This window comes from Chroicocephalus ridibundus, unplaced genomic scaffold (assembly GCF_963924245.1).
Source record: "Chroicocephalus ridibundus unplaced genomic scaffold, bChrRid1.1 SCAFFOLD_40, whole genome shotgun sequence".
Taxonomy (NCBI): Eukaryota; Metazoa; Chordata; class Aves; order Charadriiformes; family Laridae; genus Chroicocephalus; species Chroicocephalus ridibundus.
In genome coordinates, this window is record NW_026961238.1 from 1,462,667 (window position 1) to 1,603,648 (window position 140,982).

Sequence of the window (140,982 nt, forward strand, 5' to 3'; positions counted from 1 at the left end):
TCCCACGCCCAAAGAGCCAGCAGGGAAAACTATGCCTTGTTCTAAAGCTCTTTGGGAACCTCTTGCGTAGCCCCACACACCTGGGGGCTGCAGGCTTTCCTGCTCTCTTCAGCCTCAAAAGAACCCTTTCCCACTTCGCGCCGCGCCAGGCCCAAAAATGGCCATATATCTGGAGACTGATCCCACGCCCAAAGAGCCAGCAGGGAAAACTATGCCTTGTTCTAAAGCTCTTTGGGAACCTCTTGCGTAGCCCCACAGACCTGCGGGCTGCAGGCTTTCCTGCTGCCTTCAGCCTCAAAACCACCCTTTCCCACTTGGCCCCGCGCCAGGCCCAAAAAGGGCCATATGTCTGGAGACTGGTCCCACGCCCAAAGAGCCAGCAGGGAAAACTACGCCTTGTTCTAAAGCTCTTTGGGAACCGCTTGCGTAGCCCCACACACCTGGGGGCTGCAGGCTTTCCTGCTGCCTTCAGACTCAAAACCACCCTTTCCCACTTGGCATCGCGCCAGGCTCAAAATGGCCATATATCTGGAGGTTGGTCCCACGCCCAAAGAGCCAGCAGGGAAAACTATGCCTTGTTCTAAAGCTCTTTGGGAACCGCTTGCGTAGCCCCACACACCTGGGGGCTGCAGGCTTTCCTGCTGCCTTCAGCCTCAAAACAAACCTTTTCCACATGGCGTCACGCCAGGCACAAAAATGGCCATATGTCTGGAGGTTGGTCCCACGCCCAAAGAGCCAGCAGGGAAAACTATGCCTTGTTCTAAAGCTCTTTGGGAACCTCTTGCGTAGCCCCACACACCTGGGGGCTGCAGGCTTTCCTGCTCTCTTCAGCCTCAAAAGAACCCTTTCCCACTTCGCGCCGCGCCAGGCCCAAAAATGGCCATATGTCTGGAGACTGGTCCCACGCCCAAAGAGCCAGCAGGGAAAACTATGCCTTGTTCTAAAGCTCTTTGGGAACCGCTTGCGTAGCCCCACACACCTGGGGGCTGCAGGCTTTCCTGCTGCCTTCAGCCTCAAAACCACCCTTTCCCACTTGGCCCCGCGCCAGGCACAAAAAGGGCCATATGTCTGGAGGTTGGTCCCACGCCCAAAGAGCCAGCAGGGAAAACTATGCCTTGTTCTAAAGCTCTTTGGGAACCGCTTGCGTAGCCCCACAGACCTGGGGGCTGCAGGCTTTCCAGTTCTCTTCAGCCTCAAAAGAAACCTTTCGCAATTGGCGCCGCGCCAGGCCCAAAAATGGCCATATGTCTGGAGACTGGTCCCACGCCCAAAGAGCCAGCAGGGAAAACTATGCCTTGTTTTAAAGCTCTTTGGGAACCGCTTGCGTAGCCCCACACACCTGGGTGCTGCAGGCTTTCCTGCTGCCTTCAGCCTCAAAACCACCCTTTCCCACTTGGCCCCGCGCCAGGCACAAAAATGGCCATATCTCTGGAGACTGGTCCCACGCCCAAAGAGCCAGCAGGGAAAACTATGCCTTGTTCTAAAGCTCTTTGGGAACCGCTTGCGTAGCCCCACACACCTGGGGGCTGCAGGCTTTCCTGCTGCCTTCAGCCTCAAAACCACCCTTTCCCACTTGGCCCCGCGCCAGGCACAAAAATGGCCATATCTCTGGAGACTGGTCCCTTTCCCAAAGAGCCAGCAGGGAAAATTATGCCTTGTTCTAAAGCTCTTTGGGAACCGCTTGCGTAGCCCCACACAGCTGGGGGCTGCAGGCTTTCCTGCTGCCTTCAGACTCAAAACCACCCTTTCCCACTTGGCCCCGCGCCAGGCCCAAAAATGGCCATATATCTGGAGACTGGTCCCACGCCCAAAGAGCCAGCAGGGAAAACTATGCCTTGTTCTAAAGCTCTTTGGGAACCGCTTGCGTAGCCCCACACACCTGGGGGCTGCAGGCTTTCCTGCTGCCTTCAGACTCAAAACCACCCTTTCCCACTTGGCCCCGCGCCAGGCCCAAAAATGGCCATATATCTGGAGACTGGTCCCACGCCCAAAGAGCCAGCAGGGAAAACTATGCCTTGTTCTAAAGCTCTTTGGGAACCGCTTGCGTAGCCCCACACACCTGGGGGCTGCAGGCTTTCCTGCTCTCTTCAGCATCAAAAGAAACCTTTCGCAATTGGCGCCGCGCCAGGCCCAAAAATGGCCATATGTCTGAAGATTGGTCCCACGCCCAAAGAGCCAGCAGGGAAAACTATGCCTTGTTCTAAAGCTCTTTGGGAACCGCTTGCGTAGCCCCACACACCTGGGGGCTGCAGGCTTTCCTGCTGCCTTCAGCCTCAAAACCACCCTTTCCCACTTGGCCCCGCGCCAGGCACAAAAATGGCCATATGTCTGGAGACTGGTCCCACGCCCAAAGAGCCAGCAGGGAAAACTATGCCTTGTTCTAAAGCTCTTTGGGAACCGCTTGCGTAGCCCCACACACCTGGGGGCTGCAGGCTTTCCTGCTGCCTTCAGCCTCAAAACCACCCTTTCCCACTTGGCGCCGCGCCAGGCCCAAAAATGGCCATATGTCTGGAGGTTGGTCCCACGCCGAAAGAGCCAGCAGGGAAAACTATGCCTTGTTCTAAAGCTCTTTGGGAACCGCTTGCGCAGCCCCACACAAACTGGGGGCTGCAGGCTTTTCTCGCGCTTTCAGCCTCAAAACCACCCTTTCCCACTTGGCGCCGCGCCATGCCCAAAAATGGCCATATGTCTGGAGACTGGTCCCACGCCCAAAGAGCCAGAAGGGAAAACTATGCCTTGTTCTAAAGCTCTTTGGGAACGGCTTGCGTAGCCCCACAGACCTGTGGGCTGCAGGCTTTCCTGCTGCCTTCAGCCTCAAAACCACCCTTTCCCACTTGGCGCCGCGCCAGGCCCAAAAATGGCCATATGTCTGGAGACTGGTCCCACGCCCAAAGAGCCAGCAGGGAAAACTATGCCTTGTTCTAAAGCTCTTTGGGAACCGCTTGCGTAGCCCCACACACCTGGGGGTTGCAGGCTTTCCTGCTGCCTTCAGCCTCAAAACCACCCTTTCCCACTTGGCCCCGCGCCAGGCCCAAAAATGGCCATATATCTGGAGACTGGTCCCACGCCGAAAGAGCCAGCAGGGAAAACTATGCCTTGTTCTAAAGCTCTTTGGGAACCGCTTGCGTAGCCCCACACACCTGGGGGCTGCAGGCTTTCCTGCTGCCTTCAACCTCAGAAGCACCCTTTCCCACATGGCGTCACGCCAGACACAAAAATGGCCATATGTCTGAAGATTGGTCCCTTTCCCAAAGAGCCAGCACGGAAAACTATGCCTTGTTCTAAAGCTCTTTGGGAACCGCTTGCGTAGCCCCACACAAACTGGGGGCTGCAGGCTTTTCTCGCGCTTTCAGCCTCAAAACCACCCTTTCCCACTTGACCCCGCGCCAGGCACAAAAATGGCCATATCTCTGGAGACTGGTCCCACGCCCAAAGAGCCAGCAGGGAAAACTATGCCTTGTTCTAAAGCTCTTTGGGAACCGCTTGCGTAGCCCCACACACATGGGGGCTGCAGGCTTTCCTGCTGCCTTCAACCTCAGAAGCACCCTTTTCCACATGGCGTCACGCCAGACAAAAAATGGCCATATGTCTGGAGGTTGGTCCCACGCCCAAAGAGCCAGCAGGGAAAACTATGCCTTGTTCTAAAGCTCTTTGGGAACCGCTTGCGTAGCCCCACACACATGGGGGCTGCAGGCTTTCCTGCTGCCTTCAGCCTCAAAACCACCCTTTCCCACTTGGCCCCGCGCCAGGCCCAAAAATGGCCATATATCTGGAGACTGGTCCCACGCCCAAAGAGCCAGCAGGGAAAACTATGCCTTGTTCTAAAGCTCTTTGGGAACCGCTTGCGTAGCCCCACACACCTGGGGGCTGCAGGCTTTCCTGCTCTCTTCAGCATCAAAAGAAACCTTTCGCAATTGGCGCCGCGCCAGGCCCAAAAATGGCCATATGTCTGAAGATTGGTCCCACGCCCAAAGAGCCAGCAGGGAAAACTATGCCTTGTTCTAAAGCTCTTTGGGAACCGCTTGCGTAGCCCCACACACCTGGGGGCTGCAGGCTTTCCTGCTGCCTTCAGCCTCAAAACCACCCTTTCCCACTTGGCCCCGCGCCAGGCACAAAAATGGCCATATGTCTGGAGACTGGTCCCACGCCCAAAGAGCCAGCAGGGAAAACTATGCCTTGTTCTAAAGCTCTTTGGGAACCGCTTGCGTAGCCCCACACACCTGGGGGCTGCAGGCTTTCCTGCTGCCTTCAGCCTCAAAACCACCCTTTCCCACTTGGCCCCGCGCCAGGCACAAAAATGGCCATATCTCTGGAGACTGATCCCACGCCCAAAGAGCCAGCAGGGAAAACTATGCCTTGTTCTAAAGCTCTTTGGGAACCGCTTGCGTAGCCCCACACACCTGGGGGCTGCAGGCTTTCCTGCTGCCTTCAGCCTCTAAAACCACCCTTTCCCACTTGGCCCCGCGCGAGGCACAAAAATGGCCATATCTCTGGAGACTGGTCCCACGCCCAAAGAGCCAGCAGGGAAAATTATGCCTTGTTCTAAAGCTCTTTGGGAACCGCTTGCGTAGCCCCACACACCTGGGGGCTGCGGGCTTTCCTGCTGCCTTCAGACTCAAAACCACCCTTTCCCACTTGGCCCCGCGCCAGGCCCAAAAATGGCCATATATCTGGAGACTGGTCCCACGCCCAAAGAGCCAGCAGGGAAAACTATGCCTTGTTCTAAAGCTCTTTGGGAACCGCTTGCGTAGCCCCACAGACCTGGGGGCTGCAGGCTTTCATGCTGCCTTCAGACTCAAACCCACCCTTTCCCACTTGGCCCCGCGCCAGGCCCAAAAATGGCCATATATCTGGAGACTGGTCCCACGCCCAAAGAGCCAGCAGGGAAAACTATGCCTTGTTCTAAAGCTCTTTGGGAACCGCTTGCGTAGCCCCACACACCTGGGGGCTGCAGGCTTTCCTGCTGCCTTCAACCTCAGAAGCACCCTTTTCCACATGGCGTCACGCCAGTCCCAAAATGGCCATATATCTGGAGGTTGGTCCCACGCCCAAAGAGACAGCAGGGAAAACTATGCCTTGTTCTAAAGCTCTTTGGGAACCGCTTGCGTAGCCCCACACACCTGGGGGCTGCAGGCTTTCCTGCTGCCTTCAGCCTCAAAACAAACCTTTTCCACATGGCGTCACGCCAGGCACAAAAATGGCCATATGTCTGGAGGTTGGTCCCACGCCCAAAGAGCCAGCAGGGAAAACTATGCCTTGTTCTAAAGCTCTTCGGGAACCGCTTGCGTAGCCCCACACACCTGGGGGCTGCAGGCTTTCCTGCTGCCTTCAGCCTCAAAACCACCCTTTCCCACTTGACCCCGCGCCAGGCACAAAAATGGCCATATCTCTGGAGACTGGTCCCACGCCCAAAGAGCCAGCAGGGAAAACTATGCCTTGTTCTAAAGCTCTTTGGGAACGGCTTGCGTAGCCCCACACACCTGGGGGCTGCAGGCTTTCCTGCTGCCTTCAACCTCAGAAGCACCCTTTTCCACATGGCGTCACGCCAGACAAAAAATGCCCATATGTCTGGAGGTTGGTCCCACGCCCAAAGAGCCAGCAGGGAAAACTATGCCTTGTTCTAAAGCTCTTTGGGAACCGCTTGCGTAGCCCCACACACATGGGGGCTGCAGGCTTTCCTGCTGCCTTCAGACTCAAAACCACCCTTTCCCACTTGGCCCCGCGCCAGGCCCAAAAATGGCCATATATCTGGAGACTGGTCCCACGCCCAAAGAGCCAGCAGGGAAAACTATGCCTTGTTCTAAAGCTCTTTGGGAACCGCTTGCGTAGCCCCACACACCTGGGGGCTGCAGGCTTTCCTGCTCTCTTCAGCCTCAAAAGAAACCTTTCGCAATTGGCGCCGCGCCAGGCCCAAAAATGGCCATATGTCTGAAGATTGGTCCCACGCCCAAAGAGCCAGCAGGGAAAACTATGCCTTGTTCTAAAGCTCTTTGGGAACCGCTTGCGTAGCCCCACACACCTGGGGGCTGCAGGCTTTCCTGCTGCCTTCAGCCTCAAAACCACCCTTTCCCACTTGGCCCCGCGCCAGACACAAAAATGGCCATATCTCTGGAGACTGGTCCCACGCCCAAAGAGCCAGCAGGGAAAATTATGCCTTGTTCTAAAGCTCTTTGGGAACCGCTTGCGTAGCCCCACACACCTGGGGGCTGCAGGCTTTCCTGCTGCCTTCAGCCTCAAAACCACCCTTTCCCACTTGGCGCAGCGCCAGGCCCAAAAATGGCCATATATCTGGAGACTGGTCCCACGCCCAAAGAGCCAGCAGGGAAAACTATGCCGTGTTCTAAAGCTCTTTGGGAACCTCTTGCGTAGCCCCACACACCTGGGGGCTGCAGGCTTTCCTGCTCTCTTCAGCCTCAAAACCACCCTTTCCCACTTGGCGCTCCGCCAGGCACAAAAATGGCCATATGTCTGGAAGTTGGTCCCACGCCCAAAGAGCCAGCAGGGAAAACTATGCCTTGTTCTAAAGCTCTTTGGGAACCGCTTGCGTAGCCCCACACACCTGGGGGCTGCAGGCTTTCCAGTTCTCTTCAGCCTCAAAAGAAACCTTTCGCAATTGGCGCCGCGCCAGGCCCAAAAATGGCCATATGTCTGAAGATTGGTCCCACGCCCAAAGAGCCAGCAGGGAAAACTATGCCTTGTTTTAAAGCTCTTTGGGAACCGCTTGCGTAGCCCCACACACCTGGGGGCTGCAGGCTTTCCTGCTGCCTTCAGCCTCAAAACCACCCTTTCCCACTTGGCCCCGCGCCAGGCACAAAAATGGCCATATCTCTGGAGACTGGTCCCACGCCCAAAGAGCCAGCAGGGAAAACTATGCCTTGTTCTAAAGCTCTTTGGGAACCGCTTGCGTAGCCCCACACACCTGGGGGCTGCAGGCTTTCCTGCTGCCTTCAGCCTCAAAACCACCCTTTCCCACTTGGCCCCGCGCCAGGCACAAAAATGGCCATATCTCTGGAGACTGGTCCCACGCCCAAAGAGCCAGCAGGGAAAATTATGCCTTGTTCTAAAGCTCTTTGGGAACCGCTTGCGTAGCCCCACACACCTGGGGGCTGCAGGCTTTCCTGCTGCCTTCAGACTCAAAACCACCCTTTCCCACTTGGCCCCGCGCCAGGCCCAAAAATGGCCATATATCTGGAGACTGGTCCCACGCCCAAAGAGCCAGCAGGGAAAACTATGCCTTGTTCTAAAGCTCTTTGGGAACCGCTTGTGTAGCCCCACACAAACTGGGGGCTGCAGGCTTTTCTCGCGCTTTCAGCCTCAAAAGAAACCTTTCCCACTTGGCGCCCCGCCAGGCCCAAAAATGGCCATATGTCTGAAGATTGGTCCCACGCCCAAAGAGCCAGCAGGGAAAACTATGCCTTGTTCTAAAGCTCTTTGGGAACCGCTTGCGTAGCCCCACACACCTGGGGGCTGCAGGCTTTCCTGCTGCCTTCAACCTCAGAAGCACCCTTTTCCACATGGCGTCACGCCAGACAAAAAATGGCCATATGTCTGGAGGTTGGTGCCACGCCCAAAGATCCAGCAGGGAAAACTATGCCTTGTTCTAAAGCTCTTTGGGAACCGCTTGCGTTGCCCCACAGACCTGGGGGCTGCAGGCTTTCCTGCTCTCTTCAGCCTCAAAAGAAACCTTTCGCAATTGGCGCCGCGCCAGGCCCAAAAATGGCCATATGTCTGAAGATTGGTCCCACGCCCAAAGAGCCAGCAGGGAAAACTATGCCTTGTTCTAAAGCTCTTTGGGAACCGCTTGCGTAGCCCCACACACCTGGGGGCTGCAGGCTTTCCTGCTGACTTCAGCCTCAAAACCACCCTTTCCCACTTGGCCCCGCGCCAGGCCCAAAAATGGCCATATATCTGGAGACTGATCCCACGCCCAAAGAGCCAGCAGGGAAAACTATGCCTTGTTCTAAAGCTCTTTGGGAACCGCTTGCGTAGCCCCACAGACCTGGGGGCTGCAGGCTTTCCTGCTGCCTTCAGACTCAAAACCACCCTTTCCCACTTGGCCCCGCGCCAGACCGAAAAATGGCCATATATCTGGAGACTGATCCCACGCCCAAAGAGCCAGCAGGGAAAACTATGCCTTGTTCTAAAGCTCTTTGGGAACCGCTTGCGTAGCCCCACACACCTGGGGGCTGCAGGCTTTCCTGCTCTCTTCAGCATCAAAAGAAACCTTTCGCAATTGGCGCCGCGCCAGGCCCAAAAATGGCCATATGTCTGGAGACTGGTCCCACGCCCAAAGAGCCAGCAGGGAAAACTATGCCTTGTTCTAAAGCTCTTTGGGAACTGCTTGCGTAGCCCCACACACCTGGGGGCTGCAGGCTTTCCTGCTGCCTTCAGCCTCAAAACCACCCTTTCCCACTTGGCGCCGCGCCAGGCCCAAAAATGGCCATATGTCTGGAGACTGGTCCCACGCCCAAAGAGCCAGCAGGGAAAACTATGCCTTGTTCTAAAGCTCTTTGGGAACCACTTGCGTAGCCCCACACACCTGGGGGCTGCAGGCTTTCCTGCTGCCTTCAGCCTCAAAACCACCCTTTCCCACTTGGCGCCGCGCCAGGCACAAAAATGGCCATATGTCTGGAGACTGATCCCACGCCCAAAGAGCCAGCAGGGAAAACTATGCCTTGTTCTAAAGCTCTTTGGGAACCGCTTGCGTAGCCCCAAACACCTGGGGGTTGCAGGCTTTCCTGCTGCCTTCAGACTCAAAACCACCCTTTCCCACTTGTCGCTGCGCCAGGCCCAAAAATGGCCATATATCTGGATACTGGTCCCACGCCGAAAGAGCCAGCAGGGAAAACTATGCCTTGTTCTAAAGCTCTTTGGGAACCGCTTGCGTGGCCCCACAGACCTGCGGGCTGTAGGCTTTCCTGCTGCCTTCAACCTCAGAAGCACCCTTTCCCACATGGCGTCACGCCAGACACAAAAATGGCCATATGTCTGGAGACTGGTCCCACGCCCAAAGAGCCAGCACGGAAAACTATGCCTTGTTCTAAAGCTCTTTGGGAACCGCTTGCGTAGCCCCACACAAACTGGGGTCTGCAGGCTTTTCTCGCGCTTTCAGCCTCAAAAGAAACCTTTCCCACTTGGCGCCGCGCCAGGCCCAAAAATGGCCATATGTCTGAAGATTGGACCCACGCCCAAAGAGCCAGCAGGGAAAACTATGCCTTGTTCTAAAGCTCTTTGGGAACCGCTTGCGTAGCCCCACACACCTGGGGGCTGCAGGCTTTCCTGCTGCCTTCAGCCTCAAAACCACCCTTTCCCACTTGGCCCCGCGCCAGGCACAAAAATGGCCATATCTCTGGAGACTGGTCCCACGCCCAAAGAGCCAGCAGGGAAAACTATGCCTTGTTCTAAAGCTCTTTGGGAACCGCTTGCGTAGCCCCACACACCTGCGGGCTGCAGGCTTTCCTGCTGCCTTCAGCCTCAAAACCACCCTTTCCCACTTGGCGCTGTGCCAGACCGAAAAATGGCCATATATCTGGAGACTGATCCCACGCCCAAAGAGCCAGCAGGGAAAACTATGCCTTGTTCTAAAGCTCTTTGGGAACCGCTTGCGTAGCCCCACACACCTGGGGGCTGCAGGCTTTCCTGCTGCCTTCAGACTCAAAACCACCCTTTCCCACTTGGCCCCGCGCCAGGCCCAAAAATGGCCATATGTCTGGAGACTGGTCCCACGCCCAAAGAGCCAGCAGGGAAAACTATGCCTTGTTCTAAAGCTCTTTGGGAACCGCTTGCGTAGCCCCACACACCTGGGGGCTGCAGTCTTTCCTGCTGCCTTCAACCTCAGAAGCACCCTTTTCCACATGGCGTCACGCCAGACAAAAAATGGCCATATGTCTGGAGGTTGGTCCCACGCCCAAAGAGCCAGCAGGGAAAACTATGCCTTGTTCTAAAGCTCTTTGGGAACCGCTTGCGTTGCCCCACAGACCTGGGGGCTGCAGGCTTTCCTGCTCTCTTCAGCCTCAAAAGAAACCTTTCGCAATTGGCGCCGCGCCAGGCCCAAAAATGGCCATATGTCTGAAGATTGGTCCCACGCCCAAAGAGCCAGCAGGGAAAACTATGCCTTGTTCTAAAGCTCTTTGGGAACCGCTTGCGTAGCCGCACACAAACTGGGGGCTGCAGGCTTTCTCGCGCTTTCAGCCTCAAAAGAAACCTTTCCCACTTGGCGCCGCGCCAGGCCCAAAAATGGCCATATGTCTGAAGATTGGTCCCACGCCCAAAGAGCCAGCAGGGAAAACTATGCCTTGTTCTAAAGCTCTTTGGGAACCGCTTGCGTAGCCCCACACACCTGGGGGCTGCAGGCTTTCCTGCTGCCTTCAGCCTCAAAACCACCCTTTCCCACTTGGCCCCGCGCCAGGCACAAAAATGGCCATATCTCTGGAGACTGGTCCCACGCCCAAAGAGCCAGCAGGGAAAACTATGCCTTGTTCTAAAGCTCTTTGGGAACCGCTTGCGTAGCCCCACACACCTGCGGGCTGCAGGCTTTCCTGCTGCCTTCAGCCTCAAAACCACCCTTTCCCACTTGGCGCTGTGCCAGACCGAAAAATGGCCATATATCTGGAGACTGATCCCACGCCCAAAGAGCCAGCAGGGAAAACTATGCCTTGTTCTAAAGCTCTTTGGGAACCGCTTGCGTAGCCCCACACACCTGGGGGCTGCAGGCTTTTCTGCTGCCTTCAGACTCAAAACCACCCTTTCCCACTTGGCCCCGCGCCAGGCACAAAAATGGCCATATGTCTGGAGACTGGTCCCACGCCCAAAGAGCCAGCAGGGAAAACTATGCCTTGTTCTAAAGCTCTTTGGGAACCGCTTGCGTAGCCCCACACACCTGGGGGCTGCAGGCTTTCCTGCTGCCTTCAACCTCAGAAGCACCCTTTTCCACATGGCGTCACGCCAGACAAAAAATGGCCATATGTCTGGAGGTTGGTCCCACGCCCAAAGAGCCAGCAGGGAAAACTATGCCTTGTTCTAAAGCTCTTTGGGAACCGCTTGCGTTGCCCCACAGACCTGGGGGCTGCAGGCTTTCCTGCTCTCTTCAGCCTCAAAAGAAACCTTTCGCAATTGGCGCCGCGCCAGGCCCAAAAATGGCCATATGTCTGAAGATTGGTCCCACGCCCAAAGAGCCAGCAGGGAAAACTATGCCTTGTTCTAAAGCTCTTTGGGAACCGCTTGCGTAGCCCCACACACCTGGGGGCTGCAGGCTTTCCTGCTGACTTCAGCCTCAAAACCACCCTTTCCCACTTGGCCCCGCGCCAGGCCCAAAAATGGCCATATATCTGGAGACTGATCCCACGCCCAAAGAGCCAGCAGGGAAAACTATGCCTTGTTCTAAAGCTCTTTGGGAACCGCTTGCGTAGCCCCACAGACCTGGGGGCTGCAGGCTTTCCTGCTGCCTTCAGACTCAAAACCACCCTTTCCCACTTGGCCCCGCGCCAGACCGAAAAATGGCCATATATCTGGAGACTGATCCCACGCCCAAAGAGCCAGCAGGGAAAACTATGCCTTGTTCTAAAGCTCTTTGGGAACCGCTTGCGTAGCCCCACACACCTGGGGGCTGCAGGCTTTCCTGCTCTCTTCAGCATCAAAAGAAACCTTTCGCAATTGGCGCCGCGCCAGGCCCAAAAATGGCCATATGTCTGGAGACTGGTCCCACGCCCAAAGAGCCAGCAGGGAAAACTATGCCTTGTTCTAAAGCTCTTTGGGAACTGCTTGCGTAGCCCCACACACCTGGGGGCTGCAGGCTTTCCTGCTGCCTTCAGCCTCAAAACCACCCTTTCCCACTTGGCGCCGCGCCAGGCCCAAAAATGGCCATATGTCTGGAGACTGGTCCCACGCCCAAAGAGCCAGCAGGGAAAACTATGCCTTGTTCTAAAGCTCTTTGGGAACCACTTGCGTAGCCCCACACACCTGGGGGCTGCAGGCTTTCCTGCTGCCTTCAGCCTCAAAACCACCCTTTCCCACTTGGCGCCGCGCCAGGCACAAAAATGGCCATATGTCTGGAGACTGATCCCACGCCCAAAGAGCCAGCAGGGAAAACTATGCCTTGTTCTAAAGCTCTTTGGGAACCGCTTGCGTAGCCCCAAACACCTGGGGGTTGCAGGCTTTCCTGCTGCCTTCAGACTCAAAACCACCCTTTCCCACTTGTCGCTGCGCCAGGCCCAAAAATGGCCATATATCTGGATACTGGTCCCACGCCGAAAGAGCCAGCAGGGAAAACTATGCCTTGTTCTAAAGCTCTTTGGGAACCGCTTGCGTGGCCCCACAGACCTGCGGGCTGTAGGCTTTCCTGCTGCCTTCAACCTCAGAAGCACCCTTTCCCACATGGCGTCACGCCAGACACAAAAATGGCCATATGTCTGGAGACTGGTCCCACGCCCAAAGAGCCAGCACGGAAAACTATGCCTTGTTCTAAAGCTCTTTGGGAACCGCTTGCGTAGCCCCACACAAACTGGGGTCTGCAGGCTTTTCTCGCGCTTTCAGCCTCAAAAGAAACCTTTCCCACTTGGCGCCGCGCCAGGCCCAAAAATGGCCATATGTCTGAAGATTGGACCCACGCCCAAAGAGCCAGCAGGGAAAACTATGCCTTGTTCTAAAGCTCTTTGGGAACCGCTTGCGTAGCCCCACACACCTGGGGGCTGCAGGCTTTCCTGCTGCCTTCAGCCTCAAAACCACCCTTTCCCACTTGGCCCCGCGCCAGGCACAAAAATGGCCATATCTCTGGAGACTGGTCCCACGCCCAAAGAGCCAGCAGGGAAAACTATGCCTTGTTCTAAAGCTCTTTGGGAACCGCTTGCGTAGCCCCACACACCTGCGGGCTGCAGGCTTTCCTGCTGCCTTCAGCCTCAAAACCACCCTTTCCCACTTGGCGCTGTGCCAGACCGAAAAATGGCCATATATCTGGAGACTGATCCCACGCCCAAAGAGCCAGCAGGGAAAACTATGCCTTGTTCTAAAGCTCTTTGGGAACCGCTTGCGTAGCCCCACACACCTGGGGGCTGCAGGCTTTCCTGCTGCCTTCAGACTCAAAACCACCCTTTCCCACTTGGCCCCGCGCCAGGCCCAAAAATGGCCATATGTCTGGAGACTGGTCCCACGCCCAAAGAGCCAGCAGGGAAAACTATGCCTTGTTCTAAAGCTCTTTGGGAACCGCTTGCGTAGCCCCACACACCTGGGGGCTGCAGTCTTTCCTGCTGCCTTCAACCTCAGAAGCACCCTTTTCCACATGGCGTCACGCCAGACAAAAAATGGCCATATGTCTGGAGGTTGGTCCCACGCCCAAAGAGCCAGCAGGGAAAACTATGCCTTGTTCTAAAGCTCTTTGGGAACCGCTTGCGTTGCCCCACAGACCTGGGGGCTGCAGGCTTTCCTGCTCTCTTCAGCCTCAAAAGAAACCCTTCGCAATTGGCGCCGCGCCAGGCCCAAAAATGGCCATATGTCTGAAGATTGGTCCCACGCCCAAAGAGCCAGCAGGGAAAACTATGCCTTGTTCTAAAGCTCTTTGGGAACCGCTTGCGTAGCCCCACACACCTGGGGGCTGCAGGCTTTCCTGCTCTCTTCAGCATCAAAAGAAACCTTTCGCAATTGGCGCCGCGCCAGGCCCAAAAATGGCCATATGTCTGAAGATTGGTCCCACGCCCAAAGAGCCAGCAGGGAAAACTATGCCTTGTTCTAAAGCTCTTTGGGAACCGCTTGCGTAGCCGCACACAAACTGGGGGCTGCAGGCTTTCTCGCGCTTTCAGCCTCAAAAGAAACCTTTCCCACTTGGCGCCGCGCCAGGCCCAAAAATGGCCATATGTCTGAAGATTGGTCCCACGCCCAAAGAGCCAGCAGGGAAAACTATGCCTTGTTCTAAAGCTCTTTGGGAACCGCTTGCGTAGCCCCACACACCTGGGGGCTGCAGGCTTTCCTGCTGCCTTCAGCCTCAAAACCACCCTTTCCCACTTGGCCCCGCGCCAGGCACAAAAATGGCCATATCTCTGGAGACTGGTCCCACGCCCAAAGAGCCAGCAGGGAAAACTATGCCTTGTTCTAAAGCTCTTTGGGAACCGCTTGCGTAGCCCCACACACCTGCGGGCTGCAGGCTTTCCTGCTGCCTTCAGCCTCAAAACCACCCTTTCCCACTTGGCGCTGTGCCAGACCGAAAAATGGCCATATATCTGGAGACTGATCCCACGCCCAAAGAGCCAGCAGGGAAAACTATGCCTTGTTCTAAAGCTCTTTGGGAACCGCTTGCGTAGCCCCACACACCTGGGGGCTGCAGGCTTTTCTGCTGCCTTCAGACTCAAAACCACCCTTTCCCACTTGGCCCCGCGCCAGGCACAAAAATGGCCATATGTCTGGAGACTGGTCCCACGCCCAAAGAGCCAGCAGGGAAAACTATGCCTTGTTCTAAAGCTCTTTGGGAACCGCTTGCGTAGCCCCACACACCTGGGGGCTGCAGGCTTTCCTGCTGCCTTCAACCTCAGAAGCACCCTTTTCCACATGGCGTCACGCCAGACAAAAAATGGCCATATGTCTGGAGGTTGGTCCCACGCCCAAAGAGCCAGCAGGGAAAACTATGCCTTGTTCTAAAGCTCTTTGGGAACCGCTTGCGTTGCCCCACAGACCTGGGGGCTGCAGGCTTTCCTGCTCTCTTCAGCCTCAAAAGAAACCTTTCGCAATTGGCGCCGCGCCAGGCCCAAAAATGAACATATGTCTGAAGATTGGTCTCACGCCCAAAGAGCCAGCAGGGAAAACTATGCCTTGTTCTAAAGCTCTTTGGGAACCGCTTGCGTAGCCCCACACACCTGGGGGCTGCAGGCTTTCCTGCTCTCTTCAGCATCAAAAGAAACCTTTCGCAATTGGCGCCGCGCCAGGCCCAAAAATGGCCATATGTCTGAAGATTGGTCCCACGCCCAAAGAGCCAGCAGGGAAAACTATGCCTTGTTCTAAAGCTCTTTGGGAACCGCTTGCGTAGCCCCACACACCTGGGGGCTGCAGGCTTTCCTGCTGCCTTCAGCCTCAAAACCACCCTTTCCCACTTGGCGCCGCGCCAGGCACAAAAATGGCCATATGTCTGGAGACTGATCCCACGCCCAAAGAGCCAGCAGGGAAAACTATGCCTTGTTCTAAAGCTCTTTGGGAACCGCTTGCGTAGCCCCACACACCTGGGGGTTGCAGGCTTTCCTGCTGCCTTCAGACTCAAAACCACCCTTTCCCACTTGGCCCCGCGCCAGGCCCAAAAATGGCCATATATCTGGAGACTGGTCCCACGCCGAAAGAGCCAGCAGGGAAAACTATGCCTTGTTCTAAAGCTCTTTGGGAACCGCTTGCGTGGCCCCACAGACCTGGGGGCTGTAGGCTTTCCTGCTGCCTTCAACCTCAGAAGCACCCTTTCCCACATGGCGTCACGCCAGACACAAAAATGGCCATATGTCTGAAGACTGGTCCCTTTCCCAAAGAGCCAGCACGGAAAACTATGCCTTGTTGTAAAGCTCTTTGGGAACCGCTTGCGTAGCCCCACACAAACTGGGGGCTGCAGGCTTTTCTCGCGCTTTCAGCCTCAAAACCACCCTTTCCCACTTGGCGCTGCGCCAGGCACAAAAATGGCCATATGTCTGGAGGTTTGTCCCACACCCAAAGAGCCAGCAGGGAAAACTATGCCTTGTTCTAAAGCTCTTTGGGAACCGCTTGCGTAGCCCCACACACCTGGGGGCTGCAGGCTTTCCTGCTGCCTTCAGCCTCAAAACCACCCTTTCCCACTTGACCCCGCGCCAGGCACAAAAATGGCCATATCTCTGGAGACTGGTCCCACGCCCAAAGAGCCAGCAGGGAAAACTATGCCTTGTTCTAAAGCTCTTTGGGAACCGCTTGCGTAGCCCCACACACCTGGGGGCTGCAGGCTTTCCTGCTGCCTTCAGCCTCAAAACCACCCTTTTCCACATGGCGTCACGCCAGACAAAAAATGGCCATATGTCTGGAGGTTGGTCCCACGCCCAAAGAGCCAGCAGGGAAAACTATGCCTTGTTCTAAAGCTCTTTGGGAACCGCTTGCGTAGCCCCACACACCTGGGGGCTGCAGGCTTTCCTGCTGCCTTCAGCCTCAAAACCACCCTTTCCCACTTGGCGCCGCGCCAGGCACAAAAAGGGCCATATGTCTGGAGACTGGTCCCACGCCCAAAGAGCCAGCAGGGAAAACTATGCCTTGTTCTAAAGCTCTTTGGGAACCGCTTGCGTAGCCCCACACACCTGGGGGCTGCAGACTTTCCTGCTGACTTCAGCCTCAAAACCACCCTTTCCCACTTGGCGCTCCGCCAGGCACAAAAATGGCCATATGTCTGGAGACTGGTCCCACGCCCAAAGAGCCAGCAGGGAAAACTATGCCTTGTTCTAAAGCTCTTTGGGAACCGCTTGCGTAGCCCCACACACCTGGGGGCTGCAGGCTTTCCTGCTGCCTTCAGCCTCAAAACCACCCTTTCCCACTTGGCCCCGCGCCAGGCCCAAAAAGGGCCATATGTCTGGAGACTGGTCCCACGCCCAAAGAGCCAGCAGGGAAAACTATGCCTTGTTCTAAAGCTCTTTGGGAGCCGCTTGCGCAGCCCCACACAAACTGGGGGCTGCAGGCTTTTCTCGCGCTTTCAGCCTCAAAACCACCCTTTCCCACTTGGCGCCGCGCCAGTCCCAAAAATGGCCATATGTCTGGAGACTGGTCCCACGCCCAAAGAGCCAGCAGGGAAAACTATGCCTTGTTCTAAAGCTCTTTGGGAACGGATTGCGTAGCCCCACAGACCTGCGGGCTGCAGGCTTTCCTGCTGCCTTCAGACTCAAAACCACCCTTTCCCACTTGGCGCTGCGCCAGGCCCAAAAATGGCCATATATATGGAGACTGATCCCACGCCCAAAGAGCCAGCAGGGAAAACTATGCCTTGTTCTAAAGCTCTTTGGGAACGGATTGCGTAGCCCCACAGACCTGCGGGCTGCAGGCTTTCCTGCTGCCTTCAGACTCAAAACCACCCTTTCCCACTTGGCGCTGCGCCAGGCCCAAAAATGGCCATATATTTGGAGACTCATCCCACGCCCAAAGAGCCAGCAGGGAAAACTATGCCTTGTTCTAAAGCTCTTTGGGAACCGCTTGCGTAGCCCCACACACCTGGGGGCTGCAGGCTTTCCTGCTGCCTTCAGACTCAAAACCACCCTTTCCCACCTGGCCCCGCGCCAGGCACAAAAATGGCCATATGTCTGGAGACTGGTCCCACGCCCAAAGAGCCAGCAGGGAAAACTATGCCTTGTTCTAAAGCTCTTTGGGAACCTCTTGCGTAGCCCCACACACCTGGGGGCTGCAGGCTTTCCTGCTGCCTTCAGCCTCACAAGCACCCTTTCCCACTTAGCGCCACGCCAGGCCCAAAAATGGCCATATGTATGGAGGTTGGTCCCACGCCCAAAGAGCCAGCAGGGAAAACTATGCCTTGTTCTAAAGCTCTTTGGGAACCGCTTGCGTAGCCCCACAGACCTGGGGGCTGCAGGCTTTCCTGCTGCCTTCAGCCTCAAAACCCACCTTTCCCACATGACGTCACGCCAGGCACAAAAATGGCCATATGTCTGGAGTTTGGTCCCACGCCCAAAGAGCCAGCAGGGAAAACTATGCCTTGTTCTAAAGCTCTTTGGGAACCGTTTGCGTAGCCCCACACACCTGGGGGCTGCAGGCTTTCCTGCTGCCTTCAGCCTCAAAACCACCCTTTCCCACATGGCGCCGCGCCAGGCACAAAAATGGCCATATGTATGGAGGTCGGTCACACGCCCAAAGAGCCAGCAGGGAAAACTATGCCTTGTTCTAAAGCTCTTTGGGAACGGATTGCGTAGCCCCACACACCTGGGGGCTGCAGGCTTTCCTGCTGCCTTCAGCATCAAAAACCCCCTTTCCCACTTGGCGCCGCGTCAGGCCCAAAAATGACCATATGTCTGGAGACTGGTCCCACGCCCAAAGAGCCAGCAGGGAAAACTATGCCTTGTTCTAAAGCTCTTTGGGAACCGCTTGCGTAGCCCCACACACCTGGGGGCTGCAGGCTTTCCTGCTGCCTTCAGCCTCAAAACCACCCTTTCCCACTTGGCCCCGCGCCAGGCACAAAAAGGGCCATATGTCTGGAGACTGGTCCCACGCCCAAAGAGCCAGCAGGGAAAACTATGCCTTGTTCTAAAGCTCTTTGGGAACCGCTTGCGTAGCCCCACACACCTGGGGGCTGCAGACTTTCCTGCTGACTTCAGCCTCAAAACCACCCTTTCCCACTTGGCGCTCCGCCAGGCACAAAAATGGCCATATGTCTGGAGACTGGTCCCACGCCCAAAGAGCCAGCAGGGAAAACTATGCCTTGTTCTAAAGCTCTTTGGGAACCGCTTGCGTAGCCCCACACACCTGGGGGCTGCAGGCTTTCCTGCTGCCTTCAGCCTCAAAACCACCCTTTCCCACTTGGCCCCGCGCCAGGCCCAAAAAGGGCAATATGTCTGGAGGTTGGTCCCACGCCCAAAGAGCCAGCAGGGAAAACTATGCCTTGTTCTAAAGCTCTTTGGGAACCGCTTGCGTAGCCCCACACACCTGGGGGCTGCAGGCTTTCCTGCTGCCTTCAGCCTCAAAACCACCCTTTCCCACTTGGCGTCACGCCAGGCACAAAAATGGCCATATGTCTGGAGGTTGGTCCCACGCCCAAAGAGCCAGCAGGGAAAACTATGCGTTGTTCTAAAGCTCTTTGGGAACCGCTTGCGTAGCCCCACACACCTGGGGGCTGCAGGCTTTCCTGCTGCCTTCAGCCTCAAAACTACCCTTTCCCACTTGGCCCCACGCCAGGCCCAAAAATGGCCATATGTCTGGAGACTGGTCCCACGCCCAAAGAGCCAGCAGGGAAAACTATGCCTTGTTCTAAAGCTCTTTAGGAACCGCTTGCGTAGCCCCACACACCTGGGGGCTGCAGGCTTTCCTGCTGCCTTCAGACTCAAAACCACCCTTTCCCACTTGGCGCTCCGCCAGGCACAAAAATGGCCATATGTCTGGAGACTGGTCCCACGCCCAAAGAGCCAGCAGGGAAAACTATGCCTTGTTCTAAAGCTCTTTGGGAACCGCTTGCGTAGCCCCACACACCTGTGGGCTGCAGGCTTTCCTGCTGCATTCAGCCTCAAAACCACCCTTTTCCACATGGCGTCACGCCAGGCACAAAAATGGCCATATGTCTGGAGACTGGTCCCACGCCCAAAGAGCCAGCAGGGAAAACTATGCCTTGTTCTAAAGCTCTTTGGGAACCGCTTGCGTAGCCCCACACACCTGGGGGCTGCAGGCTTTGTTGCTGCCTTCAGCCTCAAAACAACCCTTTCCCACTTGGCGCTGCGCCAGGCCCAAAAATGGCCATATATCTGGAGACTGGTCCCACGCCCAAAGAGCCAGCAGGGAAAACTATGCCTTGTTCTAAAGCTCTTTGGGAACCGCTTGCATAGCCCCACACACCTGGGGGCTGCAGGCTTTCCTGCTGCCTTCAGCCTCAAAACCACCCTTTTCCACATGGCGTCAGCCAGGCACAAAAATGGCCATATGTCTGGAGACTGGTCCCACGCCCAAAGAGCCAGCACGGAAAAGTATGCCTTGTTCTAAAGCTCCTTGGGAACCGCTTGCGTAGCCCCACACAAACTTGGGGCTGCAGGCTTTTCTCGCGCTTTCAGCCTCAAAACCACCCTTTCCCACTTGGCATCGCGCCAGGCACAAAAATGGCCATATTTCTGGAGACTGGTCCCACGCCCAAAGAGCCAGCAGGGAAAACTATGCCTTGTTCTAAAGCTCTTTGGGAACCGCTTGCGTAGCCTCACACAAACTGGCGCTGCAGGCTTTTCTAGCGCTTTCAGCCTCAAAACCACCCTTTCCCACTTGGCGCCGCGCCAGGCCCAAAAATGGCCATATGTCTGGAGACTGGTCCCACGCCCAAAGAGCCAGCAGGGAAAACTATGCCTTGTTCTAAAGCTCTTTGGGAACCGCTTGCGTAGCCCCACAGACCTGGGGGCTGCAGGCTTTCCTGCTGCCTTCAGCCTCAAAACCACCCTTTCCCACTTGGCGCTGCGCCAGGCCCAAAAATGGCCATATATCTGGAGACTGATCCCACGCCCAAAGAGCCAGCAGGGAAAACTATGCCTTGTTCTAAAGCTCTTTGGGAACCGCTTGCGTAGCCCCACACACCTGGGGGCTGCAGGCTTTCCTGCTGCCTTCAGCCTCAAAACCACCCTTTCCCACTTGGCGCTGCGCCAGGCCCAAAAATGGCCATATGTCTGGAGGTTGGTCCCACGCCCAAAGAGCCAGCAGGGAAAACTATGCCTTGTTCTAAAGCTCTTTGGGAACGGATTGCGTAGCCCCACAGACCTGGGGGCTGCAGGCTTTCCTGCTGCCTTCAGCCTCAAAACCCCCCTTTCCCACTTGGCGCCGCGCCAGGCCCAAAAATGGCCATATGTCTGGAGACTGGTCCCACGCCCAAAGAGCCAGCAGGGAAAACTATGCCTTGTTCTAAAGCTCTTTGGGAACCGCTTGCGTAGCCCCACACACCTGTGGGCTACATGCTTTCCTGCTGCCTTCAGCCTCAAAACCACCCTTTCCCACATGGCGCCAAGCCAGGCCCAAAAATGGCCATATGTCTGGAGACTGGTCCCACGCCCAAAGAGCCAGCAGGGAAAACTATGCCTTGTTCTAAAGCTCTTTGGGAAACTCTTGCGTAGCCCCACACACCTGGGGGCTGCAGGCTTTCCTGCTGCCTTCAGACTCAAAACCACCCTTTCCCACTTGTCATCGTGCCAGGCACAAAAATGGCCATATTTCTGGAGACTGGTCCCTTTCCCAAAGAGCCAGCAGGGAAAACTATGCCTTGTTCTAAAGCTCTTTGGGAACCGCTTGCGTGGCCCCACAGACCTGGGGGCTGCAGGCTTTCCTGCTGCCTTCAGCCTCAAACACACCTTTCCCACATGGCGTCACGCCAGGCACAAAAATGGCCATATGTCTGGAGTTTGGTCCCACGCCCAAAGAGCCAGCAGGGAAAACTATGCCTTGTTCTAAAGCTCTTTGGGAACCGCTTGCGTAGCCCCACACACCTGGGGGCTGCAGGCTTTCCTGCTGCCTTCAGCCTCAAAACCACCCTTTCCCACCTGGCGCCGCGCCAGGCACAAAAATGGCCATATGTATGGAGGTTGGTCACACGCCCAAAGAGCCAGCAGGGAAAACTATGCCTTGTTCTAAAGCTCTTTGGGAACGGATTGCGTAGCCCCACAGACCTGGGGGCTGCAGGCTTTCCTGCTGCCTTCAGCCTCAAAACCACCCTTTCCCACTTGGCGCCGCGTCAGGCCCAAAAATGGCCATATGTCTGGAGACTGGTCCCACGCCCAAAGAGCCAGCAGGGAAAACTATGCCTTGTTCTAAAGCTCTTTGGGAACCTCTTGCGTAGCCCCACACACCTGGGGGCTGCAGGCTTTCCTGCTCTCTTCAGCCTCAAAACTACCCTTTCCCACTTGGCCCCGCGCCAGGTCCAAAAATGGCCATATGTCTGGAGACTGGTCCCACGCCCAAAGAGCCAGCAGGGAAAACTATGCCTTGTTCTAAAGCTCTTTGGGAACCGCTTGCGTAGCCGCACACACCTGGGGGCTGCAGGCTTTCCTGCTGCCTTCAGCCTCAAAACCACCCTTTCCCACTTGGCGCCGCTCCAGGCCCAAAAATGGCCATATGTCTGGAGACTGGTCCCACGCCCAAAGAGCCAGCAGGGAAAACTATGCCTTGTTCTAAAGCTCTTTGGGAACCGCTTGCGTAGCCCCACACACCTGGGGGCTGCAGGCTTTCCTGCTGCCTTCAGCCTGAAAACCACCCTTTCCCACTTGGCCCCGCGCCAGGCACAAAAATGGCCATATGTCTGGAGACTGGTCCCACGCCCAAAGAGCCAGCAGGGAAAACTATGCCTTGTTCTAAAGCTCTTTGGGAACCGCTTGCGTAGCCCCACACACCTGGGGGCTGCAGGCTTTCCTGCTGCCTTCAGCCTCAAAACCACCCTTTCCCACATGGCGCCAAGCCAGGCCCAAAAATGGCCATATGTCTGGAGACTGGTCCCACGCCCAAAGAGCCAGCAGGGAAAACTATGCCTTGTTCTAAAGCTCTTTGGGAACCGCTTGCGTAGCCCCACACACCTGCGGGCTGCAGGCTTTCCTGCTGCCTTCAGACTCAAAACCACCCTTTCCCACTTGTCATCGTGCCAGGCACAAAAATGGCCATATTTCTGGAGACTGGTCCCTTTCCCAAAGAGCCAGCAGGGAAAACTATGCCTTGTTCTAAAGCTCTTTGGGAACCCCTTGCGTGGCCCCACACACCTGGGGGCTGCAGGCTTTCCTGCTGCCTTCAGCCTCAAACCCACCTTTCCCACATGGCGTCACGCCAGGCACAAAAATGGCCATATGTCTGGAGTTTGGTCCCACGCCCAAAGAGCCAGCAGGGAAAACTATGCCTTGTTCTAAAGCTCTTTGGGAACCGCTTGCGTAGCCCCACACACCTGGGGGCTGCAGGCTTTCCTGCTGCCTTCAGCCTCAAAACCACCCTTTCCCACTTGGCGCCGCGCCAGGCACAAAAATGGCCATATGTCTGGAGACTGGTCCCACACCCAAAGAGCCAGCAGGGAAAACTATGCCTTGTTCTAAAGCTCTTTGGGAACGGCTTGCGTAGCCCCACAGACCAGGGGGCTGCAGGCTTTCCTGCTGCCTTCAGCCTCAAAACCCCCCTTTCCCACTTGGCGCCGCGTCAGGCCCAAAAATGGCCATATGTCTGGAGACTGGTCCCACGCCCAAAGAGCCAGCAGGGAAAACTATGCCTTGTTCTAAAGCTCTTTGGGAACCTCTTGCGTAGCCCCACACACCTGTGGGCTGCAGGCTTTCCTGCTGCCTTCAGCCTCAAAACCACCCTTTCCCACTTGGCCCCGCGCCAGGCACAAAAATGGCCATATGTCTGGAGACTGGTCCCACGCTCAAAGAGCCAGCAGGGAAAACTATGCCTTGTTCTAAAGCTCTTTGGGAACCGTTTGCGTAGCCCCACACACCTGGGGGCTGCAGGCTTTCCTGCTCTCTTCAGCCTCAAAAGCACGCTTTCCCACTTGGCGCCGCGCCAGGCCCAAAAATGGCCATATGTCTGGAGACTGGTCCCATGCCCAAAGAGCCAGCAGGGAAAACTATGCCTTGTTCTAAATCTCTTTGGGAACCGCTTGCGTAGCCCCACAGACCTGGGGGCTGCAGGCTTTCCTGCTGCCTTCAGCCTCAAAACCACCCTTTCCCACTTGGCGCTCCGCCAGGCACAAAAATGGCCATATGTCTGGAAGTTGGTCCCACGCCCAAAGAGGCAGCAGGGAAAACTGTGCCTTGTTCTAAAGCTCTTTGGAAACCTCTTGCGTAGCCCCACACACCTGGGGGCTGCAGGCTTTCCTGCTGCCTTCAGCCTCAAAACCACCCTTTCCCACTTGGCCCCGCGCCAGGCCCAAAAATGGCCATATGTCTGGAGACTGGTCCCACGCCCAAAGAGCCAGCAGGGAAAACTATGCCTTGTTCTAAAGCTCTTTGGGAACCGCTTGCGTAGCCCCACACACCTGGGGGCTGCAGGCTTTCCTGCTGCCTTCAGCCTCAAAACCACCCTTTCCCAAATGGCGTCACGCCAGGCCCAAAAATCGCCATATGTCTGGAGGTTGGTCCCACGCCCAAAGAGCCAGCAGGGAAAACTATGCCTTGTTCTAAAGCTCTTTGGGAACCGCTTGCGTAGCCCCACACACCTGGGGGCTGCAGGCTTTCCTGCTCTCTTCAGCCTCAAAAGCACGCTTTCCCACTTGGCGCCGCGCCAGGCCCAAAAATGGCCATATGTCTGGAGACTGGTCCCACGCCCAAAGAGCCAGCAGGGAAAACTATGCCTTGTTCTAAAGCTCTTTGGGAACCGCTTGCGTAGCCCCACACACCTGGGGGCTGCAGGCTTTCCTGCTGCCTTCAGCCTCAAAACCACCCTTTCCCACTTGGCCCCGCGCCAGGCCCAAAAATGGCCATATGTCTGGAGACTGGTCCCACGCCCAAAGAGCCAGCAGGGAAAACTATGCCTTGTTCTAAAGCTCTTTGGGAACCGCTTGCGTAGCCCCACACACCTGGGGGCTGCAGGCTTTCCTGCTGCCTTCAGCCTCAAAACCACCCTTTCCCACTTGGCCCCGCGCGAGGCACAAAAATGGCCATATGTCTGGAGACTGGTCCCCGCCCAAAGAGCCAGCAGGGAAAACTATGCCTTGTTCTAAAGCTCTTTGGGAACTGCTTGCGTAGCCCCACACACCTGGGTGCTGCAGGCTTTCCTGCTGCCTTCAGCCTCAAAACAACCCTTTCCCACTTGGCGCTGCGCCAGGCCCAAAAATGGCCATATGTCTGGAGGTTGGTCCCACGCCCAAAGAGCCAGCAGGGAAAACTATGCCTTGTTCTAAAGCTCTTTGGGAACCATTTGCGTAGCCCCACACACCTGGGGGCTGCAGGCTTTCCTGCTGCCTTCAGCCTCAAAACCACCCTTTCCCACTTGGCATCATGCCAGGCACAAAAATGGCCATATTTCTGGAGACTGGTCCCACGCCCAAAGAGCCAGCAGGGAAAACTATGCCTTGTTCTAAAGCTCTTTGGGAACCGTTTGCGTAGCCCCACACAAACTGGGGGCTGCAGACTTTCCTGGTGCCTTCAGCCTCAAAACCACCCTTTCCCATTTGGCGCCGCGCCAGGCACAAAAATGGCCATATGTATGGAGGTTGGTCACACGCCCAAAGAGCCAGCAGGGAAAACTATGCCTTGTTCTAAAGCTCTTTGGGAACCGCTTGCGTAGCCCCACACACCTGGGGGCTGCAGACTTTCCTGCTGCCTTCAGCCTCAAAACCACCCTTTCCCACTTGGCCCCGCGCCAGGCACAAAAATGGCCATATGTCTGGAGACTGGTCCCACGCTCAAAGAGCCAGCAGAGAAAACTATGCCTTGTTCTAAAGCTCTTTGGGAACCGCTTGCGTAGCCCCACACACCTGGGGGCTGCAGGCTTTCCTGCTGCCTTCAGCCTCAAAACAACCCTTTCCCACTTGGCGCTGCGCCAGGCCCAAAAATGGCCATATGTCTGGAGACTGGTCCCACGCCCAAAGAGCCAGCAGGGAAAACTATGCCTTGTTCTAAAGCTCTTTGGGAACCGCTTGCGTAGCCCCACACACCTGGGGGCTGCAGGCTTTCCTGCTGCCTTCAGCCTCAAAACCACCCTTTCCCACTTGGCGCTCCGCCAGGCACAAAAATGGCCATATGTCTGGAAGTTGGTCCCACGCCCAAAGAGCCAGCAGGGAAAACTATGCCTTGTTCTAAAGCTCTTTGGGAACCGCTTGCGTAGCCCCACACACCTGGGGGCTGCAGGCTTTCCTGCTGCCTTCAGCCTGAAAACAACCCTTTCCCACTTGGCGCTGCGCCAGGCCCAAAAATGGCCATATGTCTGGAGACTGGTCCCACGCCCAAAGAGCCAGCACGGAAAACTATGCCTTGTTCTAAAGCTCTTTGGGAACCGCTTGCGTAGCCCCACACACCTGGGGGCTGCAGGCTTTCCTGCTGCCTTCAGCCTCAAAACAACCCTTTCCCACTTGGCGCTGCGCCAGGCACAAAAATGGCCATCTGTCTGGAGGTTGGTCCCACGCCCAAAGAGCCAGCAGGGAAAACTATGCCTTGTTCTAAAGCTCTTTGGGAACCGCTTGCGTAGCCCCACACACCTGGGGGCTGCAGGCTTTCCTGCTGCCTTCAGACTCAAAACCACCCTTTCCCACTTGGCATCATGCCAGGCCCAAAAATGGCCATATGTCTGGAGACTGGTCCCACGCCCAAAGAGCCAGCAGGGAAAACTATGCCTTGTTCTAAAGCTCTTTGGGAACCGCTTGAGTAGCCCCACAAAAACTGGGGGCTGCAGGCTTTTCTCGCGCTTTCAGCCTCAAAACCACCCTTTCCCACTTGGCATCGCGTCAGGCACAAAAATGGCCATATTTCTTGAGACTCGTCCCACGCCCAAAGAGCCAGCAGGGAAAACTATGCCTTGTTCTAAAGCTCTTTGGGAACCGCTTGCGTGGCCCCACAGACCTGCGGGCTGCAGGCTTTCCTGCTGCCTTCAGCCTCAAAACCACCCTTTCCCACTTGGCCCCGTGCCAGGCACAAAAATGGCCTTATGTATGGAGTTTGGTAACACGCCCAAAGAGCCAGCAGGGAAAACTATGCCTTGTTTTAAACCTCTTTGGGAACGGATTGCGTAGCCCCACACACCTGGGGGCTGCAGGCTTTCCTGCTGCCTTTAGCCTCAAAACCACCCTTTCCCACTTGGCGCCGCGCCAGGCCCAAAAATGGCCATATGTCTGGAGACTGGTCCCACGCCCAAAGAGCCATCAGGGAAAACTATGCCTTGTTCTAAAGCTCTTTGGGAACCGCTTGCGTAGCCCCACACACCTGGGGGCTGCAGGCTTTCCTGCTGCCTTCAGCCTCAAAACCACCCTTTTCCACATGGCGTCACGCAGGCACAAAAATGGCCATATGTCTGGAGACTGGTCCCACGCCCAAAGAGCCAGCAGGGAAAACTATGCCTTGTTCTAAAGCTCTTTGGGAACGGCTTGCGTAGCCCCACACACCTGGGGGCTGCAGGCTTTCCTGCTGCCTTCAGCCTCAAAACCACCCTTTCCCACATGGCGCCAAGCCAGGCCCAAAAATGGCCATATGTCTGGAGACTGGTCCCACGCCCAAAGAGCCAGCAGGGAAAACTATGCCTTGTTCTAAAGCTCTTTGGGAACCGCTTGCGTAGCCACACACCTGGGGGCTGCAGGCTTTCCTGCTGCCTTCAGCCTCAAAACCACGCTTTCCCACTTGGTGCTGCGCCAGGCCCAAAAATGGCCATATGTCTGGAGACTGGTCCCACGCCCAAAGAGCCAGCAGGGAAAACTATGCCTTGTTCTAAAGCTCTTTGGGAACCGTTTGCGTAGCCCCACACACCTGGTGGCTGCAGGCTTTCCTGCTGCCTTCAGACTCAAAACCACCCTTTCCCACTTGGCATCATGCCAGGCACAAAAATGGCCATATTTCTGGAGACTGGTCCCACGCCCAAAGAGCCAGCAGGGAAAACTATGCCTTGTTCTAAAGCTCTTTGGGAACCACTTGCGTGGCCCCACACACCTGCGGGCTGCAGGCTTTCCTGCTGCCTTCAGACTCAAACCCACCCTTTCCCACTTGGCCCCGCGCCAGGCCCAAAAAGGGCCATATGTCTGAAGATTGGTCCCACGCCCAAAGAACCAGCAGGGAAAACTATGCCTTGTTATAAAGCTCTTTGGGAACCGCTTGCGTAGCCCCACACACCTGGGGGCTGCAGGCTTTCCTGCTGCCTTCAGCCTGAAAACCACCCTTTCCCACTTGGCGCCGCGCCAGGCCCAAAAATGGCCATATGTCTGGAGACTGGTCCCACGCCCAAAGAGCCAGCAGGGAAAACTATGCCTTGTTCTAAAGCTCTTTGGGAACCGCTTGCGTAGCCCCACACACCTGTGGGCTGCAGGCTTTCCTGCTGCCTTCAGCCTCAAAACCACCCTTTTCCACATGGCGTCACGCCAGGCACAAAAATGGCCATATGTCTGGAGACTGGTCCCACGCCCAAAGAGCCAGCAGGGAAAACTATGCCTTGTTCTAAAGCTCTTTGGGAACCGCTTGCGTAGCCCCACAGACCTGGGGGCTGCAGGCTTTCCTGCTGCCTTCAGCCTCAAAACCACCCTTTCCCACTTGGCGCTGCGCCAGGCCCAAAAATGGCCATATGTCTGGAGACTGGTCCCAAGCCCAAAGAGCCAGCAGGGAAAACTATGCCTTGTTCTAAAGCTCTTTGGGAACGGCTTGCGTAGCCCCACACACCTGGGGGCTGCAGGCTTTCCTGCTGCCTTCAGCCTCAAAACCACCCTTTTCCGCATGGCGTCACGCAGGCACAAAAATGGCCATATGTCTGGAGACTGGTCCCACGCCCAAAGAGCCAGCAGGGAAAACTATGCCTTGTTCTAAAGCTCTTTGGGAACCGCTTGCGTAGCCCCACAGACCTGCGGGCTGCAGGCTTTCCTGCTGCCTTCAGCCTCAAAACCACCCTTTCCCACTTGGCGTCATGCCAGGCACAAAAATGGCCATATGTCTGGAGGTTGGTCCCACGCCCAAAGAGCCAGCAGGGAAAACTATGCCTTGTTCTAAAGCTCTTTGGGAACCGCTTGAGTAGCCCCACACAAACTGGGGGCTGCAGGCTTTTCTCGCCCTTTCAGCCTCAAAACCACCCTTTCCCACTTGGCGCCGCGCCAGGCCCAAAAAGGGCCATATTTCTTGAGACTCGTCCCACGCCCAAAGAGCCAGCAGGGAAAATTATGCCTTGTTCTAAAGCTCTTTGGGAACCGCTTGCGTAGCCCCACACACCTGGGGGCTGCAGGCTTTCCTGCTGCCTTCAGCCTCAAAACCACCCTTTCCCACTTGGCCCCGCGCCAGGCACAAAAATGGCCATATGTCTGGAGACTGGTCCCACGCCCAAAGAGCCAGCAGGGAAAACTATGCCTTGTTCTAAAGCTCTTTGGGAACCGCTTGCGTAGCCCCACACACCTGTGGGCTGCAGGCTTTCCTGCTGCCTTCAGCCTCAAAACCACCCTTTTCCACATGGCGTCACGCCAGGCACAAAAATGGCCATATGTCTGGAGACTGGTCCCACGCCCAAAGAGCCAGCAGGGAAAACTATGCCTTGTTCTAAAGCTCTTTGGGAACCGCTTGCGTAGCCCCACACACCTGGGGGCTGCAGGCTTTCCTGCTGCCTTCAGCCTCAAAACCACCCTTTCCCACTTGGCGCTGCGCCAGGCCCAAAAATGGCCATATATCTGGAGACTGGTCCCAAGCCCAAAGAGCCAGCAGGGAAAACTATGCCTTGTTCTAAAGCTCTTTGGGAACCGCTTGCATAGCCCCACACACCTGGGGGCTGCAGGCTTTCCTGCTGCCTTCAGACTCAAAACCACCCTTTTCCACATGGCGTCAGCCAGGCACAAAAATGGCCATATGTCTGCAGACTGGTCCCACGCCCAAAGAGCCAGCAGGGAAAACTATGCCTTGTTCTAAAGCTCTTTGGGAACCGCTTGCGTAGCCCCACACAAACTGGGGGCTGCAGGCTTTTCTCGCGCTTTCAGCCTCAAAACCACCCTTTCCCACTTGGCATCGCGCCAGGCACAAAAAACGGCCATATTTCTTGAGACTGGTCCCAAGCCCAAAGAGCCAGCAGGGTAAACTATGCCTTGTTCTAAAGCTCTTTGGGAACCGCTTGCGTGGCCCCACACACGTGGGGGCTGCAGGCTTTCCTGCTGCCTTCAGCCTCAAAACCACCCTTTCCCACTTGGCGTCACGCCAGGCACAAAAATGGCCATATTTCTGGAGGTTGGTCCCACGCCCAAAGAGCCAGCAGGGAAAACTATGCCTTGTTCTAAAGCTCTTTGGGAACCGCTTGCGTAGCCCCACACACCTGTGGGCTGCAGGCTTTCCTGCTGCCTTCAGCCTCAAAACCACCCTTTTCCACATGGCGTCACGCCAGGCACAAAAATGGCCATATGTCTGGAGACTGGTCCCACGCCCAAAGAGCCAGCAGGGAAAACTATGCCTTGTTCTAAAGCTCTTTGGGAACCGCTTGCGTAGCCCCACACAAACTGGGGGCTGCAGGCTTTTCTCGCACTTTCAGCCTCAAAACCACCCTTTCCCACTTGGCGCTGCGCCAGGCCCAAAAATGGCCATATATCTGGAGACTGGTCCCAAGCCCAAAGAGCCAGCAGGGAAAACTATGCCTTGTTCTAAAGCTCTTTGGGAACCGCTTGCATAGCCCCACACACCTGGGGGCTGCAGGCTTTCCTGCTGCCTTCAGACTCAAAACCACCCTTTTCCACATGGCGTCAGCCAGGCACAAAAATGGCCATATGTCTGCAGACTGGTCCCACGCCCAAAGAGCCAGCAGGGAAAACTATGCCTTGTTCTAAAGCTCTTTGGGAACCGCTTGCGTAGCCCCACACAAACTGGGGGCTGCAGGCTTTTCTCGCGCTTTCAGCCTCAAAACCACCCTTTCCCACTTGGCATCGCGCCAGGCACAAAAAACGGCCATATTTCTTGAGACTGGTCCCAAGCCCAAAGAGCCAGCAGGGTAAACCATGCCTTGTTCTAAAGCTCTTTGGGAACCGCTTGCGTGGCCCCACACACGTGGGGGCTGCAGGCTTTCCTGCTGCCTTCAGCCTCAAAACCACCCTTTCCCACTTGGCGTCACGCCAGGCACAAATATGGCCATATTTCTGGAGGTTGGTCCCACGCCCAAAGAGCCAGCAGGGAAAACTATGCCTTGTTCTAAAGCTCTTTGGGAACCGCTTGCGTAGCCCCACACACCTGGGGGCTGCAGGCTTTCCTGCTGCCTTCAGCCTCAAAACCACCCTTTCCCACTTGGCGCCGCGCCAGGCCCAAAAATGGCCATATGTCTGGAGGTTGGTCCCACGCCCAAAGAGCCAGCAGGGAAAACTATGCCTTGTTCTAAAGCTCTTTGGGAACCGCTTGCGTAGCCCCACACACCTGGGGGCTGCAGGCTTTCCTGCTGCCTTCAGCCTCAAAACCACCCTTTCCCACTTGGCCCCGCGCCAGGCCCAAAAAGGGCCATATGTCTGAAGATTGGTCCCACGCCCAAAGAGCCAGCAGGGAAAACTATGCCTTGTTATAAAGCTCTTTGGGAACCGCTTGCGTAGCCCCACACACCTGGGGGCTGCAGGCTTTCCTGCTGCCTTCAGCCTCAAAACCACCCTTTCCCACTTGGCGCCGCGCCAGGCCCAAAAATGGCCATATGTCTGGAGACTGGTCCCACGCCCAAAGAGCCAGCAGGGAAAACTATGCCTTGTTCTAAAGCTCTTTGGGAACGGCTTGCGTAGCCCCACACACCTGGGGGCTGCAGGCTTTCCTGCTGCCTTCAGCCTCAAAACCACCCTTTACCACTTGGCCCCGCGCCAGGCCCAAAAATGGCCATATGTCTGGAGACTGGTCCAACGCCCAAAGAGCCAGCAGGGAAAACTATGCCTTGTTCTAAAGCTCTTTGGGAACCGCTTGCGTAGCCCCACACACCTGGGGGCTGCAGGCTTTCCTGCTGCCTTCAGCCTCAAAACCACCCTTTTCCACATGGCGTCACGCCAGGCCCAAAAATGGCCATATGTCTGGAGACTGGTCCCACGCCCAAAGAGCCAGCAGGGAAAACTATGCCTTGTTCTAAAGCTCTTTGGGAACCGCTTGCGTAGCCCCACACACCTGGGGGCTGCAGGCTTTCCTGCTGCCTTCAGACTCAAAACCACCCTTTTCCACATGGCGTCACGCCAGGCACAAAAATGGCCATATGTCTGGAGTTTCGTCCCACGCCCAAAGAGCCAGCAGGGAAAACTATGCCTTGTTCTAAAGCTCTTTGGGAACCGCTTGCGTAGCCCTACACACCTGTGGGCTGCAGGCTTTTCTCTCGCTTTCAGCCTCAAAACCACCCTTTCCCACTTGGCATCGCGCCAGGCACAAAAATGGCCATATTTCTGGAGACTGGTCCCAAGCCCAAAGAGCCAGCAGGGAAAACTATGCCTTGTTCTAAAGCTCTTTGGGAACCGCTTGTGTGGCCCCACAGACCTGCGGGCTGCAGGCTTTCCTGCTGCCTTCAGCCTCAAAACCACCCTTTCCCACTTGGCATCGCGCCAGGCACAAATATGGACATATTTCTGGAGGTTGGTCCCACGCCCAAAGAGCCAGCAGGGAAAACTATGCCTTGTTCTAAAGCTCTTTGGGAACCGTTTGCGTAGCCCCACACACCTGGGGGCTGCAGGCTTTCCTGCTCTCTTCAGCCTCAAAAGCACCCTTTCCCACTTGGCGCCGCGCCAGGCCCAAAAATGGCCATATGTCTGGAGACTGGTCCCACGCCCAAAGAGCCAGCAGGGAAAACTATGCCTTGTTCTAAAGCTCTTTGGGAACCGCTTGCGTAGCCCCACACACCTGGGGGCTGCAGGCTTTCCTGCTGCCTTCAGCCTCAAAACCACCCTTTCCCACTTGGCCCCGCGCCAGGCCGAAAAAGGGCCATATGTATGAAGATTGGTCCCACGCCCAAAGAACCAGCAGGGAAAACTATGCCTTGTTATAAAGCTCTTTGGGAACCGCTTGCGTAGCCCCACACACCTGGGGGCTGCAGGCTTTCCTGCTGCCTTCAGCCTCAAAACCACCCTTTCCCACTTGGCGCCGCGCCAGGCCCAAAAATGGCCATATGTCTGGAGACTGGTCCCACGCCCAAAGATCCAGCAGGGAAAACTATGCCTTGTTCTAAAGCTCTTTGGGAACCGCTTGCGTAGCCCCACACACCTGGGGGCTGCAGGCTTTCCTGCTGCCTTCAGCCTCAAAACCACCCTTTTCCACATGGCGTCACGCCAGGCACAAAAATGGCCATATGTCTGGAGACTGGTCCCACGCCCAAAGAGCCAGCAGGGAAAACTATGCCTTGTTCTAAAGCTCTTTGGGAACCGCTTGCGTAGCCCCACACAAACTGGGGGCTGCAGGCTTTCCTGCTGCCTTCAGCCTCAAAACCACCCTTTCCCACTTGGCCCCGCGCCAGGCCGAAAAAGGGCCATATGTATGAAGATTGGTCCCACGCCCAAAGAACCAGCAGGGAAAACTATGCCTTGTTATAAAGCTCTTTGGGAACCGCTTGCGTAGCCCCACACACCTGGGGGCTGCAGGCTTTCCTGCTGCCTTCAGCCTCAAAACCACCCTTTCCCACTTGGCGCCGCGCCAGGCCCAAAAATGGCCATATGTCTGGAGACTGGTCCCACGCCCAAAGAGCCAGCAGGGAAAACTATGCCTTGTTCTAAAGCTCTTTGGGAACCGCTTGCGTAGCCCCACACACCTGGGGGCTGCAGGCTTTCCTGCTGCCTTCAGCCTCAAAACCACCCTTTTCCACATGGCGTCACGCCAGGCACAAAAATGGCCATATGTCTGGAGACTGGTCCCACGCCCAAAGAGCCAGCAGGGAAAACTATGCCTTGTTCTAAAGCTCTTTGGGAACCGCTTGCGTAGCCCCACACAAACTGGGGGCTGCAGGCTTTCCTGCTGCCTTCAGCCTCAAAACCACCCTTTCCCACTTGGCGCCGCGCCAGGCCCAAAAATAGCCATATGTCTGGAGACTGGTCCCACGCCCAAAGAGCCAGCAGGGAAAACTATGCCTTGTTCTAAAGCTCTTTGGGAACCGCTTGCGTAGCCCCACACACCTGGGGGCTGCAGGCTTTCCTGCTGCCTTCAGCCTCAAAACCACCCTTTCCCACTTGGCCCCGCGCCAGGCCCAAAAATGGCCATATGTCTGGAGACTGGTCCCACGCCCAAAGAGCCAGCAGGGAAAACTATGCCTTGTTTAAAGCTCTTTGGGAACCGCTTGCGTAGCCCCACACACCTGTGGGCTGCAGGCTTTCCTGCTGCCTTCAGCCTCAAAACCACCCTTTTCCACATGGCGTCACGCCAGGCACAAAAATGGCCATATGTCTGGAGACTGGTCCCACGCCCAAAGAGCCAGCAGGGAAAACTATGCCTTGTTCTAAAGCTCTTTGGGAACCGCTTGCGTAGCCCCACACACCTGGGGGCTGCAGGCTTTCCTGCTGCCTTCAGCCTCAAAACCACCCTTTTCCACATGGCGTCACGCCAGGCACAAAAATGGCCATATGTCTGGAGTTTCGTCCCACGCCCAAAGAGCCAGCAGGGAAAACTATGCCTTGTTCTAAAGCTCTTTGGGAACCGCTTGCGTAGCCCCACACACCTGGGGGCTGCAGGCTTTTCTCGCGCTTTCAGCCTCAAAACCACCCTTTCCCACTTGGCATCGCGCCAGGCACAAAAATGGCCATATTTCTGGAGACTGGTCCCAAGCCCAAAGAGCCAGCAGGGAAAACTATGCCTTGTTCTAAAGCTCTTTGGGAACCGCTTGTGTGGCCCCACAGACCTGCGGGCTGCAGGCTTTCCTGCTGCCTTCAGCCTCAAAACCACCCTTTCCCACTTGGCGTCACGCCAGGCACAAATATGGCCATATTTCTGGAGGTTGGTCCCACGCCCAAAGAGCCAGCAGGGAAAACTATGCCTTGTTCTAAAGCTCTTTGGGAACCGTTTGCGTAGCCCCACACACCTGGGGGCTGCAGGCTTTCCTGCTCTCTTCAGCCTCAAAAGCACCCTTTCCCACTTGGCGCCGCGCCAGGCCCAAAAATGGCCATATGTCTGGAGACTGGTCCCACGCCCAAAGAGCCAGCAGGGAAAACTATGCCTTGTTCTAAAGCTCTTTGGGAACCGCTTGCGTAGCCCCACACACCTGGGGGCTGCAGGCTTTCCTGCTGCCTTCAGCCTCAAAACCACCCTTTCCCACTTGGCCCCGCGCCAGGCCCAAAAAGGGCCATATGTATGAAGATTGGTCCCACGCCCAAAGAACCAGCAGGGAAAACTATGCCTTGTTATAAAGCTCTTTGGGAACCGCTTGCGTAGCCCCACACACCTGGGGGCTGCAGGCTTTCCTGCTGCCTTCAGCCTCAAAACCACCCTTTCCCACTTGGCGCCGCGCCAGGCACAAAAATGGCCATATGTCTGGAGACTGGTCCCACGCCCAAAGAGCCAGCAGGGAAAACTATGCCTTGTTCTAAAGCTCTTTGGGAACCGCTTGCGTAGCCCCACACACCTGGGGGCTGCAGGCTTTCCTGCTGCCTTCAGCCTCAAAACCACCCTTTTCCACATGGCGTCACGCCAGGCACAAAAATGGCCATATGTCTGGAGACTGGTCCCACGCCCAAAGAGCCAGCAGGGAAAACTATGCCTTGTTCTAAAGCTCTTTGGGAACCGCTTGCGTAGCCCCACACACCTGGGGGCTGCAGGCTTTCCTGCTGCCTTCAGCCTCAAAACCACCCTTTTCCACATGGCGTCACGCCAGGCACAAAAATGGCCATATGTCTGGAGACTGGTCCCACGCCCAAAGAGCCAGCAGGGAAAACTATGCCTTGTTCTAAAGCTCTTTGGGAACTGCTTGCGTAGCCCCACACACCTGGGGGCTGCAGGCTTTCCTGCTGCCTTCAGCCTCAAAACCACCCTTTCCCACTTGGCGCTGCGCCAGGCCCAAAAATGGCCATATGTCTGGAGACTGGTCCCACGCCCAAAGAGCCAGCAGGGAAAACTATGCCTTGTTCTAAAGCTCTTTGGGAACCGCTTGCGTAGCCCCACAGACCTGGGGGCTGCAGGCTTTCCTGCTGCCTTCAGCCTCAAAACCACCCTTTCCCACATGGCGTCACGCCAGGCACAAAAATGGCCATATGTCTGGAGACTGGTCCCACGCCCAAAGAGCCAGCAGGGAAAACTATGCCTTGTTCTAAAGCTCTTTGGGAACCGCTTGCGTAGCCCCACACAAACTGGGGGCTGCAGGCTTTTCTCGCGCTTTCAGCCTCAAAACCACCCTTTCCCACTTGGCATCGCGCCAGGCACAAAAAATGGCCATATGTCTGGAGACTCGTCCCACGCCCAAAGAGCCAGAAGGGTAAACTATGCCTTGTTCTAAAGCTCTTTGGGAACCGCTTGCGTGGCCCCACAGACCTGGGGGCTGCAGGCTTTCCTGCTGCCTTCAGCCTCAAAACCACCCTTTCCCACTTGGCGTCACGCCAGGCACAAATATGGCCATATTTCTGGAGGTTGGTCACATGCCCAAAGAGCCAGCAGGGAAAACTATGCCTTGTTCTAAAGCTCTTTGGGAACCGCTTGCGTAGCCCCACACACCTGGGGGCTGCAGGCTTTCCTGCTCTCTTCAGCCTCAAAACCACCCTTTCCCACTTGGCGCCGCGCCAGGCCCAAAAATGGCCATATGTCTGGAGGTTGGTCCCACGCCCAAAGAGCCAGCAGGGAAAACTATGCCTTGTTCTAAAGCTCTTTGGGAACCGCTTGCGTAGCCCCACACACCTGGGGGCTGCAGGCTTTCCTGCTGCCTTCAGCCTCAAAACCACCCTTTCCCACTTGGCCCCGCGCCAGGCCCAAAAAGGGCCATATGTCTGAAGATTGGTCCCACGCCCAAAGAACCAGCAGGGAAAACTATGCCTTGTTATAAAGCTCTTTGGGAACCGCTTGCGTAGCCCCACACACCTGGGGGCTGCAGGCTTTCCTGCTGCCTTCAGCCTCAAAACCACCCTTTCCCACTTGGCGCCGCGCCAGGCCCAAAAATGGCCATATGTCTGGAGACTGGTCCCACGCCCAAAGAGCCAGCAGGGAAAACTATGCCTTGTTCTAAAGCTCTTTGGGAACCGCTTGCGTAGCCCCACACACCTGGGGGCTGCAGGCTTTCCTGCTGCCTTCAGCCTCAAAACCACCCTTTCCCACTTGGCCCCGCGCCAGGCCCAAAAATGGCCATATGTCTGGAGACTGGTCCAACGCCCAAAGAGCCAGCAGGGAAAACTATGCCTTCTTCTAAAGCTCTTTGGGAACCGCTTGCGTAGCCCCACACACCTGTGGGCTGCAGGCTTTCCTGCTGCCTTCAGCCTCAAAACCACCCTTTTCCACATGGCGTCACGCCAGGCACAAAAATGGCCATATGTCTGGAGACTGGTCCCACGCCCAAAGAGCCAGCAGGGAAAACTATGCCTTGTTCTAAAGCTCTTTGGGAACCGCTTGCGTAGCCCCACACACCTGGGGGCTGCAGGCTTTCCTGCTGCCTTCAGCCTCAAAACCACCCTTTTCCACATGGCGTCACGCCAGGCACAAAAATGGCCATATGTCTGGAGTTTCGTCCCACGCCCAAAGAGCCAGCAGGGAAAACTATGCCTTGTTCTAAAGCTCTTTGGGAACCGCTTGCATAGCCCCACACACCTGGGGGCTGCAGGCTTTTCTCGCGCTTTCAGCCTCAAAACCACCCTTTCCCACTTGGCATCGCGCCAGGCACAAAAATGGCCATATTTCTGGAGACTGGTCCCAAGCCCAAAGAGCCAGCAGGGAAAACTATGCCTTGTTCTAAAGCTCTTTGGGAACCACTTGTGTGGCCCCACAGACCTGCGGGCTGCAGGCTTTCCTGCTGCCTTCAGCCTCAAAACCACCCTTTCCCACTTGGCATCGCGCCAGGCACAAATATGGCCATATTTCTGGAGGTTGGTCCCACGCCCAAAGAGCCAGCAGGGAAAACTATGCCTTGTTCTAAAGCTCTTTGGGAACCGTTTGCGTAGCCCCACACACCTGGGGGCTGCAGGCTTTCCTGCTCTCTTCAGCCTCAAAAGCACCCTTTCCCACTTGGCGCCGCGCCAGGCCCAAAAATGGCCATATGTCTGGAGACTGGTCCCACGCCCAAAGAGCCAGCAGGGAAAACTATGCCTTGTTCTAAAGCTCTTTGGGAACCGCTTGCGTAGCCCCACACACCTGGGGGCTGCAGGCTTTCCTGCTGCCTTCAGCCTCAAAACCACCCTTTCCCACTTGGCCCCGCGCCAGGCCGAAAAAGGGCCATATGTATGAAGATTGGTCCCACGCCCAAAGAACCAACAGGGAAAACTATGCCTTGTTATAAAGCTCTTTGGGAACCGCTTGCGTAGCCCCACACACCTGGGGGCTGCAGGCTTTCCTGCTGCCTTCAGCCTCAAAACCACCCTTTCCCACTTGGCGCCGCGCCAGGCCCAAAAATGGCCATATGTCTGGAGACTGGTCCCACGCCCAAAGAGCCAGCAGGGAAAACTATGCCTTGTTCTAAAGCTCTTTGGGAACCGCTTGCGTGGCCCCACAGACCTGCGGGCTGCAGGCTTTCCTGCTGCCTTCAGCCTCAAAACCACCCTTTCCCACTTGGCGTCACGCCAGGCACAAAAATGGCCATATGTCTGGAGGTTGGTCCCACGCCCAAAGAGCCAGCATGGAAAACTATGCCTTGTTCTAAAGCTCTTTGGGAACCGTTTGCGTAGCCCCACACACCTGGGGGCTGCAGGCTTTCCTGCTGCCTTCAGCCTCAAAACCACCCTTTCCCACTTGGCGCCGCGCCAGGCCCAAAAATGGCCATATGTCTGGAGACTGGTCCCACGCCCAAAGAGCCAGCAGGGAAAACTATGCCTTGTTCTAAAGCTCTTTGGGAACCGCTTGCGTAGCCCCACACACCTGGGGGCTGCAGGCTTTCCTGCTGCCTTCAGCCTCAAAACCACCCTTTCCCACTTGGCGCTGCGCCAGGCCCAAAAATGGCCATATGTCTGGAGACTGGTCCCACGCCCAAAGAGCCAGCAGGGAAAACTATGCCTTGTTCTAAAGCTCTTTGGGCACCGCTTGCGTAGCCCCACAGACCTGCGGGCTGCAGGCTTTCCTGCTGCCTTCAGCCTCAAAACTACCCTTTCCCACTTGGCCCCGCGCCAGGCACAAATATGGCCATATTTCTGGAGGTTGGTCCCACGCCCAAAGATCCAGCAGGGAAAACTATGCCTTGTTCTAAAGCTCTTTGGGAACCGTTTGCGTAGCCCCACACATCTGGGGGCTGCAGGCTTTCCTGCTCTCTTCAGCCTCAAAAGCACCCTTTCCCACTTGGCGCCGCGCCAGGCACAAAAATGGCCATATGTCTGGAGACTGGTCCCACGCCCAAAGAGCCAGCAGGGAAAACTATGCCTTGTTCTAAAGCTCTTTGGGAACCGCTTGCGTAGCCCCACACACCTGGGGGCTGCATGCTTTCCTGCTGCCTTCAGACTCAAAACCACCCTTTCCCACTTGGCCCCGCGCCAGGCCCAAAAATGGCCATATGTCTGGAGACTGGTCCCACGCCCAAAGAGCCAGCAGGGAAAACTATGCCTTGTTCTAAAGCTCTTTGGGAACCGCTTGCGTGGCCCCACAGACCTGCGGGCTGCAGGCTTTCCTGCTGCCTTCAGCCTCAAAACCACCCTTTCCCACTTGGCGTCACGCCAGGCACAAATATGGCCATATTTCTGGAGGTTGGTCCCACGCCCAAAGAGCCAGCAGGGAAAACTATGCCTTGTTCTAAAGCTCTTTGGGAACCGTTTGCGTAGCCCCACACACCTGGGGGCTGCAGGCTTTCCTGCTGCCTTCAGCCTCAAAACCACCCTTTCCCACTTGGCGCCGCGCCAGGCCCAAAAATGGCCATATGTCTGGAGACTGGTCCCACGCCCAAAGAGCCAGCAGGGAAAACTATGCCTTGTTCTAAAGCTCTTTGGGAACCGCTTGCGTAGCCCCACACACCTGGGGGCTGCAGGCTTTCCTGCTGCCTTCAGCCTCAAAACCACCCTTTCCCACCTGGCGCTGCGCCAGGCCCAAAAATGCCCATATGTCTGGAGACTGGTCCCACGCCCAAAGAGGCAGCAGGGAAAACTATGCCTTGTTCTAAAGCTCTTTGGGCACCGCTTGCGTAGCCCCACAGACCTGCGGTCTGCAGGCTTTCCTGCTGCCTTCAGCCTCAAAACTACCCTTTCCCACTTGGCCCCGCGCCAGGCACAAATATGGCCATATTTCTGGAGGTTGGTCCCACGCCCAAAGATCCAGCAGGGAAAACTATGCCTTGTTCTAAAGCTCTTTGGGAACCGTTTGCGTAGCCCCACACATCTGGGGGCTGCAGGCTTTCCTGCTCTCTTCAGCCTCAAAAGCACCCTTTCCCACTTGGCGCCGCGCCAGGCACAAAAATGGCCATATGTCTGGAGACTGGTCCCACGCCCAAAGAGCCAGCAGGGAAAACTATGCCTTGTTCTAAAGCTCTTTGGGAACCGCTTGCGTAGCCCCACAGACCTGGGGGCTGCAGGCTTTCCTGCTGCCTTCAGACTCAAAACCACCCTTTCCCACTTGGCCCCGCGCCAGGCCCAAAAATGGCCATATGTGTGGAGACTGGTCCCACGCCCAAAGAGCCAGCAGGGAAAACTATGCCTTGTTCTAAAGCTCTTTGGGAACCGCTTGCGTAGCCCCACAGACCTGGGGCTGCATGCTTTCCTGCTGCCTTCAGCCTCAAAACCACCCTTTCCCACTTGGCGCTGCGCCAGGCCCAAAAATGGCCATATATCTGGAGACTGGTCCCACGCCCAAAGAGCCAGCAGGGAAAACTATGCCTTGTTCTAAAGCTCTTTGGGAACCGCTTGCGTAGCCCCACACACCTGGGGGCTGCAGACTTTCCTGCTGCCTTCAGCCTCAAAACCACCCTTTCCCACTTGGCCCCGCGCCAGGCCCAAAAATGGCCATATGTCTGGAGACTGGTCCCACGCCCAAAGAGCCAGCAGGGAAAACTATGCCTTGTTCTAAAGCTCTTTGGGAACCGCTTTCGTAGCCCCACACACCTGCGGGCTGCAGGCTTTCCTGCTGCCTTCAGACTCAAAACCACCCTTTCCCACTTGGCACCGCGCCAGGCACAAAAATGGCCATATGTCTGGAGACTGGTCCCACGCCGAAAGAGCCAGCACGGAAAACTATGCCTTGTTCTAAAGCTCTTTGGGAACCGCTTGCGTAGCCCCACACAAACTGGGGGCTGCAGGCTTTTCTCGCGCTTTCAGCCTCAAAACCACCCTTTCCCACTTTGCATCGCGTCAGGCACAAAAATGGCCATATTTCTGGAGACTGGTCCCACGCCCAAAGAGCCAGCAGGGAAAACTATGCCTTGTTCTAAAGCTCTTTGGGAACCGCTTGCGTAGCCCCACACACCTGGGGGCTGCAGGCTTTCCTGCTGCCTTCAGCCTCAAAACGACCCTTTCCCACTTGGCGTCACGCCAGGCACAAATATGGCCATATTTCTGGAGGTTGGTCCCACGCCCAAAGAGCCAGCAGGGAAAACTATGCCTTGTTCTAAAGCTCTTTGGGAACCGCTTGCGTAGCCCCACACACCTGGGGGCTGCAGGCTTTCCTGCTGCCTTCAGCCTCAAAACCACCCTTTCCCACTTGGCGCTGCGCCAGGCCCGAAAATGGCCATATATCTGGAGACTGATCCCACGCCCAAAGAGCCAGCAGGGAAAACTATGCCTTGTTCTAAAGCTCTTTGGGAACCGCTTGCGTAGCCCCACACACCTGGGGGCTGCAGGCTTTCCTGCTGCCTTCAGCCTCAAAACCACCCTTTCCCACTTGGCTCCGCGCCAGGCCCCAAAATGGCCATATGTCTGGAGACTGGTCCCACGCCCAAAGAGCCAGCAGGGAAAACTATGCCTTGTTCTAAAGCTCTTTGGGAGCCGCTTGCGTAGCCCCACACACCTGGGGGCTGCAGACTTTCCTGCTGACTTCAGCCTCAAAACCACCCTTTCCCACTTGGTGCTGCGCCAGGCACAAAAATGGCCATATGTCTGGAGACTGGTCCCACGCTCAAAGAGCCAGCACGGAAAACTATGCCTTGTTCTAAAGGTCTTTGGGAACCGCTTGCGTAGCCCCACACACCTGGGGGCTGCAGGCTTTCCTGCTGCCTTCAGCCTCAAAACCACCCTTTCCCACTTGGCCCCACGCCAGGCATAAAAATGGCCATATGTCTGGACTTTGGTCCCACGCCCAAGGAGACAGCAGGGAAAACTATGCCTTGTTCTAAAGCTCTTTGGGAACCGCTTGCGTAGCCCCACAGACCTGGGGGCTGCAGGCTTTCCTGCTGCCTTCAGCCTCAAAACCTCTCTTTCCCACTTGGCCCCGCGCCAGACACAAAAATGGCCATATGTCTGGAGGTTGGTCCCACGCCCAAAGAGCCAGCAGGGAAAACTATGCCTTGTTCTAAAGCTCTTTGGGAACCGCTTGCGTAGCCCCACACACCTGGGGGCTGCAGGCTTTCCTGCTGCCTTCAGCCTCAAAACCACCCTTTCCCACTTGGCGTCACACCAGGCACAAATATGGCCATATTTCTGGAGGTTGGTCCCACGCCCAAAGAGCCAGCAGGGAAAACTATGCCTTGTTCTAAAGCTCTTTGGGAACCGCTTGTGTAGCCCCACACACCTGGGGGCTGCAGGCTTTCCTGCTGCTTTCAGCCTCAAAACCACCCTTTCCCACTTGGCATCGCGCCAGGCACAAAAATGGCCATATGTCTGGAGACTGGTCCCACGCCCAAAGAGCCAGCAGGGAAAACTATGCCTTGTTCTAAAGCTCTTTGGGAACGGCTTGCGTAGCCCCACACACCTGGGGGCTGCAGGCTTTCCTGCTGCCTTCAGCCTCAAAACCACCCTTTCCCACTTGGCCCCGCGCCAGGCCCAAAAATGGCCATATGTCTGGAGACTGGTCCCACGCCCAAAGAGCCAGCAGGGAAAACTATGCCTTGTTCTAAAGCTCTTTGGGAACCGCTTGTGTAGCCCCACACACCTGGGGGCTGCAGGCTTTCCTGCTGCCTTCAGCCTCAAAACAACCCTTTCCCACTTGGCGCTGCGCCAGGCCCAAAAATGGCCATATATCTGGAGACTGGTCCCACGCCCAAAGAGCCAGCAGGGAAAACTATGCCTTGTTCTAAAGCTCTTTGGGAACCGCTTGCGTAGCCCCACACAAACTGGGGGCTGCAGGCTTTTCTCGCGCTTTCAGACTCAAAACCACCCTTTCCCACTTGGCATCGCGCCAGGCACAAAAATGGCCATATTTCTGGAGACTGGTCCCAAGCCCAAAGAGCCAGCAGGGAAAACTATGCCTTGTTCTAAAGCTCTTTGGGAACCGCTTGCGTGGCCCCACAGACCTGCGGGCTGCAGGCTTTCCTGCTGCCTTCAGCCTCAAAACCACCCTTTCCCACTTGGCGTCACGCCAGGCACAAAAATGGCCATATGTCTGGAGACTGGTCCCACGCCCAAAGAGCCAGCAGGGAAAACTATGCCTTGTTCTAAAGCTCTTTGGGAACCGTTTGCGTAGCCCCACACACCTGGGGGCTGCAGGCTTTCCTGCTGCCTTCAGCCTCAAAACCACCCTTTCCCACTTGGCGCCGCGCCAGGCCCAAAAATGGCCATATGTCTGGAGACTGGTCCCACGCCCAAAGAGCCAGCAGGGAAAACTATGCCTTGTTCTAAAGCTCTTTGGGAACCGCTTGCGTAGCCCCACACACCTGGGGGCTGCAGGCTTTCCTGCTGCCTTCAGCCTCAAAACCACCCTTTCCCACTTGGCCCCGCGCCAGGCCCAAAAATGGCCATATGTCTGGAGACTGGTCCCACGCCCAAAGAGCCAGCAGGGAAAACTATGCCTTGTTCTAAAGCTCTTTGGGAACCGCTTTCGTAGCCCCACACACCTGGGGGCTGCAGGCTTTCCTGCTGCCTTCAGACTCAAAACCACCCTTTCCCACTTGGCTCCGCGCCAGGCACAAAAATGGCCATATGTCTGGAGACTGGTCCCACGCCGAAAGAGCCAGCACGGAAAACTATGCCTTGTTCTAAAGCTCTTTGGGAACCGCTTGCGTAGCCCCACACAAACTGGGGGCTGCAGGCTTTTCTCGCGCTTTCAGCCTCAAAACCACCCTTTCCCACTTTGCATCGCGTCAGGCACAAAAATGGCCATATTTCTGGAGACTGGTCCCACGCCCAAAGAGCCAGCAGGGAAAACTATGCCTTGTTCTAAAGCTCTTTGGGAACCGTTTGCGTAGCCCCACACACCTGGGGGCTGCAGGCTTTCCTGCTGCCTTCAGCCTCAAAACCACCCTTTCCCACTTGGCGTCACGCCAGGCACAAATATGGCCATATTTCTGGAGGTTGGTCCCACGCCCAAAGAGCCAGCAGGGAAAACTATGCCTTGTTCTAAAGCTCTTTGGGAACCGCTTGCGTAGCCCCACACACCTGGGGGCTGCAGGCTTTCCTGCTGCCTTCAGCCTCAAAACCACCCTTTCCCACTTGGCCCCGCGCCAGGCCGAAAAAGGGCCATATGTATGAAGATTGGTCCCACGCCCAAAGAACCAACAGGGAAAACTATGCCTTGTTATAAAGCTCTTTGGGAACCGCTTGCGTAGCCCCACACACCTGGGGGCTGCAGGCTTTCCTGCTGCCTTCAGCCTCAAAACCACCCTTTCCCACTTGGCGCCGCGCCAGGCCCAAAAATGGCCATATGTCTGGAGACTGGTCCCACGCCCAAAGAGCCAGCAGGGAAAACTATGCCTTGTTCTAAAGCTCTTTGGGAACCGCTTGCGTAGCCCCACACACCTGGGGGCTGCAGGCTTTCCTGCTGCCTTCAGCCTCAAAACCACCCTTTTCCACATGGCGTCACGCCAGGCACAAAAATGGCCATATGTCTGGAGACTGGTCCCACGCCCAAAGAGCCAGCAGGGAAAACTATGCCTTGTTCTAAAGCTCTTTGGGAACCGCTTGCGTAGCCCCACACAAACTGGGGGCTGCAGGCTTTCCTGCTGCCTTCAGCCTCAAAACCACCCTTTCCCACTTGGCGCCGCGCCAGGCACAAAAATGGCCATATGTCTGGAGACTGGTCCCACGCCCAAAGAGCCAGCAGGGAAAACTATGCCTTGTTCTAAAGCTCTTTGGGAACCGCTTGTGTAGCCCCACACACCTGGGGGCTGCAGGCTTTCCTGCTGCCTTCAGCCTCAAAACCACCCTTTCCCACTTGGCCCCGCGCCAGGCCCAAAAATGGCCATATGTCTGGAGACTGGTCCCACGCCCAAAGAGCCAGCAGGGAAAACTATGCCTTGTTTAAAGCTCTTTGGGAACCGCTTGCGTAGCCCCACACACCTGTGGGCTGCAGGCTTTCCTGCTGCCTTCAGCCTCAAAACCACCCTTTTCCACATGGCGTCACGCCAGGCACAAAAATGGCCATATGTCTGGAGACTGGTCCCACGCCCAAAGAGCCAGCAGGGAAAACTATGCCTTGTTCTAAAGCTCTTTGGGAACCGCTTGCGTAGCCCCACACACCTGGGGGCTGCAGGCTTTCCTGCTGCCTTCAGCCTCAAAACCACCCTTTCCCACTTGACCCCGCGCCAGGCCCAAAAATGGCCATATGTCTGGAGACTGGTCCCACGCCCAAAGAGCCAGCAGGGAAAACTACGCCTTGTTTAAAGCTCTTTGGGAACCGCTTGCGTAGCCCCACACACCTGTGGGCTGCAGGCTTTCCTGCTGCCTTCAGCCTCAAAACCACCCTTTTCCACATGGCGTCACGCCAGGCCCAAAAATGGCCATATGTCTGGAGACTGGTCCCACGCCCAAAGAGCCAGCAGGGAAAACTATGCCTTGTTCTAAAGCTCTTTGGGAACCGCTTGCGTAGCCCCACACACCTGGGGGCTGCAGGCTTTCCTGCTGCCTTCAGCCTCAAAACCACCCTTTCCCACTTGGCGCTGCGCCAGGCCCAAAAATGGCCATATATCTGGAGACTGGTCCCAAGCCCAAAGAGCCAGCAGGGAAAACTATGCCTTGTTCTAAAGCTCTTTGGGAACCGCTTGCATAGCCCCACACACCTGGGTGCTGCAGGCTTTCCTGCTGCCTTCAGACTCAAAACCACCCTTTTCCACATGGCGTCAGCCAGGCCCAAAAATGGCCATATGTCTGGAGACTGGTCCCACGCCCAAAGAGCCAGCAGGGAAAACTATGCCTTGTTCTAAAGCTCTTTGGGAACCGCTTGCGTAGCCCCACACACCTGGGGGCTGCAGGCTTTCCTGCTGCCTTCAGCCTCAAAACCACCCTTTTCCACATGGCGTCACGCCAGGCACAAAAATGGCCATATGTCTGGAGTTTCGTCCCACGCCCAAAGAGCCAGCAGGGAAAACTATGCCTTGTTCTAAAGCTCTTTGGGAACCGCTTGCGTAGCCCCACACACCTGGGGGCTGCAGGCTTTTCTCGCGCTTTCAGCCTCAAAACCACACTTTCCCACTTGGCATCGCGCCAGGCACAAAAATGGCCATATTTCTGGAGACTGGTCCCAAGCCCAAAGAGCCAGCAGGGAAAACTATGCCTTGTTCTAAAGCTCTTTGGGAACCGCTTGTGTGGCCCCACAGACCTGCGGGCTGCAGGCTTTCCTGCTGCCTTCAGCCTCAAAACCACCCTTTCCCTCTTGGCGTCACGCCAGGCACAAATATGGCCATATTTCTGGAGGTTGGTCCCACGCCCAAAGAGCCAGCAGGGAAAACTATGCCTTGTTCTAAAGCTCTTTGGGAACCGTTTGCGTAGCCCTACACACCTGGGGGCTGCAGGCTTTCCTGCTGCCTTCAGCCTCAAAACCACCCTTTCCCACTTGGCCCCGCGCCAGGCCCAAAAAGGGCCATATGTATGAAGATTGGTCCCACGCCCAAAGAACCAGCAGGGAAAACTATGCCTTGTTATAAAGCTCTTTGGGAACCGCTTGCGTAGCCCCACACACCTGGGGGCTGCAGGCTTTCCTGCTGCTTTCAGCCTCAAAACCACCCTTTCCCACTTGGCTCCGCGCCAGGCACAAAAATGGCCATATGTCTGGAGACTGGTCCCACGCCCAAAGAGCCAGCAGGGAAAACTATGCCTTGTTCTAAAGCTCTTTGGGAACGGCTTGCGTAGCCCCACACACCTGGGGGCTGCAGGCTTTCCTGCTGCCTTCAGCCTCAAAACCACCCTTTCCCACTTGGCCCCGCGCCAGGCCCAAAAATGGCCATATGTCTGGAGACTGGTCCCACGCCCAAAGAGCCAGCAGGGAAAACTATGCCTTGTTCTAAAGCTCTTTGGGAACCGTTTGCGTGGCCCCACAGACCTGCGGGCTGCAGGCTTTCCTGCTGCCTTCAGCCTCAAAACCACCCTTTCCCACTTGGCGTCACGCCAGGCACAAATATGGCCATATTTCTGGAGGTTGGTCCCACGCCCAAAGAGCCAGCAGGGAAAACTATGCCTTGTTCTAAAGCTCTTTGGGAACCGTTTGCGTAGCCCCACACACCTGGGGGCTGCAGGCTTTCCTGCTGCCTTCAGCCTCAAAACCACCCTTTCCCACTTGGCGCCGCGCCAGGCCCAAAAATGGCCATATGTCTGGAGACTGGTCCCACGCCCAAAGAGCCAGCAGGGAAAACTATGCCTTGTTCTAAAGCTCTTTGGGAACCGCTTGCGTAGCCCCACACACCTGGGGGCTGCAGGCTTTCCTGCTGCCTTCAGCCTCAAAACCACCCTTTCCCACTTGGCGCTGCGCCAGGCCCAAAAATGGCCATATGTCTGGAGACTGGTCCCACGCCCAAAGAGCCAGCACGGAAAACTATGCCTTGTTCTAAAGCTCTTTGGGCACCGCTTGCGTAGCCCCACAGACCTGCGGGCTGCAGGCTTTCCTGCTGCCTTCAGCCTCAAAACTACCCTTTCCCACTTGGCCCCGCGCCAGGCACAAATATGGCCATATTTCTGGAGGTTGGTCCCACGCCCAAAGATCCAGCAGGGAAAACTATGCCTTGTTCTAAAGCTCTTTGGGAACCGTTTGCGTAGCCCCACACATCTGGGGGCTGCAGGCTTTCCTGCTCTCTTCAGCCTCAAAAGCACCCTTTCCCACTTGGCGCCGCGCCAGGCACAAAAATGGCCATATGTCTGGAGACTGGTCCCACGCCCAAAGAGCCAGCAGGGAAAACTATGCCTTGTTCTAAAGCTCTTTGGGAACCGCTTGCGTAGCCCCACACACCTGGGGGCTGCATGCTTTCCTGCTGCCTTCAGACTCAAAACCACCCTTTCCCACTTCGCCCCGCGCCAGGCCCAAAAATGGCCATATGTCTGGAGACTGGTCCCACGCCCAAAGAGCCAGCAGGGAAAACTATGCCTTGTTCTAAAGCTCTTTGGGAACCGCTTGCGTAGCCCCACACACCTGGGGGCTGCAGGCTTTCCTGCTGCTTTCAGCCTCAAAACCACCCTTTCCCACTTGGCTCCGCGCCAGGCACAAAAATGGCCATATGTCTGGAGACTGGTCCCACGCCCAAAGAGCCAGCAGGGAAAACTATGCCTTGTTCTAAAGCTCTTTGGGAACGGCTTGCGTAGCCCCACACACCTGGGGGCTGCAGGCTTTCCTGCTGCCTTCAGCCTCAAAACCACCCTTTCCCACTTGGCCCCGCGCCAGGCCCAAAAATGGCCATATGTCTGGAGACTGGTCCCACGCCCAAAGAGCCAGCAGGGAAAACTATGCCTTGTTCTAAAGCTCTTTGGGAACCGTTTGCGTGGCCCCACAGACCTGCGGGCTGCAGGCTTTCCTGCTGCCTTCAGCCTCAAAACCACCCTTTCCCACTTGGCGTCACGCCAGGCACAAATATGGCCATATTTCTGGAGGTTGGTCCCACGCCCAAAGAGCCAGCAGGGAAAACTATGCCTTGTTCTAAAGCTCTTTGGGAACCGTTTGCGTAGCCCCACACACCTGGGGGCTGCAGGCTTTCCTGCTGCCTTCAGCCTCAAAACCACCCTTTCCCACTTGGCGCCGCGCCAGGCCCAAAAATGGCCATATGTCTGGAGACTGGTCCCACGCCCAAAGAGCCAGCAGGGAAAACTATGCCTTGTTCTAAAGCTCTTTGGGAACCGCTTGCGTAGCCCCACACACCTGGGGGCTGCAGGCTTTCCTGCTGCCTTCAGCCTCAAAACCACCCTTTCCCACTTGGCGCTGCGCCAGGCCCAAAAATGGCCATATGTCTGGAGACTGGTCCCACGCCCAAAGAGCCAGCACGGAAAACTATGCCTTGTTCTAAAGCTCTTTGGGCACCGCTTGCGTAGCCCCACAGACCTGCGGGCTGCAGGCTTTCCTGCTGCCTTCAGCCTCAAAACTACCCTTTCCCACTTGGCCCCGCGCCAGGCACAAATATGGCCATATTTCTGGAGGTTGGTCCCACGCCCAAAGATCCAGCAGGGAAAACTATGCCTTGTTCTAAAGCTCTTTGGGAACCGTTTGCGTAGCCCCACACATCTGGGGGCTGCAGGCTTTCCTGCTCTCTTCAGCCTCAAAAGCACCCTTTCCCACTTGGCGCCGCGCCAGGCACAAAAATGGCCATATGTCTGGAGACTGGTCCCACGCCCAAAGAGCCAGCAGGGAAAACTATGCCTTGTTCTAAAGCTCTTTGGGAACCGCTTGCGTAGCCCCACACACCTGGGGGCTGCATGCTTTCCTGCTGCCTTCAGACTCAAAACCACCCTTTCCCACTTGGCCCCGCGCCAGGCCCAAAAATGGCCATATGTCTGGAGACTGGTCCCACGCCCAAAGAGCCAGCAGGGAAAACTATGCCTTGTTCTAAAGCTCTTTGGGAACCGCTTGCGTGGCCCCACAGACCTGCGGGCTGCAGGCTTTCCTGCTGCCTTCAGCCTCAAAACCACCCTTTCCCACTTGGCGTCACGCCAGGCACAAATATGGCCATATTTCTGGAGGTTGGTCCCACGCCCAAAGAGCCAGCAGGGAAAACTATGCCTTGTTCTAAAGCTCTTTGGGAACCGTTTGCGTAGCCCCACACACCTGGGGGCTGCAGGCTTTCCTGCTGCCTTCAGCCTCAAAACCACCCTTTCCCACTTGGCGCCGCGCCAGGCCCAAAAATGGCCATATGTCTGGAGACTGGTCCCACGCCCAAAGAGCCAGCAGGGAAAACTATGCCTTGTTCTAAAGCTCTTTGGGAACCGCTTGCGTAGCCCCACACACCTGGGGGCTGCAGGCTTTCCTGCTGCCTTCAGCCTCAAAACCACCCTTTCCCACTTGGCGCTGGGCCAGGCCCAAAAATGGCCATATGTCTGGAGACTGGTCCCACGCCCAAAGAGCCAGGAGGGAAAACTATGCCTTGTTCTAAAGCTCTTTGGGCACCGCTTGCGTAGCCCCACAGACCTGGGGGCTGCAGGCTTTCCTGCTGCCTTCAGCCTCAAAACTACCCTTTCCCACTTGGCCCCGCGCCAGGCACAAATATGGCCATATTTCTGGAGGTTGGTCCCACGCCCAAAGATCCAGCAGGGAAAACTATGCCTTGTTCTAAAGCTCTTTGGGAACCGTTTGCGTAGCCCCACACATCTGGGGGCTGCAGGCTTTCCTGCTCTCTTCAGCCTCAAAAGCACCCTTTCCCACTTGGCGCCGCGCCAGGCACAAAAATGGCCATATGTCTGGAGACTGGTCCCACGCCCAAAGAGCCAGCAGGGAAAACTATGCCTTGTTCTAAAGCTCTTTGGGAACCGCTTGCGTAGCCCCACACACCTGGGGGCTGCAGGCTTTCCTGCTGCCTTCAGACTCAAAACCACCCTTTCCCACTTGGCCCCGCGCCAGGCCCAAAAATGGCCATATGTCTGGAGACTGGTCCCACGCCCAAAGAGCCAGCAGGGAAAACTATGCCTTGTTCTAAAGCTCTTTGGGAACCGCTTGCGTAGCCCCACAGACCTGGGGCTGCATGCTTTCCTGCTGCCTTCAGCCTCAAAACCACCCTTTCCCACTTGGCGCTGCGCCAGGCCCAAAAATGGCCATATATCTGGAGACTGATCCCACGCCCAAAGAGCCAGCAGGGAAAACTATGCCTTGTTCTAAAGCTCTTTGGGAACCGCTTGCGTAGCCCCACACAAACTGGGGGCTGCAGGCTTTTCTCGCGCTTTCAGCCTCAAAACCACCCTTTCCCACTTTGCATCGCGTCAGGCACAAAAATGGCCATATTTCTGGAGACTGGTCCCACGCCCAAAGAGCCAGCAGGGAAAACTATGCCTTGTTCTAAAGCTCTTTGGGAACCGTTTGCGTAGCCCCACACACCTGGGGGCTGCAGGCTTTCCTGCTGCCTTCAGCCTCAAAACCACCCTTTCCCACTTGGCGTCACGCCAGGCACAAATATGGCCATATTTCTGGAGGTTGGTCCCACGCCCAAAGAGCCAGCAGGGAAAACTATGCCTTGTTCTAAAGCTCTTTGGGAACCGCTTGCGTAGCCCCACACACCTGGGGGCTGCAGGCTTTCCTGCTGCCTTCAGCCTCAAAACCACCCTTTCCCACTTGGCGCTGCGCCAGGCCCAAAAATGGCCATATATCTGGAGACTGATCCCACGCCCAAAGAGCCAGCAGGGAAAACTATGCCTTGTTCTAAAGCTCTTTGGGAACCGCTTGCGTAGCCCCACACACCTGGGGGCTGCAGGCTTTCCTGCTGCCTTCAGCCTCAAAACCACCCTTTCCCACTTGGCTCCGCGCCAGGCCCCAAAATGGCCATATGTCTGGAGACTGGTCCCACGCCCAAAGAGCCAGCAGGGAAAACTATGCCTTGTTCTAAAGCTCTTTGGGAGCCGCTTGCGTAGCCCCACACACCTGGGGGCTGCAGACTTTCCTGCTGACTTCAGCCTCAAAACCACCCTTTCCCACTTGGTGCTGCGCCAGGCCCAAAAATGGCCATATGTCTGGAGACTGGTCCCACGCTCAAAGAGCCAGCACGGAAAACTATGCCTTGTTCTAAAGGTCTTTGGGAACCGCTTGCGTAGCCCCACACACCTTGGGGCTGCAGGCTTTCCTGCTGCCTTCAGCCTCAAAACCACCCTTTCCCACTTGGCCCCACGCCAGGCATAAAAATGGCCATATGTCTGGACTTTGGTCCCACGCCCAAAGAGCCAGCAGGGAAAACTATGCCTTGTTCTAAAGCTCTTTGGGAACCTCTTGCGTAGCCCCACAGACCTGGGGGCTGCAGGCTTTCCTGCTGCCTTCAGCCTCAAAACCTCTCTTTCCCACTTGGCCCCGCGCCAGACACAAAAATGGCCATATGTCTGGAGGTTGGTCCCACGCCCAAAGAGCCAGCAGGGAAAACTATGCCTTGTTCTAAAGCTCTTTGGGAACCGCTTGCGTAGCCCCACGCACCTGGGGGCTGCAGGCTTTCCTGCTGCCTTCAGCCTCAAAACCACCCTTTCCCACTTGGCCCCGCGCCAGGCACAAAAATGGCCATATGTCTGGAGACTCGTCCCACGCCCAAAGAGCCAGCAGGGAAAACTATGCCTTGTTCTAAAGCTCTTTGGGAACCGCTTGTGTAGCCCCACACACCTGGGGGCTGCAGGCTTTCCTGCTGCTTTCAGCCTCAAAACCACCCTTTCCCACTTGGCATCGCGCCAGGCACAAAAATGGCCATATGTCTGGAGACTGGTCCCACGCCCAAAGAGCCAGCAGGGAAAACTATGCCTTGTTCTAAAGCTCTTTGGGAACGGCTTGCGTAGCCCCACACACCTGGGGGCTGCAGGCTTTCCTGCTGCCTTCAGCCTCAAAACCACCCTTTCCCACTTGGCGCTGCGCCAGGCCCAAAAATGGCCATATGTCTGGAGACTGGTCCCACGCCCAAAGAGCCAGCAGGGAAAACTATGCCTTGTTCTAAAGCTCTTTGGGAACCGCTTGTGTAGCCCCACACACCTGGGGGCTGCAGGCTTTCCTGCTGCCTTCAGCCTCAAAACAACCCTTTCCCACTTGGCGCTGCGCCAGGCCCAAAAATGGCCATATATCTGGAGACTGGTCCCACGCCCAAAGAGCCAGCAGGGAAAACTATGCCTTGTTCTAAAGCTCTTTGGGAACCGCTTGCGTAGCCCCACACAAACTGGGGGCTGCAGGCTTTTCTCGCGCTTTCAGACTCAAAACCACCCTTTCCCACTTGGCATCGCGCCAGGCACAAAAATGGCCATATTTCTGGAGACTGGTCCCAAGCCCAAAGAGCCAGCAGGGAAAACTATGCCTTGTTCTAAAGCTCTTTGGGAACCGCTTGCGTGGCCCCACAGACCTGCGGGCTGCAGGCTTTCCTGCTGCCTTCAGCCTCAAAACCACCCTTTCCCACTTGGCGCCGCGCCAGGCCCAAAAATGGCCATATGTCTGGAGACTGGTCCCACGCCCAAAGAGCCAGCAGGGAAAACTATGCCTTGTTCTAAAGCTCTTTGGGAACCGCTTGCGTAGCCCCACACACCTGGGGGCTGCAGACTTTCCTGCTGCCTTCAGCCTCAAAACCACCCTTTCCCACTTGGCCCCGCGCCAGGCCCAAAAATGGCCATATGTCTGGAGACTGGTCCCACGCCCAAAGAGCCAGCAGGGAAAACTATGCCTTGTTCTAAAGCTCTTTGGGAACCGCTTTCGTAGCCCCACACACCTGGGGGCTGCAGGCTTTCCTGCTGCCTTCAGCCTCAAAACCACCCTTTCCCACTTGGCGTCACGCCAGGCACAAATATGGCCATATTTCTGGAGGTTGGTCCCACGCCCAAAGAGCCAGCAGGGAAAACTATGCCTTGTTCTAAAGCTCTTTGGGAACCGCTTGCGTAGCCCCACACACCTGGGGGCTGCAGGCTTTCCTGCTGCCTTCAGCCTCAAAACCACCCTTTCCCACTTGGCGCTGCGCCAGGCCCAAAAATGGCCATATATCTGGAGACTGATCCCACGCCCAAAGAGCCAGCAGGGAAAACTATGCCTTGTTCTAAAGCTCTTTGGGAACCGCTTGCGTAGCCCCACACACCTGGGGGCTGCAGGCTTTCCTGCTGCCTTCAGCCTCAAAACCACCCTTTCCCACTTGGCTCCGCGCCAGGCCCCAAAATGGCCATATGTCTGGAGACTCGTCCCACGCCCAAAGAGCCAGCAGGGAAAACTATGCCTTGTTCTAAAGCTCTTTGGGAGCCGCTTGCGTAGCCCCACACACCTGGGGGCTGCAGACTTTCCTGCTGACTTCAGCCTCAAAACCACCCTTTCCCACTTGGTGCTGCGCCAGGCCCAAAAATGGCCATATGTCTGGAGACTGGTCCCACGCTCAAAGAGCCAGCACGGAAAACTATGCCTTGTTCTAAAGGTCTTTGGGAACCGCTTGCGTAGCCCCACACACCTGGGGGCTGCAGGCTTTCCTGCTGCCTTCAGCCTCAAAACCACCCTTTCCCACTTGGCCCCACGCCAGGCATAAAAATGGCCATATGTCTGGACTTTGGTCCCACGCCCAAAGTGACAGCAGGGAAAACTATGCCTTGTTCTAAAGCTCTTTGGGAACCGCTTGCGTAGCCCCACACACCTGGGGGCTGCAGGCTTTCCTGCTGCCTTCAGCCTCAAAACCTCTCTTTCCCACTTGGCCCCGCGCCAGACACAAAATGGCCATATGTCTGGAGGTTGGTCCCACGCCCAAAGAGCCAGCAGGGAAAACTATGCCTTGTTCTAAAGCTCTTTGGGAACCGCTTGCGTAGCCCCACACACCTGGGGGCTGCAGGCTTTCCTGCTGCCTTCAGCCTCAAAAACACCCTTTCCCACTTGGCATCGCGCCAGGCACAAAAATGGCCATATGTCTGGAGACTGGTCCCACGCCCAAAGAGCCAGCAGGGAAAACTATGCCTTGTTCTAAAGCTCTTTGGGAACCGCTTGCGTAGCCCCACACACCTGGGGGCTGCAGGCTTTCCTGCTGCCTTCAGCCTCAAAACCACCCTTTCCCACTTGGCCCCGCGCCAGGCCCAAAAATGGCCATATGTCTGGAGACTGGTCCCACGCCCAAAGAGCCAGCAGGGAAAACTATGCCTTGTTCTAAAGCTCTTTGGGAACCGCTTGTGTAGCCCCACACACCTGGGGGCTACAGGCTTTCCTGCTGCCTTCAGCCTCAAAACAACCCTTTCCCACTTGGCGCTGCGCCAGGCCCAAAAATGGCCATATATCTGGAGACTGGTCCCACGCCCAAAGAGCCAGCAGGGAAAACTATGCCTTGTTCTAAAGCTCTTTGGGAACCGCTTGCGTAGCCCCACACAAACTGGGGGCTGCAGGCTTTTCTCGCGCTTTCAGACTCAAAACCACCCTTTCCCACTTGGCATCGCGCCAGGCACAAAAATGGCCATATTTCTGGAGACTGGTCCCAAGCCCAAAGAGCCAGCAGGGAAAACTATGCCTTGTTCTAAAGCTCTTTGGGAACCGCTTGCGTGGCCCCACAGACCTGCGGGCTGCAGGCTTTCCTGCTGCCTTCAGCCTCAAAACCACCCTTTCCCACTTGGCGTCACACCAGGCACAAATATGGCCATATTTCTGGAGGTTGGTCCCACGCCCAAAGAGCCAGCAGGGAAAACTATGCCTTGTTCTAAAGCTCTTTGGGAACCGTTTGCGTAGCCCCACACACCTGGGGGCTGCAGGCTTTCCTGCTGCCTTCAGCCTCAAAACCACCCTTTCCCACTTGGCTCCGCGCCAGGCCCCAAAATGGCCATATGTCTGGAGACTGGTCCCACGCCCAAAGAGCCAGCAGGGAAAACTATGCCTTGTTCTAAAGCTCTTTGGGAACCGCTTGCGTAGCCCCACAGACCTGGGGGCTGCAGGCTTTCCTGCTGCCTTCAGCCTCAAAACCACCCTTTCCCACTTGGCGCTGCGCCAGGCCCAAAAATGGCCATATGTCTGGAGACTGGTCCCACGCCCAAAGAGGCAGCAGGGAAAACTATGCCTTGTTCTAAAGCTCTTTGGGCACCGCTTGCGTAGCCCCACAGACCTGCGGGCTGCAGGCTTTCCTGCTGCCTTCAGACTCAAAACCACCCTTTCCCACTTGGCGTCACGCCAGGCACAAATATGGCCATATTTCTGGAGGTTGGTCCCCCGCCCAAAGAGCCAGCAGGGAAAACTATGCCTTGTTCTAAAGCTCTTTGGGAACCGTTTGCGTAGCCCCACACACCTGGGGGCTGCAGGCTTTCCTGCTCTCTTCAGCCTCAAAAGCACCCTTTCCCACTTGGCGCCGCGCCAGGCACAAAAATGGCCATATGTCTGGAGACTGGTCCCACGCCCAAAGAGCCAGCAGGGAAAACTATGCCTTGTTCTAAAGCTCTTTGGGAACCGCTTGCGTAGCCCCACAGACCTGGGGGCTGCAGGCTTTCCTGCTGCCTTCAGACTCAAAACCACCCTTTCCCACTTGGCCCCGCGCCAGGCCCAAAAATGGCCATATGTCTGGAGACTGGTCCCACGCCCAAAGAGCCAGCAGGGAAAACTATGCCTTGTTCTAAAGCTCTTTGGGAACCGCTTGCGTAGCCCCACAGACCTGGGGGCTGCAGGCTTTCCTGCTGCCTTCAGCCTCAAAACCACCCTTTCCCACTTGGCGTCACACCAGGCACAAATATGGCCATATTTCTGGAGGTTGGTCCCACGCCCAAAGAGCCAGCAGGGAAAACTATGCCTTGTTCTAAAGCTCTTTGGGAACCGCTTGCGTAGCCCCACAGACCTGGGGGCTGCAGGCTTTCCTGCTGCCTTCAGCCTCAAAACCACCCTTTCCCACTTGGCGCCGCGCCAGGCCCAAAAATGGCCATATGTCTGGAGACTGGTCCCACGCCCAAAGAGCCAGCAGGGAAAACTATGCCTTGTTCTAAAGCTCTTTGGGAACCGCTTGCGTAGCCCCACAGACCTGGGGGCTGCAGGCTTTCCTGCTGCCTTCAGCCTCAAAACCACCCTTTCCCACTTGGCGCTGCGCCAGGCCCAAAAATGGCCATATGTCTGGAGACTGGTCCCACGCCCAAAGAGCCAGCAGGGAAAACTATGCCTTGTTATAAAGCTCTTTGGGCACCGCTTGCGTAGCCCCACAGACCTGCGGGCTGCAGGCTTTCCTGCTGCCTTCAGCCTCAAAACCACCCTTTCCCACTTGGCGTCACGCCAGGCACAAATATGGCCATATTTCTGGAGGTTGGTCCCACGCCCAAAGAGCCAGCAGGGAAAACTATGCCTTGTTCTAAAGCTCTTTGGGAACCGTTTGCGTAGCCCCACACACCTGGGGGCTGCAGGCTTTCCTGCTGCCTTCAGACTCAAAACCACCCTTTCCCACTTGGCGTCACGCCAGGCACAAATATGGCCATATTTCTGGAGGTTGGTCCCACGCCCAAAGAGCCAGCAGGGAAAACTATGCCTTGTTCTAAAGCTCTTTGGGAACCGCTTGCGTAGCCCCACACACCTGGGGGCTGCAGACTTTCCTGCTGACTTCAGCCTCAAAACCACCCTTTCCCACTTGGTGCTGCGCCAGGCCCAAAAATGGCCATATGTCTGGAGACTGGTCCCACGCTCAAAGAGCCAGCACGGAAAACTATGCCTTGTTCTAAAGGTCTTTGGGAACCGCTTGCGTAGCCCCACACACCTGGGGGCTGCAGGCTTTCCTGCTGCCTTCAGCCTCAAAACCACCCTTTCCCACTTGGCCCCACGCCAGGCATAAAAATGGCCATATGTCTGGACTTTGGTCCCACGCCCAAAGTGACAGCAGGGAAAACTATGCCTTGTTCTAAAGCTCTTTGGGAACCGCTTGCGTAGCCCCACACACCTGGGGGCTGCAGGCTTTCCTGCTGCCTTCAGCCTCAAAACCTCTCTTTCCCACTTGGCCCCGCGCCAGACACAAAATGGCCATATGTCTGGAGGTTGGTCCCACGCCCAAAGAGCCAGCAGGGAAAACTATGCCTTGTTCTAAAGCTCTTTGGGAACCGCTTGCGTAGCCCCACACACCTGGGGGCTGCAGGCTTTCCTGCTGCCTTCAGCCTCAAAAACACCCTTTCCCACTTGGCATCGCGCCAGGCACAAAAATGGCCATATGTCTGGAGACTGGTCCCACGCCCAAAGAGCCAGCAGGGAAAACTATGCCTTGTTCTAAAGCTCTTTGGGAACGGCTTGCGTAGCCCCACACACCTGGGGGCTGCAGGCTTTCCTGCTGCCTTCAGCCTCAAAACCACCCTTTCCCACTTGGCCCCGCGCCAGGCCCAAAAATGGCCATATGTCTGGAGACTGGTCCCACGCCCAAAGAGCCAGCAGGGAAAACTATGCCTTGTTCTAAAGCTCTTTGGGAACCGCTTGTGTAGCCCCACACACCTGGGGGCTACAGGCTTTCCTGCTGCCTTCAGCCTCAAAACAACCCTTTCCCACTTGGCGCTGCGCCAGGCCCAAAAATGGCCATATATCTGGAGACTGGTCCCACGCCCAAAGAGCCAGCAGGGAAAACTATGCCTTGTTCTAAAGCTCTTTGGGAACCGCTTGCGTAGCCCCACACAAACTGGGGGCTGCAGGCTTTTCTCGCGCTTTCAGACTCAAAACCACCCTTTCCCACTTGGCATCGCGCCAGGCACAAAAATGGCCATATTTCTGGAGACTGGTCCCAAGCCCAAAGAGCCAGCAGGGAAAACTATGCCTTGTTCTAAAGCTCTTTGGGAACCGCTTGCGTGGCCCCACAGACCTGCGGGCTGCAGGCTTTCCTGCTGCCTTCAGCCTCAAAACCACCCTTTCCCACTTGGCGTCACACCAGGCACAAATATGGCCATATTTCTGGAGGTTGGTCCCACGCCCAAAGAGCCAGCAGGGAAAACTATGCCTTGTTCTAAAGCTCTTTGGGAACCGTTTGCGTAGCCCCACACACCTGGGGGCTGCAGGCTTTCCTGCTGCCTTCAGCCTCAAAACCACCCTTTCCCACTTGGCTCCGCGCCAGGCCCCAAAATGGCCATATGTCTGGAGACTGGTCCCACGCCCAAAGAGCCAGCAGGGAAAACTATGCCTTGTTCTAAAGCTCTTTGGGAACCGCTTGCGTAGCCCCACAGACCTGGGGGCTGCAGGCTTTCCTGCTGCCTTCAGCCTCAAAACCACCCTTTCCCACTTGGCGCTGCGCCAGGCCCAAAAATGGCCATATGTCTGGAGACTGGTCCCACGCCCAAAGAGGCAGCAGGGAAAACTATGCCTTGTTCTAAAGCTCTTTGGGCACCGCTTGCGTAGCCCCACAGACCTGCGGGCTGCAGGCTTTCCTGCTGCCTTCAGACTCAAAACCACCCTTTCCCACTTGGCGTCACGCCAGGCACAAATATGGCCATATTTCTGGAGGTTGGTCCCCCGCCCAAAGAGCCAGCAGGGAAAACTATGCCTTGTTCTAAAGCTCTTTGGGAACCGTTTGCGTAGCCCCACACACCTGGGGGCTGCAGGCTTTCCTGCTCTCTTCAGCCTCAAAAGCACCCTTTCCCACTTGGCGCCGCGCCAGGCACAAAAATGGCCATATGTCTGGAGACTGGTCCCACGCCCAAAGAGCCAGCAGGGAAAACTATGCCTTGTTCTAAAGCTCTTTGGGAACCGCTTGCGTAGCCCCACAGACCTGGGGGCTGCAGGCTTTCCTGCTGCCTTCAGCCTCAAAACCACCCTTTCCCACTTGGCCCCGCGCCAGGCCCAAAAATGGCCATATGTCTGGAGACTGGTCCCACGCCCAAAGAGCCAGCAGGGAAAACTATGCCTTGTTCTAAAGCTCTTTGGGAACCGCTTGCGTAGCCCCACAGACCTGGGGGCTGCAGGCTTTCCTGCTGCCTTCAGCCTCAAAACCACCCTTTCCCACTTGGCGTCACACCAGGCACAAATATGGCCATATTTCTGGAGGTTGGTCCCACGCCCAAAGAGCCAGCAGGGAAAACTATGCCTTGTTCTAAAGCTCTTTGGGAACCGCTTGCGTAGCCCCACAGACCTGGGGGCTGCAGGCTTTCCTGCTGCCTTCAGCCTCAAAACCACCCTTTCCCACTTGGCGCCGCGCCAGGCCCAAAAATGGCCATATGTCTGGAGACTGGTCCCACGCCCAAAGAGCCAGCAGGGAAAACTATGCCTTGTTCTAAAGCTCTTTGGGAACCGCTTGCGTAGCCCCACAGACCTGGGGGCTGCAGGCTTTCCTGCTGCCTTCAGCCTCAAAACCACCCTTTCCCACTTGGCGCTGCGCCAGGCCCAAAAATGGCCATATGTCTGGAGACTGGTCCCACGCCCAAAGAGCCAGCAGGGAAAACTATGCCTTGTTATAAAGCTCTTTGGGCACCGCTTGCGTAGCCCCACAGACCTGCGGGCTGCAGGCTTTCCTGCTGCCTTCAGCCTCAAAACCACCCTTTCCCACTTGGCGTCACGCCAGGCACAAATATGGCCATATTTCTGGAGGTTGGTCCCACGCCCAAAGAGCCAGCAGGGAAAACTATGCCTTGTTCTAAAGCTCTTTGGGAACCGTTTGCGTAGCCCCACACACCTGGGGGCTGCAGGCTTTCCTGCTGCCTTCAGACTCAAAACCACCCTTTCCCACTTGGCGTCACGCCAGGCACAAATATGGCCATATTTCTGGAGGTTGGTCCCACGCCCAAAGAGCCAGCAGGGAAAACTATGCCTTGTTCTAAAGCTCTTTGGGAACCGCTTGCGTAGCCCCACACACCTGGGGGCTGCAGGCTTTCCTGCTCTCTTCAGCCTCAAAAGCACCCTTTCCCACTTGGCGCCGCGCCAGGCACAAAAATGGCCATATGTCTGGAGTTTGGTCCCACGCCCAAAGAGCCAGCAGGGAAAACTATGCCTTGTTCTAAAGCTCTTTGGGAACCGCTTGCGTAGCCCCACAGACCTGGGGGCTGCAGGCTTTCCTGCTGCCTTCAGACTCAAAACCACCCTTTCCCACTTGGCCCCGCGCCAGGCCCAAAAATGGCCATATGTCTGGAGACTGGTCCCACGCCCAAAGAGCCAGCAGGGAAAACTATGCCTTGTTCTAAAGCTCTTTGGGAACCGCTTGCGTAGCCCCACAGACCTGGGGGCTGCAGGCTTTCCTGCTGCCTTCAGCCTCAAAACCACCCTTTCCCACTTGGCGCTGCGCCAGGCCCAAAAAAGGCCATATATCTGGAGACTGATCCCACGCCCAAAGAGCCAGCAGGGAAAACTATGCCTTGTTCTAAAGCTCTTTGGGAACCGCTTGCGTAGCCCCACACACCTGGGGGCTGCAGACTTTCCTGCTGCCTTCAGCCTCAAAACCACCCTTTCCCACTTGGCCCCGCGCCAGGCCCAAAAATGGCCATATGTCTGGAGACTGGTCCCACGCCCAAAGAGCCAGCAGGGAAAACTATGCCTTGTTCTAAAGCTCTTTGGGAACGGCTTGCGTAGCCCCACAGACCTGCGGGCTGCAGGCTTTCCTGCTGCCTTCAGACTCAAAACCACCCTTTCCCACTTGGCTCCGCGCCAGGCACAAAAATGGCCATATGTCTGGAGACTGGTCCCACGCCAAAAGAGCCAGCACGGAAAACTATGCCTTGTTCTAAAGCTCTTTGGGAACCGCTTGCGTAGCCCCACACAAACTGGGGGCTGCAGGCTTTTCTCGCGCTTTCAGCCTCAAAACCACCCTTTCCCACTTTGCATCGCGTCAGGCACAAAAATGGCCATATTTCTGGAGACTGGTCCCACGCCCAAAGAGCCAGCAGGGAAAACTATGCCTTGTTCTAAAGCTCTTTGGGAACCGCTTGCGTAGCCCCACAGACCTGCGGGCTGCAGGCTTTCCTGCTGCCTTCAGCCTCAAAACCACCCTTTCCCACTTGGCGTCACGCCAGGCACAAATATGGCCATATTTCTGGAGGTTGGTCCCACGCCCAAAGAGCCAGCAGGGAAAACTATGCCTTGTTCTAAAGCTCTTTGGGAACCGCTTGCGTAGCCCCACAGACCTGGGGGCTGCAGGCTTTCCTGCTGCCTTCAGCCTCAAAACCACCCTTTCCCACTTGGCCCCACGCCAGGCACAAAAATGGCCATATGTCTGGACTTTGGTCCCACGCCCAAAGAGACAGCAGGGAAAACTATGCCTTGTTCTAAAGCTCTTTGGGAACCTCTTGCGTAGCCCCACACACCTGGGGGCTGCAGGCTTTCCTGCTGCCTTCAGCCTCAAAACCTCTCTTTCCCACTTGGCCCCGCGCCAGACACAAAAATGGCCATATGTCTGGAGGTTGGTCCCACGCCCAAAGAGCCAGCAGGGAAAACTATGCCTTGTTCTAAAGCTCTTTGGGAACCGCTTGCGTAGCCCCACACACCTGGGGGCTGCAGGCTTTCCTGCTGCCTTCAGCCTCAAAACCACCCTTTCCCACTTGGCCCCGCGCCAGGCCCAAAAAGGGCCATATGTCTGAAGATTGGTCCCACGCCCAAAGAACCTGCAGGGAAAACTATGCCTTGTTATAAAGCTCTTTGGGAACCGCTTGCGTAGCCCCACACACCTGGGGGCTGCAGGCTTTCCTGCTGCCTTCAGCCTCAAAACCACCCTTTCCCACTTGGCCCCGCGCCAGGCACAAAAATGGCCATATGTCTGGAGACTGGTCCCACGCCCAAAGAGCCAGCAGGGAAAACTATGCCTTGTTCTAAAGCTCTTTGGGAACCGCTTGCGTAGCCCCACACACCTGGGGGCTGCAGGCTTTCCTGCTGCCTTCAGCCTCAAAACCACCCTTTCCCACTTGGCGCCGCGCCAGGCCCAAAAATGGCCATATGTCTGGAGACTGGTCCCACGCCCAAAGAGCCAGCAGGGAAAACTATGCCTTGTTCTAAAGCTCTTTGGGAACCGCTTGCGTAGCCCCACACACCTGGGGGCTGCAGGCTTTCCTGCTGCCTTCAGCCTCAAAACCACCCTTTCCCACTTGGCCCCGCGCCAGGCCCAAAAATGGCCATATGTCTGGAGACTGGTCCCACGCCCAAAGAGCCAGCAGGGAAAACTATGCCTTGTTCTAAAGCTCTTTGGGAACCGCTTGCGTAGCCCCACACAAACTGGGGGCTGCAGGCTTTTCTCGCGCTTTCAGCCTCAAAACCACCCTTTCCCACTTGGCATCGCGCCAGGCACAAAAATGGCCATATTTCTGGAGACTAGTCCCAAGCCCAAAGAGCCAGCAGGGAAAACTATGCCTTGTTCTAAAGCTCTTTGGGAACCGCTTGCGTGGCCCCACAGACCTGTGGGCTGCAGGCTTTCCTGCTGCCTTCAGCCTCAAAACCACCCTTTCCCACTTGGCGTCACGCCAGGCACAAAAATGGCCATATGTCTGGAGACTGGTCCCACGCCCAAAGAGCCAGCAGGGAAAACTATGCCTTGTTCTAAAGCTCTTTGGGAACCGTTTGCGTAGCCCCACACACCTGGGGGCTGCAGGCTTTCCTGCTCTCTTCAGCCTCAAAACTACCCTTTCCCACTTGGCGCCGCGCCAGGCCCAAAAATGGCCATATGTCTGGAGACTGGTCCCATGCCCAAAGAGCCAGCAGGGAAAACTATGCCTTGTTCTAAAGCTCTTTGGGAACCACTTGCGTAGCCCCACACACCTGGGGGCTGCAGGCTTTCCTGCTGCCTTCAGCCTCAAAACCACCCTTTCCCACTTGGCCCCGCGCCAGGCCCAAAAATGGCCATATGTCAGGAGACTGGTCCCACGCCCAAAGAGCCAGCAGGGAAAACTATGCCTTGTTCTAAAGCTCTTTGGGAACCGCTTGCGTAGCCCCACACACCTGGGGGCTGCAGGCTTTCCTGCTGCCTTCAGCCTCAAAACCACCCTTTCCCACTTGGCGTCACGCCAGGCATAAATATGGCCATATTTCTGGAGGTTGGTCCCACGCCCAAAGAGCCAGCAGGGAAAACTATGCCTTGTTCTAAAGCTCTTTGGGAACTGTTTGCGTAGCCCCACACACCTGGGGGCTGCAGGCTTTCCTGCTCTCTTCAGCCTCAAAAGCACCCTTTCCCACTTGGCCCCGCGCCAGGCCCAAAAATGGCCATATGTCTGGAGACTGGTCCCACGCCCAAAGAGCCAGCAGGGAAAACTATGCCTTGTTCTAAAGCTCTTTGGGAACCGCTTGCGTAGCCCCACACACCTGGGGGCTGCAGGCTTTCCTGCTGCCTTCAGCCTCAAAACAACCCTTTCCCACTTGGCGCCACGCCAGGCCCAAAAATGGCCATATGTCTGGAGACTGGTCCCACGCCCAAAGAGCCAGCAGGGAAAACTATGCCTTGTTCTAAAGCTCTTTGGGAACCGCTTGCGTAGCCCCACAGACCTGGGGGCTGCAGGCTTTCCTGCTGCCTTCAGACTCAAAACCACCCTTTCCCACTTGGCGCTGCGCCAGGCCCAAAAATGGCCATATATCTGGAGACTGGTCCCACGCCCAAAGAGCCAGCAGGGAAAACTGTGCCTTGTTCTAAAGCTCTTTGGGAACCGCTTGCGTAGCCCCACACTCCTTCGGGCTGCAGGCTTTCCTGCTGCCTTCAGCCTCAAAACCACCCTTTTCCACACGGCGTCAGCCAGGCACAAAAATGGCCATATGTCTGGAGACTGGTCCCACGCCCAAAGAGCCAGCACGGAAAACTATGCCTTGTTCTAAAGCTCTTTGGGAACCGCTTGCGTAGCCCCACACAAACTGGGGGCTGCAGGCTTTTCTCGCGCTTTCAGCCTCAAAACCACCCTTTCCCACTTGGCGCTGCGCCAGGCCCAAAAATGGCCATATGTCTGGAGACTGGTCCCACGCCCATAGAGCCAGCAGGGTAAACTATGCCTTGTTCTAAAGCTCTTTGGGAACCGCTTGTGTAGCCCCACACACCTGGGGGCTGCAGGCTTTCCTGCTGCCTTCAGACTCAAAACCACCCTTTCCCACTTGGCGCTGCGCCAGGCCCAAAAATGGCCATATGTCTGGAGACTGGTCCCACGCCCAAAGAGCCAGCAGGGAAAACTATGCCTTGTTCTAAAGCTCTTTGGGAACCGCTTGCGTAGCCCCACACACCTGGGGGCTGCAGGCTTTCCTGCTGCCTTCAGCCTCAAAACCACCCTTTCCCACTTGGCCCCGCGCCAGGCCCAAAAAGGGCCATATGTCTGGAGACTGGTCCCACGCCCAAAGAGCCAGCAGGGAAAACTATGCCTTGTTCTAAAGCTCTTTGGGAACCGCTTGCGTAGCCCCACACACCTGGGGGCTGCAGGCTTTCCTGCTGCCTTCAGCCTCAAAACCACCCTTTCCCACTTGGCGCTGCGCCAGGCCCAAAAATGGCCATATGTCTGGAGACTGGTCCCACGCCCAAAGAGCCAGCAGGGAAAACTATGCCTTGTTCTAAAGCTCTTTGGGCACTGCTTGCGTAGCCCCACACACCTGGGGGCTGCAGGCTTTCCTGCTGCCTTCAGCCTCAAAACCACCCTTTCCCACTTGGCGCTGCGCCAGGCCCAAAAATGGCCATATGTCTGGAGGTTGGTCCCACGCCCAAAGAGCCAGCAGGGAAAACTATGCCTTGTTCTAAAGCTCTTTGGGAACCGCTTGCGTGGCCCCACACACCTGGGGGCTGCAGGCTTTCCTGCTGCCTTCAGCCTCAAAACCACCTTTCCCACATGGCGTCACGCCAGGCACAAAAATGGCCATATGTCTGGAGTTTGGTCCCTCGCCCAAAGAGCCAGCAGGGAAAACTATGCCTTGTTCTAAAGCTCTTTGGGAACCGCTTGCGTAGCCCCACACACCTGGGGGCTGCAGGCTTTCCTGCTGCCTTCAGCCTCAAAACCACCCTTTCCCACTTGGACCCGCGCCAGGCACAAAAATGGCCATATGTCTGGAGACTGGTCCCACGCCCAAAGAGCCAGCAGGGAAAACTATGCCTTGTTCTAAAGCTCTTTGGGAACCGCTTGCGTAGCCCCACACACCTGGGGGCTGCAGGCTTTCCTGCTCTCTTCAGCCTCAAAAGCACGCTTTCCCACTTGGCGCCGCCCCAGGCCCAAAAATGGCCATATGTCTGGAGACTGGTCCCACGCCCAAAGAGCCAGCAGGGAAAACTATGCCTTGTTCTAAAGCTCTTTGGGAACCGCTTGCGTAGCCCCACACACCTGGGGGCTGCAGGCTTTCCTGCTGCCTTCAGCCTCAAAACCACCCTTTCCCACATGGCGCCAAGCCAGGCCCAAAAATGGCCATATATCTGGAGACTGGTCCCACGCCCAAAGAGCCAGCAGGGAAAACTATGCCTTGTTCTAAAGCTCTTTGGGAACCGCTTGCGTAGCCCCACACACCTGGGGGCTGCAGGCTTTCCTGCTGCCTTCAGCCTCAAAACCACCCTTTCCCACATGGCGCTCCGCCAGGCACAAAAATGGCCATATGTCTGGAGGTTGGTCCCACGCCCAAAGAGCCAGCAGGGAAAACTATGCCTTGTTCTAAAGCTCTTTGGGAACCGTTTGCGTAGCCCCACAGACCTGGGGGCTGCAGGCTTTCCTGCTGCCTTCAGCCTCAAAACCACCCTTTCCGACTTGGCATCATGCCAGGCACAAAAATGGCCATATGTCTGGAGGTTGGTCCCATGCCCAAAGAGCCTGTAGGGAAAACTATGCCTTGTTCTAAAGCTCTTTGGGAACCGCTTGCGTAGCCCCACACACCTGGGGGCTGCAGGCTTTCCTGCTGCCTTCAGCCTCAAAACCACCCTTTCCCACTTGGACCCGCGCCAGGCACAAAAATGGCCATATGTATGGAGTTTGGTAACACGCTCAAAGAGCCAGCAGGGAAAACTATGCCTTGTTCTAAAGCTCTTTGGGAACCGCTTGCGTAGCCCCACAGACCTGGGGGCTGCAGGCTTTCCTGCTGCCTTCAGCCTCAAAACCACCCTTTCCCACTTGGCCCCGCGCCAGGCCCAAAAATGGCCATATGTCTGGAGACTGGTCCCACGCCCAAAGAGCCAGCAGGGAAAACTATGCCTTGTTCTAAAGCTCTTTGGGAACCGCTTGCGTAGCCCCACACACCTGGGGGCTGCAGGCTTTCCTGCTGCCTTCAGCCTCAAAACCACCCTTTTCCACATGGCGTCACGCAGGCACAAAAATGGCCATATGTCTGGAGACTGGTCCCACGCCCAAAGAGCCAGCAGGGAAAACTATGCCTTGTTCTAAAGCTCTTTGGGAACCGCTTGCGTAGCCCCACAGACCTGGGGGCTGCAGGCTTTCCTGCTGCCTTCAGCCTCAAAACTACCCTTTCCCACATGGCGCCGCGCCAGGCCCAAAAATGGCCATATGTCTGGAGACTGCTCCCACGCCCAAAGAGCCAGCAGGGAAAACTATGCCTTGTTCTAAAGCTCTTTGGGAACGGCTTGCGTGGCCCCACACACCTGGGGGATGCAGGCTTTCCTGCTGCCTTCAGCCTCAAAACTACCTTTCCCACAGGGCGTCACGCCAGGCACAAAAAATGCCATATGTCTGGAGGTTGGTCCCACGCCCAAAGAGCCAGCAGGGAAAACTATGCCTTGTTCTAAAGCTCTTTGGGAACCGCTTGCGTAGCCCCACAGACCTGGGGGCTGCATGCTTTCCTGCTGCCTTCAGCCTCAAACCACCCTTTCCCACATGGCGCCAAGCCAGGCCCAAAAATGGCCATATGTCTGGAGACTGGTCCCCGCCCCAAGAACCAGCAGGGAAAACTATGCCTTGTTCTAAAGCTCTTTGGGAACCGCTTGCGTAGCCCCACACACCTGGGGGCTGCAGGCTTTCCTGCTGCCTTCAGACTCAAAACCACCCTTTCCCACTTGGCATCGTGCCAGGCACAAAAATGGCCATATTTCTGGAGACTGGTCCCTTTCCCAAACAGCCAGCAGGGAAAACTATGCCTTGCTCTAAAGCTCTTTGGGAACCGCTTGCGTGGCCCCACAGACCTGCGGGCTGCAGGCTTTCCTGCTGCCTTCAGCCTCAAACCCACCTTTCCCACATGGCGTCACGCCAGGCACAAAAATGGCCATATGTCTGGAGTTTGGTCCCACGCCCAAAGAGCCAGCAGGGAAAACTATGCCTTGTTCTAAAGCTCTTTGGGAACCGCTTGCGTAGCCCCACACACCTGGGGGCTGCAGGCTTTCCTGCTGCCTTCAGCCTCAAAACCCCCCTTTCCCACTTGGCGCCGCGTCAGGCCAAAAAATGGCCATATGTCTGGAGACTGGTCCCACGCCCAAAGAGCCAGCAGGGAAAACTATGCCTTGTTCTAAAGCTCTTTGGGAACCGCTTGCGTAGCCCCACAGACCTGGGGGCTGCAGGCTTTCCTGCTCTCTTCAGCCTCAAAAGCACCCTTTCCCACTTGGCGCCGCTCCAGGCACAAAAATGGCCATATGTCTGGAAGTTGGTCCCACGCCCAAAGAGGCAGCAGGGAAAACTATGCCTTGTTCTAAAGCTCTTTGGGAACCGCTTGCGTAGCCCCACACACCTGGGGGCTGCAGGCTTTCCTGCTGCCTTCAGCCTCAAAACCACCCTTTCCCACTTGGCGCCACTCCAGGCACAAAAATGGCCATATGTCTGGAAGTTGGTCCCACGCCCAAAGAGGCAGCAGGGAAAACTATGCCTTGTTCTAAAGCTCTTTGGAAACCGCTTGCGTAGCCCCACACACCTGGGGGCTGCAGGCTTTCCTGCTGCCTTCAGCCTCAAAACCACCCTTTCCCACTTGGCCCCGCGCCAGGCCCAAAAAGGGCCATATGTCTGGAGACTGGTCCCACGCCCAAAGAGCCAGCAGGGAAAACTATGCCTTGTTCTAAAGCTCTTTGGGAACCGCTTGCGTAGCCCCACACACCTGGGGGCTGCAGGCTTTCCTGCTGCCTTCAGCCTCAAAACCACCCTTTCCCACTTGGCGCTGCGCCAGGCCCAAAAATGGCCATATGTCTGGAGACTGGTCCCACGCCCAAAGAGCCAGCAGGGAAAACTATGCCTTGTTCTAAAGCTCTTTGGGCACTGCTTGCGTAGCCCCACACACCTGGGGGCTGCAGGCTTTCCTGCTGCCTTCAGCCTCAAAACCACCCTTTCCCACTTGGCGTCACGCCAGGCCCAAAAATGGCCATATATCTGGAGACTGGTCCCACGCCCAAAGAGCCAGCAGGGAAAACTATGCCTTGTTCTAAAGCTCTTTGGGAACCGCTTGCGTAGCCCCACACACCTGGGGGCTGCAGGCTTTCCTGCTGCCTTCAGCCTCAAAACAACCCTTTCCCACTTGGCGCTGCGCCAGGCCCAAAAATGGCCATATGTCTGGAGGTTGGTCCCACGCCCAAAGAGCCAGCAGGGAAAACTATGCCTTGTTCTAAAGCTCTTTGGGAACCGCTTGCGTGGCCCCACACACCTGGGGGCTGCAGGCTTTCCTGCTGCCTTCAGCCTCAAACCCACCTTTCCCACATGGCGTCACGCCAGGCACAAAAATGGCCATATGTCTGGAGTTTGGTCCCTCGCCCAAAGAGCCAGCAGGGAAAACTATGCCTTGTTCTAAAGCTCTTTGGGAACCGCTTGCGTAGCCCCACACACCTGGGGGCTGCAGGCTTTCCTGCTGCCTTCAGCCTCAAAACCACCCTTTCCCACTTGGACCCGCGCCAGGCACAAAAATGGCCATATGTCTGGAGACTGGTCCCACGCCCAAAGAGCCAGCAGGGAAAACTATGCCTTGTTCTAAAGCTCTTTGGGAACCGCTTGCGTAGCCCCACACACCTGGGGGCTGCAGGCTTTCCTGCTGCCTTCAGCCTCAAAACCCCCCTTTCCCACTTGGCGCCGCGTCAGGCCCAAAAATGGCCATATGTCTGGAGACTGGTCCCACGCCGAAAGAGCCAGCAGGGAAAACTATGCCTTGTTCTAAAGCTCTTTGGGAACCGCTTGCGTAGCCCCACACACCTGGGGGCTGCAGGCTTTCCTGCTCTCTTCAGCCTCAAAAGCACGCTTTCCCACTTGGCGCCGCCCCAGGCCCAAAAATGGCCATATGTCTGGAGACTGGTCCCACGCCCAAAGAGCCAGCAGGGAAAACTATGCCTTGTTCTAAAGCTCTTTGGGAACCGCTTGCGTAGCCCCACACACCTGGGGGCTGCAGGCTTTCCTGCTGCCTTCAGCCTCAAAACCACCCTTTCCCACATGGCGCCAAGCCAGGCCCAAAAATGGCCATATATCTGGAGACTGGTCCCACGCCCAAAGAGCCAGCAGGGAAAACTATGCCTTGTTCTAAAGCTCTTTGGGAACCGCTTGCGTAGCCCCACACACCTGGGGGCTGCAGGCTTTCCTGCTGCCTTCAGCCTCAAAACCACCCTTTCCCACATGGCGCTCCGCCAGGCACAAAAATGGCCATATGTCTGGAGGTTGGTCCCACGCCCAAAGAGCCAGCAGGGAAAACTATGCCTTGTTCTAAAGCTCTTTGGGAACCGTTTGCGTAGCCCCACAGACCTGGGGGCTGCAGGCTTTCCTGCTGCCTTCAGCCTCAAAACCACCCTTTCCGACTTGGCATCATGCCAGGCACAAAAATGGCCATATGTCTGGAGGTTGGTCCCATGCCCAAAGAGCCTGTAGGGAAAACTATGCCTTGTTCTAAAGCTCTTTGGGAACCGGTTGCGTAGCCCCACACACCTGGGGGCTGCAGGCTTTCCTGCTGCCTTCAGCCTCAAAACCACCCTTTCCCACTTGGACCCGCGCCAGGCACAAAAATGGCCATATGTATGGAGTTTGGTAACACGCTCAAAGAGCCAGCAGGGAAAACTATGCCTTGTTCTAAAGCTCTTTGGGAACCGCTTGCGTAGCCCCACAGACCTGGGGGCTGCAGGCTTTCCTGCTGCCTTCAGCCTCAAAACCACCCTTTCCCACTTGGCCCCGCGCCAGGCCCAAAAATGGCCATATGTCTGGAGACTGGTCCCACGCCCAAAGAGCCAGCAGGGAAAACTATGCCTTGTTCTAAAGCTCTTTGGGAACCGCTTGCGTAGCCCCACACACCTGGGGGCTGCAGGCTTTCCTGCTGCCTTCAGCCTCAAAACCACCCTTTTCCACATGGCGTCACGCAGGCACAAAAATGGCCATATGTCTGGAGACTGGTCCCACGCCCAAAGAGCCAGCAGGGAAAACTATGCCTTGTTCTAAAGCTCTTTGGGAACCGCTTGCATAGCCCCACACACCTGGGGGCTGCAGGCTTTCCTGCTGCCTTCAGCCTCAAAACTACCCTTTCCCACATGGCGCCGCGCCAGGCCCAAAAATGGCCATATGTCTGGAGACTGCTCCCACGCCCAAAGAGCCAGCAGGGAAAACTATGCCTTGTTCTAAAGCTCTTTGGGAACGGCTTGCGTGGCCCCACACACCTGGGGGATGCAGGCTTTCCTGCTGCCTTCAGCCTCAAAACTACCTTTCCCACAGGGCGTCACGCCAGGCACAAAAAATGCCATATGTCTGGAGGTTGGTCCCACGCCCAAAGAGCCAGCAGGGAAAACTATGCCTTGTTCTAAAGCTCTTTGGGAACCGCTTGCGTAGCCCCACAGACCTGGGGGCTGCATGCTTTCCTGCTGCCTTCAGCCTCAAACCACCCTTTCCCACATGGCGCCAAGCCAGGCCCAAAAATGGCCATATGTCTGGAGACTGGTCCCCGCCCCAAGAACCAGCAGGGAAAACTATGCCTTGTTCTAAAGCTCTTTGGGAACCGCTTGCGTAGCCCCACACACCTGGGGGCTGCAGGCTTTCCTGCTGCCTTCAGACTCAAAACCACCCTTTCCCACTTGGCATCGTGCCAGGCACAAAAATGGCCATATTTCTGGAGACTGGTCCCTTTCCCAAACAGCCAGCAGGGAAAACTATGCCTTGCTCTAAAGCTCTTTGGGAACCGCTTGCGTGGCCCCACAGACCTGCGGGCTGCAGGCTTTCCTGCTGCCTTCAGCCTCAAACCCACCTTTCCCACATGGCGTCACGCCAGGCACAAAAATGGCCATATGTCTGGAGTTTGGTCCCACGCCCAAAGAGCCAGCAGGGAAAACTATGCCTTGTTCTAAAGCTCTTTGGGAACCGCTTGCGTAGCCCCACACACCTGGGGGCTGCAGGCTTTCCTGCTGCCTTCAGCCTCAAAACCCCCCTTTCCCACTTGGCGCCGCGTCAGGCCAAAAAATGGCCATATGTCTGGAGACTGGTCCCACGCCCAAAGAGCCAGCAGGGAAAACTATGCCTTGTTCTAAAGCTCTTTGGGAACCGCTTGCGTAGCCCCACAGACCTGGGGGCTGCAGGCTTTCCTGCTCTCTTCAGCCTCAAAAGCACCCTTTCCCACTTGGCGCCGCTCCAGGCACAAAAATGGCCATATGTCTGGAAGTTGGTCCCACGCCCAAAGAGGCAGCAGGGAAAACTATGCCTTGTTCTAAAGCTCTTTGGGAACCGCTTGCGTAGCCCCACACACCTGGGGGCTGCAGGCTTTCCTGCTGCCTTCAGCCTCAAAACCACCCTTTCCCACTTGGCGCCACTCCAGGCACAAAAATGGCCATATGTCTGGAAGTTGGTCCCACGCCCAAAGAGGCAGCAGGGAAAACTATGCCTTGTTCTAAAGCTCTTTGGGAACCGCTTGCGTAGCCCCACGGACCTGGGGGCTGCGGGCTTTCCTGCTGCCTTCAGCCTCAAAACCACCCTTTCCCACTTGGCATCATGCCAGGCCCAAAAATGGCCATATGTCTGGAGACTGGTCCCACGCCCAAAGAGCCAGCAGGGAAAACTATGCCTTGTTCTAAAGCTCTTTGGGAACCGCTTGCGTGGCCCCAAAGACCTGCGGGCTGCAGGCTTTCCTGCTGCCTTCAGCCTCAAACCCACCTTTCCCACTTGGCGCTGCGCCAGGCCCAAAAATGGCCATATGTCTGGAGGTTGGTCCCACGCCCAAAGAGCCAGCAGGGAAAACTATGCCTTGTTCTAAAGCTCTTTGGGAACCGCTTGCGTAGCCCCACACACCTGGGGGCTGCAGGCTTTCCTGCTGCCTTCAGACTCAAAACCACCCTTTCCCACTTGGCGTCACGCCAGGCACAAAAATGGCCATATGTCTGGAGACTGGTCCCACGCCCAAAGAGCCAGCAGGGAAAACTATGCCTTGTTCTAAAGCTCTTTGGGAACCGATTGCGTAGCCCCACACACCTGGGGGCTGCAGGCTTTCCTGCTGCCTTCAGCCTCAAAACAACCCTTTCCCACTTGGCACTGCGCCAGGACCAAAAATGGCCATATGTCAGGAGACTGGTCCCACGCCCAAAGAGCCAGCAGGGAAAACTATGCCTTGTTCTAAAGCTCTTTGGGAACGGCTTGCGTAGCCCCACACACCTGGGGGCTGCAGGCTTTCCTGCTGCCTTCAGCCTCAAAACCACCCTTTCCCACATGGCGCCAAGCCAGGCCCAAAAATGGCCATATATCTGGAGACTGGTCCCCGCCCAAAGAGCCAGCAGGGAAAACTATGCCTTGTTCTAAAGCTCTTTGGGAACCGCTTGCGTAGCCCCACACACCTGGGGGCTGCAGGCTTTCCTGCTGCCTTCAGCCTCAAAACCACCCTTTCCCACTTGGCCCCGCGCCAGGCCCAAAAATGGCCATATGTCTGGAGACTGGTCCCACGCCCAAAGAGCCAGCAGGGAAAACTATGCCTTGTTCTAAAGCTCTTTGGGAACCGCTTGCGTAGCCCCACACACATGGGGGCTGCAGGCTTTCCTGCTGCCTTCAGCCTCAAAACCACCCTTTTCTACATGGCGTCACGCAGGCACAAAAATGGCCATATGTCTGGAGACTGGTCCCACGCCCAAAGAGCCAGCAGGGAAAACTATGCCTTGTTCTAAAGCTCTTTGGGAACCGTTTGCGTAGCCCCACAGACCTGGGGGCTGCAGGCTTTCCTGCTGCCTTCAGCCTCAAAACCACCCTTTCCCACTTGGCGCCGCGTCAGGCCAAAAAATGGCCATATGTCTGGAGACTGGTCCCACGCCCAAAGAGCCAGCAGGGAAAACTATGCCTTGTTCTAAAGCTCTTTGGGAACGGCTTGCGTAGCCCCACAGACCTGGGGGCTGCAGGCTTTCCTGCTGCCTTCAGACTCAAAACCACCCTTTCCCACTTGGCATCGTGCCAGGCAAAAAAATGGCCATATTTCTGGAGACTGGTCCCTTTCCCAAAGAGCTAGCAGGGAAAACTATGCCTTGTTCTAAAGCTCTTTGGGAAACGCTTGCGTGGCCCCACAGACCTGTGGGCTGCAGGCTTTCCTGCTGCCTTCAGCCTCAAAACTACCTTTCCCACAGGGCGTCACGCCAGGCACAAAAAATGCCATATGTCTGGAGACTGGTCCCACGCCCAAAGAGCCAGCAGGGAAAACTATGCCTTGTTCTAAAGCTCTTTGGAAACCGCTTGCGTAGCCCCACGGACCTGGGGGCTGCGGGCTTTCCTGCTGCCTTCAGCCTCAAAACCACCCTTTCCCACTTGGCCCCGCGCCAGGCCCAAAAATGGCCATATGTCTGGAGACTGGTCCCACGCCCAAAGAGCCAGCATGGAAAACTATGCCTTGTTCTAAAGCTCTTTGGGAACCGCTTGCGTAGCCCCACACACCTGGGGGCTGCAGGCTTTCCTGCTGCCTTCAGCCTCAAAACCACCCTTTCCGACTTGGCATCATGCCAGGCACAAAAATGGCCATATGTCTGGAGACTGGTCCCACGCCCAAAGAGCCAGCAGGGAAAACTATGCCTTGTTCTAAAGCTCTTTGGGAACCGCTTGCGTGGCCCCAAAGACCTGCGGGCTGCAGGCTTTCCTGCTGCCTTCAGCCTCAAACCCACCTTTCCCACTTGGCGCTGCGCCAGGCCCAAAAATGGCCATATGTCTGGAGGTTGGTCCCACGCCCAAAGAGCCAGCAGGGAAAACTATGCCTTGTTCTAAAGCTCTTTGGGAACCGCTTGGGTAGCCCCACACACCTGGGGGCTGCAGGCTTTCCTGCTGCCTTCAGACTCAAAACCACCCTTTCCGACTTGGCGTCACGCCAGGCACAAAAATGGCCATATGTCTGGAGACTGGTCCCACGCCCAAAGAGCCAGCAGGGAAAACTATGCCTTGTTCTAAAGCTCTTTGGGAACCGATTGCGTAGCCCCACACACCTGGGGGCTGCAGGCTTTCCTGCTGCCTTCAGCCTCAAAACAACCCTTTCCCACTTGGCACTGCGCCAGGACCAAAAATGGACATATGTCAGGAGACTGGTCCCACGCCCAAAGAGCCAGCAGGGAAAACTATGCCTTGTTCTAAAGCTCTTTGGGAACGGCTTGCGTAGCCCCACACACCTGGGGGCTGCAGGCTTTCCTGCTGCCTTCAGCCTCAAAACCACCCTTTCCCACATGGCGCCAAGCCAGGCCCAAAAATGGCCATATATCTGGAGACTGGTCCCCGCCCAAAGAGCCAGCAGGGAAAACTATGCCTTGTTCTAAAGCTCTTTGGGAACCGCTTGCGTAGCCCCACAGACCTGGGGGCTGCAGGCTTTCCTGCTGCCTTCAGCCTCAAAACCACCCTTTCCCACTTGGCCCCGCGCCAGGCCCAAAAATGGCCATATGTCTGGAGACTGGTCCCACGCCCAAAGAGCCAGCAGGGAAAACTATGCCTTGTTCTAAAGCTCTTTGGGAACCGCTTGCGTAGCCCCACACACATGGGGGCTGCAGGCTTTCCTGCTGCCTTCAGCCTCAAAACCACCCTTTTCTACATGGCGTCACGCAGGCACAAAAATGGCCATATGTCTGGAGACTGGTCCCACGCCCAAAGAGCCAGCAGGGAAAACTATGCCTTGTTCTAAAGCTCTTTGGGAACCGTTTGCGTAGCCCCACAGACCTGGGGGCTGCAGGCTTTCCTGCTGCCTTCAGCCTCAAAACCACCCTTTCCCACTTGGCGCCGCGTCAGGCCAAAAAATGGCCATATGTCTGGAGACTGGTCCCACGCCCAAAGAGCCAGCAGGGAAAACTATGCCTTGTTCTAAAGCTCTTTGGGAACGGCTTGCGTAGCCCCACAGACCTGGGGGCTGCAGGCTTTCCTGCTGCCTTCAGACTCAAAACCACCCTTTCCCACTTGGCATCGTGCCAGGCAAAAAAATGGCCATATTTCTGGAGACTGGTCCCTTTCCCAAAGAGCTAGCAGGGAAAACTATGCCTTGTTCTAAAGCTCTTTGGGAAACGCTTGCGTGGCCCCACAGACCTGTGTGGCTGCAGGCTTTCCTGCTGCCTTCAGCCTCAAAACCACCTTTCCCACATGGCGCCAAGCCAGGCCCAAAAATGGCCATATATCTGGAGACTGGTCCCCGCCCAAAGAGCCAGCAGGGAAAACTATGCCTTGTTCTAAAGCTCTTTGGGAACCGCTTGCGTAGCCCCACAGACCTGGGGGCTGCAGGCTTTCCTGCTGCCTTCAGCCTCAAAACCACCCTTTCCCACTTGGCGCTGCGCCAGGCCCAAAAATGGCCATATGTCTGGAGACTGGTCCCACGCCCAAAGAGCCAGCAGGGAAAACTATGCCTTGTTCTAAAGCTCTTTGGGAACCGCTTGCGTAGCCCCACACACATGGGGGCTGCAGGCTTTCCTGCTGCCTTCAGCCTCAAAACCACCCTTTTCTACATGGCGTCACGCAGGCACAAAAATGGCCATATGTCTGGAGACTGGTCCCACGCCCAAAGAGCCAGCAGGGAAAACTATGCCTTGTTCTAAAGCTCTTTGGGAACCGTTTGCGTAGCCCCACAGACCTGGGGGCTGCAGGCTTTCCTGCTGCCTTCAGCCTCAAAACCACCCTTTCCCACTTGGCGCCGCGTCAGGCCAAAAAATGGCCATATGTCTGGAGACTGGTCCCACGCCCAAAGAGCCAGCAGGGAAAACTATGCCTTGTTCTAAAGCTCTTTGGGAACGGCTTGCGTAGCCCCACAGACCTGGGGGCTGCAGGCTTTCCTGCTGCCTTCAGACTCAAAACCACCCTTTCCCACTTGGCATCGTGCCAGGCAAAAAAATGGCCATATTTCTGGAGACTGGTCCCACGCCCAAAGAGCCAGCAGGGAAAACTATGCCTTGTTCTAAAGCTCTTTGGGAAACGCTTGCGTGGCCCCACAGACCTGTGGGCTGCAGGCTTTCCTGCTGCCTTCAGCCTCAAAACCACCTTTCCCACAGGGCGTCACGCCAGGCACAAAAAATGCCATATGTCTGGAGACTGGTCCCACGCCCAAAGAGCCAGCAGGGAAAACTATGCCTTGTTCTAAAGCTCTTTGGGAACCGCTTGCGTAGCCCCACAGACCTGGGGGCTGCATGCTTTCCTGCTGCCTTCAGCCTCAAACCACCCTTTCCCACATGGCGCCAAGCCAGGCCCAAAAATGGCCATATGTCTGGAGACTGGTCCCCGCCCCAAGAGCCAGCAGGGAAAACTATGCCTTGTTCTAAAGCTCTTTGGGAACCGCTTGCATAGCCCCACACACCTGGGGGCTGCAGGCTTTCCTGCTGCCTTCAGACTCAAAACCACCCTTTCCCACTTGGCATGGTGGCAGGCACAAAAATGGCCATATTTCTGGAGACTGGTCCCTTTCCCAAACAGCCAGCAGGGAAAACTATGCCTTGCTCTAAAGCTCTTTGGGAACCGCTTGCGTACCCCCACACACCTGGGGGCTGCAGGCTTTCCTGCTGCCTTCAGCCTCAAAACCACCTTTCCCACATGGCGTCACGCCAGGCACAAAAATGGCCATATGTCTGGAGTTTGGTCCCACGCCCAAAGAGCCAGCAGGGAAAACTATGCCTTGTTCTAAAGCTCTTTGGGAACCGCTTGCATAGCCCCACAGACCTGGGGGCTGCATGCTTTCCTGCTGCCTTCAGCCTCAAACCACCCTTTCCCACTTGGCGCCGCGCCAGGCCCAAAAATGGCCATATGTCTGGAGACTGGTCCCACGCCCAAAGAGCCAGCAGGGAAAACTATGCCTTGTTCTAAAGCTCTTTGGGAACCGCTTGCGTAGCCCCACACACATGGGGGCTGCAGGCTTTCCTGCTGCCTTCAGCCTCAAAACCACCCTTTTCTACATGGCGTCACGCAGGCACAAAAATGGCCATATGTCTGGAGACTGGTCCCACGCCCAAAGAGCCAGCAGGGAAAACTATGCCTTGTTCTAAAGCTCTTTGGGAACCGTTTGCGTAGCCCCACAGACCTGGGGGCTGCAGGCTTTCCTGCTGCCTTCAGCCTCAAAACCACCCTTTCCCACTTGGCGCCGCGTCAGGCCAAAAAATGGCCATATGTCTGGAGACTGGTCCCACGCCCAAAGAGCCAGCAGGGAAAACTATGCCTTGTTCTAAAGCTCTTTGGGAACGGCTTGCGTAGCCCCACAGACCTGGGGGCTGCAGGCTTTCCTGCTGCCTTCAGACTCAAAACCACCCTTTCCCACATGGCGTCACGCAGGCACAAAAATGGCCATATTTCTGGAGACTGGTCCCTTTCCCAAACAGCCAGCAGGGAAAACTATGCCTTGCTCTAAAGCTCTTTGGGAACCGCTTGCGTAGCCCCACACACCTGGGGGCTGCAGGCTTTCCTGCTGCCTTCAGCCTCAAAACCACCTTTCCCACATGGCGTCACGCCAGGCACAAAAATGGCCATATGTCTGGAGTTTGGTCCCACGCCCAAAGAGCCAGCAGGGAAAACTATGCCTTGTTCTAAAGCTCTTTGGGAACGGCTTGCGTAGTCCCACAGACCTGGGGGCTGCAGGCTTTCCTGCTGCCTTCAGACTCAAAACCACCCTTTCCCACATGGCGTCACGCAGGCACAAAAATGGCCATATTTCTGGAGACTGGTCCCTTTCCCAAACAGCCAGCAGGGAAAACTATGCCTTGCTCTAAAGCTCTTTGGGAACCGCTTGCGTAGCCCCACACACCTGCGGGCTGCAGGCTTTCCTGCTGCCTTCAGCCTCAAAACCACCTTTCCCACATGGCGTCACGCCAGGCACAAAAATGGCCATATGTCTGGAGTTTGGTCCCACGCCCAAAGAGCCAGCAGGGAAAACTATGCCTTGTTCTAAAGCTCTTTGGGAACCGCTTGCATAGCCCCACAGACCTGGGGGCTGCATGCTTTCCTGCTGCCTTCAGCCTCAAACCACCCTTTCCCACTTGGCGCCGCGCCAGGCCCAAAAATGGCCATATGTCTGGAGACTGGTCCCACGCCCAAAGAGCCAGCAGGGAAAACTATGCCTTGTTCTAAAGCTCTTTGGGAACCGCTTGCGTAGCCCCACACACATGGGGGCTGCAGGCTTTCCTGCTGCCTTCAGCCTCAAAACCACCCTTTTCTACATGGCGTCACGCAGGCACAAAAATGGCCATATGTCTGGAGACTGGTCCCACGCCCAAAGAGCCAGCAGGGAAAACTATGCCTTGTTCTAAAGCTCTTTGGGAACCGTTTGCGTAGCCCCACAGACCTGGGGGCTGCAGGCTTTCCTGCTGCCTTCAGCCTCAAAACCACCCTTTCCCACTTGGCGCCGCGTCAGGCCAAAAAATGGCCATATGTCTGGAGACTGGTCCCACGCCCAAAGAGCCAGCAGGGAAAACTATGCCTTGTTCTAAAGCTCTTTGGGAACGGCTTGCGTAGCCCCACAGACCTGGGGGCTGCAGGCTTTCCTGCTGCCTTCAGACTCAAAACCACCCTTTCCCACTTGGCATCGTGCCAGGCAAAAAAATGGCCATATTTCTGGAGACTGGTCCCTTTCCCAAAGAGCTAGCAGGGAAAACTATGCCTTGTTCTAAAGCTCTTTGGGAAACGCTTGCGTGGCCCCACAGACCTGTGTGGCTGCAGGCTTTCCTGCTGCCTTCAGCCTCAAAACCACCTTTCCCACATGGCGCCAAGCCAGGCCCAAAAATGGCCATATATCTGGAGACTGGTCCCCGCCCAAAGAGCCAGCAGGGAAAACTATGCCTTGTTCTAAAGCTCTTTGGGAACCGCTTGCGTAGCCCCACAGACCTGGGGGCTGCAGGCTTTCCTGCTGCCTTCAGCCTCAAAACCACCCTTTCCCACTTGGCGCTGCGCCAGGCCCAAAAATGGCCATATGTCTGGAGACTGGTCCCACGCCCAAAGAGCCAGCAGGGAAAACTATGCCTTGTTCTAAAGCTCTTTGGGAACCGCTTGCGTAGCCCCACACACATGGGGGCTGCAGGCTTTCCTGCTGCCTTCAGCCTCAAAACCACCCTTTTCTACATGGCGTCACGCAGGCACAAAAATGGCCATATGTCTGGAGACTGGTCCCACGCCCAAAGAGCCAGCAGGGAAAACTATGCCTTGTTCTAAAGCTCTTTGGGAACCGTTTGCGTAGCCCCACAGACCTGGGGGCTGCAGGCTTTCCTGCTGCCTTCAGCCTCAAAACCACCCTTTCCCACTTGGCGCCGCGTCAGGCCAAAAAATGGCCATATGTCTGGAGACTGGTCCCACGCCCAAAGAGCCAGCAGGGAAAACTATGCCTTGTTCTAAAGCTCTTTGGGAACGGCTTGCGTAGCCCCACAGACCTGGGGGCTGCAGGCTTTCCTGCTGCCTTCAGACTCAAAACCACCCTTTCCCACTTGGCATCGTGCCAGGCACAAAAATGGCCATATTTCTGGAGACTGGTCCCTTTCCCAAACAGCCAGCAGGGAAAACTATGCCTTGCTCTAAAGCTCTTTGGGAACCGCTTGCGTGGCCCCACAGACCTGCGGGCTGCAGGCTTTCCTGCTGCCTTCAGCCTCAAACCCACCTTTCCCACATGGCGTCACGCCAGGCACAAAAATGGCCATATGTCTGGAGTTTGGTCCCACGCCCAAAGAGCCAGCAGGGAAAACTATGCCTTGTTCTAAAGCTCTTTGGGAACCGCTTGCGTAGCCCCACACACCTGGGGGCTGCAGGCTTTCCTGCTGCCTTCAGCCTCAAAACCCCCCTTTCCCACTTGGCGCCGCGTCAGGCCAAAAAATGGCCATATGTCTGGAGACTGGTCCCACGCCCAAAGAGCCAGCAGGGAAAACTATGCCTTGTTCTAAAGCTCTTTGGGAACCGCTTGCGTAGCCCCACAGACCTGGGGGCTGCAGGCTTTCCTGCTCTCTTCAGCCTCAAAAGCACCCTTTCCCACTTGGCGCCGCTCCAGGCACAAAAATGGCCATATGTCTGGAAGTTGGTCCCACGCCCAAAGAGGCAGCAGGGAAAACTATGCCTTGTTCTAAAGCTCTTTGGGAACCGCTTGCGTAGCCCCACACACCTGGGGGCTGCAGGCTTTCCTGCTGCCTTCAGCCTCAAAACCACCCTTTCCCACTTGGCGCCACTCCAGGCACAAAAATGGCCATATGTCTGGAAGTTGGTCCCACGCCCAAAGAGGCAGCAGGGAAAACTATGCCTTGTTCTAAAGCTCTTTGGGAACCGCTTGCGTAGCCCCACGGACCTGGGGGCTGCGGGCTTTCCTGCTGCCTTCAGCCTCAAAACCACCCTTTCCCACTTGGCATCATGCCAGGCCCAAAAATGGCCATATGTCTGGAGACTGGTCCCACGCCCAAAGAGCCAGCAGGGAAAACTATGCCTTGTTCTAAAGCTCTTTGGGAACCGCTTGCGTGGCCCCAAAGACCTGCGGGCTGCAGGCTTTCCTGCTGCCTTCAGCCTCAAACCCACCTTTCCCACTTGGCGCTGCGCCAGGCCCAAAAATGGCCATATGTCTGGAGGTTGGTCCCACGCCCAAAGAGCCAGCAGGGAAAACTATGCCTTGTTCTAAAGCTCTTTGGGAACCGCTTGCGTAGCCCCACACACCTGGGGGCTGCAGGCTTTCCTGCTGCCTTCAGACTCAAAACCACCCTTTCCCACTTGGCGTCACGCCAGGCACAAAAATGGCCATATGTCTGGAGACTGGTCCCACGCCCAAAGAGCCAGCAGGGAAAACTATGCCTTGTTCTAAAGCTCTTTGGGAACCGATTGCGTAGCCCCACACACCTGGGGGCTGCAGGCTTTCCTGCTGCCTTCAGCCTCAAAACAACCCTTTCCCACTTGGCACTGCGCCAGGACCAAAAATGGCCATATGTCAGGAGACTGGTCCCACGCCCAAAGAGCCAGCAGGGAAAACTATGCCTTGTTCTAAAGCTCTTTGGGAACGGCTTGCGTAGCCCCACACACCTGGGGGCTGCAGGCTTTCCTGCTGCCTTCAGCCTCAAAACCACCCTTTCCCACATGGCGCCAAGCCAGGCCCAAAAATGGCCATATATCTGGAGACTGGTCCCCGCCCAAAGAGCCAGCAGGGAAAACTATGCCTTGTTCTAAAGCTCTTTGGGAACCGCTTGCGTAGCCCCACACACCTGGGGGCTGCAGGCTTTCCTGCTGCCTTCAGCCTCAAAACCACCCTTTCCCACTTGGCCCCGCGCCAGGCCCAAAAATGGCCATATGTCTGGAGACTGGTCCCACGCCCAAAGAGCCAGCAGGGAAAACTATGCCTTGTTCTAAAGCTCTTTGGGAACCGCTTGCGTAGCCCCACACACATGGGGGCTGCAGGCTTTCCTGCTGCCTTCAGCCTCAAAACCACCCTTTTCTACATGGCGTCACGCAGGCACAAAAATGGCCATATGTCTGGAGACTGGTCCCACGCCCAAAGAGCCAGCAGGGAAAACTATGCCTTGTTCTAAAGCTCTTTGGGAACCGTTTGCGTAGCCCCACAGACCTGGGGGCTGCAGGCTTTCCTGCTGCCTTCAGCCTCAAAACCACCCTTTCCCACTTGGCGCCGCGTCAGGCCAAAAAATGGCCATATGTCTGGAGACTGGTCCCACGCCCAAAGAGCCAGCAGGGAAAACTATGCCTTGTTCTAAAGCTCTTTGGGAACGGCTTGCGTAGCCCCACAGACCTGGGGGCTGCAGGCTTTCCTGCTGCCTTCAGACTCAAAACCACCCTTTCCCACTTGGCATCGTGCCAGGCAAAAAAATGGCCATATTTCTGGAGACTGGTCCCTTTCCCAAAGAGCTAGCAGGGAAAACTATGCCTTGTTCTAAAGCTCTTTGGGAAACGCTTGCGTGGCCCCACAGACCTGTGGGCTGCAGGCTTTCCTGCTGCCTTCAGCCTCAAAACCACCTTTCCCACAGGGCGTCACGCCAGGCACAAAAAATGCCATATGTCTGGAGACTGGTCCCACGCCCAAAGAGCCAGCAGGGAAAACTATGCCTTGTTCTAAAGCTCTTTGGAAACCGCTTGCGTAGCCCCACGGACCTGGGGGCTGCGGGCTTTCCTGCTGCCTTCAGCCTCAAAACCACCCTTTCCCACTTGGCCCCGCGCCAGGCCCAAAAATGGCCATATGTCTGGAGACTGGTCCCACGCCCAAAGAGCCAGCATGGAAAACTATGCCTTGTTCTAAAGCTCTTTGGGAACCGCTTGCGTAGCCCCACGGACCTGGGGGCTGCGGGCTTTCCTGCTGCCTTCAGCCTCAAAACCACCCTTTCCCACTTGGCATCATGCCAGGCCCAAAAATGGCCATATGTCTGGAGACTGGTCCCACGCCCAAAGAGCCAGCAGGGAAAACTATGCCTTGTTCTAAAGCTCTTTGGGAACCGCTTGCGTGGCCCCAAAGACCTGCGGGCTGCAGGCTTTCCTGCTGCCTTCAGCCTCAAACCCACCTTTCCCACTTGGCGCTGCGCCAGGCCCAAAAATGGCCATATGTCTGGAGGTTGGTCCCACGCCCAAAGAGCCAGCAGGGAAAACTATGCCTTGTTCTAAAGCTCTTTGGGAACCGCTTGCGTAGCCCCACACACCTGGGGGCTGCAGGCTTTCCTGCTGCCTTCAGACTCAAAACCACCCTTTCCCACTTGGCGTCACGCCAGGCACAAAAATGGCCATATGTCTGGAGACTGGTCCCACGCCCAAAGAGCCAGCAGGGAAAACTATGCCTTGTTCTAAAGCTCTTTGGGAACCGATTGCGTAGCCCCACACACCTGGGGGCTGCAGGCTTTCCTGCTGCCTTCAGCCTCAAAACAACCCTTTCCCACTTGGCACTGCGCCAGGACCAAAAATGGCCATATGTCAGGAGACTGGTCCCACGCCCAAAGAGCCAGCAGGGAAAACTATGCCTTGTTCTAAAGCTCTTTGGGAACGGCTTGCGTAGCCCCACACACCTGGGGGCTGCAGGCTTTCCTGCTGCCTTCAGCCTCAAAACCACCCTTTCCCACATGGCGCCAAGCCAGGCCCAAAAATGGCCATATATCTGGAGACTGGTCCCCGCCCAAAGAGCCAGCAGGGAAAACTATGCCTTGTTCTAAAGCTCTTTGGGAACCGCTTGCGTAGCCCCACACACCTGGGGGCTGCAGGCTTTCCTGCTGCCTTCAGCCTCAAAACCACCCTTTCCCACTTGGCCCCGCGCCAGGCCCAAAAATGGCCATATGTCTGGAGACTGGTCCCACGCCCAAAGAGCCAGCAGGGAAAACTATGCCTTGTTCTAAAGCTCTTTGGGAACCGCTTGCGTAGCCCCACACACATGGGGGCTGCAGGCTTTCCTGCTGCCTTCAGCCTCAAAACCACCCTTTTCTACATGGCGTCACGCAGGCACAAAAATGGCCATATGTCTGGAGACTGGTCCCACGCCCAAAGAGCCAGCAGGGAAAACTATGCCTTGTTCTAAAGCTCTTTGGGAACCGTTTGCGTAGCCCCACAGACCTGGGGGCTGCAGGCTTTCCTGCTGCCTTCAGCCTCAAAACCACCCTTTCCCACTTGGCGCCGCGTCAGGCCAAAAAATGGCCATATGTCTGGAGACTGGTCCCACGCCCAAAGAGCCAGCAGGGAAAACTATGCCTTGTTCTAAAGCTCTTTGGGAACGGCTTGCGTAGCCCCACAGACCTGGGGGCTGCAGGCTTTCCTGCTGCCTTCAGACTCAAAACCACCCTTTCCCACTTGGCATCGTGCCAGGCAAAAAAATGGCCATATTTCTGGAGACTGGTCCCTTTCCCAAAGAGCTAGCAGGGAAAACTATGCCTTGTTCTAAAGCTCTTTGGGAAACGCTTGCGTGGCCCCACAGACCTGTGGGCTGCAGGCTTTCCTGCTGCCTTCAGCCTCAAAACCACCTTTCCCACAGGGCGTCACGCCAGGCACAAAAAATGCCATATGTCTGGAGACTGGTCCCACGCCCAAAGAGCCAGCAGGGAAAACTATGCCTTGTTCTAAAGCTCTTTGGAAACCGCTTGCGTAGCCCCACGGACCTGGGGGCTGCGGGCTTTCCTGCTGCCTTCAGCCTCAAAACCACCCTTTCCCACTTGGCCCCGCGCCAGGCCCAAAAATGGCCATATGTCTGGAGACTGGTCCCACGCCCAAAGAGCCAGCATGGAAAACTATGCCTTGTTCTAAAGCTCTTTGGGAACCGCTTGCGTAGCCCCACACACCTGGGGGCTGCAGGCTTTCCTGCTGCCTTCAGCCTCAAAACCACCCTTTCCGACTTGGCATCATGCCAGGCACAAAAATGGCCATATGTCTGGAGACTGGTCCCACGCCCAAAGAGCCAGCAGGGAAAACTATGCCTTGTTCTAAAGCTCTTTGGGAACCGCTTGCGTGGCCCCAAAGACCTGCGGGCTGCAGGCTTTCCTGCTGCCTTCAGCCTCAAACCCACCTTTCCCACTTGGCGCTGCGCCAGGCCCAAAAATGGCCATATGTCTGGAGGTTGGTCCCACGCCCAAAGAGCCAGCAGGGAAAACTATGCCTTGTTCTAAAGCTCTTTGGGAACCGCTTGGGTAGCCCCACACACCTGGGGGCTGCAGGCTTTCCTGCTGCCTTCAGACTCAAAACCACCCTTTCCGACTTGGCGTCACGCCAGGCACAAAAATGGCCATATGTCTGGAGACTGGTCCCACGCCCAAAGAGCCAGCAGGGAAAACTATGCCTTGTTCTAAAGCTCTTTGGGAACCGATTGCGTAGCCCCACACACCTGGGGGCTGCAGGCTTTCCTGCTGCCTTCAGCCTCAAAACAACCCTTTCCCACTTGGCACTGCGCCAGGACCAAAAATGGACATATGTCAGGAGACTGGTCCCACGCCCAAAGAGCCAGCAGGGAAAACTATGCCTTGTTCTAAAGCTCTTTGGGAACGGCTTGCGTAGCCCCACACACCTGGGGGCTGCAGGCTTTCCTGCTGCCTTCAGCCTCAAAACCACCCTTTCCCACATGGCGCCAAGCCAGGCCCAAAAATGGCCATATATCTGGAGACTGGTCCCCGCCCAAAGAGCCAGCAGGGAAAACTATGCCTTGTTCTAAAGCTCTTTGGGAACCGCTTGCGTAGCCCCACAGACCTGGGGGCTGCAGGCTTTCCTGCTGCCTTCAGCCTCAAAACCACCCTTTCCCACTTGGCCCCGCGCCAGGCCCAAAAATGGCCATATGTCTGGAGACTGGTCCCACGCCCAAAGAGCCAGCAGGGAAAACTATGCCTTGTTCTAAAGCTCTTTGGGAACCGCTTGCGTAGCCCCACACACATGGGGGCTGCAGGCTTTCCTGCTGCCTTCAGCCTCAAAACCACCCTTTTCTACATGGCGTCACGCAGGCACAAAAATGGCCATATGTCTGGAGACTGGTCCCACGCCCAAAGAGCCAGCAGGGAAAACTATGCCTTGTTCTAAAGCTCTTTGGGAACCGTTTGCGTAGCCCCACAGACCTGGGGGCTGCAGGCTTTCCTGCTGCCTTCAGCCTCAAAACCACCCTTTCCCACTTGGCGCCGCGTCAGGCCAAAAAATGGCCATATGTCTGGAGACTGGTCCCACGCCCAAAGAGCCAGCAGGGAAAACTATGCCTTGTTCTAAAGCTCTTTGGGAACGGCTTGCGTAGCCCCACAGACCTGGGGGCTGCAGGCTTTCCTGCTGCCTTCAGACTCAAAACCACCCTTTCCCACTTGGCATCGTGCCAGGCAAAAAAATGGCCATATTTCTGGAGACTGGTCCCTTTCCCAAAGAGCTAGCAGGGAAAACTATGCCTTGTTCTAAAGCTCTTTGGGAAACGCTTGCGTGGCCCCACAGACCTGTGTGGCTGCAGGCTTTCCTGCTGCCTTCAGCCTCAAAACCACCTTTCCCACATGGCGCCAAGCCAGGCCCAAAAATGGCCATATATCTGGAGACTGGTCCCCGCCCAAAGAGCCAGCAGGGAAAACTATGCCTTGTTCTAAAGCTCTTTGGGAACCGCTTGCGTAGCCCCACAGACCTGGGGGCTGCAGGCTTTCCTGCTGCCTTCAGCCTCAAAACCACCCTTTCCCACTTGGCGCTGCGCCAGGCCCAAAAATGGCCATATGTCTGGAGACTGGTCCCACGCCCAAAGAGCCAGCAGGGAAAACTATGCCTTGTTCTAAAGCTCTTTGGGAACCGCTTGCGTAGCCCCACACACATGGGGGCTGCAGGCTTTCCTGCTGCCTTCAGCCTCAAAACCACCCTTTTCTACATGGCGTCACGCAGGCACAAAAATGGCCATATGTCTGGAGACTGGTCCCACGCCCAAAGAGCCAGCAGGGAAAACTATGCCTTGTTCTAAAGCTCTTTGGGAACCGTTTGCGTAGCCCCACAGACCTGGGGGCTGCAGGCTTTCCTGCTGCCTTCAGCCTCAAAACCACCCTTTCCCACTTGGCGCCGCGTCAGGCCAAAAAATGGCCATATGTCTGGAGACTGGTCCCACGCCCAAAGAGCCAGCAGGGAAAACTATGCCTTGTTCTAAAGCTCTTTGGGAACGGCTTGCGTAGCCCCACAGACCTGGGGGCTGCAGGCTTTCCTGCTGCCTTCAGACTCAAAACCACCCTTTCCCACTTGGCATCGTGCCAGGCAAAAAAATGGCCATATTTCTGGAGACTGGTCCCACGCCCAAAGAGCCAGCAGGGAAAACTATGCCTTGTTCTAAAGCTCTTTGGGAAACGCTTGCGTGGCCCCACAGACCTGTGGGCTGCAGGCTTTCCTGCTGCCTTCAGCCTCAAAACCACCTTTCCCACAGGGCGTCACGCCAGGCACAAAAAATGCCATATGTCTGGAGACTGGTCCCACGCCCAAAGAGCCAGCAGGGAAAACTATGCCTTGTTCTAAAGCTCTTTGGGAACCGCTTGCGTAGCCCCACAGACCTGGGGGCTGCATGCTTTCCTGCTGCCTTCAGCCTCAAACCACCCTTTCCCACATGGCGCCAAGCCAGGCCCAAAAATGGCCATATGTCTGGAGACTGGTCCCCGCCCCAAGAGCCAGCAGGGAAAACTATGCCTTGTTCTAAAGCTCTTTGGGAACCGCTTGCATAGCCCCACACACCTGGGGGCTGCAGGCTTTCCTGCTGCCTTCAGACTCAAAACCACCCTTTCCCACTTGGCATGGTGGCAGGCACAAAAATGGCCATATTTCTGGAGACTGGTCCCTTTCCCAAACAGCCAGCAGGGAAAACTATGCCTTGCTCTAAAGCTCTTTGGGAACCGCTTGCGTACCCCCACACACCTGGGGGCTGCAGGCTTTCCTGCTGCCTTCAGCCTCAAAACCACCTTTCCCACATGGCGTCACGCCAGGCACAAAAATGGCCATATGTCTGGAGTTTGGTCCCACGCCCAAAGAGCCAGCAGGGAAAACTATGCCTTGTTCTAAAGCTCTTTGGGAACCGCTTGCATAGCCCCACAGACCTGGGGGCTGCATGCTTTCCTGCTGCCTTCAGCCTCAAACCACCCTTTCCCACTTGGCGCCGCGCCAGGCCCAAAAATGGCCATATGTCTGGAGACTGGTCCCACGCCCAAAGAGCCAGCAGGGAAAACTATGCCTTGTTCTAAAGCTCTTTGGGAACCGCTTGCGTAGCCCCACACACATGGGGGCTGCAGGCTTTCCTGCTGCCTTCAGCCTCAAAACCACCCTTTTCTACATGGCGTCACGCAGGCACAAAAATGGCCATATGTCTGGAGACTGGTCCCACGCCCAAAGAGCCAGCAGGGAAAACTATGCCTTGTTCTAAAGCTCTTTGGGAACCGTTTGCGTAGCCCCACAGACCTGGGGGCTGCAGGCTTTCCTGCTGCCTTCAGCCTCAAAACCACCCTTTCCCACTTGGCGCCGCGTCAGGCCAAAAAATGGCCATATGTCTGGAGACTGGTCCCACGCCCAAAGAGCCAGCAGGGAAAACTATGCCTTGTTCTAAAGCTCTTTGGGAACGGCTTGCGTAGCCCCACAGACCTGGGGGCTGCAGGCTTTCCTGCTGCCTTCAGACTCAAAACCACCCTTTCCCACATGGCGTCACGCAGGCACAAAAATGGCCATATTTCTGGAGACTGGTCCCTTTCCCAAACAGCCAGCAGGGAAAACTATGCCTTGCTCTAAAGCTCTTTGGGAACCGCTTGCGTAGCCCCACACACCTGGGGGCTGCAGGCTTTCCTGCTGCCTTCAGCCTCAAAACCACCTTTCCCACATGGCGTCACGCCAGGCACAAAAATGGCCATATGTCTGGAGTTTGGTCCCACGCCCAAAGAGCCAGCAGGGAAAACTATGCCTTGTTCTAAAGCTCTTTGGGAACGGCTTGCGTAGTCCCACAGACCTGGGGGCTGCAGGCTTTCCTGCTGCCTTCAGACTCAAAACCACCCTTTCCCACATGGCGTCACGCAGGCACAAAAATGGCCATATTTCTGGAGACTGGTCCCTTTCCCAAACAGCCAGCAGGGAAAACTATGCCTTGCTCTAAAGCTCTTTGGGAACCGCTTGCGTAGCCCCACACACCTGCGGGCTGCAGGCTTTCCTGCTGCCTTCAGCCTCAAAACCACCTTTCCCACATGGCGTCACGCCAGGCACAAAAATGGCCATATGTCTGGAGTTTGGTCCCACGCCCAAAGAGCCAGCAGGGAAAACTATGCCTTGTTCTAAAGCTCTTTGGGAACCGCTTGCATAGCCCCACAGACCTGGGGGCTGCATGCTTTCCTGCTGCCTTCAGCCTCAAACCACCCTTTCCCACTTGGCGCCGCGCCAGGCCCAAAAATGGCCATATGTCTGGAGACTGGTCCCACGCCCAAAGAGCCAGCAGGGAAAACTATGCCTTGTTCTAAAGCTCTTTGGGAACCGCTTGCGTAGCCCCACACACATGGGGGCTGCAGGCTTTCCTGCTGCCTTCAGCCTCAAAACCACCCTTTTCTACATGGCGTCACGCAGGCACAAAAATGGCCATATGTCTGGAGACTGGTCCCACGCCCAAAGAGCCAGCAGGGAAAACTATGCCTTGTTCTAAAGCTCTTTGGGAACCGTTTGCGTAGCCCCACAGACCTGGGGGCTGCAGGCTTTCCTGCTGCCTTCAGCCTCAAAACCACCCTTTCCCACTTGGCGCCGCGTCAGGCCAAAAAATGGCCATATGTCTGGAGACTGGTCCCACGCCCAAAGAGCCAGCAGGGAAAACTATGCCTTGTTCTAAAGCTCTTTGGGAACGGCTTGCGTAGCCCCACAGACCTGGGGGCTGCAGGCTTTCCTGCTGCCTTCAGACTCAAAACCACCCTTTCCCACTTGGCATCGTGCCAGGCAAAAAAATGGCCATATTTCTGGAGACTGGTCCCTTTCCCAAAGAGCTAGCAGGGAAAACTATGCCTTGTTCTAAAGCTCTTTGGGAAACGCTTGCGTGGCCCCACAGACCTGTGTGGCTGCAGGCTTTCCTGCTGCCTTCAGCCTCAAAACCACCTTTCCCACATGGCGCCAAGCCAGGCCCAAAAATGGCCATATATCTGGAGACTGGTCCCCGCCCAAAGAGCCAGCAGGGAAAACTATGCCTTGTTCTAAAGCTCTTTGGGAACCGCTTGCGTAGCCCCACAGACCTGGGGGCTGCAGGCTTTCCTGCTGCCTTCAGCCTCAAAACCACCCTTTCCCACTTGGCGCTGCGCCAGGCCCAAAAATGGCCATATGTCTGGAGACTGGTCCCACGCCCAAAGAGCCAGCAGGGAAAACTATGCCTTGTTCTAAAGCTCTTTGGGAACCGCTTGCGTAGCCCCACACACATGGGGGCTGCAGGCTTTCCTGCTGCCTTCAGCCTCAAAACCACCCTTTTCTACATGGCGTCACGCAGGCACAAAAATGGCCATATGTCTGGAGACTGGTCCCACGCCCAAAGAGCCAGCAGGGAAAACTATGCCTTGTTCTAAAGCTCTTTGGGAACCGTTTGCGTAGCCCCACAGACCTGGGGGCTGCAGGCTTTCCTGCTGCCTTCAGCCTCAAAACCACCCTTTCCCACTTGGCGCCGCGTCAGGCCAAAAAATGGCCATATGTCTGGAGACTGGTCCCACGCCCAAAGAGCCAGCAGGGAAAACTATGCCTTGTTCTAAAGCTCTTTGGGAACGGCTTGCGTAGCCCCACAGACCTGGGGGCTGCAGGCTTTCCTGCTGCCTTCAGACTCAAAACCACCCTTTCCCACTTGGCATCGTGCCAGGCAAAAAAATGGCCATATTTCTGGAGACTGGTCCCTTTCCCAAAGAGCTAGCAGGGAAAACTATGCCTTGTTCTAAAGCTCTTTGGGAAACGCTTGCGTGGCCCCACAGACCTGGGGGCTGCAGGCTTTCCTGCTGCCTTCAGCCTCAAAACCACCTTTCCCACAGGGCGTCACGCCAGGCACAAAAAATGCCATATGTCTGGAGACTGGTCCCACGCCCAAAGAGCCAGCAGGGAAAACTATGCCTTGTTCTAAAGCTCTTTGGGAACCGCTTGCGTAGCCCCACAGACCTGGGGGCTGCATGCTTTCCTGCTGCCTTCAGCCTCAAACCACCCTTTCCCACATGGCGCCAAGCCAGGCCCAAAAATGGCCATATGTCTGGAGACTGGTCCCCGCCCCAAGAGCCAGCAGGGAAAACTATGCCTTGTTCTAAAGCTCTTTGGGAACCGCTTGCATAGCCCCACACACCTGGGGGCTGCAGGCTTTCCTGCTGCCTTCAGACTCAAAACCACCCTTTCCCACTTGGCATGGTGGCAGGCACAAAAATGGCCATATTTCTGGAGACTGGTCCCTTTCCCAAACAGCCAGCAGGGAAAACTATGCCTTGCTCTAAAGCTCTTTGGGAACCGCTTGCGTAGCCCCACACACCTGGGGGCTGCAGGCTTTCCTGCTGCCTTCAGCCTCAAAACCACCTTTCCCACATGGCGTCACGCCAGGCACAAAAATGGCCATATGTCTGGAGTTTGGTCCCACGCCCAAAGAGCCAGCAGGGAAAACTATGCCTTGTTCTAAAGCTCTTTGGGAACCGCTTGCATAGCCCCACACACCTGGGGGCTGCAGGCTTTCCTGCTGCCTTCAGCCTCAAAACCACCCTTTCCCACTTGGCGCCGCGCCAGGCCCAAAAATGGCCATATGTCTGGAGACTGGTCCCACGCCCAAAGAGCCAGCAGGGAAAACTATGCCTTGTTCTAAAGCTCTTTGGGAACCGCTTGCGTAGCCCCACACACCTGGGGGCTGCAGGCTTTCCTGCTGCCTTCAGCCTCAAAACCCCCCTTTCCCACTTGGCGCCGCGTCAGGCCCAAAAATGGCCATATGTCTGGAGACTGGTCCCACGCCGAAAGAGCCAGCAGGGAAAACTATGCCTTGTTCTAAAGCTCTTTGGGAACCGCTTGCGTAGCCCCACACACCTGGGGGCTGCAGGCTTTCCTGCTCTCTTCAGCCTCAAAAGCACGCTTTCCCACTTGGCGCCGCGCCAGGCACAAAAATGGCCATATGTCTGGAGACTGGTCCCACGCCCAAAGAGCCAGCAGGGAAAACTATGCCTTGTTCTAAAGCTCTTTGGGAACCGCTTGCGTAGCCCCACACACCTTGGGGCTGCAGGCTTTCCTGCTGCCTTCAGCCTCAAAAACACCCTTTCCCACTTGGCGCCGCTCCAGGCACAAAAATGGCCATATGTCTGGAAGTTGGTCCCACGCCCAAAGAGGCAGCAGGGAAAACTATGCCTTGTTCTAAAGCTCTTTGGGAACGGATTGCGTAGCCCCACAGACCTGGGGGCTGCAGGCTTTCCTGCTGCCTTCAGCCTCAAAACCACCCTTTCCCACTTGGCGCCGCGTCTGGCCCAAAAATGGCCATATGTCTGGAGACTGGTCCCACGCCCAAAGAGCCAGCAGGGAAAACTATGCCTTGTTCTAAAGCTCTTTGGGAACCGCTTGCGTAGCCCCACACACCTGGGGGCTGCAGGCTTTCCTGCTGCCTTCAGCCTCAAAACCACCCTTTCCCACTTGGCGCCGTGCCAGGCACAAAAATGGCCATATGTCTGGAGACTGGTCCCACGCCCAAAGAGGCAGCAGGGAAAACTATGCCTTGTTCTAAAGCTCTTTGGGAACCGCTTGCGTAGCCCCACAGACCTGCGGGCTGCAGGCTTTCCTGCTGCCTTCAGCCTCAAAACCCCCCTTTCCCACTTGGCGCCGCGTCAGGCCAAAAAATGGCCATATGTCTGGAGACTGGTCCCACGCCGAAAGAGCCAGCAGGGAAAACTATGCCTTGTTCTAAAGCTCTTTGGGAACCGCTTGCGTAGCCCCACAGACCTGGGGGCTGCAGGCTTTCCTGCTCTCTTCAGCCTCAAAAGCACCCTTTCCCACTTGGCGCCGCTCCAGGCACAAAAATGGCCATATGTCTGGAAGTTGGTCCCACGCCCAAAGAGGCAGCAGGGAAAACTATGCCTTGTTCTAAAGCTCTTTGGGAACCGCTTGCGTAGCCCCACACACCTGGGGGCTGCAGGCTTTCCTGCTGCCTTCAGCCTCAAAACCACCCTTTCCCACATGGCGCCAAGCCAGGCCCAAAAATGGCCATATATCTGGAGACTGGTCCCCGCCCAAAGAGCCAGCAGGGAAAACTATGCCTTGTTCTAAAGCTCTTTGGGAACCGCTTGCGTAGCCCCACAGACCTGGGGGCTGCAGGCTTTCCTGCTGCCTTCAGCCTCAAAACCACCCTTTCCCACTTGGCCCCGCGCCAGGCCCAAAAATGGCCATATGTCTGGAGACTGGTCCCACGCCCAAAGAGCCAGCAGGGAAAACTATGCCTTGTTCTAAAGCTCTTTGGGAACCGCTTGCGTAGCCCCACACACATGGGGGCTGCAGGCTTTCCTGCTGCCTTCAGCCTCAAAACCACCCTTTTCTACATGGCGTCACGCAGGCACAAAAATGGCCATATGTCTGGAGACTGGTCCCACGCCCAAAGAGCCAGCAGGGAAAACTATGCCTTGTTCTAAAGCTCTTTGGGAACCGCTTGCGTAGCCCCACACACCTGGGGGCTGCAGGCTTTCCTGCTGCCTTCAGCCTCAAAACCCCCCTTTCCCACTTGGCGCCGCGTCAGGCCCAAAAATGGCCATATGTCTGGAGACTGGTCCCACGCCGAAAGAGCCAGCAGGGAAAACTATGCCTTGTTCTAAAGCTCTTTGGGAACCGCTTGCGTAGCCCCACACACCTGGGGGCTGCAGGCTTTCCTGCTCTCTTCAGCCTCAAAAGCACGCTTTCCCACTTGGCGCCGCGCCAGGCACAAAAATGGCCATATGTCTGGAGACTGGTCCCACGCCCAAAGAGCCAGCAGGGAAAACTATGCCTTGTTCTAAAGCTCTTTGGGAACCGCTTGCGTAGCCCCACACACCTGGGGGCTGCAGGCTTTCCTGCTGCCTTCAGCCTCAAAAACACCCTTTCCCACTTGGCGCCGCTCCAGGCACAAAAATGGCCATATGTCTGGAAGTTGGTCCCACGCCCAAAGAGGCAGCAGGGAAAACTATGCCTTGTTCTAAAGCTCTTTGGGAACGGATTGCGTAGCCCCACAGACCTGGGGGCTGCAGGCTTTCCTGCTGCCTTCAGCCTCAAAACCACCCTTTCCCACTTGGCGCCGCGTCTGGCCCAAAAATGGCCATATGTCTGGAGACTGGTCCCACGCCCAAAGAGCCAGCAGGGAAAACTATGCCTTGTTCTAAAGCTCTTTGGGAACCGCTTGCGTAGCCCCACAGACCTGGGGGCTGCAGGCTTTCCTGCTGCCTTCAGACTCAAAACCACCCTTTCCCACTTGGCATCGTGCCAGGCACAAAAATGGCCATATTTCTGGAGACTGGTCCCTTTCCCAAACAGCCAGCAGGGAAAACTATGCCTTGCTCTAAAGCTCTTTGGGAACCGCTTGCGTGGCCCCACACACCTGGGGGCTGCAGGCTTTCCTGCTGCCTTCAGCCTCAAAACCACCTTTCCCACATGGCGTCACGCCAGGCACAAAAATGGCCATATGTCTGGAGTTTGGTCCCACGTCCAAAGAGCCAGCAGGGAAAACTATGCCTTGTTCTAAAGCTCTTTGGGAACCGCTTGCGTAGCCCCACACACCTGGGGGCTGCAGGCTTTCCTGCTGCCTTCAGCCTCAAAACCACCCTTTCCCACTTGGCGCCGCACCAGGCCCAAAAATGGCCATATGTCTGGAGACTGGTCCCACGCCCAAAGAGCCAGCAGGGAAAACTATGCCTTGTTCTAAAGCTCTTTGGGAACCGCTTGCGTAGCCCCACAGACCTGCGGGCTGCAGGCTTTCCTGCTGCCTTCAGCCTCAAAACCCCCCTTTCCCACTTGGCGCCGCGTCAGGCCAAAAAATGGCCATATGTCTGGAGTTTGGTCCCACGCCGAAAGAGCCAGCAGGGAAAACTATGCCTTGTTCTAAAGCTCTTTGGGAACCGCTTGCGTAGCCCCACACACCTGGGGGCTGCAGGCTTTCCTGCTGCCTTCAGCCTCAAAACCACCCTTTTCTACATGGCGTCACGCAGGCACAAAAATGGCCATATGTCTGGAGACTGGTCCCACGCCCAAAGAGCCAGCAGGGAAAACTATGCCTTGTTCTAAAGCTCTTTGGGAACCGCTTGCGTAGCCCCACACACCTGGGGGCTGCAGGCTTTCCTGCTGCCTTCAGCCTCAAAACCCCCCTTTCCCACTTGGCGCCGCGTCAGGCCCAAAAATGGCCATATGTCTGGAGACTGGTCCCACGCCGAAAGAGCCAGCAGGGAAAACTATGCCTTGTTCTAAAGCTCTTTGGGAACCGCTTGCGTAGCCCCACACACCTGGGGGCTGCAGGCTTTCCTGCTCTCTTCAGCCTCAAAAGCACGCTTTCCCACTTGGCGCCGCGCCAGGCACAAAAATGGCCATATGTCTGGAGACTGGTCCCACGCCCAAAGAGCCAGCAGGGAAAACTATGCCTTGTTCTAAAGCTCTTTGGGAACCGCTTGCGTAGCCCCACACACCTGGGGGCTGCAGGCTTTCCTGCTGCCTTCAGCCTCAAAAACACCCTTTCCCACTTGGCGCCGCTCCAGGCACAAAAATGGCCATATGTCTGGAAGTTGGTCCCACGCCCAAAGAGGCAGCAGGGAAAACTATGCCTTGTTCTAAAGCTCTTTGGGAACGGATTGCGTAGCCCCACACACCTGGGGGCTGCAGGCTTTCCTGCTGCCTTCAGCCTCAAAACCACCCTTTCCCACTTGGCCCCGCGTCTGGCCCAAAAATGGCCATATGTCTGGAGACTGGTCCCACGCCCAAAGAGCCAGCAGGGAAAACTATGCCTTGTTCTAAAGCTCTTTGGGAACCGCTTGCGTAGCCCCACAGACCTGGGGGCTGCAGGCTTTCCTGCTGCCTTCAGACTCAAAACCACCCTTTCCCACTTGGCATCGTGCCAGGCACAAAAATGGCCATATTTCTGGAGACTGGTCCCTTTCCCAAACAGCCAGCAGGGAAAACTATGCCTTGCTCTAAAGCTCTTTGGGAACCGCTTGCGTGGCCCCACACACCTGGGGGCTGCAGGCTTTCCTGCTGCCTTCAGCCTCAAAACCACCTTTCCCACATGGCGTCACGCCAGGCACAAAAATGGCCATATGTCTGGAGTTTGGTCCCACGCCCAAAGAGCCAGCAGGGAAAACTATGCCTTGTTCTAAAGCTCTTTGGGAACCGCTTGCGTAGCCCCACACACCTGGGGGCTGCAGGCTTTCCTGCTGCCTTCAGCCTCAAAACCACCCTTTCCCACTTGGCGCCGCACCAGGCCCAAAAATGGCCATATGTCTGGAGACTGGTCCCACGCCCAAAGAGCCAGCAGGGAAAACTATGCCTTGTTCTAAAGCTCTTTGGGAACCGCTTGCGTAGCCCCACAGACCTGCGGGCTGCAGGCTTTCCTGCTGCCTTCAGCCTCAAAACCCCCCTTTCCCACTTGGCGCCGCGTCAGGCCAAAAAATGGCCATATGTCTGGAGTTTGGTCCCACGCCGAAAGAGCCAGCAGGGAAAACTATGCCTTGTTCTAAAGCTCTTTGGGAACCGCTTGCGTAGCCCCACAGACCTGGGGGCTGCAGGCTTTCCTGCTCTCTTCAGCCTCAAAAGCACCCTTTCCCACTTGGCGCCGCTCCAGGCACAAAAATGGCCATATGTCTGGAAGTTGGTCCCACGCCCAAAGAGGCAGCAGGGAAAACTATGCCTTGTTCTAAAGCTCTTTGGGAACCGCTTGCGTAGCCCCACACACCTGGGGGCTGCAGGCTTTCCTGCTGCCTTCAGCCTCAAAACCACCCTTTCCCACATGGCGCCAAGCCAGGCCCAAAAATGGCCATATATCTGGAGACTGGTCCCCGCCCAAAGAGCCAGCAGGGAAAACTATGCCTTGTTCTAAAGCTCTTTGGGAACCGCTTGCGTAGCCCCACACACCTGGGGGCTGCAGGCTTTCCTGCTGCCTTCAGCCTCAAAACCACCCTTTCCCACATGGCGCCAAGCCAGGCCCAAAAATGGCCATATATCTGGAGACTGGTCCCCGCCCAAAGAGCCAGCAGGGAAAACTATGCCTTGTTCTAAAGCTCTTTGGGAACCGCTTGCGTAGCCCCACAGACCTGGGGGCTGCAGGCTTTCCTGCTGCCTTCAGCCTCAAAACCACCCTTTCCCACTTGGCCCCGCGCCAGGCCCAAAAATGGCCATATGTCTGGAGACTGGTCCCACGCCCAAAGAGCCAGCAGGGAAAACTATGCCTTGTTCTAAAGCTCTTTGGGAACCGCTTGCGTAGCCCCACACACATGGGGGCTGCAGGCTTTCCTGCTGCCTTCAGCCTCAAAACCACCCTTTTCTACATGGCGTCACGCAGGCACAAAAATGGCCATATGTCTGGAGACTGGTCCCACGCCCAAAGAGCCAGCAGGGAAAACTATGCCTTGTTCTAAAGCTCTTTGGGAACCGTTTGCGTAGCCCCACAGACCTGGGGGCTGCAGGCTTTCCTGCTGCCTTCAGCCTCAAAACCACCCTTTCCCACTTGGCGCCGCGTCAGGCCCAAAAATGGCCATATGTCTGGAGACTGGTCCCACGCCCAAAGAGCCAGCAGGGAAAACTATGCCTTGTTCTAAAGCTCTTTGGGAACGGCTTGCGTAGCCCCACAGACCTGGGGGCTGCAGGCTTTCCTGCTGCCTTCAGACTCAAAACCACCCTTTCCCACTTGGCATCGTGCCAGGCAAAAAAATGGCCATATTTCTGGAGACTGGTCCCTTTCCCAAAGAGCTAGCAGGGAAAACTATGCCTTGTTCTAAAGCTCTTTGGGAAACGCTTGCGTGGCCCCACACACCTGGGGGCTGCAGGCTTTCCTGCTGCCTTCAGCCTCAAAACCACCTTTCCCACAGGGCGTCACGCCAGGCACAAAAAATGCCATATGTCTGGAGACTGGTCCCACGCCCAAAGAGCCAGCAGGGAAAACTATGCCTTGTTCTAAAGCTCTTTGGGAACCGCTTGCGTAGCCCCACAGACCTGCGGGCTGCAGGCTTTCCTGCTGCCTTCAGCCTCAAACCACCCTTTCCCACATGGCGCCAAGCCAGGCCCAAAAATGGCCATATGTCTGGAGACTGGTCCCCGCCCCAAGAGCCAGCAGGGAAAACTATGCCTTGTTCTAAAGCTCTTTGGGAACCGCTTGCATAGCCCCACACACCTGGGGGCTGCAGGCTTTCCTGCTGCCTTCAGACTCAAAACCACCCTTTCCCACTTGGCATGGTGGCAGGCACAAAAATGGCCATATTTCTGGAGACTGGTCCCTTTCCCAAACAGCCAGCAGGGAAAACTATGCCTTGCTCTAAAGCTCTTTGGGAACCGCTTGCGTGGCCCCACACACCTGGGGGCTGCAGGCTTTCCTGCTGCCTTCAGCCTCAAAACCACCCTTTCCCACTTGGCGCCGCGCCAGGCCCAAAAATGGCCATATGTCTGGAGACTGGTCCCACGCCCAAAGAGCCAGCACGGAAAACTATGCCTTGTTCTAAAGCTCTTTGGGAACCGCTTGCGTAGCCCCACACACCTGGGGGCTGCAGGCTTTCCTGCTGCCTTCAGCCTCAAAACCCCCCTTTCCCACTTGGCGCCGCGTCAGGCCCAAAAATGGCCATATGTCTGGAGACTGGTCCCACGCCGAAAGAGCCAGCAGGGAAAACTATGCCTTGTTCTAAAGCTCTTTGGGAACCGCTTGCGTAGCCCCACACACCTGGGGGCTGCAGGCTTTCCTGCTCTCTTCAGCCTCAAAAGCACGCTTTCCCACTTGGCGCCGCGCCAGGCACAAAAATGGCCATATGTCTGGAGACTGGTCCCACGCCCAAAGAGCCAGCAGGGAAAACTATGCCTTGTTCTAAAGCTCTTTGGGAACCGCTTGCGTAGCCCCACACACCTGGGGGCTGCAGGCTTTCCTGCTGCCTTCAGCCTCAAAAACACCCTTTCCCACTTGGCGCCGCTCCAGGCACAAAAATGGCCATATGTCTGGAAGTTGGTCCCACGCCCAAAGAGGCAGCAGGGAAAACTATGTCTTGTTCTAAAGCTCTTTGGGAACGGATTGCGTAGCCCCACAGACCTGGAGGCTGCAGGATTTCCTGCTGCCTTCAGCCTCAAAACCCCCCTTTCCCACTTGGCGCCGCGTCTGGCCCAAAAATCGCCATATGTCTGGAGACTGGTCCCACGCCCAAAGAGCCAGCAGGGAAAACTATGCCTTGTTCTAAAGCTCTTTGGGAACCGCTTGCGTAGCCCCACAGACCTGGGGGCTGCAGGCTTTCCTGCTGCCTTCAGACTCAAAACCACCCTTTCCCACTTGGCATCGTGCCAGGCACAAAAATGGCCATATTTCTGGAGACTGGTCCCTTTCCCAAACAGCCAGCAGGGAAAACTATGCCTTGCTCTAAAGCTCTTTGGGAACCGCTTCCGTGGCCCCACACACCTGGGGGCTGCAGGCTTTCCTGCTGCCTTCAGCCTCAAACCCACCTTTCCCACATGGCGTCACGCCAGGCACAAAAATGGCCATATGTCTGGAGTTTGGTCCCACGCCCAAAGAGCCAGCAGGGAAAACTATGCCTTGTTCTAAAGCTCTTTGGGAACCGCTTGCGTAGCCCCACACACCTGGGGGCTGCAGGCTTTCCTGCTGCCTTCAGCCTCAAAACCACCCTTTCCCACTTGGCGCCGCACCAGGCCCAAAAATGGCCATATGTCTGGAGACTGGTCCCACGCCCAAAGAGCCAGCAGGGAAAACTATGCCTTGTTCTAAAGCTCTTTGGGAACCGCTTGCGTAGCCCCACAGACCTGCGGGCTGCAGGCTTTCCTGCTGCCTTCAGCCTCAAAACCCCCCTTTCCCACTTGGCGCCGCGTCAGGCCAAAAAATGGCCATATGTCTGGAGACTGGTCCCACGCCGAAAGAGCCAGCAGGGAAAACTATGCCTTGTTCTAAAGCTCTTTGGGAACCGCTTGCGTAGCCCCACAGACCTGGGGGCTGCAGGCTTTCCTGCTCTCTTCAGCCTCAAAAGCACCCTTTCCCACTTGGCGCCGCTCCAGGCACAAAAATGGCCATATGTCTGGAAGTTGGTCCCACGCCCAAAGAGGCAGCAGGGAAAACTATGCCTTGTTCTAAAGCTCTTTGGGAACCGCTTGCGTAGCCCCACACACCTGGGGGCTGCAGGCTTTCCTGCTGCCTTCAGCCTCAAAACCACCCTTTCCCACTTGGCGCCGCTCCAGGCACAAAAATGGCCATATGTCTGGAAGTTGGTCCCACGCCCAAAGAGGCAGCAGGGAAAACTATGCCTTGTTCTAAAGCTCTTTGGAAACCGCTTGCGTAGCCCCACGGACCTGGGGGCTGCGGGCTTTCCTGCTGCCTTCAGCCTCAAAACCACCCTTTCCCACTTGGCCCCGCGCCAGGCCCAAAAATGGCCATATGTCTGGAGACTGGTCCCACGCCCAAAGAGCCAGCAGGGAAAACTATGCCTTGTTCTAAAGCTCTTTGGGAACCGCTTGCGTAGCCCCACACACCTGGGGGCTGCAGGCTTTCCTGCTGCCTTCAGCCTCAAAACCACCCTTTCCGACTTGGCATCATGCCAGGCACAAAAATGGCCATATGTCTGGAGACTGGTCCCACGCCCAAAGAGCCAGCAGGGAAAACTATGCCTTGTTCTAAAGCTCTTTGGGAACCGCTTGCGTGGCCCCAAAGACCTGCGGGCTGCAGGCTTTCCTGCTGCCTTCAGCCTCAAACCCACCTTTCCCACTTGGCGCTGCGCCAGGCCCAAAAATGGCCATATGTCTGGAGGTTGGTCCCACGCCCAAAGAGCCAGCAGGGAAAACTATGCCTTGTTCTAAAGCTCTTTGGGAACCGCTTGCGTAGCCCCACACACCTGGGGGCTGCAGGCTTTCCTGCTGCCTTCAGACTCAAAACCACCCTTTCCCACTTGGCGTCACGCCAGGCACAAAAATGGCCATATGTCTGGAGACTGGTCCCACGCCCAAAGAGCCAGCAGGGAAAACTATGCCTTGTTCTAAAGCTCTTTGGGAACCGATTGCGTAGCCCCACACACCTGGGGGCTGCAGGCTTTCCTGCTGCCTTCAGCCTCAAAACAACCCTTTCCCACTTGGCACTGCGCCAGGACCAAAAATGGCCATATGTCAGGAGACTGGTCCCACGCCCAAAGAGCCAGCAGGGAAAACTATGCCTTGTTCTAAAGCTCTTTGGGAACGGCTTGCGTAGCCCCACACACCTGGGGGCTGCAGGCTTTCCTGCTGCCTTCAGCCTCAAAACCACCCTTTCCCACATGGCGCCAAGCCAGGCCCAAAAATGGCCATATATCTGGAGACTGGTCCCCGCCCAAAGAGCCAGCAGGGAAAACTATGCCTTGTTCTAAAGCTCTTTGGGAACCGCTTGCGTAGCCCCACAGACCTGGGGGCTGCAGGCTTTCCTGCTGCCTTCAGCCTCAAAACCACCCTTTCCCACTTGGCCCCGCGCCAGGCCCAAAAATGGCCATATGTCTGGAGACTGGTCCCCGCCCCAAGAGCCAGCAGGGAAAACTATGCCTTGTTCTAAAGCTCTTTGGGAACCGCTTGCATAGCCCCACACACCTGGGGGCTGCAGGCTTTCCTGCTGCCTTCAGACTCAAAACCACCCTTTCCCACTTGGCATGGTGGCAGGCACAAAAATGGCCATATTTCTGGAGACTGGTCCCTTTCCCAAACAGCCAGCAGGGAAAACTATGCCTTGCTCTAAAGCTCTTTGGGAACCGCTTGCGTGGCCCCACACACCTGGGGGCTGCAGGCTTTCCTGCTGCCTTCAGCCTCAAACCCACCTTTCCCACATGGCGTCACGCCAGGCACAAAAATGGCCATATGTCTGGAGTTTGGTCCCACGCCCAAAGAGCCAGCAGGGAAAACTATGCCTTGTTCTAAAGCTCTTTGGGAACCGCTTGCGTAGCCCCACACACCTGGGGGCTGCAGGCTTTCCTGCTGCCTTCAGCCTCAAAACCACCCTTTCCCACTTGGCGCCGCGCCAGGCCCAAAAATGGCCATATGTCTGGAGACTGGTCCCACGCCCAAAGAGCCAGCAGGGAAAACTATGCCTTGTTCTAAAGCTCTTTGGGAACCGCTTGCGTAGCCCCACACACCTGGGGGCTGCAGGCTTTCCTGCTGCCTTCAGCCTCAAAACCCCCCTTTCCCACTTGGCGCCGCGCCAGGCCCAAAAATGGCCATATGTCTGGAGACTGGTCCCCGCCCAAAGAGCCAGCAGGGAAAACTATGCCTTGTTCTAAAGCTCTTTGGGAACCGCTTGCGTAGCCCCACACACCTGGGGGCTGCAGGCTTTCCTGCTCTCTTCAGCCTCAAAAGCACGCTTTCCCACTTGGCGCCGCGCCAGGCACAAAAATGGCCATATGTCTGGAGACTGGTCCCACGCCCAAAGAGCCAGCAGGGAAAACTATGCCTTGTTCTAAAGCTCTTTGGGAACCGCTTGCGTAGCCCCACACACCTGGGGGCTGCAGGCTTTCCTGCTGCCTTCAGCGTCAAAAACACCCTTTCCCACTTGGCGCCGCTCCAGGCACAAATATGGCCATATGTCTGGAAGTTGGTCCCACGCCCAAAGAGGCAGCAGGGAAAACTATGCCTTGTTCTAAAGCTCTTTGGGAACGGATTGCGTAGCCCCACAGACCTGGGGGCTGCAGGCTTTCCTGCTGCCTTCAGCCTCAAAACCCCCCTTTCCCACTTGGCGCCGCGTCAGGCCCAAAAATGGCCATATGTCTGGAGACTGGTCCCACGCCCAAAGAGCCAGCAGGGAAAACTATGCCTTGTTCTAAAGCTCTTTGGGAACCGCTTGCGTAGCCCCACACACCTGGGGGCTGCAGGCTTTCCTGCTCTCTTCAGTCTCAAAAGCACGCTTTCCCACTTGGCGCCGCGCCAGGCCCAAAAATGGCCATATGTCTGGAGACTGGTCCCACGCCCAAAGAGCCAGCAGGGAAAACTATGCCTTGTTCTAAAGCTCTTTGGGAACCGCTTGCGTAGCCCCACACACCTGGGGGCTGCAGGCTTTCCTGCTCTCTTCAGCCTCAAAACCACCCTTTCCCACATGGCGCTCCGCCAGGCACAAAAATGGCCATATGTCAGGAGACTGGTCCCACGCCCAAAGAGCCAGCAGGGAAAACTATGCCTTGTTCTAAAGCTCTTTGGGAACCGCTTGCGTAGCCCCACACACCTGGGGGCTGCAGGCTTTCCTGCTCTCTTCAGTCTCAAAAGCACGCTTTCCCACTTGGCGCCGCGCCAGGCACAAAAATGGCCATATGTCTGGAAGTTGGTCCCACGCCCAAAGAGCCAGCAGGGAAAACTATGCCTTGTTCTAAAGCTCTTTGGAAACCTCTTGCGTAGCCCCACACACCTGGGGGCTGCAGGCTTTCCTGCTGCCTTCAGCCTAAAAACCACCCTTTCCCACTTGGCGCCGCCCCAGGCCCAAAAATGGCCATATGTCTGGAGGTTGGTCCCACGCCCAAAGAGCCAGCAGGGAAAACTATGCCTTGTTCTAAAGCTCTTTGGGAACCGCTTGCGTAGCCCCACACACCTGTGGGCTGCAGGATTTCCTGCTGCCTTCAGCCTCAAAACCACCCTTTCCCACATGGCGCTCCGCCAGGCACAAAAATGGCCATATGTCTGGAAGTTGGTCCCACGCCCAAAGAGCCAGCAGGGAAAACTATGCCTTGTTCTAAAGCTCTTTGGGAACCGCTTGCGTAGCCCCACAGACCTGGGGGCTGCAGGCTTTCCTGCTGCCTTCAGCCTCAAAACCACCCTTTCCCACTTGGCGCCGCGTCAGGCCCAAAAATGGCCATATGTCTGGAGACTGGTCCCCGCCCAAAGAGCCAGCAGGGAAAACTATGCCTTGTTCTAAAGCTCTTTGGGAACCGCTTGCGTAGCCCCACACACCTGGGGGCTGCAGGCTTTCCTGCTGCCTTCAGCCTCAAAAGCACGCTTTCCCACTTGGCGCCGCGCCAGGCACAAAAATGGCCATATGTCTGGAGACTGGTCCCACGCCCAAAGAGCCAGCAGGGAAAACTATGCCTTGTTCTAAAGCTCTTTGGGAACCGCTTGCGTAGCCCCACACACCTGGGGGCTGCAGGCTTTCCTGCTCTCTTCAGCCTCAAAAACACCCTTTCCCACTTGGCGCCGCTCCAGGCACAAAAATGGCCATATGTCTGGAAGTTGGTCCCACGCCCAAAGAGGCAGCAGGGAAAACTATGCCTTGTTCTAAAGCTCTTTGGGAACGGATTGCGTAGCCCCACAGACCTGGGGGCTGCAGGCTTTCCTGCTGCCTTCAGCCTCAAAACCCCCCTTTCCCACTTGGCGCCGCGTCTGGCCCAAAAATGGCCATATGTCTGGAGACTGGTCCCACGCCCAAAGAGCCAGCAGGGAAAACTATGCCTTGTTCTAAAGCTCTTTGGGAACCGCTTGCGTAGCCCCACAGACCTGGGGGCTGCAGGCTTTCCTGCTCTCTTCAGTCTCAAAAGCACGCTTTCCCACTTGGCGCCGCGCCAGGCCCAAAAATGGCCATATGTCTGGAGACTGGTCCCACGCCCAAAGAGCCAGCAGGGAAAACTATGCCTTGTTCTAAAGCTCTTTGGGAACCGCTTGCGTAGCCCCACACACCTGGGGGCTGCAGGCTTTCCTGCTCTCTTCAGCCTCAAAACCACCCTTTCCCACATGGCGCTCCGCCAGGCACAAAAATGGCCATATGTCAGGAGACTGGTCCCACGCCCAAAGAGCCAGCAGGGAAAACTATGCCTTGTTCTAAAGCTCTTTGGGAACCGCTTGCGTAGCCCCACACACCTGGGGGCTGCAGGCTTTCCTGCTGCCTTCAGCCTCAAAACCCCCCTTTCCCACTTGGCGCCGCGTCTGGCCCAAAAATGGCCATATGTCTGGAGACTGGTCCCACGCCCAAAGAGCCAGCAGGGAAAACTATGCCTTGTTCTAAAGCTCTTTGGGAACCGCTTGCGTAGCCCCACAGACCTGGGGGCTGCAGGCTTTCCTGCTCTCTTCAGTCTCAAAAGCACGCTTTCCCACTTGGCGCCGCTCCAGGCACAAAAATGGCCATATGTCTGGAAGTTGGTCCCACGCCCAAAGAGCCAGCAGGGAAAACTATGCCTTGTTCTAAAGCTCTTTGGAAACCTCTTGCGTAGCCCCACACACCTGGGGGCTGCAGGCTTTCCTGCTGCCTTCAGCCTAAAAACCACCCTTTCCCACTTGGCGCCGCCCCAGGCCCAAAAATGGCCATATGTCTGGAGACTGGTCCCACGCCCAAAGAGCCAGCAGGGAAAACTATGCCTTGTTCTAAAGCTCTTTGGGAACTGCTTGCGTAGCCCCACACACCTGGGGGCTGCAGGCTTTCCTGCTCTCTTCAGCCTCAAAACCACCCTTTCCCACATGGCGCTCCGCCAGGCACAAAAATGGCCATATGTCTGGAAGTTGGTCCCACGCCCAAAGAGCCAGCAGGGAAAACTATGCCTTGTTCTAAAGCTCTTTGGGAACCGCTTGCGTAGCCCCACACACCTGGGGGCTGCAGGCTTTCCTGCTGCCTTCAGCCTCAAAACCCCCCTTTCCCACTTGGCGCCGCGTCTGGCCCAAAAATGGCCATATGTCTGGAGACTGGTCCCACGCCCAAAGAGCCAGCAGGGAAAACTATGCCTTGTTCTAAAGCTCTTTGGGAACCGCTTGCGTAGCCCCACAGACCTGGGGGCTGCAGGCTTTCCTGCTCTCTTCAGTCTCAAAAGCACGCTTTCCCACTTGGCGCCGCTCCAGGCACAAAAATGGCCATATGTCTGGAAGTTGGTCCCACGCCCAAAGAGCCAGCAGGGAAAACTATGCCTTGTTCTAAAGCTCTTTGGAAACCTCTTGCGTAGCCCCACACACCTGGGGGCTGCAGGCTTTCCTGCTGCCTTCAGCCTAAAAACCACCCTTTCCCACTTGGCGCCGCCCCAGGCCCAAAAATGGCCATATGTCTGGAGACTGGTCCCACGCCCAAAGAGCCAGCAGGGAAAACTATGCCTTGTTCTAAAGCTCTTTGGGAACCGCTTGCGTAGCCCCACACACCTGGGGGCTGCAGGCTTTCCTGCTCTCTTCAGCCTCAAAACCACCCTTTCCCACATGGCGCTCCGCCAGGCACAAAAATGGCCATATGTCTGGAAGTTGGTCCCACGCCCAAAGAGCCAGCAGGGAAAACTATGCCTTGTTCTAAAGCTCTTTGGGAACCGCTTGCGTAGCCCCACACACCTGGGGGCTGCAGGCTTTCCTGCTGCCTTCAGCCTCAAAACCACCCTTTCTGACTTGGCATCATGCCAGGCACAAAAATGGCCATATGTCTGGAGACTGGTCCCACGCCCAAAGAGCCAGCAGGGAAAACTATGCCTTGTTCTAAAGCTCTTTGGGAACCGCTTGCGTGGCCCCAAAGACCTGCGGGCTGCAGGCTTTCCTGCTGCCTTCAGCCTCAAAACCACCCTTTTCCACATGGCGTCACGAGGCACAAAAATGGCCATATGTCTGGAGACTAGTCCCACGCCCAAAGAGCCAGCAGGGAAAACTATGCCTTGTTCTAAAGCTCTTTGGGAACCGCTTGCGTAGCCCCACAGACCTGGGGGCTGCAGGCTTTCCTGCTGCCTTCAGCCTCAAAACCACCCTTTCCCACTTGGCGCCGCGTCAGGCCCAAAAATGGCCATATGTCTGGAGACTGGTCCCACGCCCAAAGAGCCAGCAGGGAAAACTATGCCTTGTTCTAAAGCTCTTTGGGAACCGCTTGCGTAGCCCCACAGACCTGGGGGCTGCATGCTTTCCTGCTGCCTTCAGCCTTAAACCACCCTTTCCCACATGGCGCCAAGCCAGGCCCAAAAATGGCCATATCTCTGGAGACTGGTCCCCGCCCCAAGAGCCAGCAGGGAAAACTATGCCTTGTTCTAAAGCTCTTTGGGAACCGCTTGCATAGCCCCACACACCTGGGGGCTGCAGGCTTTCCTGCTGCCTTCAGACTCAAAACCACCCTTTCCCACTTGGCATCGTGCCAGGCACAAAAATGGCCATATTTCTGGAGACTGGTCCCTTTCCCAAACAGCCAGCAGGGAAAACTATGCCTTGCTCTAAAGCTCTTTGGGAACCGCTTGCGTGGCCCCACAGACCTGTGGGCTGCAGGCTTTCCTGCTGCCTTCAGCCTCAAAACCACCTTTCCCACATGGCGTCACGCCAGGCACAAAAATGGCCATATGTCTGGAGACTGATCCCACGCCCAAAGAGCCAGCAGGGAAAACTATGCCTTGTTCTAAAGCTCTTTGGGAACCGCTTGCGTAGCCCCACACACCTGGGGGCTGCAGGCTTTCCTGCTGCCTTCAGCCTCAAAACCACCCTTTCCCACTTGGCGCCGCGCCAGGCACAAAAATGGCCATATGTCTGGAGACTGGTCCCACGCCGAAAGAGCCAGCAGGGAAAACTATGCCTTGTTCTAAAGCTCTTTGGGAACCGCTTGCGTAGCCCCACACACCTGGGGGCTGCAGGCTTTCCTGCTGCCTTCAGCCTCAAAACCACCCTTTCCCACTTGGCGCCGCTCCAGGCCCAAAAGTGGCCATATGTCTGGAGACTGGTCCCACGCCCAAAGAGCCAGCAGGGAAAACTATGCCTTGTTCTAAAGCTCTTTGGGAACCGCTTGCGTAGCCCCACACACCTGGGGGCTGCAGGCTTTCCTGCTGCCTTCAGCCTCAAAACCACCCTTTCCCACTTGGCGCCGCTCCAGGCACAAAAATGGCCATATGTCTGGAAGTTGGTCCCACGCCCAAAGAGGCAGCAGGGAAAACTATGCCTTGTTCTAAAGCTCTTTGGGAACGGATTGCGTAGCCCCACAGACCTGGGGGCTGCAGGCTTTCCTGCTGCCTTCAGCCTCAAAACCCCCCTTTCCCACTTGGCGCCGCGTCTGGCCCAAAAATGGCCATATGTCTGGAGGTTGGTCCCACGCCCAAAGAGCCAGCAGGGAAAACTATGCCTTGTTCTAAAGCTCTTTGGGAACCGCTTGCGTAGCCCCACAGACTTGGGGGCTGCAGGCTTTCCTGCTGCCTTCAGCCTCAAAAGCACGCTTTCCCACTTGGCGCCGCGCCAGGCCCAAAAATGGCCATATGTCTGGAGACTGGTCCCACGCCCAAAGAGCCAGCAGGGAAAATTATGCCTTGTTCTAAAGCTCTTTGGGAACCGCTTGCGTAGCCCCACAGACCTGGGGGCTGCAGGCTTTCCTGCTGCCTTCAGCCTCAAAACCACCCTTTCCCACTTGGCGCCGCTCCAGGCACAAAAATGGCCATATGTCTGGAAGTTGGTCCCACGCCCAAAGAGGCAGCATGGAAAACTATGCCTTGTTCTGAAGCTCTTTGGAAACCTCTTGCGTAGCCCCACACACCTGGGGGCTGCAGGCTTTCCTGCTGCCTTCAGCCTCAAAACCACCCTTTCCCACTTGGCCCCGCGCCAGGCCCAAAAATGGCCATATGTCTGGAGACTGGTCCCATGCCCAAAGAGCCAGCAGGGAAAACTATGCCTTGTTCTAAATCTCTTTGGGAACGGCTTGCGTAGCCCCACACACCTGGGGGTTGCAGGCTTTCCTGCTCTCTTCAGCCTCAAAACCACCCTTTCCCACTTGGCGCTCCGCCAGGCACAAAAATGGCCATATGTCTGGAAGTTGGTCCCACGCCCAAAGAGCCAGCAGGGAAAACTATGCCTTGTTCTAAAGCTCTTTGGGAACCGCTTGCGTAGCCCCACACACCTGGGGGCTGCAGGCTTTCCTGCTGCCTTCAGCCTCAAAACCACCCTTTCCCACTTGGCGCCGCGTCTGGCCCAAAAATGGCCATATGTCTGGAGACTGGTCCCACGCCCAAAGAGCCAGCAGGGAAAACTATGCCTTGTTCTAAAGCTCTTTGGGAACCGCTTGCGTAGCCCCACACACCTGGGGGCTGCAGGCTTTCCTGCTCTCTTCAGTCTCAAAAGCACGCTTTCCCACTTGGCGCCGCGCCAGGCCCAAAAATGGCCATATGTCTGGAGACTGGTCCCACGCCCAAAGAGCCAGCAGGGAAAATTATGCCTTGTTCTAAAGCTCTTTGGGAACCGCTTGCGTAGCCCCACACACCTGGGGGCTGCAGGCTTTCCTGCTGCCTTCAGCCTCAAAACCACCCTTTCCCACTTGGCGCCGCTCCAGGCACAAAAATGGCCATATGTCTGGAAGTTGGTCCCACGCCCAAAGAGCCAGCAGGGAAAACTATGCCTTGTTCTGAAGCTCTTTGGAAACCTCTTGCGTAGCCCCACACACCTGGGGGCTGCAGGCTTTCCTGCTGCCTTCAGCCTCAAAACCACCCTTTCCCACTTGGCCCCGCGCCAGGCCCAAAAATGGCCATATGTCTGGAGACTGGTCCCACGCCCAAGGAGCCAGCAGGGAAAACTATGCCTTGTTCTAAAGCTCTTTGGGAACGGTTGCGTAGCCCCACACACCTGGGGGCTGCAGGCTTTCCTGCTCTCTTCAGCCTCAAAACCACCCTTTCCCGCATGGCGCTCCGCCAGGCACAAAAATGGCCATATGTCTGGAAGTTGGTCCCACGCCCAAAGAGCCAGCAGGGAAAACTATGCCTTGTTCTAAAGCTCTTTGGGAACCGCTTGCGTAGCCCCACACACCTGGGGGCTGCAGGCTTTCCTGCTGCCTTCAGCCTCAAAAGCACGCTTTCCCACTTGGCGCCGCGCCAGGCCCAAAAATGGCCATATGTCTGGAGACTGGTCCCACGCCCAAAGAGGCAGCAGGGAAAACTATGCCTTGTTCTAAAGCTCTTTGGGAACGGATTGCGTAGCCCCACAGACCTGGGGGCTGCAGGCTTTCCTGCTGCCTTCAGCCTCAAAACCCCCCTTTCCCACTTGGCGCCGCGTCTGGCCCAAAAATGGCCATATGTCTGGAGACTGGTCCCACGCCCAAAGAGCCAGCAGGGAAAACTATGCCTTGTTCTAAAGCTCTTTGGGAACCGCTTGCGTAGCCCCACAGACCTGGGGGCTGCAGGCTTTCCTGCTCTCTTCAGCCTCAAAAGCACGCTTTCCCACTTGGCGCCGCGCCAGGCCCAAAAATGGCCATATGTCTGGAGACTGGTCCCACGCCCAAAGAGCCAGCAGGGAAAATTATGCCTTGTTCTAAAGCTCTTTGGGAACCGCTTGCGTAGCCCCACACACCTGGGGGCTGCAGGCTTTCCTGCTGCCTTCAGCCTCAAAACCACCCTTTCCCACTTGGCGCCGCTCCAGGCACAAAAATGGCCATATGTCTGGAATTTGGTCCCACGCCCAAAGAGGCAGCAGGGAAAACTATGCCTTGTTCTGAAGCTCTTTGGAAACCTCTTGCGTAGCCCCACACACCTGGGGGCTGCAGGCTTTCATGCTGCCTTCAGCCTCAAAACCACCCTTTCCCACTTGGCGCCGCGCCAGGCCCAAAAATGGCCATATGTCTGGAGTTTGGTCCCACGCCCAAAGAGCCAGCAGGGAAAACTATGCCTTGTTCTAAAGCTCTTTGGGAACCGCTTGCGTAGCCCCACACACCTGGGGGCTGCAGGCTTTCCTGCTGCCTTCAGCCTCAAAACCACCCTTTTCAACATGGCGCCACGCCAGGCACAAAAATGGCCATATGTCTGGAGTTTGGTCCCACGCCCAAAGAGCCAGCAGGGAAAACTATGCCTTGTTCTAAAGCTCTTTGGGAACCGCTTGCGTAGCCCCACAGACCTGGGGGCTGCGGGCTTTCCTGCTGCCTTCAGCCTCAAAACCACCCTTTCCCACTTGGCCCCGCGCCAGGCCCACAAATGGCCATATGTCTGGAGACTGGTCCCACGCCCAAAGAGCCAGCAGGGAAAACTATGCCTTGTTCTAAAGCTCTTTGGGAACGGCTTGCGTAGCCCCACACACCTGGGGGCTGCAGGCTTTCCTGCTGCCTTCAGCCTCAAAACCACCCTTTCCGACTTGGCATCATGCCAGGCACAAAAATGGCCATATGTCTGGAGACTGGTCCCACGCCCAAAGAGCCAGCAGGGAAAAGTATGCCTTGTTCTAAAGCTCTTTGGGAACCGCTTGCGTGGCCCCACAGACCTGCGGGCTGCAGGCTTTCCTGCTGCCTTCAGCCTCAAAACCACCTTTCCCACATGGCGTCACGCCAGGCACAAAAATGGCCATATGTCTGGAGGTTGGTCCCACGCCCAAAGAGCTACCAGGGAAAACTATGCCTTGTTCTAAAGCTCTTTGGGAACCGCTTGCGTAGCCCCACAGACCTGGGGGCTGCAGGCTTTCCTGCTGCCTTCAGACTCAAAACCACCCTTTCCCACTTGGCGCTGCGCCAGGCACAAAAATGGCCATATGTCTGGAGACTGATCCCACGCCCAAAGAGCCAGCAGGGAAAACTATGCCTTGTTCTAAAGCTCTTTGGGAACCGCATGCGTAGCCCCACAGACCTGGGGGCTGCAGGCTTTCCTGCTGCCTTCATCCTCAAAACCACCCTTTCCCACTTGGACCCGCGCCAGGCACAAAAATGGCCATATGTCTGGAGACTGGTCCCACGCCCAAAGAGCCAGCAGGGAAAACTATGCCTTGTTCTAAAGCTCTTTGGGAACCGCTTGCGTAGCCCCACACACCTGGGGGCTGCAGACTTTCCTGCTGCCTTCAGCCTCAAAACCACCCTTTCCCACTTGGCGTCACGCCAGGCCCAAAAATGGCCATATGTCTGGAGACTGGTCCCACGCCCAAAGAGCCAGCAGGGAAAACTATGCCTTGTTCTAAAGCTCTTTGGGAACCGCTTGCGTAGCCCCACAGACCTGGGGGCTGCAGGCTTTCCTGCTGCCTTCAGCCTCAAAACCACCCTTTCCCACTTGGCGCTCCGCCAGGCCCAAAAATGGCCATATGTCTGGAGACTGGTCCCACGCCCAAAGAGCCAGCAGGGAAAACTATGCCTTGTTCTAAAGCTCTTTGGGAACCGCTTGCGTAGCCCCACAGACCTGGGGGCTGCAGGCTTTCCTGCTGCCTTCAGCCTCAAAACCACCCTTTTCAACATGGCGCCACGCCAGGCACAAAAATGGCCATATGTCTGGAGTTTGGTCCCACGCCCAAAGAGCCAGCAGGGAAAACTATGCCTTGTTCTAAAGCTCTTTGGGAACCGCTTGCGTAGCCCCACACACCTGGGGGCTGCAGGCTTTCCTGCTGCCTTCAGCCTCAAAACCACCCTTTCCCACTTGGCGCTCCGCCAGGCCCAAAAATGGCCATATGTCTGGAGACTGGTCCCACGCCCAAAGAGCCAGCAGGGAAAACTATGCCTTGTTCTAAAGCTCTTTGGGAACCGCTTGCGTAGCCCCACAGACCTGGGGGCTGCAGGCTTTCCTGCTGCCTTCAGCCTCAAAACCACCCTTTCCCACTTGGACCCGCGCCAGGCACAAAAATGGCCATATGTCTGGAGACTGGTCCCACGCCCAAAGAGCCAGCAGGGAAAACTATGCCTTGTTCTAAAGCTCTTTGGGAACCGCTTGCGTAGCCCCACACACCTGGGGGCTGCAGGCTTTCCTGCTGCCTTCAGCCTCAAAACAACCCTTTCCCACTTGGCACTGCGCCAGGACGAAAAATGGCCATATGTCAGGAGACTGGTCCCACGCCCAAAGAGCCAGCAGGGAAAACTATGCCTTGTTCTAAAGCTCTTTGGGAACCGCTTGCGTAGCCCCACACACCTGGGGGCTGCAGACTTTCCTGCTGCCTTCAGCCTCAAAACCACCCTTTCCCACTTGGCGCCGTGCCAGGCACAAAAATGGCCATATGTCTGGAGACTGGTCCCACGCCCAAAGAGCCAGCAGGGAAAACTATGCCTTGTTCTAAAGCTCTTTGGGAACCGCTTGCGTAGCCCCACACACCTGGGGGCTGCATGCTTTCCTGCTGCCTTCAGCCTCAAAACCACCCTTTCCCACTTGGCGCTCCGCCAGGCCCAAAAATGGCCATATGTCTGGAGACTGGTCCCACGCCCAAAGAGCCAGCAGGGAAAACTATGCCTTGTTCTAAAGCTCTTTGGGAACCGCTTGCGTAGCCCCACACACCTGGGGGCTGCAGGCTTTCCTGCTGCCTTCAGCCTCAAAACCACCCTTTCCCACTTGGCCCCGCGCCAGGCCCAAAAATGGCCATATGTCTGGAGACTGGTCCCACGCCCAAAGAGCCAGCAGGGAAAACTATGCCTTGTTCTAAAGCTCTTTGGGAACCGCTTGCGTAGCCCCACACACCTGGGGGCTGCAGGCTTTCCTGCTGCCTTCAGCCTCAAAACCACCCTTTCCCACATGGCGCCGCTCCAGGCACAAAAATGGCCATATGTCTGGAATTTGGTCCCACGCCCAAAGAGCCAGCAGGGAAAACTATGCCTTGTTCTAAAGCTCTTTGGGAACGGCTTGCGTAGCCCCACACACCTGGGGGCTGCAGGCTTTCCTGCTGCCTTCAGCCTCAAAACCACCCTTTCCCACATGGCGCTCCGCCAGGCACAAAAATGGCCATATGTCTGGAAGTTGGTCCCACGCCCAAAGAGCCAGCAGGGAAAACTATGCCTTGTTCTAAAGCTCTTTGGGAACCGCTTGCGTAGCCCCACACACCTGTGGGCTGCAGGCTTTCCTGCTGCCTTCAGCCTCAAAACCACCCTTTTCAACATGGCGCCACGCCAGGCACAAAAATGGCCATATGTCTGGAGTTTGGTCCCACGCCCAAAGAGCCAGCAGGGAAAACTATGCCTTGTTCTAAAGCTCTTTGGGAACCGCTTGCGTAGCCCCACACACCTGGGGGCTGCAGGCTTTCCTGCTGCCTTCAGCCTCAAAACCACCCTTTCCCACTTGGCGCTCCGCCAGGCCCAAAAATGGCCATATGTCTGGAGACTGGTCCCACGCCCAAAGAGCCAGCAGGGAAAACTATGCCTTGTTCTAAAGCTCTTTGGGAACCGCTTGCGTAGCCCCACAGACCTGGGGGCTGCGGGCTTTCCTGCTGCCTTCAGCCTCAAAACCACCCTTTCCCACTTGGACCCGCGCCAGGCCCAAAAATGGCCATATGTCTGGAGACTGGTCCCACGCCCAAAGAGCCAGCAGGGAAAACTATGCCTTGTTCTAAAGCTCTTTGGGAACCGCTTGCGTAGCCCCACACACCTGGGGGCTGCAGACTTTCCTGCTGCCTTCAGCCTCAAAACCACCCTTTCCCACTTGGCGTCACGCCAGGCACAAAAATGGCCATATGTCTGGAGACTGGTCCCACGCCCAAAGAGCCAGCAGGGAAAACTATGCCTTGTTCTAAAGCTCTTTGGGAACCGCTTGCGTAGCCCCACACACCTGGGGGCTGCAGGCTTTCCTGCTGCCTTCAGCCTCAAAACAACCCTTTCCCACTTGGCACTGCGCCAGGACGAAAAATGGCCATATGTCAGGAGACTGGTCCCACGCCCAAAGAGCCAGCAGGGAAAACTATGCCTTGTTCTAAAGCTCTTTGGGAACCGCTTGCGTAGCCCCACACACCTGGGGGCTGCAGACTTTCCTGCTGCCTTCAGCCTCAAAACCACCCTTTCCCACTTGGCGCCGTGCCAGGCACAAAAATGGCCATATGTCTGGAAGTTGGTCCCACGCCCAAAGAGCCAGCAGGGAAAACTATGCCTTGTTCTAAAGCTCTTTGGGAACGGCTTGCGTAGCCCCACACACCTGGGGGCTGCAGGCTTTCCTGCTGCCTTCAGCCTCAAAACCACCCTTTCCCACATGGCGCTCCGCCAGGCACAAAAATGGCCATATGTCTGGAAGTTGGTCCCACGCCCAAAGAGCCAGCAGGGAAAACTATGCCTTGTTCTAAAGCTCTTTGGGAACCGCTTGCGTAGCCCCACACACCTGTGGGCTGCAGGCTTTCCTGCTGCCTTCAGCCTCAAAACCACCCTTTTCAACATGGCGCCACGCCAGGCACAAAAATGGCCATATGTCTGGAGTTTGGTCCCACGCCCAAAGAGCCAGCAGGGAAAACTATGCCTTGTTCTAAAGCTCTTTGGGAACCGCTTGCGTAGCCCCACACACCTGGGGGCTGCAGGCTTTCCTGCTGCCTTCAGCCTCAAAACCACCCTTTCCCACTTGGCGCTCCGCCAGGCCCAAAAATGGCCATATGTCTGGAGACTGGTCCCACGCCCAAAGAGCCAGCAGGGAAAACTATGCCTTGTTCTAAAGCTCTTTGGGAACCGCTTGCGTAGCCCCACAGACCTGGGGGCTGCGGGCTTTCCTGCTGCCTTCAGCCTCAAAACCACCCTTTCCCACTTGGACCCGCGCCAGGCCCAAAAATGGCCATATGTCTGGAGACTGGTCCCACGCCCAAAGAGCCAGCAGGGAAAACTATGCCTTGTTCTAAAGCTCTTTGGGAACCGCTTGCGTAGCCCCACACACCTGGGGGCTGCAGACTTTCCTGCTGCCTTCAGCCTCAAAACCACCCTTTCCCACTTGGCGTCACGCCAGGCACAAAAATGGCCATATGTCTGGAGACTGGTCCCACGCCCAAAGAGCCAGCAGGGAAAACTATGCCTTGTTCTAAAGCTCTTTGGGAACCGCTTGCGTAGCCCCACACACCTGGGGGCTGCAGGCTTTCCTGCTGCCTTCAGCCTCAAAACAACCCTTTCCCACTTGGCACTGCGCCAGGACGAAAAATGGCCATATGTCAGGAGACTGGTCCCACGCCCAAAGAGCCAGCAGGGAAAACTATGCCTTGTTCTAAAGCTCTTTGGGAACCGCTTGCGTAGCCCCACACACCTGGGGGCTGCAGACTTTCCTGCTGCCTTCAGCCTCAAAACCACCCTTTCCCACTTGGCGCCGTGCCAGGCACAAAAATGGCCATATGTCTGGAGACTGGTCCCACGCCCAAAGAGCCAGCAGGGAAAACTATGCCTTGTTCTAAAGCTCTTTGGGAACCGCTTGCGTAGCCCCACACACCTGGGGGCTGCAGGCTTTCCTGCTGCCTTCAGCCTCAAAACCACCCTTTCCCACTTGGCGCTCCGCCAGGCCCAAAAATGGCCATATGTCTGGAGACTGGTCCCCGCCCCAAGAGCCAGCAGGGAAAACTATGCCTTGTTCTAAAGCTCTTTGGGAACCGCTTGCATAGCCCCACACACCTGGGGGCTGCAGGCTTTCCTGCTGCCTTCAGACTCAAAACCACCCTTTCCCACTTGGCATCGTGCCAGGCACAAAAATGGCCATATTTCTGGAGACTGGTCCCTTTCCCAAACAGCCAGCAGGGAAAACTATGCCTTGCTCTAAAGCTCTTTGGGAACCGCTTGCGTAGCCCCACACACCTGGGGGCTGCAGGCTTTCCTGCTGCCTTCAGCCTCAAACCTACCTTTCCCACATGGCGTCACGCCAGGCACAAAAATGGCCATATGTCTGGAGACTGGTCCCACGCCCAAAGAGCCAGCAGGGAAAACTATGCCTTGTTCTAAAGCTCTTTGGGAACCGCTTGCGTAGCCCCACACACCTGGGGGCTGCAGACTTTCCTGCTGCCTTCAGCCTCAAAACCACCCTTTCCCACTTGGCCCCGCGCCAGGCCCAAAAATGGCCATATGTCTGGAGACTGGTCCCACGCCCAAAGAGCCAGCAGGGAAAACTATGCCTTGTTCTAAAGCTCTTTGGGAACCGCTTGCGTAGCCCCACACACCTGGGGGCTGCAGGCTTTCCTGCTGCCTTCAGCCTCAAAACCACCCTTTCCCACTTGGCGCCGCGCCAGGCCCAAAAATGGCCATATGTCTGGAGACTGGTCCCACGCCCAAAGAGCCAGCAGGGAAAACTATGCCTTGTTCTAAAGCTCTTTGGGAACCGCTTGCGTAGCCCCACACACCTGGGGGCTGCAGGCTTTCTTGCTGCCTTCAGACTCAAAACCACCCTTTCCCACTTGGCATCGTGCCAGGCACAAAAATGGCCATATATCTGGAGACTGGTCCCCGCCCAAAGAGCCAGCAGGGAAAACTATGCCTTGTTCTAAAGCTCTTTGGGAACCGCTTGCGTGGCCCCACACACCTGGGGGCTGCAGGCTTTCCTGCTGCCTTCAGCCTCAAACCCACCTTTCCCACATGGCGCCGCGCCAGGCACAAAAATGGCCATATGTCTGGAGGTTGGTCCCATGCCCAAAGAGCCAGCAGGGAAAACTATGCCTTGTTCTAAAGCTCTTTGGGAACCGCTTGCATAGCCCCACAGACCTGGGGGCTGCGGGCTTTCCTGCTGCCTTCAGCCTCAAAACCACCCTTTCCCACTTGGACCCGCGCCAGGCCCAAAAATGGCCATATGTCTGGAGACTGGTCCCACGGCCAAAGAGCCAGCAGGGAAAACTCTGCCTTGTTCTAAAGCTCTTTGGGAACCGCTTGCGTAGCCCCACACACCTGGGGGCTGCAGACTTTCCTGCTGCCTTCAGCCTCAAAACCACCCTTTCCCACTTGGCGTCACGCCAGGCACAAAAATGGCCATATGTCTGGAGACTGGTCCCACGCCCAAAGAGCCAGCAGGGAAAACTATGCCTTGTTCTAAAGCTCTTTGGGAACCGCTTGCGTAGCCCCACACACCTGGGGGCTGCAGGCTTTCCTGCTGCCTTCAGCCTCAAAACAACCCTTTCCCACTTGGCACTGCGCCAGGACGAAAAATGGCCATATGTCAGGAGACTGGTCCCACGCCCAAAGAGCCAGCAGGGAAAACTATGCCTTGTTCTAAAGCTCTTTGGGAACCGCTTGCGTAGCCCCACACACCTGGGGGCTGCAGACTTTCCTGCTGCCTTCAGCCTCAAAACCACCCTTTCCCACTTGGCGCCGTGCCAGGCACAAAAATGGCCATATGTCTGGAGACTGGTCCCACGCCCAAAGAGCCAGCAGGGAAAACTATGCCTTGTTCTAAAGCTCTTTGGGAACCGCTTGCGTAGCCCCACACACCTGGGGGCTGCAGGCTTTCCTGCTGCCTTCAGCCTCAAAACAACCCTTTCCCACTTGGCACTGCGCCAGGACGAAAAATGGCCATATGTCAGGAGACTGGTCCCACGCCCAAAGAGCCAGCAGGGAAAACTATGCCTTGTTCTAAAGCTCTTTGGGAACCGCTTGCGTAGCCCCACACACCTGGGGGCTGCATGCTTTCCTGCTGCCTTCAGCCTCAAAACCACCCTTTCCCACTTGGCGCTCCGCCAGGCCCAAAAATGGCCATATGTCTGGAGACTGGTCCCACGCCCAAAGAGCCAGCAGGGAAAACTATGCCTTGTTCTAAAGCTCTTTGGGAACCGCTTGCGTAGCCCCACACACCTGGGGGCTGCAGGCTTTCCTGCTGCCTTCAGCCTCAAAACCACCCTTTCCCACTTGGCCCCGCGCCAGGCCCAAAAATGGCCATATGTCTGGAGACTGGTCCCACGCCCAAAGAGCCAGCAGGGAAAACTATGCCTTGTTCTAAAGCTCTTTGGGAACCTCTTGCGTAGCCCCACACACCTGGGGGCTGCAGGCTTTCCTGCTGCCTTCAGCCTCAAAACCACCCTTTCCCACATGGCGCCGCTCCAGGCACAAAAATGGCCATATGTCTGGAGTTTGGTCCCACGCCCAAAGAGCCAGCAGGGAAAACTATGCCTTGTTCTAAAGCTCTTTGGGAACCGCTTGCGTAGCCCCACACACCTGGGGGCTGCAGGCTTTCCTGCTGCCTTCAGCCTCAAAACCACCCTTTCCCACTTGGCGCTCCGCCAGGCCCAAAAATGGCCATATACCTGGAGACTGGTCCCACGCCCAAAGAGCCAGCAGGGAAAACTATGCCTTGTTCTAAAGCTCTTTGGGAACCGCTTGCGTAGCCCCACAGACCTGGGGGCTGCGGGCTTTCCTGCTGCCTTCAGCCTCAAAACCACCCTTTCCCACTTGGACCCGCGCCAGGCCCAAAAATGGCCATATGTCTGGAGACTGGTCCCACGCCCAAAGAGCCAGCAGGGAAAACTATGCCTTGTTCTAAAGCTCTTTGGGAACCGCTTGCGTAGCCCCACACACCTGGGGGCTGCAGACTTTCCTGCTGCCTTCAGCCTCAAAACCACCCTTTCCCACTTGGCGTCACGCCAGGCACAAAAATGGCCATATGTCTGGAGACTGGTCCCACGCCCAAAGAGCCAGCAGGGAAAACTATGCCTTGTTCTAAAGCTCTTTGGGAACCGCTTGCGTAGCCCCACACACCTGGGGGCTGCAGGCTTTCCTGCTGCCTTCAGCCTCAAAACAACCCTTTCCCACTTGGCACTGCGCCAGGACGAAAAATGGCCATATGTCAGGAGACTGGTCCCACGCCCAAAGAGCCAGCAGGGAAAACTATGCCTTGTTCTAAAGCTCTTTGGGAACCGCTTGCGTAGCCCCACACACCTGGGGGCTGCAGACTTTCCTGCTGCCTTCAGCCTCAAAACCACCCTTTCCCACTTGGCGCCGTGCCAGGCACAAAAATGGCCATATGTCTGGAGACTGGTCCCACGCCCAAAGAGCCAGCAGGGAAAACTATGCCTTGTTCTAAAGCTCTTTGGGAACCGCTTGCGTAGCCCCACACACCTGGGGGCTGCAGGCTTTCCTGCTGCCTTCAGCCTCAAAACCACCCTTTCCCACTTGGCGCTCCGCCAGGCCCAAAAATGGCCATATGTCTGGAGACTGGTCCCCGCCCCAAGAGCCAGCAGGGAAAACTATGCCTTGTTCTAAAGCTCTTTGGGAACCGCTTGCATAGCCCCACACACCTGGGGGCTGCAGGCTTTCCTGCTGCCTTCAGACTCAAAACCACCCTTTCCCACTTGGCATCGTGCCAGGCACAAAAATGGCCATATTTCTGGAGACTGGTCCCTTTCCCAAACAGCCAGCAGGGAAAACTATGCCTTGCTCTAAAGCTCTTTGGGAACCGCTTGCGTAGCCCCACACACCTGGGGGCTGCAGGCTTTCCTGCTGCCTTCAGCCTCAAACCTACCTTTCCCACATGGCGTCACGCCAGGCACAAAAATGGCCATATGTCTGGAGACTGGTCCCACGCCCAAAGAGCCAGCAGGGAAAACTATGCCTTGTTCTAAAGCTCTTTGGGAACCGCTTGCGTAGCCCCACACACCTGGGGGCTGCAGACTTTCCTGCTGCCTTCAGCCTCAAAACCACCCTTTCCCACTTGGCCCCGCGCCAGGCCCAAAAATGGCCATATGTCTGGAGACTGGTCCCACGCCCAAAGAGCCAGCAGGGAAAACTATGCCTTGTTCTAAAGCTCTTTGGGAACCGCTTGCGTAGCCCCACACACCTGGGGGCTGCAGGCTTTCCTGCTGCCTTCAGCCTCAAAACCACCCTTTCCCACTTGGCGCCGCGCCAGGCCCAAAAATGGCCATATGTCTGGAGACTGGTCCCACGCCCAAAGAGCCAGCAGGGAAAACTATGCCTTGTTCTAAAGCTCTTTGGGAACCGCTTGCGTAGCCCCACACACCTGGGGGCTGCAGGCTTTCTTGCTGCCTTCAGACTCAAAACCACCCTTTCCCACTTGGCATCGTGCCAGGCACAAAAATGGCCATATATCTGGAGACTGGTCCCCGCCCAAAGAGCCAGCAGGGAAAACTATGCCTTGTTCTAAAGCTCTTTGGGAACCGCTTGCGTGGCCCCACACACCTGGGGGCTGCAGGCTTTCCTGCTGCCTTCAGCCTCAAACCCACCTTTCCCACATGGCGCCGCGCCAGGCACAAAAATGGCCATATGTCTGGAGGTTGGTCCCATGCCCAAAGAGCCAGCAGGGAAAACTATGCCTTGTTCTAAAGCTCTTTGGGAACCGCTTGCATAGCCCCACAGACCTGGGGGCTGCGGGCTTTCCTGCTGCCTTCAGCCTCAAAACCACCCTTTCCCACTTGGACCCGCGCCAGGCCCAAAAATGGCCATATGTCTGGAGACTGGTCCCACGGCCAAAGAGCCAGCAGGGAAAACTCTGCCTTGTTCTAAAGCTCTTTGGGAACCGCTTGCGTAGCCCCACACACCTGGGGGCTGCAGACTTTCCTGCTGCCTTCAGCCTCAAAACCACCCTTTCCCACTTGGCGTCACGCCAGGCACAAAAATGGCCATATGTCTGGAGACTGGTCCCACGCCCAAAGAGCCAGCAGGGAAAACTATGCCTTGTTCTAAAGCTCTTTGGGAACCGCTTGCGTAGCCCCACACACATGGGGGCTGCAGGCTTTCCTGCTGCCTTCAGCCTCAAAACAACCCTTTCCCACTTGGCACTGCGCCAGGACGAAAAATGGCCATATGTCAGGAGACTGGTCCCACGCCCAAAGAGCCAGCAGGGAAAACTATGCCTTGTTCTAAAGCTCTTTGGGAACCGCTTGCGTAGCCCCACACACCTGGGGGCTGCAGACTTTCCTGCTGCCTTCAGCCTCAAAACCACCCTTTCCCACTTGGCGCCGTGCCAGGCACAAAAATGGCCATATGTCTGGAGACTGGTCCCACGCCCAAAGAGCCAGCAGGGAAAACTATGCCTTGTTCTAAAGCTCTTTGGGAACCGCTTGCGTAGCCCCACACACCTGGGGGCTGCAGGCTTTCCTGCTGCCTTCAGCCTCAAAACAACCCTTTCCCACTTGGCACTCCGCCAGGCCCAAAAATGGCCATATACCTGGAGACTGGTCCCACGCCCAAAGAGCCAGCAGGGAAAACTATGCCTTGTTCTAAAGCTCTTTGGGAACCGCTTGCGTAGCCCCACAGACCTGGGGGCTGCGGGCTTTCCTGCTGCCTTCAGCCTCAAAACCACCCTTTCCCACTTGGACCCGCGCCAGGCCCAAAAATGGCCATATGTCTGGAGACTGGTCCCACGCCCAAAGAGCCAGCAGGGAAAACTATGCCTTGTTCTAAAGCTCTTTGGGAACCGCTTGCGTAGCCCCACACACCTGGGGGCTGCAGACTTTCCTGCTGCCTTCAGCCTCAAAACCACCCTTTCCCACTTGGCGTCACGCCAGGCACAAAAATGGCCATATGTCTGGAGACTGGTCCCACGCCCAAAGAGCCAGCAGGGAAAACTATGCCTTGTTCTAAAGCTCTTTGGGAACCGCTTGCGTAGCCCCACACACCTGGGGGCTGCAGGCTTTCCTGCTGCCTTCAGCCTCAAAACAACCCTTTCCCACTTGGCACTGCGCCAGGACGAAAAATGGCCATATGTCAGGAGACTGGTCCCACGCCCAAAGAGCCAGCAGGGAAAACTATGCCTTGTTCTAAAGCTCTTTGGGAACCGCTTGCGTAGCCCCACACACCTGGGGGCTGCAGACTTTCCTGCTGCCTTCAGCCTCAAAACCACCCTTTCCCACTTGGCGCCGTGCCAGGCACAAAAATGGCCATATGTCTGGAGACTGGTCCCACGCCCAAAGAGCCAGCAGGGAAAACTATGCCTTGTTCTAAAGCTCTTTGGGAACCGCTTGCGTAGCCCCACACACCTGGGGGCTGCAGGCTTTCCTGCTGCCTTCAGCCTCAAAACCACCCTTTCCCACTTGGCGCTCCGCCAGGCCCAAAAATGGCCATATGTCTGGAGACTGGTCCCCGCCCCAAGAGCCAGCAGGGAAAACTATGCCTTGTTCTAAAGCTCTTTGGGAACCGCTTGCATAGCCCCACACACCTGGGGGCTGCAGGCTTTCCTGCTGCCTTCAGACTCAAAACCACCCTTTCCCACTTGGCATCGTGCCAGGCACAAAAATGGCCATATTTCTGGAGACTGGTCCCTTTCCCAAACAGCCAGCAGGGAAAACTATGCCTTGCTCTAAAGCTCTTTGGGAACCGCTTGCGTAGCCCCACACACCTGGGGGCTGCAGGCTTTCCTGCTGCCTTCAGCCTCAAACCTACCTTTCCCACATGGCGTCACGCCAGGCACAAAAATGGCCATATGTCTGGAGACTGGTCCCACGCCCAAAGAGCCAGCAGGGAAAACTATGCCTTGTTCTAAAGCTCTTTGGGAACCGCTTGCGTAGCCCCACACACCTGGGGGCTGCAGACTTTCCTGCTGCCTTCAGCCTCAAAACCACCCTTTCCCACTTGGCCCCGCGCCAGGCCCAAAAATGGCCATATGTCTGGAGACTGGTCCCACGCCCAAAGAGCCAGCAGGGAAAACTATGCCTTGTTCTAAAGCTCTTTGGGAACCGCTTGCGTAGCCCCACACACCTGGGGGCTGCAGGCTTTCCTGCTGCCTTCAGCCTCAAAACCACCCTTTCCCACTTGGCGCCGCGCCAGGCCCAAAAATGGCCATATGTCTGGAGACTGGTCCCACGCCCAAAGAGCCAGCAGGGAAAACTATGCCTTGTTCTAAAGCTCTTTGGGAACCGCTTGCGTAGCCCCACACACCTGGGGGCTGCAGGCTTTCTTGCTGCCTTCAGACTCAAAACCACCCTTTCCCACTTGGCATCGTGCCAGGCACAAAAATGGCCATATATCTGGAGACTGGTCCCCGCCCAAAGAGCCAGCAGGGAAAACTATGCCTTGTTCTAAAGCTCTTTGGGAACCGCTTGCGTGGCCCCACACACCTGGGGGCTGCAGGCTTTCCTGCTGCCTTCAGCCTCAAACCCACCTTTCCCACATGGCGCCGCGCCAGGCACAAAAATGGCCATATGTCTGGAGGTTGGTCCCATGCCCAAAGAGCCAGCAGGGAAAACTATGCCTTGTTCTAAAGCTCTTTGGGAACCGCTTGCATAGCCCCACAGACCTGGGGGCTGCGGGCTTTCCTGCTGCCTTCAGCCTCAAAACCACCCTTTCCCACTTGGACCCGCGCCAGGCCCAAAAATGGCCATATGTCTGGAGACTGGTCCCACGGCCAAAGAGCCAGCAGGGAAAACTCTGCCTTGTTCTAAAGCTCTTTGGGAACCGCTTGCGTAGCCCCACACACCTGGGGGCTGCAGACTTTCCTGCTGCCTTCAGCCTCAAAACCACCCTTTCCCACTTGGCGTCACGCCAGGCACAAAAATGGCCATATGTCTGGAGACTGGTCCCACGCCCAAAGAGCCAGCAGGGAAAACTATGCCTTGTTCTAAAGCTCTTTGGGAACCGCTTGCGTAGCCCCACACACATGGGGGCTGCAGGCTTTCCTGCTGCCTTCAGCCTCAAAACAACCCTTTCCCACTTGGCACTGCGCCAGGACGAAAAATGGCCATATGTCAGGAGACTGGTCCCACGCCCAAAGAGCCAGCAGGGAAAACTATGCCTTGTTCTAAAGCTCTTTGGGAACCGCTTGCGTAGCCCCACACACCTGGGGGCTGCAGACTTTCCTGCTGCCTTCAGCCTCAAAACCACCCTTTCCCACTTGGCGCCGTGCCAGGCACAAAAATGGCCATATGTCTGGAGACTGGTCCCACGCCCAAAGAGCCAGCAGGGAAAACTATGCCTTGTTCTAAAGCTCTTTGGGAACCGCTTGCGTAGCCCCACACACCTGGGGGCTGCAGGCTTTCCTGCTGCCTTCAGCCTCAAAACAACCCTTTCCCACTTGGCACTGCGCCAGGACGAAAAATGGCCATATGTCAGGAGACTGGTCCCACGCCCAAAGAGCCAGCAGGGAAAACTATGCCTTGTTCTAAAGCTCTTTGGGAACCGCTTGCGTAGCCCCACACACCTGGGGGCTGCAGACTTTCCTGCTGCCTTCAGCCTCAAAACCACCCTTTCCCACTTGGCGCCGTGCCAGGCACAAAAATGGCCATATGTCTGGAGACTGGTCCCACGCCCAAAGAGCCAGCAGGGAAAACTATGCCTTGTTCTAAAGCTCTTTGGGAACCGCTTGCGTAGCCCCACACACCTGGGGGCTGCAGGCTTTCCTGCTGCCTTCAGCCTCAAAACAACCCTTTCCCACTTGGCACTCCGCCAGGCCCAAAAATGGCCATATACCTGGAGACTGGTCCCACGCCCAAAGAGCCAGCAGGGAAAACTATGCCTTGTTCTAAAGCTCTTTGGGAACCGCTTGCGTAGCCCCACAGACCTGGGGGCTGCGGGCTTTCCTGCTGCCTTCAGCCTCAAAACCACCCTTTCCCACTTGGACCCGCGCCAGGCCCAAAAATGGCCATATGTCTGGAGACTGGTCCCACGCCCAAAGAGCCAGCAGGGAAAACTATGCCTTGTTCTAAAGCTCTTTGGGAACCGCTTGCGTAGCCCCACACACCTGGGGGCTGCAGACTTTCCTGCTGCCTTCAGCCTCAAAACCACCCTTTCCCACTTGGCGTCACGCCAGGCACAAAAATGGCCATATGTCTGGAGACTGGTCCCACGCCCAAAGAGCCAGCAGGGAAAACTATGCCTTGTTCTAAAGCTCTTTGGGAACCGCTTGCGTAGCCCCACACACCTGGGGGCTGCAGGCTTTCCTGCTGCCTTCAGCCTCAAAACAACCCTTTCCCACTTGGCACTGCGCCAGGACGAAAAATGGCCATATGTCAGGAGACTGGTCCCACGCCCAAAGAGCCAGCAGGGAAAACTATGCCTTGTTCTAAAGCTCTTTGGGAACCGCTTGCGTAGCCCCACACACCTGGGGGCTGCAGACTTTCCTGCTGCCTTCAGCCTCAAAACCACCCTTTCCCACTTGGCGCCGTGCCAGGCACAAAAATGGCCATATGTCTGGAGACTGGTCCCACGCCCAAAGAGCCAGCAGGGAAAACTATGCCTTGTTCTAAAGCTCTTTGGGAACCGCTTGCGTAGCCCCACACACCTGGGGGCTGCAGGCTTTCCTGCTGCCTTCAGCCTCAAAACCACCCTTTCCCACTTGGCGCTCCGCCAGGCCCAAAAATGGCCATATGTCTGGAGACTGGTCCCCGCCCCAAGAGCCAGCAGGGAAAACTATGCCTTGTTCTAAAGCTCTTTGGGAACCGCTTGCATAGCCCCACACACCTGGGGGCTGCAGGCTTTCCTGCTGCCTTCAGACTCAAAACCACCCTTTCCCACTTGGCATCGTGCCAGGCACAAAAATGGCCATATTTCTGGAGACTGGTCCCTTTCCCAAACAGCCAGCAGGGAAAACTATGCCTTGCTCTAAAGCTCTTTGGGAACCGCTTGCGTAGCCCCACACACCTGGGGGCTGCAGGCTTTCCTGCTGCCTTCAGCCTCAAACCTACCTTTCCCACATGGCGTCACGCCAGGCACAAAAATGGCCATATGTCTGGAGACTGGTCCCACGCCCAAAGAGCCAGCAGGGAAAACTATGCCTTGTTCTAAAGCTCTTTGGGAACCGCTTGCGTAGCCCCACACACCTGGGGGCTGCAGACTTTCCTGCTGCCTTCAGCCTCAAAACCACCCTTTCCCACTTGGCCCCGCGCCAGGCCCAAAAATGGCCATATGTCTGGAGACTGGTCCCACGCCCAAAGAGCCAGCAGGGAAAACTATGCCTTGTTCTAAAGCTCTTTGGGAACCGCTTGCGTAGCCCCACACACCTGGGGGCTGCAGGCTTTCCTGCTGCCTTCAGCCTCAAAACCACCCTTTCCCACTTGGCGCCGCGCCAGGCCCAAAAATGGCCATATGTCTGGAGACTGGTCCCACGCCCAAAGAGCCAGCAGGGAAAACTATGCCTTGTTCTAAAGCTCTTTGGGAACCGCTTGCGTAGCCCCACACACCTGGGGGCTGCAGGCTTTCTTGCTGCCTTCAGACTCAAAACCACCCTTTCCCACTTGGCATCGTGCCAGGCACAAAAATGGCCATATATCTGGAGACTGGTCCCCGCCCAAAGAGCCAGCAGGGAAAACTATGCCTTGTTCTAAAGCTCTTTGGGAACCGCTTGCGTGGCCCCACACACCTGGGGGCTGCAGGCTTTCCTGCTGCCTTCAGCCTCAAACCCACCTTTCCCACATGGCGCCGCGCCAGGCACAAAAATGGCCATATGTCTGGAGGTTGGTCCCATGCCCAAAGAGCCAGCAGGGAAAACTATGCCTTGTTCTAAAGCTCTTTGGGAACCGCTTGCATAGCCCCACAGACCTGGGGGCTGCGGGCTTTCCTGCTGCCTTCAGCCTCAAAACCACCCTTTCCCACTTGGACCCGCGCCAGGCCCAAAAATGGCCATATGTCTGGAGACTGGTCCCACGGCCAAAGAGCCAGCAGGGAAAACTCTGCCTTGTTCTAAAGCTCTTTGGGAACCGCTTGCGTAGCCCCACACACCTGGGGGCTGCAGACTTTCCTGCTGCCTTCAGCCTCAAAACCACCCTTTCCCACTTGGCGTCACGCCAGGCACAAAAATGGCCATATGTCTGGAGACTGGTCCCACGCCCAAAGAGCCAGCAGGGAAAACTATGCCTTGTTCTAAAGCTCTTTGGGAACCGCTTGCGTAGCCCCACACACATGGGGGCTGCAGGCTTTCCTGCTGCCTTCAGCCTCAAAACAACCCTTTCCCACTTGGCACTGCGCCAGGACGAAAAATGGCCATATGTCAGGAGACTGGTCCCACGCCCAAAGAGCCAGCAGGGAAAACTATGCCTTGTTCTAAAGCTCTTTGGGAACCGCTTGCGTAGCCCCACACACCTGGGGGCTGCAGACTTTCCTGCTGCCTTCAGCCTCAAAACCACCCTTTCCCACTTGGCGCCGTGCCAGGCACAAAAATGGCCATATGTCTGGAGACTGGTCCCACGCCCAAAGAGCCAGCAGGGAAAACTATGCCTTGTTCTAAAGCTCTTTGGGAACCGCTTGCGTAGCCCCACACACCTGGGGGCTGCAGGCTTTCCTGCTGCCTTCAGCCTCAAAACAACCCTTTCCCACTTGGCACTGCGCCAGGACGAAAAATGGCCATATGTCAGGAGACTGGTCCCACGCCCAAAGAGCCAGCAGGGAAAACTATGCCTTGTTCTAAAGCTCTTTGGGAACCGCTTGCGTAGCCCCACACACCTGGGGGCTGCAGGCTTTCCTGCTGCCTTCAGCCTCAAAACCACCCTTTCCCACTTGGCGCCGTGCCAGGCACAAAAATGGCCATATGTCTGGAGACTGGTCCCACGCCCAAAGAGCCAGCAGGGAAAACTATGCCTTGTTCTAAAGCTCTTTGGGAACCGCTTGCGTAGCCCCACACACCTGGGGGCTGCAGGCTTTCCTGCTGCCTTCAGCCTCAAAACCACCCTTTCCCACTTGGCGCTCCGCCAGGCCCAAAAATGGCCATATGTCTGGAGACTGGTCCCACGCCCAAAGAGCCAGCAGGGAAAACTATGCCTTGTTCTAAAGCTCTTTGGGAACCGCTTGCGTAGCCCCACACACCTGGGGGCTGCAGGCTTTCCTGCTGCCTTCAGCCTCAAAACCACCCTTTCCCACTTGGCCCCGCGCCAGGCCCAAAAATGGCCATATGTCTGGAGACTGGTCCCACGCCCAAAGAGCCAGCAGGGAAAACTATGCCTTGTTCTAAAGCTCTTTGGGAACGGCTTGCGTAGCCCCACACACCTGGGGGCTGCAGGCTTTCCTGCTGCCTTCAGCCTCAAAACCACCCTTTCCCACATGGCGCCGCTCCAGGCACAAAAATGGCCATATGTCTGGAATTTGGTCCCACGCCCAAAGAGCCAGCAGGGAAAACTATGCCTTGTTCTAAAGCTCTTTGGGAACGGCTTGCGTAGCCCCACACACCTGGGGGCTGCAGGCTTTCCTGCTGCCTTCAGCCTCAAAACCACCCTTTCCCACATGGCGTCACGCCAGGCACAAAAATGGCCATATGTCTGGAGACTGGTCCCACGCCCAAAGAGCCAGCAGGGAAAACTATGCCTTGTTCTAAAGCTCTTTGGGAACCGCTTGCGTAGCCCCACACACCTGGGGGCTGCAGGCTTTCCTGCTGCCTTCAGCCTCAAAACAACCCTTTCCCACTTGGCACTGCGCCAGGACGAAAAATGGCCATATGTCAGGAGACTGGTCCCACGCCCAAAGAGCCAGCAGGGAAAACTATGCCTTGTTCTAAAGCTCTTTGGGAACCGCTTGCGTAGCCCCACACACCTGGGGGCTGCAGACTTTCCTGCTGCCTTCAGCCTCAAAACCACCCTTTCCCACTTGGCGCCGTGCCAGGCACAAAAATGGCCATATGTCTGGAGACTGGTCCCACGCCCAAAGAGCCAGCAGGGAAAACTATGCCTTGTTCTAAAGCTCTTTGGGAACCGCTTGCGTAGCCCCACACACCTGGGGGCTGCAGGCTTTCCTGCTGCCTTCAGCCTCAAAACCACCCTTTCCCACTTGGCGCTCCGCCAGGCCCAAAAATGGCCATATGTCTGGAGACTGGTCCCCGCCCCAAGAGCCAGCAGGGAAAACTATGCCTTGTTCTAAAGCTCTTTGGGAACCGCTTGCATAGCCCCACACACCTGGGGGCTGCAGGCTTTCCTGCTGCCTTCAGACTCAAAACCACCCTTTCCCACTTGGCATCGTGCCAGGCACAAAAATGGCCATATTTCTGGAGACTGGTCCCTTTCCCAAACAGCCAGCAGGGAAAACTATGCCTTGCTCTAAAGCTCTTTGGGAACCGCTTGCGTAGCCCCACACACCTGGGGGCTGCAGGCTTTCCTGCTGCCTTCAGCCTCAAACCTACCTTTCCCACATGGCGTCACGCCAGGCACAAAAATGGCCATATGTCTGGAGACTGGTCCCACGCCCAAAGAGCCAGCAGGGAAAACTATGCCTTGTTCTAAAGCTCTTTGGGAACCGCTTGCGTAGCCCCACACACCTGGGGGCTGCAGACTTTCCTGCTGCCTTCAGCCTCAAAACCACCCTTTCCCACTTGGCCCCGCGCCAGGCCCAAAAATGGCCATATGTCTGGAGACTGGTCCCACGCCCAAAGAGCCAGCAGGGAAAACTATGCCTTGTTCTAAAGCTCTTTGGGAACCGCTTGCGTAGCCCCACACACCTGGGGGCTGCAGGCTTTCCTGCTGCCTTCAGCCTCAAAACCACCCTTTCCCACTTGGCGCCGCGCCAGGCCCAAAAATGGCCATATGTCTGGAGACTGGTCCCACGCCCAAAGAGCCAGCAGGGAAAACTATGCCTTGTTCTAAAGCTCTTTGGGAACCGCTTGCGTAGCCCCACACACCTGGGGGCTGCAGGCTTTCTTGCTGCCTTCAGACTCAAAACCACCCTTTCCCACTTGGCATCGTGCCAGGCACAAAAATGGCCATATATCTGGAGACTGGTCCCCGCCCAAAGAGCCAGCAGGGAAAACTATGCCTTGTTCTAAAGCTCTTTGGGAACCGCTTGCGTGGCCCCACACACCTGGGGGCTGCAGGCTTTCCTGCTGCCTTCAGCCTCAAACCCACCTTTCCCACATGGCGCCGCGCCAGGCACAAAAATGGCCATATGTCTGGAGGTTGGTCCCATGCCCAAAGAGCCAGCAGGGAAAACTATGCCTTGTTCTAAAGCTCTTTGGGAACCGCTTGCGTAGCCCCACAGACCTGGGGGCTGCGGGCTTTCCTGCTGCCTTCAGCCTCAAAACCACCCTTTCCCACTTGGACCCGCGCCAGGCCCAAAAATGGCCATATGTCTGGAGACTGGTCCCACGGCCAAAGAGCCAGCAGGGAAAACTCTGCCTTGTTCTAAAGCTCTTTGGGAACCGCTTGCGTAGCCCCACACACCTGGGGGCTGCAGACTTTCCTGCTGCCTTCAGCCTCAAAACCACCCTTTCCCACTTGGCGTCACGCCAGGCACAAAAATGGCCATATGTCTGGAGACTGGTCCCACGCCCAAAGAGCCAGCAGGGAAAACTATGCCTTGTTCTAAAGCTCTTTGGGAACGGCTTGCGTAGCCCCACACACCTGGGGGCTGCAGGCTTTCCTGCTGCCTTCAGCCTCAAAACAACCCTTTCCCACTTGGCACTGCGCCAGGACGAAAAATGGCCATATGTCAGGAGACTGGTCCCACGCCCAAAGAGCCAGCAGGGAAAACTATGCCTTGTTCTAAAGCTCTTTGGGAACCGCTTGCGTAGCCCCACACACCTGGGGGCTGCAGGCTTTCCTGCTGCCTTCAGCCTCAAAACCACCCTTTCCCACTTGGCGCCGTGCCAGGCACAAAAATGGCCATATGTCTGGAGACTGGTCCCACGCCCAAAGAGCCAGCAGGGAAAACTATGCCTTGTTCTAAAGCTCTTTGGGAACCGCTTGCGTAGCCCCACACACCTGGGGGCTGCAGGCTTTCCTGCTGCCTTCAGCCTCAAAACCACCCTTTCCCACTTGGCGCTCCGCCAGGCCCAAAAATGGCCATATGTCTGGAGACTGGTCCCCGCCCCAAGAGCCAGCAGGGAAAACTATGCCTTGTTCTAAAGCTCTTTGGGAACCGCTTGCATAGCCCCACACACCTGGGGGCTGCAGGCTTTCCTGCTGCCTTCAGACTCAAAACCACCCTTTCCCACTTGGCATCTTGCCAGGCACAAAAATGGCCATATTTCTGGAGACTGGTCCCTTTCCCAAACAGCCAGCAGGGAAAACTATGCCTTGCTCTAAAGCTCTTTGGGAACCGCTTGCGTAGCCCCACACACCTGGGGGCTGCAGGCTTTCCTGCTGCCTTCAGCCTCAAACCTACCTTTCCCACAAGGCGTCACGCCAGGCACAAAAATGGCCATATGTCTGGAGACTGGTCCCACGCCCAAAGAGCCAGCAGGGAAAACTATGCCTTGTTCTAAAGCTCTTTGGGAACCGCTTGCGTAGCCCCACACACCTGGGGGCTGCAGACTTTCCTGCTGCCTTCAGCCTCAAAACCACCCTTTCCCACATGGCGTCACGTCAGGCCCAAAAATGGCCATATGTCTGGAGACTGGTCCCACGCCCAAAGAGCCAGCAGGGAAAACTATGCCTTGTTCTAAAGCACTTTGGGAACCGCTTGCGTAGCCCCACACACCTGGGGGCTGCAGGCTTTCCTGCTGCCTTCAGCCTCAAAACCACCCTTTCCCACTTGGCGCCGCGCCAGGCCCAAAAATGGCCATATGTCTGGAGACTGGTCCCACGCCCAAAGAGCCAGCAGGGAAAACTATGCCTTGTTCTAAAGCTCTTTGGGAACCGCTTGCGTAGCCCCACACACCTGGGGGCTGCAGGCTTTCTTGCTGCCTTCAGACTCAAAACCACCCTTTCCCACTTGGCATCGTGCCAGGCACAAAAATGGCCATATATCTGGAGACTGGTCCCCGCCCAAAGAGCCAGCAGGGAAAACTATGCCTTGTTCTAAAGCTCTTTGGGAACCGCTTGCGTGGCCCCACACACCTGGGGGCTGCAGGCTTTCCTGCTGCCTTCAGCCTCAAACCCACCTTTCCCACATGGCGCCGCGCCAGGCACAAAAATGGCCATATGTCTGGAGGTTGGTCCCATGCCCAAAGAGCCAGCAGGGAAAACTATGCCTTGTTCTAAAGCTCTTTGGGAACCGCTTGCGTAGCCCCACACACCTGGGGGCTGCAGGCTTTCCTGCTGCCTTCAGCCTCAAAACCACCCTTTCCCACTTGGACCCGCACCAGGCACAAAAATGGCCATATGTATGGAGTTTGGTAACACGCCCAAAGAGCCAGCAGGGAAAACTATGCCTTGTTCTAAAGCTCTTTGGGAACGGATTGCGTTGCCCCACAGACCTGGGGGCTGCAGGCTTTCCTGCTGCCTTCAGCCTCAAAACCACCCTTTCCCACTTGGCCCCGCGCCAGGCATAAAAATGGCCATATGTCTGGAGACTGGTCCCACGCCCAAAGAGCCAGCAGGGAAAACTATGCCTTGTTCTAAAGCTCTTTGGGAACCGCTTGCGTAGCCCCACACACATGGGGGCTGCAGGCTTTCCTGCTGCCTTCAGCCTCAAAACCACCCTTTTCCACATGGCGTCACGCAGGCACAAAAATGGCCATATGTCTGGAGACTGGTCCCACGCCCAAAGAGCCAGCAGGGAAAACTATGCCTTGTTCTAAAGCTCTTTGGGAACCGTTTGCGTAGCCCCACACACCTGGGGGCTGCAGGCTTTCCTGCTGCCTTCAGCCTCAAAACTACCCTTTCCCACATGGCGCCAAGCCATGCCCAAAAATGGCCATATGTCTGGAGACTGGTCCCACGCCCAAAGAGCCAGCAGGGAAAACTATGCCTTGTTCTAAAGCTCTTTGGGAACGGCTTGCGTAGCCCCACACTCCTGGGGTCTGCAGGCTTTCCTGCTGCCTTCAGACTCAAAACCACCCTTTCCCACTTGGCATCGTGCCAGGCACAAAAATGGCCATATTTCTGGAGACTGGTCCCTTTCCCAAAGAGCTAGCAGGGAAAACTATGCCTTGTTCTAAAGCTCTTTGGGAAACGCGTGCGTGGCCCCACAGACCTGTGGGCTGCAGGCTTTCCTGCTGCCTTCAGCCTCAAAACCACCTTTCCCACAGGGCGTCACGCCAGGCACAAAAAATGCCATATGTCTGGAGGTTGGTCCCACGCCCAAAGAGCCAGCAGGGAAAACTATGCCTTGTTCTAAAGCTCTTTGGGAACCGCTTGCGTAGCCCCACACACCTGTGGGCTGCAGGCTTTCCTGCTCTCTTCAGCCTCAAAAGCACGCTTTCCCACTTGGCGCCGCCCCAGGCCCAAAAATGGCCATATGTCTGGAGACTGGTCCCACGCCCAAAGAGCCAGCAGGGAAAACTATGCCTTGTTCTAAAGCTCTTTGGGAACCGCTTGCGTAGCCCCACACACCTGGGGGCTGCATGCTTTCCTACTGCCTTCAGCCTCAAACCACCCTTTCCCACATGGCGCCAAGCCAGGCCAAAAAATGGCCATATGTCTGGAGACTGGTCCCCGCCCCAAGAGCCAGCAGGGAAAACTATGCCTTGTTCTAAACCTCTTTGGGAACCGCTTGCATAGCCCCACAAACCTGGGGGCTGCAGGCTTTCCTGCTGCCTTCAGACTCAAAACCACCCTTTCCCACTTGGCATCGTGCCAGGCACAAAAATGGCCATATTTCTGGAGACTGGTCCCTTTCCCAAAGAGCCAGCAGGGAAAACTATGCCTTGCTCTAAAGCTCTTTGGGAACCGCTTGCGTGGCCCCACACACCTGGGGGCTGCAGGCTTTCCTGCTGCCTTCAGCCTCAAACCCACCTTTCCCACATGGCGTCACGCCAGGCACAAAAATGGCCATATGTCTGGAGTTTGGTCCCACGCCCAAAGAGCCAGCAGGGAAAACTATGCCTTGTTCTAAAGCTCTTTGGGAACCGCTTGCGTAGCCCCACACACCTGGGGGCTGCAGGCTTTCCTGCTGCCTTCAGCCTCAAAAGCACCCTTTCCCACTTGGCGCCACGCCAGGCCCAAAAATGGCCATATCTCTGGAGACCGCTCCCACGCCCAAAGAGCCAGCAGGGAAAACTATGCCTTGTTCTAAAGCTCTTTGGGAACGGCTTGCGTAGCCCCACAGACCTGGGGGCTGCAGGCTTTTCTCGCGCTTTCAGCCTCAAAACCACCCTTTTCCACATGGCGTCACGCCAGGCACAAAAATGGCCATATGTCTGGAGGTTGGTCCCACGCCCAAAGAGCCAGCAGGGAAAACTATGCCTTGTTCTAAAGCTCTTTGGGAACCACTTGCGTAGCCCCACACACCTGGGGGCTGCAGGCTTTCCTGCTGCCTTCAGCCTCAAAACCACCCTTTCCCACATGGCGCCACGACAGGCCCAAAAATGGCCATATGTCTGGAGACTGGTCCCACGCCCAAAGAGCCAGCAGGGAAAACTATGCCTTGTTCTAAAGCTCTTTGGGAACCGCTTGCGTAGCCCCACACACCTGTGGGCTGCAGGCTTTCCTGCTGCCTTCAACCTCAAAAGCACCCTTTTCCACATGGCGTCACGCCAGGCACAAAAATGGCCATATGTCTGGAGGTTGGTCCCACGCCCAAAGAGCCAGCAGGGAAAACTATGCCTTGTTCTAAAGCTCTTTGGGAACGGCTTGCGTAGCCCCACACACCTGGGGGCTGCAGGCTTTCCTGCTGCCTTCAGACTCAAAACCACCCTTTTCCACATGGCGTCACGCGAGGCCCAAAAATGGCCATATGTCTGGAGGTTGGTCCCACGCCCAAAGAGCCAGCAGGGAAAACTATGCCTTGTTCTAAAGCTCTTTGGGAACCGCTTGCGTAGCCCCACACACCTGCGGGCTGCAGGCTTTCCTGCTGCCTTCAGCCTCAAAACCACCCTTTTCAACATGGCGCCACGCCAGGCACAAAAATGGCCATATGTCTGGAGTTTGGTCCCACGCCCAAAGAGCCAGCAGGGAAAACTTTGCCTTTTTCTAAATCTCTTTGGGAACCGCTTGCGTAGCCCCACACACCTGGGGGCTGCAGGCTTTCCTGCTGCCTTCAGCCTCAAAACCACCCTTTCCCACTTGGCGCCGCGCCAGGCCCAAAAATGGCCATATGTCTGGAGTTTGGTCCCACGCCCAAAGAGCCAGCAGGGAAAACTATGCCTTGTTCTAAAGCTCTTTGGGAACTGCTTACGTAGCCCCACACACCTGGGGGCTGCAGGCTTTCCTGCTGCCTTCAGCCTCAAAAGCACCCTTTCCCACTTGGTGTCACGCCAGGCACAAAAATGGCCATATCTCTGGAGACCGCTCCCACGCCCAAAGAGCCAGCAGGGAAAACTATGCCTTGTTCTAAAGCTCTTTGGGAACCGCTTGCGTAGCCCCACACACCTGGGGGCTGCAGGCTTTTCTCGCGCTTTCAGCCTCAAAACCACCCTTTTCCACATGGCGTCACGCCAGGCACAAAAATGGCCATATGTCTGGAGACTGGTCCCACGCCCAAAGAGCCAGCAGGGAAAACTATGCCTTGTTCTAAAGCTCTTTGGGAACCGCTTGCGTAGCCCCACACACCTGGGGGCTGCAGGCTTTCCTGCTGCCTTCAGCCTCAAAACCACCCTTTCCCACATGGCGCCACGAGAGGCCCAAAAATGGCCATATGTCTGGAGACTGGTCCCACGCCCAAAGAGCCAGCAGGGAAAACTATGCCTTGTTCTAAACCTCTTTGAGAACCGCTTGCGTAGCCCCACACACCTGGGGGCTGCAGGCTTTCCTGCTGCCTTCAACCTCAAAAGCACCCTTTTCCACATGGCGTCACGCCAGGCACAAAAATGGCCATATGTCTGGAGGTTGGTCCCACGCCCAAAGAGCCAGCAGGGAAAACTATGCCTTGTTCTAAAGCTCTTTGGGAACCGCTTGCGTGGCCCCACACACCTGGGGGCTGCAGGCTTTCCTGCTGCCTTCAGCCTCAAACCCACCTTTCCCACATGGCGTCACGCCAGGCACAAAAATGGCCATATGTCTGGAGTTTGGTCCCACGCCCAAAGAGCCAGCAGGGAAAACTATGCCTTGTTCTAAAGCTCTTTGGGAACCGCTTGCGTAGCCCCACACACCTGGGGGCTGCAGGCTTTCCTGCTGCCTTCAGACTCAAAACCACCCTTTCACACTTGGCATCGTGCCAGGCACAAAAATGGCCATATTTCTGGAGACTGGTCCCTTTCCCAAAGAGCCAGCAGGGAAAACTATGCCTTGCTCTAAAGCTCTTTGGGAACCGCTTGCGTGGCCCCACACACCTGGGGGCTGCAGGCTTTCCTGCTGCCTTCAGCCTCAAACCCACCTTTCCCACATGGCGTCACGCCAGGCACAAAAATGGCCATATGTCTGGAGTTTGGTCCCACGCCCAAAGAGCCAGCAGGGAAAACTATGCCTTGTTCTAAAGCTCTTTGGGAACCGCTTGCGTAGCCCCACACACCTGGGGGCTGCAGGCTTTCCTGCTGCCTTCAGCCTCAAAACCCCCCTTTCCCACTTGGCGCCGCGTCAGGCCCAAAAATGGCCATATGTCTGGAGGTTGGTCCAACGCCCAAAGAGCCAGCAGGGAAAACTATGCCTTGTTCTAAAGGTCTTTGGGAACCGCTTGCGTAGCCCCACACACCTGGGGGCTGCAGGCTTTCCTGCTGCCTTCAGCCTCAAAAGCACCCTTTCCCACTTGGCGCCACGCCAGGCCCAAAAATGGCCATATCTCTGGAGACCGCTCCCACGCCCAAAGAGCCAGCAGGGAAAACTATGCCTTGTTCTAAAGCTCTTTGGGAACGGCTTGCGTAGCCCCACAGACCTGGGGGCTGCAGGCTTTTCTCGCGCTTTCAGCCTCAAAACCACCCTTTTCCACATGGCGTCACGCCAGGCACAAAAATGGCCATATGTCTGGAGGTTGGTCCCACGCCCAAAGAGCCAGCAGGGAAAACTATGCCTTGTTCTAAAGCTCTTTGGGAACCACTTGCGTAGCCCCACACACCTGGGGGCTGCAGGCTTTCCTGCTGCCTTCAGCCTCAAAACCACCCTTTCCCACATGGCGCCACGACAGGCACAAAAATGGCCATATGTCTGGAGACTGGTCCCACGCCCAAAGAGCCAGCAGGGAAAACTATGCCTTGTTCTAAAGCTCTTTGGGAACCGCTTGCGTAGCCCCACACACCTGGGGGCTGCAGGCTTTCCTGCTGCCTTCAACCTCAAAAGCACCCTTTTCCACATGGCGTCACGCCAGGCACAAAAATGGCCATATGTCTGGAGGTTGGTCCCACGCCCAAAGAGCCAGCAGGGAAAACTATGCCTTGTTCTAAAGCTCTTTGGGAACGGCTTGCGTAGCCCCACACACCTGGGGGCTGCAGGCTTTCCTGCTGCCTTCAGACTCAAAACCACCCTTTTCCACATGGCGTCACGCGAGGCCCAAAAATGGCCATATGTCTGGAGGTTGGTCCCACGCCCAAAGAGCCAGCAGGGAAAACTATGCCTTGTTCTAAAGCTCTTTGGGAACCGCTTGCGTAGCCCCACACACCTGCGGGCTGCAGGCTTTCCTGCTGCCTTCAGCCTCAAAGCCACCCTTTTCAACATGGCGCCACGCCAGGCACAAAAATGGCCATATGTCTGAAGATTGGTCCCACGCCCAAAGAGCCAGCAGGGAAAACTTTGCCTTGTTCTAAATCTCTTTGGGAACCGCTTGCGTAGCCCCACACACCTGGGGGCTGCAGGCTTTCCTGCTGCCTTCAGCCTCAAAACCACCCTTTCCCACTTGGCGCCGCGCCAGGCCCAAAAATGGCCATATGTCTGGAGTTTGGTCCCACGCCCAAAGAGCCAGCAGGGAAAACTATGCCTTGTTCTAAAGCTCTTTGGGAACCGCTTGCGTAGCCCCACACACCTGGGGGCTGCAGGCTTTCCTGCTGCCTTCAGCCTCAAAAGCACCCTTTCCCACTTGGTGTCACGCCAGGCACAAAAATGGCCATATCTCTGGAGACCGCTCCCACGCCCAAAGAGCCAGCAGGGAAAACTATGCCTTGTTCTAAAGCTCTTTGGGAACCGCTTGCGTAGCCGCACACACCTGGGGGCTGCAGGCTTTTCTCGCGCTTTCAGCCTCAAAACCACCCTTTTCCACATGGCGTCACGCCAGGCACAAAAATGGCCATATGTCTGGAGACTGGTCCCACGCCCAAAGAGCCAGCAGGGAAAACTATGCCTTGTTCTAAAGCTCTTTGGGAACCGCTTGCGTAGCCCCACACACCTGGGCGCTGCAGGCTTTCCTGCTGCCTTCAACCTCAAAACCACCCTTTCCCACTTGGCGCCGCTCCAGGCCCAAAAATGGCCATATGTCTGGAGACTGGTCCCACGCCCAAAGAGCCAGCAGGGAAAACTATGCCTTGTTCTAAACCTCTTTGGGAACCGCTTGCGTAGCACCACACACCTGGGGGCTGCAGGCTTTCCTGCTGCCTTCAACCTCAAAAGCACCCTTTCCCACTTGGCGCCACGCCAGGCCCAAAAATGGCCATATCTCTGGAGACCGCTCCCACGCCCAAAGAGCCAGCAGGGAAAACTATGCCTTGTTCTAAAGCTCTTTGGGAACGGCTTGCGTAGCCCCACAGACCTGGGGGCTGCAGGCTTTTCTCGCGCTTTCAGCCTCAAAACCACCCTTTTCCACATGGCGTCACGCCAGGCACAAAAATGGCCATATGTCTGGAGGTTGGTCCCACGCCCAAAGAGCCAGCAGGGAAAACTATGCCTTGTTCTAAAGCTCTTTGGGAACCACTTGCGTAGCCCCACACACCTGGGGGCTGCAGGCTTTCCTGCTGCCTTCAGCCTCAAAACCACCCTTTCCCACAAGGCGCCACGACAGGCACAAAAATGGCCATATGTCTGGAGACTGGTCCCACGCCCAAAGAGCCAGCAGGGAAAACTATGCCTTGTTCTAAAGCTCTTTGGGAACCGCTTGCGTAGCCCCACACACCTGTGGGCTGCAGGCTTTCCTGCTGCCTTCAACCTCAAAAGCACCCTTTTCCACATGGCGTCACGCCAGGCACAAAAATGGCCATATGTCTGGAGGTTGGTCCCACGCCCAAAGAGCCAGCAGGGAAAACTATGCCTTGTTCTAAAGCTCTTTGGGAACGGCTTGCGTAGCCCCACACACCTGGGGGCTGCAGGCTTTCCTGCTGCCTTCAGACTCAAAACCACCCTTTTCCACATGGCGTCACGCGAGGCCCAAAAATGGCCATATGTCTGGAGGTTGGTCCCACGCCCAAAGAGCCAGCAGGGAAAACTATGCCTTGTTCTAAAGCTCTTTGGGAACCGCTTGCGTAGCCCCACACACCTGCGGGCTGCAGGCTTTCCTGCTGCCTTCAGCCTCAAAGCCACCCTTTTCAACATGGCGCCACGCCAGGCACAAAAATGGCCATATGTCTGAAGATTGGTCCCACGCCCAAAGAGCCAGCAGGGAAAACTTTGCCTTGTTCTAAATCTCTTTGGGAACCGCTTGCGTAGCCCCACACACCTGGGGGCTGCAGGCTTTCCTGCTGCCTTCAGCCTCAAAACCACCCTTTCCCACTTGGCGCCGCGCCAGGCCCAAAAATGGCCATATGTCTGGAGTTTGGTCCCACGCCCAAAGAGCCAGCAGGGAAAACTATGCCTTGTTCTAAAGCTCTTTGGGAACGGCTTGCGTAGCCCCACACACCTGGGGGCTGCAGGCTTTCCTGCTGCCTTCAGCCTCAAAAGCACCCTTTCCCACTTGGTGTCACGCCAGGCACAAAAATGGCCATATCTCTGGAGACCGCTCCCACGCCCAAAGAGCCAGCAGGGAAAACTATGCCTTGTTCTAAAGCTCTTTGGGAACCGCTTGCGTAGCCACACACACCTGGGGGCTGCAGGCTTTTCTCGCGCTTTCAGCCTCAAAACCACCCTTTTCCACATGGCGTCACGCCAGGCACAAAAATGGCCATATGTCTGGAGACTGGTCCCACGCCCAAAGAGCCAGCAGGGAAAACTATGCCTTGTTCTAAAGCTCTTTGGGAACCGCTTGCGTAGCCCCACACACCTGGGGGCTGCAGGCTTTCCTGCTGCCTTCAACCTCAAAACCACCCTTTCCCACTTGGCGCCGCTCCAGGCCCAAAAATGGCCATATGTCTGGAGACTGGTCCCACGCCCAAAGAGCCAGCAGGGAAAACTATGCCTTGTTCTAAAGCTCTTTGGGAACCGCTTGCGTAGCACCACACACCTGGGGGCTGCAGGCTTTCCTGCTGCCTTCAACCTCAAAAGCACCCTTTTCCACATGGCGTCACGCCAGGCACAAAAATGGCCATATGTCTGGAGGTTGGTCCCACGCCCAAAGAGCCAGCAGGGAAAACTATGCCTTGTTCTAAAGCTCTTTGGGAACGGCTTGCGTAGCCCCACAGACCTGGGGGCTGCAGGCTTTCCTGCTGCCTTCAGACTCAAAACCACCCTTTTCCACATGGCGTCACGCCAGGCACAAAAATGGCCATATGTCTGGAGGTTGGTCCCACGCCCAAAGAGCCAGCAGGGAAAACTATGCCTTGTTCTAAAGCTCTTTGGGAACCGCTTCCGTAGCCCCACACACCTGGGGGCTGCAGGCTTTCCTGCTGCCTTCAGCCTCAAAACCACCCTTTCCCACTTGGCCCCGCGCCAGGCCCAAAAATGGCCATATGTCTGGAAGTTGGTACCACACCCAAAGAGCCAGCAGGGAAAACTATGCCTTGTTCTAAAGCTCTTTGGGAACGGCTTGCGTAGCCCCACAGACCTGGGGGCTGCAGGCTTTCCTGCTGCCTTCAGACTCAAAACCACCCTTTCCCACTTGGCATCGCGCCAGGCCCAAAAATGGC